This window comes from Dendrobium catenatum, unplaced genomic scaffold, assembly GCF_001605985.2.
Source record: "Dendrobium catenatum unplaced genomic scaffold, ASM160598v2 fragScaff_scaffold_1021, whole genome shotgun sequence".
NCBI lineage: Eukaryota > Viridiplantae > Streptophyta > Magnoliopsida > Asparagales > Orchidaceae > Dendrobium > Dendrobium catenatum.
In genome coordinates this window covers 1,702,457-1,816,358 of record NW_021319483.1, presented here as the reverse complement: position 1 = coordinate 1,816,358, position 113,902 = coordinate 1,702,457, and the positions used below count along the sequence as shown (strand labels likewise).

General features: G+C 34.6%; 3 protein-coding genes and 1 long non-coding RNA gene across 5 annotated transcripts; 1 reads left to right on the top strand and 3 right to left on the bottom strand.

Annotated features, from left to right (window-relative positions):
* Positions 1-18,907: 18,907 nt before the first annotated feature.
* LOC114580411 lies at positions 18,908-34,297 on the bottom strand. Its single transcript, XR_003701801.1, has 6 exons — positions 33,961-34,297; positions 30,238-30,262; positions 30,063-30,149; positions 28,487-28,581; positions 28,306-28,369; positions 18,908-19,115 (listed from the first exon to the last, which is right to left on the bottom strand). It is a non-coding gene; the product is annotated as an uncharacterized LOC114580411 (long non-coding RNA).
* On the bottom strand, positions 32,083-33,961 carry LOC110110164. Its single transcript, XM_020841509.2, has one exon. It carries the CDS (start codon positions 33,508-33,510, stop codon positions 32,419-32,421), a length of 1,092 nt encoding a protein of 363 aa, XP_020697168.1. The 5' UTR covers positions 33,511-33,961; the 3' UTR covers positions 32,083-32,418.
* A 9,250-nt stretch (positions 34,298-43,547) lies between the features above and the next one.
* LOC110110143 lies at positions 43,548-83,026 on the top strand. The gene is made up of 13 exons (XM_020841486.2): positions 43,548-43,686; positions 44,346-44,415; positions 44,511-44,559; positions 44,650-44,698; positions 48,071-48,141; positions 59,073-59,131; positions 59,352-59,459; positions 65,990-66,047; positions 71,919-72,055; positions 72,141-72,197; positions 72,679-72,776; positions 82,283-82,479; positions 82,557-83,026. The coding sequence occupies exons 2-13, from the start codon at positions 44,371-44,373 to the stop codon at positions 82,622-82,624; spliced, it is 996 nt and encodes a 331-aa protein (XP_020697145.1). The 5' UTR covers positions 43,548-43,686; positions 44,346-44,370; the 3' UTR covers positions 82,625-83,026.
* Positions 83,027-92,621: 9,595 nt separating this feature from the next.
* Positions 92,622-98,013, bottom strand: LOC110110153. 2 transcript variants are annotated; one of them, XM_020841499.2, is made up of 3 exons: positions 97,422-98,001; positions 94,541-94,788; positions 92,622-93,535 (listed from the first exon to the last, which is right to left on the bottom strand). In XM_020841499.2, exons 2-3 carry the CDS (start codon positions 94,784-94,786, stop codon positions 92,951-92,953), a joined length of 831 nt encoding a protein of 276 aa, XP_020697158.1. In that variant the 5' UTR covers positions 94,787-94,788; positions 97,422-98,001; the 3' UTR covers positions 92,622-92,950. The 2 variants fall into 2 exon arrangements, with proteins under 2 accessions (XP_020697158.1, XP_020697159.1); XM_020841500.2 differs by lacking the exon at positions 94,541-94,788 and having other exon boundaries at positions 97,422-98,013.
* Between the last annotated feature and the right edge of the window lie 15,889 nt (positions 98,014-113,902).

Here is a 113,902-nt window from a genome sequence, read left to right as displayed (position 1 = left end):
TAAGAAAGGTAAGGGTAGACCTAAAAAGACTTGGTTAGAAAATATTAGGAATGACCTTTCTTTATTAGATTTAAACGAGAATTTGACTTTTAATAGGACACAATGGAGAAAAAAGATTCATGTAGCCGACCCCATGTAGTGGGATAAAGGCTTGATGTTGTTGTTGTTGTTGTATTAATATTTTAGAATAACTGGATTTGAGTTTTACTTTAAATATTAAAAACGACAAAGCACTTGGCGGAGTGGTTGAGGCGGGACGTTCGCGGATGACAGGTCGGGGGTTCGAATTAATCCCGCCTAAGGCGTGACATTGTTGCGCGGTTTGCCTGGCCCCACTGGGTGGGCTCGAGTGGAACAGATGGACTGGCTGGTCTGGGCGTAGAAACATTCCGCCGGACTGGCTGCTTGGGAGTGCGATTGGGACTGGGGGCGGGCTGGCTGGCGCAAAATACCTTTCTACTTTTTTTCTTTTTTTTATTTCCGGAAACTGTACCGGCGGACTAATTCCGCCGAAAGTCCATCGAAATATTTCCGGCGGCTTATTTTGCGCCGGTATAACTTTTCCGATGCGCGTGTAACCGGCGCAAAAAATATGCCGGAAATACTAATTTTCGACGAATTTTGGGCATTTTCCGACGAATTTTGTCCGCTGGTAACACACGATTTTCCTATAGTGATTTTAAAACATACATTTATTTTGCTAAGAAAGGAAGAATTTAAATATAATCACAAAGGAGAGAACAAAGTTTTCAAATTCTCCTAAGGAGGGGAGAAAAAGAATGTTATTATAAGAAGGGAGATTGATTATAAGAGAAACACATAGTTTGATGTATTAATAAAAATTTTGATCCATTATAAATGCAAGGAAAGGGTATATTTATAGAGCTACTACAGCAATATGTCTCAATTGATGTGATATATGAGTACATATCAATAGAGGGGCTAGTTGGTCATAGTAGATATTACACATATTGAGTTGGATATCAAGTATGTGCCATCTATTGGAATCCTGTAGGATGACTGGTTAGACAAGAGCTACTCGAGCATGGTATTTTATAGATAAGTAGTGTTAAAGATCATTGGGTATACAAGAAGAAAATTGAGAAATATGTGTCTAGTTGTAGTAAAGAGTGTCATATATCAAACATGCACTAGTACATGTAGGTTTGTAGGGTCATTTATCAATGTGATAGCATAAGGGTGGCCCATGTTGAGTTTCCAATGTCTACTAGGGACTACACACTTTCAAAAATGAAGTATGATTTTTGTTAGATGGGATTTATAGGAAGTTTTATAGAAAACAATGAAAGATTAGCTGAGAGAGAACTAAAAAAGTGATGGGATAGTGGGATTTATTAAATAATAAGGGTAAGCTAGTAGACTGAAACTTAGCCAAAAAAGATAAGCTAATAGGCTAGAACTAGGTAGATAAGTCCATGCTAGCATAGCCCAAATATATTACTAAATTGAATATACCCAAAGCTAACTATGTGGTTTGGTTCAATTAAACCTAAAAAATCCAAGAGAATTGGCAATTTGGCTTAGATCTAACTTTATGTCATATGGGTAGTTATGTTTGAGCGAAAAATAAATGACATTTATGTTGAAGATGAAATTAATGTAGAAGCATATATAACATTGAGTTTCTTAACTTATTTTAGATGGTGAATGAAATCTCCATATACTTTTAATTTATCTGCTCCACTAGTAATAGTCTTAATAAAGATAATAATGAAAAAATTCCTAATTGTGGAAGTGATTGTAACAATAGTTGTGGCATAGACTAAAAGCTTGAAATCAATGATGGCATGAGCAAAGTCATAGGCACTAGCATTGGAGTCATCCAATAGATTTTGGAGTGCTTTTTTTTTTCTTTTTAATGATGTGCTTATGAATGAGAAGATAAATGTCAACATGTTAAAGAATCATAGTTGAATGGAACTAATCCTAACTCCAAGGGGTTTACTAGTAGGTATTCTATGAGTATACTAGCGAAAGTGCCAAAGTTTGCATCAATACAAGCACTAATTAGCCTATTTGTAGGGTTCTTTTGATCACCATCATAAATCAAAGGGTAGTGCAAGAGTAGTTTTTTTTAAAAAAAAATTTTGACTAAACAACTGAACAATTAATGGTGAAGGGATGGTTGGGTAGGTCCAATAAGCAAATATTAAGGTGCCAATTGGCTAGGAGGACATTAGTAAGTGGTGTGATGAGGTGGTGTGATCACTATCCATATTGAGGAGGTTCAATTTAATTAAAGAGGGAGAAAAAACTTAAGTTTCATACGATAAGGTTATGAAGACTAACCTAATAACTTTGGAAGTAGACAAGCAAATTCCCCAAAGTAGTGAGGAGGATGAAGTCATCAATGTGGAAACTCTTCTCATAGTACCATATGAATAATGCTTAAATAACAAAAAGTGAATATATAATTCAAATGGACATAGTTAAGGGAAATGCCCTATCAAATGAGGAATTATAATTAGGTGAATAAGACTTTTAAGAATAAAAGAGGAATGAGATTTCATGAAGGATATATTGTTTCCTTTTGCTCAAGTTGGAGGAGAAAGGAGAGAGGGAAACTCGATGAAAGATTAGAATGAGAGAACTTTTAGTCAAAGGGGAGAGGAGTCACATCTATTCGGACAATATGGAGCTACATAAATCTTCACAAACACCAATCACAGCAGAAGAGGAAGCTTGTTTGGAGATTTATTGAGGCCACAAATCCATCTTTTTTCTTTCTCTACACTTTTTCTTTCATGATAACTCTTACCCTTTCTATATTTAAAAAAAAAATGTGGAATGGATGGATTTTAACCCATAACATTTTTTTTCTAAAATTTCCAACTTAGACATTCTACCTTAACCTTTTGATATGCTCATAAAATTGAGATGGCCTTTAAAGCCAAAGCTCATGCATGCATTAAAATATATATATTTAATTTAATTTAAAATTTTAAGTATTATATAAATGAATATCAAGTAGTTATATATATATATATATATATTCCAACTTAAATTTATTGGGATAATATTTAATTATTAGTCAAACTGTTATGAATTAAAACCTTACTTTTCATTTATCAAAAAGTCACATAATTAAAATAAAGTAATATTAAATAAAATCCATTGCCACTTATATTTCCAAAGTATAGTATTATGCCAAAAAAACCCCACATCAACTACCCATAAATGGCTTTGCTGAAATTAATATTTACTCATAAATTCACCAAATGCTCTTAATTATAATAACCTGCATGGACTCCTCAAATCTCTATTTCGGGGAAAAAAAAATTCGGTAAGGAACTTCTGATATTTCCTTTTTTCGAAGAAGGTTAAGTATATACTGTATATGTCATACGTTGCTATTAATAATTAATTTATAAAATATTTATGTAAAATTTTGAGATATTCATTATATTATTTAATGTGTACGTAAGAAATATAATTAAAACTACATTCTTATTAATATTAAAGATATATGTGATATAATAAAATATCTCATGCATGGCCTAAATCAGATTAGAAACTCTTCTTTTTTGGCTAGCCAAATGCTTCTCTTTAAGAAAATAATTTTTTAGGGTATATTTGGTACAGCCTTTTTGCTGCTACACTATTAAAAAAATTCTATACTACCCTACCGAGCTTAGCTGAGTTGATGGATGAGCATGGAGGAGATCTCCCAACTCATATTCGATTCCCCTCTGGTGTGGCATGACTCTTTAAGTGGTGAGAAAATAAATATGGGTCATGCATCTATGAGGCTGGTTGCTGGTAGGCTCGCTGAGGGATTAATTACGCTGTTATGCACCTCCTATGAGGGGGTGACAACGGGTAGATACCCCTGTTAAAAAATCTACATTGAAAAGTTAATTTTTATAACCAAAATAGCTAAGTTATTGTTTTCCGTAGCAATTTCACTATCAACTTTATAAAAAAATGTATAGCTATCCCAAAGAGTCTCTTGAAATCAATTTGGGATGATTGTGATTTTTTATAAAATTGATTGTAAAATTATTATAGGATAAATAATTTAATTACTCTAATTTAAAAAAAAAATTAATTATATATCATAATTTTTTTTAAAATAATAAATTATTAGTAAAATAAAATTATAATTGTTACCTGAAAAATATTTAATGATAAAGTTATCCAAAACAAATCTTTAACCTCTTAAAAATAACAATTTATTAATAAAAAAACATTTATTGTGAATTTTTTATATTAAATTACTCTAATGGGTACACATTTGACATTTGAGGATGACTTTCATGTGAGGAGAAATCATTTTTGTCCGCTGATATTAATGACTTGCATGACAGAGACCAAAGACAAGACCTAACAAAAAAGAAAGAGTTCAACATCACTGAGCTGTTCATGCACCCAATATTATTATTTTTAGAAGACTATTTGGTTGCTTAAGAGCCACTTGACCTAAATCTTTTTTGTTTTATTATTTAATTGATCTCTTTTGATTACAAAATCAACACCAAAATCTTTTGATTTTGATGATTCCCAGTTTTAATTAAGCAGAATGAAAAATTCTTATTCAAATTTGATTTGAATTGATTTTTATTTATGAATTTTATTTTAAGATGAGTATAATAATAATTAATTAATTTGTTTTTATTATGTATTTATCTCTAAAAAATATAATTAAAAACTCATGCAAATGAAAATTAGGACATGATCTTTATCATGAACCAAATTTTATTTGCATAATACCTAAAAGTGCATTGTCCTAACCAAGGCTTGGTTGGGGATGCTTTCTTACTACTAAAAAATTATTTTAAGAAGCAGTAAGAAAGTTGTCCAAAACGAAACCTAAATAATATAGAATATATAGATTAGAATGGTTTTTCAAGTAATAGAATTGTGGATATTACTAGTGTCAAATAGCTTAATTGATAAAAATTTTAGAAGTTATTTCAAAGGTCATGGAATTAAGGTTTAGTTTGGGATGACAGTTATGTTTTATAAAGTTAGTTGTGAAGTTACTATGGAGAAAATAACTTAGTTCTTATGATTGCTGAAAGCAACTTTTCGCCACAAGAAATTTTAAATAATAGTGAGAAATCAACAAGAAAATAAGAGTCAAATGAAATTATGGTTGTTGTATGAAAAATAACAAGAAAATTCATACATATCTTAAATCTCACCTATAAATTTGTGCATTGACAAACAACATTTAAAAAAAAATGAATGTTTAGCCAATAGTTCATAAGAATATTCAAATTTGGATGAAATATAATAATTATGTTTAAGCTAACCTTTAAATTAAGGGTGTGAGTGAATTATGATATTTGGTATACAATTCGGTACTCTTTCTCCATGTTTGGCTTCAAAGGATTTGGCCACTTCACATTCTCCTGATCTTGAATGACTATCAATACATTTTTTTAGATATGTTAAGCGACATATGCTCCTTTTCTTATCGAGGCTCATGTCGCAACTGTAAAACCCTTCAAAAAGCTGATTTTTTTTTAGTGCAGTTCGTCTGTACGAACTGGATTTAGTACTGGACGAACTGAAGAAATTTGTGAAGAAATCTGCCATTTTCGTCTTTGATCAAACAATTTTTTATGAGCATAGATGGCTTCATCTGCAAAGATTTGTGCTTCCATATGATGGATCAGGTCAGCATATGAAGGAACCGTGTCTCGTATAGTACTGCTCAGTAAAACAGGCAAGGACAAAGCCCTCCAAGAAAAACTCATCTAGAAGTAATTCAGGATCCACCCCTGAAATTTATCGAGTCTCAGTAGAAATTTTTTGAAAGTATTATTTGAGAGACTCACTTTCACTTTAGTGAATTCATAGTAAGTGGGAAGAATCCTTAACAATTCTCTTATTGACATAATTTGACGAGCACTTTGACTAATTTAAAGAATCTGTGAATGATTCTGGCTGGAAGCGAATAAAATCATGTTTGAGCCTTCCCTTTAAGGATAACAGGAAAATTTTGGTAAAGGAGCACATCTGAGGCTCAATGGATATGCATAATGATTTTGTAATGATCGATATACTCATAGGTGTCAGATGCCCCATCATAAAAATTAATGATCGATAATTTGAAACATGTCATAATTGGATGTTGAAGGATGGCTACAGTCACAGGTGATGACTACTTGAAGTCCCACTGATGAAAATTTTGCCTTCGGCCTCTCATGGAGAACTCTTCTAAGACCAATCGTCACAATTCATGATGTAAGGTATTGCATGGGAGTTCAGCAACATATAGTCGAGACAAGTTCTCGATGACACTTGGAGGAATGTGGATTTGCTGACCTATGCAAGAAAGATGGGTAGAGCTAGTTGTGTCAATAAGGTCGATGTATTCATGTAACCCAGGGAGTCCCCTTAAATGAGGAAGAGGAATCTATGCATGAGGGTTCAGGTCTAACATCCTTTGCTAGTGGTAAATTTTGCGGGAGAAGAATCTTCTCTTGTTATGCTAGCGTTGGTTGTCGGGTCTCTCATAAAAGTTGAAGGATCTCATTTTGAGATTCCTTCATTTTTCGGAAGCGATCTTCTAGGGATATTCTATTGTTTCTTCTTTAGCAAGGTTTCACCCACCGAGGTAAAGAGAGGAAGACACCTAGTGTTTATGGTTTATAAATTAAATCATGGACTAGTGTGTGTTGGAGTAGAAGGCTCCCAAGTTATGATAGCACCAGCTAGCAACCTAGCGAAAGCCCTGCGTTAGTCAGCGGTCGAGATAAATTTTGACGTCGATTGGCGGCCAAGCAAAAGTTTTGTGCTGATCGACCTCCTAGTGAAAGTATGGCATCGGTCGATGGTCGGGTGAAAATCTGACGTCGACCGATGGCCAGGCAGAAGTCCGGCAACATCCTATGGCCGAGGGGAAGTCCAGCGATGGTCAGTGGCTAGGCAGAAGTTCGATGAAGGTTAGTAAATAGTGAGAAGATCAAGAGCATTTTGGTAGTATTTCGAATGGATGCCATATATTGATTCCCTTAATTATAGATTATTTATCGTACATTTGAGTGTCTTAATGATGTCAAAATTTGACAATCTTAGGCTCGTTAGATTTGTCTCGTCGAACCGCTTGATTTTGCTATAAGCATGTCACATTTGGAGATCATTTGGTTGTCTAAATTATGCTTTGAAGCTTTCAAACATGCTTCGGGCCCTCGATTTGGACTCATTTGGGCTTGGATTGAATTTATTTTGGTGTCATTGGGTCCATCTTTTTGGAATATTCAGTTTAACTATAAAGTTGTAGAAATTGGAGTTCGGACGGTCCCGAGATTAATTTCAGAAGTTTCCGATTCTACTGTCCCTCGGATTTGTGCCCGATCAAGATAATTTTTATATTATGTATCAATGACAATCTTAAATAAAACTTTAAAAATCAAATTAATATCATATGTAACGATTAATTAAAAAATATTGTTGCTTAAATATAAGATAATTTTCACTCATAAATTTTAAATTTTAAGTTTAAAAACTATTACATCACTTATAATTCAAATAAAAATATATCCTTAGATGATCAAATCAAAGTTGTGCACATATCTGTTGACATTAATTACACATAAAACACAAGTCGAACGTATAACTTATTAATACACAGTTCACCTTAGTCTGTTGTTTGTATTGGTTTTACTTAGGTTTTATTTGGGATAATTTTTCATCATTATATTTTTACAGCTTTTAAGAAATTTTTGCACTAAAAAATTATTTTAGAAAGCAGTGAGAAAACTGTCTGAAACAAAACCTTAGCCGTATAATGACAACATGATTTCACACGTGGTGAATAGAGATTTGATTGAGTGGTTGAGAGTTTTCATTCTTCAGTGTCGGCTAACACCTAATTTATAATAATCTATTAACTTTTAACAACCTATATTTTCTTATCTTTCACAAGCATACATGTTCATCTCAATTTTTTTAGAGAGTTTAAGCTTTCAAATAAAAAGTTATGAACTCTAGATATTATATAAATGAATTTACACTTAAATTAGCTTAAAATAAATAAATAAATAAATAAACAGAAAAGCTGTAAACAAGTGTGTCGTACTTAAAAGGGGGGGAATTAATGAATCATATTATGCTTAAAATTAATGATCACGTGGAAGAATAAAATTCATTGGTCGTACAACTTGGATCTTTATTGATTTTGTATGTTTATGAGCGCTATTCTCTTCCTGATGATAAGAAAGGGATTGCTGTCGGTTTGGCTTTTCTTTCAAAGCTATATAATTGGAGTGGTGGCCAATTCCACTTCGTCGTAGATTAAAATAGCACGCATGCATGTGAAATGTTTATTTATTTTCCTCTCTCTTTTTATGTAGCACGAATCTTGATATGCCAAATGTGTGTGTGAGCGTGCATGGGCCTTTGCATTCCTTGTCATAATTATGGCTTAGTGTGCACGTGAAATTATTCTGTGCGGAGGCCGGACGTTGCTCTATATCAGGAAATGGAATCAAATGCAGTCACGTCAACGGTATCGAACCGCGGCATCGAGCGAATGAGTGACATGACACATTCTGATTGATCTCTGGAAGGTGTTCGGCGTCCGCACAGAATAATTTTTCTATGTGCACATGCAGAATTATGCTTCGAGTACGTGCATGTCTTTGTTTGATCATTTGTGCAACATCATGCCTATGTGCATATGTGATGTAATCCTAGCATGCATGCTCCCTTGCTCTCTTGTAGATTATCCCATACATTTATCCGCCCTCACAAACTAATATGTAGTAGATAACTTTCATGTGTAAAAATATACGCTCTACTGCATTTAGTTAATGTTGTTACACGATCATTCAACAGCTCATAAGGCACCAAGTTATCCTCATGCGAATACCCATACATTCTATTATCACTTTCACATGTCATTGATAAATACCTAAATATATTTTATTTTAAATAGATAATTTTTATAACTTTTATCATGGTAGCTATTTTACTTGTGAATGTTACTAAATAATAATATTGATTAAATCTTCATTTCACACTAGAAGTTAAGATGTTATATGATATAGTTATAGATATAGTAATATATACTATCTTATTATAATTATATAATTATATATTTTATATGTGTGTGTGTGTGTGTTGTGTGTGTGTTTTATTTTATTTAAGAAGAAGGGGAAAATGAGGTAGGATTTGTAATGCTTTAATATTTTATGTGTTATTATTTTATTCAAAATATCTCGAGCACTAATTTTGTAGGCGATAAATTTTAAATTTGTTGATTAATGATTTTCGGTCTCAATTACATGAAAATATGGATTCATAGATGCATCTAAAAACTTTATAACTTAAGTATAGTATGTTTGTCATAAATTTGGAAATTTTTTTAATTTATAAAATAGTATTATTATTTGAAAATGGCATTGTTGATTGTTAATTTAATTTTTAATTAATTGTTAACTTTATTTAAATGAATTAATAGTTTTTAAATTTTTTGCTAATTTATTAAATTTATTTATATCAACAATATAATAATTACTTAAACCTTTTAAATTTTTGGACTTTTGCCGTGATATAATTTTGTTGTTTCAAATATCTAACCTAATTTTTTCCGATGAGATAGGTTGCGTTGCGGATTATAGAATTGGGTGGGGCTCTTTAAAGTTTGCGCAAAGAAATTTTAAGACGGACGGCTTTTCCAAAGACGCGGAGAGAAGGAAGAAAGGAAGGAAGAGGATATTAAAGTCGGCACAGTCGGGGTGGAGAGCATTTAATGGCGGCATCTCCACTCGTTTTTGTTTTTTTAGTTCTGCGGTGCTGTTGACCGGGTGGATTTCGCAGTGAGAGAAGCAAGATTCAGTAAAACTCAACTTTTCGCCGGCGCGCTTGCCGAGGATGGAGTGGTGGCGGAGGATGGTAAAGAGGGCCCGCGTCTCCGTTGCGGCAAAAGAGAAAGAGAGAAAAGTAGGTAAGCTTACCGCCTCCTTTTTCAGTTTTTCTGATGTTCAGCGGTTGTTGTGTAGCCACCCTTTGTTAACGTGCGCTGAAAGCGGCGCAGGTTAGCTGCCGACCTAGGCTGGAGTGTTAATTAAAAAAATTAAAAATTATTCTTACATACAAAATAATTTCTCTAAAAAAATTATCTATAGCTTCTAATAAAATTTTCATGATAAGGGAGATATCAGATATATATAAGTAGTTTTTTATTTTATTCAGAAAATTTATACATTATATATATATATATATGCCTTCTTATTGCTTTTATTATTCATAAATTTAAATAATTATAATAATAGATATTTTCCAAACCAATAATTGTCTGCTCATAAAGCTGATTTTAGAAGGGGACTTTTCACCAAATTGGTAAGAGTTGTGGTGAGACAAATGCTCATAGGGTAAAAATAAAAAATTATAAAGTAGTATTAATAAAAATTTATATAGTCTTTTAGCAAAATTCATAAATTAATTAGTTATTTATTACTTGATAAAATTAACGTTTTGGTGTTGGAAATTGTCTGCATTAGATTATTCAAAGAAGTTCTCACAGAAAAGGCTAATTATAAAGTACTTTCAATCGTAACTAAATAGAAAAAACATAATATTCTTTTAATATAAAGAATATTAAGATTTTAAGATGACTTTTAATTTTTTTAGTATAAAAAATAAAAAAATGTTTTAAGAAATATTAAAAAAATCGTCCCAAATAAAATCTTAGTGAATCAAATACAATGCTATTATTAAACAAAAATTGATGCACACACATCTTTTATTTTAGAATTTGAAATACAAATTAAAATATAATAAACTTTAATTTTGAAAGTCCAATTTGAGATATATAAATGCTATTTTTCATTAAATTAAGAGTATTATAAGTAAAATATATACATCATATTTTTAAAATCAAAATATTAGCATTTTTAATACATATTATTTAGAAAGACTTGGCTAATTTTTTTTTTTTTTTTTTTTTTTTTTTTTTTTTTGAAAATAAAAGATGCAGGAGATGGAATTCTAAAGCTCCATGGTGACATCCAAACATGTGAGTATCAGGACATTTTGGTAATGTGGGATATGCTACAAAACACAAATACAGAAGACAAAGCTGCTGTGACTGTCACCTCATCACAGCATTAGCCACATCAATAATGAAGAAAAAAAATAAAATTATGTCCGTATATTCTGATATAAGCTATTTATAAAATAAGTTTAAATTTATTAAATTTAATTTGATATTAATATATTAATATAAATTTAGGTTAGATTAATTGCGAGAGAGAGTTGTAAAATATTTTATTAGCTCTCAATATTTTCTTTGTCAATGTAATATGTATCATATATATTTATGAGAAAAGTTGATAATATATTTCATGTTGAATTAATTTCTATTTTGTTCTGTTATTTATGTTTGTTTTATACTCTAAGCAATGTAAATCAAAGGAAAGATTACTAATTATTTTCCTCTATTTCTTTAATCACATTTCTCCTTATCAAGAACAAATCCAAATGAATGCAAAAGCTTCAAATTACAAAAAAACTATTGTTAAATTTTTAGTATTGTCATATTTGACAAGTTAAAACTAAAGATTTACCTATTTCTTCGCACTTTGTTTTTTTCTTTGTTTTTTTTATAAAAATTGTAGAGGGGCCTACACATTAATAAAAAATGAAAGTACAAGTCCTTACATAACCTTCAACTCTATAAAAAAAATACAACATTTGAGTAAAAACCTAGGAGTCAGTAATTCTATCTATTACAAGAACATCAAAAGAAAAAAAGCAAAAGACTAACAAGCGGCACACAACAAACAGGAAGAACACCACAACAACCTGAAGAATCACAAACCGAGCAGGAAACCAACCAAGCTAGCAAATATGTGAAGCCATAACACCACAAGAAGATCCCCTGCTAGAGGAAATGCATAAAACAAACCAACAACCAACAAAAGACCGTCTCCAAACCACACACGTTGAGAGACAGAAGGAAAAACTGTGCAAACACATGCAAGACACAAAACAAGCTCCAGAACAAAATCAGGAAATAACAAAATAAGCAAACAAAAATCAAAACAACTCTAAAGTGAAAAGTCAAGGGACCAACAACCAAAACAACAACAGAAAGACAAACCCACAGCCGAGCAACCCAAAGGAAAACCACAAACCCCCCCATGAAGACCCCACCTGAACCCTCAAAACAAAACCACAACCAACCCCCAACCAAACACCACCATGAAGGCCCATGAAGGGAAGACCCGAAGTCACAACCTAGAAACCAAATGAACAGACGAGCAAAGCCACCACAACCAAGAGAGCAAACAAACACCAGAAGAGGGCACAAGCAACCAAACGAATAAACTAATTTTTAGATTTTAGATCGACTCGTTTATATGGCATGCTTAGAGATGTCAATACAAATAAGTATGACATGCTTAGGGATGTCAATATATGACACAACCGGGATCCGATCCAAAACTCTGGGTTTGGGTCGACTCGTTTAATAAATGATTTGAATTTTGTTTCATTTTTTCGACCCGTTTCAATATTGCGTCATGTCCAGGTCAACCTGTCAATCCAAAATCTAACTATACATTTCAACTAATATAAGCTTTAGCATTCAAACCAACTCATATATGTACATTTCAATATTCAAAAGTGTCATTAAAATTAGGTTTTTTTAATATAACTAGGTTGGCAAGTTGAGTCGGTCAAACAAGATATTGATGATTCGGATTTTGGTCTAGAACTATGACCCATTTATTAAACATGTCAGGCTCGAGTCAGATGAATTTAAACTATTAGATTTTATGTCGGACTCGAACCTGACCTGAAAAACCAATTTGCATTCTAGGTCACTTGCTATAGTTACAAAATTTTCATATGATTGTGTATATATTAATATAGTGATGATTTGAATAAATTGTATTATATGCGTCATACACACGTAAATATTTAAAAGGTGTACGAAATAGATAAATAAATATGAAAACTGAAAAGATTTCGCATATAAAAAATTATTTTATTTTTCTAAATATTTCCAAACACTAAAAAGAAGGCTTTCATTTTGAGGCCAAAAAAATTTAAAAAATTAAAACAAAATTAGACGAAGATTAATTAATGATTCGTTTGGGACGACTTTCTTACTGCTTTTTAAAAAGCTAGCATTAAAAAGTTGTTTTACGAAGCAGTAAGAAAAATGTAATAAACGAAGCCTAGGACAATTTTTATAATACTTTCTAAATATATTTTTAGTTAAAAAATTTGTAATAAGAAATTTTTATACTAGAAATTTATTTTAGAAAATTAAAAAAAATATATCCTAAATGAAGTCTAATTCTAGCTTAATTTTATTATGCCCGTTCTCACATTTGTTCGTTAAAAAAATAAATATGAAGCTATATAATAATTAAAAAATGAATTGTTTTTGGGCCATTTAACTAAAAAAAAAAACCGTTTATGATATAAATTAATGACGTATGCATGGACGATATGCTAATCTTTAAGGCCTGCATCAACTATCGTGCTAAATGTAAATAATGTGAAAGGATTCAAAATTCAAGTACATTCTGTTCAATTTCTATCATGTTTTCATACAAATATTAAATAAATTAATTATGCAAATTTGGCCCATTTACTGTTACATAAAAAATAAAATAAACAAATAAAAGCTGAGATTTTTTTTTCTGTCAACTTATCGAGATAGAGATTAGAAGTAGAAGAGAATAAGGAGAAGGCTAGCTAAGGTAGGCAGGATTGAGAAAAGACCAAGAGTTAGGATGGGTGCTTAAAGTTTTATGGACAACTTATTTTATTCTTTTTTAAAGTAATTTTATAATACAAAAATTTTTTAATTTAATTTTTTTTAAAAAAAATTATTTTAGAAAACAATAAAAAAATTGTATCAAATAAAACCTAAGCTAACTTTTACTTATTTTAAAATAATCTTACTCAGCCATCTGATTTCTAATAAATGAGGATTAAGGAGTTAATATGTAGATTTAGTGTTGTGTTTAGGGATCTCATTATTTGATTGAATTAGTTGAATTATATGGTCAAATATTGATTGTGTGAATATTGAGGAGCTAGATTGATAAAAAAAAATGCTATAATATTTTGATTAAAATTTGATTGGAATATGCCTAAAAAATTTAATGTAGTAGACATAGAACTATTTATAATGAATTTCGAAATACAAATCAAAAGACATTTTTTTTGCATATGAGCTATCTTTAATAGATTATTTTTTGTTTGTGATGTCTACTCTTCTTAATAATGGTCGGGTAGTAGTCTGGTGGTGGAAGTCTAGTGGCGATCTGGTATTGGTCAGGTGATTTTTTGATGGTGATTGTCGAACGGTTTTCTGATGGTGAATATTATACGATGTTCCCACTGTGATGATTTGATGTTGTTCTTTCAGCATTTAAATGCCAACCATGCTAAAATTTAGTAATCTTAGGTTCTTTTTGTCACAACCCAACCCGAAAGAATAAGGCTGAAAGAGAAGTTACTTTGAAAAAAGTCGTAGATGCAATAATTGTATTCTTATTTATTTTTGTGATTTGAGATTTGAGTTTTGAAATAACGAGGACGATATTTTTCTGAGGGGAGAGTTTTGACACCTCCAGAATTAGCATCTGGATTGATATGTTTTGAAGTGATTGAAAAAACTCGCAAGAAGAGGATTTAGGAAAGAAAGGGAGGAGAGGGAGAGAGGGGAGAGTCCGGTTTTGGGCGACATTAAGCCATTTTCGTCCGTTGGCACAATTGAGAAATTTTATTCATCTCGAGGTAAGTCACATTAAGCACATATCAATTTTTATCAAAAAATTTTAATAAAAATGTTGTTTCCATTAGAGAAAAACATGTATAACTTTGTATTGGTAAAACTTTTACCGCTTAACTTTTTATATGTTATAAAGATTATAATTATGCATATTTTGAATATTCCTCGTGCAGAATCACTCTTCTCAAATGTCCAAAAATAGGAATCCAAAATCTATCCTTGCAGAAAATAACACCAGAATAAAAAACTCATAATTCAGATTTCTTACCATATATAATATGATTAATCAACTTTGGATATTCTGCATCAGCCTTTTGAGCTTCTAAATCTTTTATTGTAATGAAGGTTGAATGATAATATAAGCCAATATACTAGAATCTCAATTAATAGAAGAAATTACCTCAAACTGTGATCTTTCCATATATCGTATTAAATACTCATCAGAAGTGAGCTCTATATATGATAATCTAGATGACTTCCTACTCAGAGAGTCTGTCATCACATTAGCCTTATCAGGCTGATACTGAATAATCAGATCATAGTCCTTAATCAACTCAAATCACTTTCTTTGCCTCACATTCAGATCTTTCTAAGTAAATATATATTTCAAACTTTGATGATCAATAAAAATATCACACCTAACACAGTGCAAATAATATCGCCAAATTATCAAAGTAAATATAATAGCAACTAACTCTATATCATGCATTAGATAGTTTCTGTTATATGGCTTCAACTATCTAGAAGCATAAGCTGTAACTCTATCATGTTGTATTAGAACACACCTCGAACCTCTCAGTGAAGCATCATTGAATACTTGAAATCTTTCTATACCAGATGGAAAGCATCACTAAATATGCTCTTCTTCCCAAAAAGTCACTACTAGAAGTCTCACTACTGAATCTCTTTTTATTAACAGTCCATCGTTACTAAGTATCCATCATATCGTTCTCTATAAGGCAAGTTCGCTCTATTAGCTCAAAGAAATCAGAAATGTGAAATGGCACGAGAGACTGTTTCTGACTATCCCGAAGTCCTCTCAGGAACTTGTAGCATTTCTCCGAAGGAGTGCTAACTAGTTGTGGAGCATATTAAGCCAAAGCAGGGAACTTTGTCTCGTACTACATAACTATTCTGCTCTCCTGAACCAGCCTAAAAAGATCCGCTGCACCTATTAGCTTACAAAAGGTGGTACAAATCAAGCTCGAAATAGATCAGAAAATGCCTTCCAACTAATCAAAGAATTCAATCTCCTTAGAAATTTGTCCTCCTACTAGCCCATCCTCTAGCGCTCAACCTCTCCATAAATGATACCTTCCTCTCAGTAGGACATTGTATACCGTCAAATGTCTTCTCCAACCCCCTCAACCAGTCATATGCTACTTTAGGCTCAATAGTACCCTCAAATCTTTGAGGCTTCAATCTCAAAAAACATCTGCATATGTCTATCTACCTCTTCAAATCTCACTGCAAGAATCCTGCTCTGTGTTTCACCCATAATCTAGGCTATCAATATAATAAACTATGACAATGTATCTAAACCAACTATTGGAGCAATACTATAAACATGAGCTACTTGACTAGCACTATGTCCATCTGTCATATCTAGATCTGGTGGATCCATGATCACACATAAATGAAATAAAATAACGAAAACCAGACAGAATTAAAACTACCCCACAAGACTTGCATATTAATTCCTATAGCTCTGTTTTATAATCTAATTCCAAAACTATTACGTTGATACTACAAAATCTTATCACAACTCAACCCGATCAGGGCAGATCCTATCGTGTTGAGCTGTGACAGGCTCCTAAGATCTAGTTTTGGAATGTTTCAGATTTTTTTTTCAATGTTCATTTTAAATAAAATATAGACTACAAAGCTACTAAAACATCAAAATACTAAAAAAAAAAACCCATCCACCAGGTTTTTTCATTTCATCAAAATATATATCTGCACTACAGTACATGGCTACAGGTTGAAGCTATAGAATTGAAAGATAAATTAATCATGTATGTACAAAAATTAAAATAGAGAAATACCTTTAACCTCATAATTGATACTTAATTAGTGCATTACGACCCTAATTTGATCAATAATAATGCTTCGAAGTGAAATAAACTTCGAAGCATTATTATTGATCACATTAGGATCAAAAAAGACAAGAAGAAAGTTTAGCCACTTAACTCTACAAGGCTCCTTCAATAATGAAGTATGAAAAATAAGAAGCTTAATTCCATTAAATAAAAAAAGAACTTCGGCATCAAACAACATGATCATGCTCACATAGGTAAATGATTGCGATCACAGCTTTTTGTTTTTTTAATTGAACTTGCGTGCCTTAACAACTCTACTATATTATTTTTAGCAAAACGGGGAAATTAGCTTGTTATTAGTCCATAAATTAGAGTATAATGCTTTCAATTACACCCGTGAAGACGAAATTAAAGAATGGTCATTCAAGAATAATTAATATAAACTAGGCTCTTAATTGCTGATTAAGTAATGACTTATTGAGTTAATTTATGGGTTAAAACATTACACTTATTAAGACAATCAAACCCATCAAGGCTTAGGATGGTTGGTGGGCGAGCACAGTTGGGAACCCCCCACCCGGGTTCGAATCCCCTCTACTACAGCCTCTCTTCAGTGGGCAAAGCAAGTGTGGGCCCGATGCCGGTGCGTGGCCTAGCTAGCTAGGTTTCACCAAGGGATTAATTATGCCGCCAAACACTCCCTTTGGAGTGGCAGCGAGTAGATACCCCCGTTCCAAAAAAAATTAAGACAATCAATGCTCCATGTTTATGTGGAAAGCGAGAATAGGATGTTTTGGATGTTATGGAGCAGTAGTGAACTGTGGCCAAAATTGAAGTGAGAAAGCATTAAAGACTAGTTTTCTAATTCAAGGAACTTTGAACATTTTGTTAACAGAAAAAACACCAATCATGATTGAGGGAAGAGGAAGAGATCAAAGCAGAAAACTTTCATGTTACTATTCGTGTGCTTATTTCTTAAAAAATCAACTCACATTCTTCTACAGTCTGCAATCAGACTCTCGAATACTTTATTATACTGCCCATTGGTTTTATAGGCATTTTCACCACATTATATCTATCATTACTTTGCAAGAAAAACGATAGGATCATGAGAACACCTCAGTGGTGAGAGCTTGTTCATTGTAGGATTGCGCAAACTTTAATGTATTTCAACAAGAAACCAATTCTCACAATAGATAAACAAGTAACCCTTATTTAGATGAAATATAACATGTTTAGTGCCCAATAGTTTTTGAATGTTTATAGATAGCTTTTGTAGCACTATTTTTCCAGCATTAATGCTTCAGTGTTGAGAATGACGGCTTTATACATTCAAGATCACAACACCATGAACAATACTATTTAGTGCAATTAAATAGAGAATTAGTACTTGTTCCAAGTGAGAGGAGGATAAAGGTGGAGATTTATTATGACAACACAGAAACACCTTGGCTTCTTTCAGCTGATTTGCTTTCAAACAACAACAACATTAAGCCTTTGTCCCACTATGTGGGATCGACTACATGAATCTTTTTTCTCCATTGTATCCTGTTAAAAGTCAAATTCTCGTTTAAATCTAATAAAGAAAGATTATTTCTAATATTTCCTAACCAAGTCTTTTTAGGTCTACTCCTACCTTTCTTAACATAAGTCAAATCTCATACCTCTACTTTCCTAACCGGGTCATCGAAAGGCCGCCGTTTTATATGACCAAATCATCTAAGGCGACTCTCTCTAATCTTGTCTTCCACTGGTGCTACTCCAACCTTTTCACCATTTGCTTTCAAAAAAAAAAGAAAAAGAAAAAAAAAAAACCTAGCCTATCAAAGTTTGAGACTACACTGCAGATGTCTCTCTGCAACTCATATGGCTGCACTAGCACTGGCAATATACTTAAGAGCAACTCATATTGGTGAGAGATCTCTGTGAGGGTATGAGTGACTTTATTCCTACACACAACACCAACAGAACATTAACAAATGAAGATGTCAATCGCATTGGCAGCAGGACAGTGTGATTTCTCATTTATCTTTTATGAGAATGACATTTCATACTCCAATGCAGGAACATAATATAGAATTACTATTCAGGATTTCTGGATGCAATGGGATACTTCAGAAAGCTTCCAGTTCAATCTATCTACATTTGAATTTGGAAATCAAATAGATGCTTTGAGGATAGAAAGCAATAGCATAGTCTCTAAAGTTGGGTATGAAGTGTTTGTTCTATGACTACCAATAGTAGAATACATTGGTTGAATGGAGCTGTCTGAGCCCAATTTCACCTGATGGAGTGGTTGGAACTGAACAAGGATCAATTAGATCAAAAAATAAGCCAAGTGAATAAATCTGCAAACAAGATAAGATCATTAGCAGAAAATTCACGCCTTGAGTTCTAATAGTCTTTGAATATCACTTAATAGAGTCGAAAAAACAACCGATCAGGGCACGGATTGGTCTTTTTTTTCCCTTTTTATCCAATCGCCACTTCATTTTTTTCAATTAATTGATGAATGAATGAGCGAAAACATTTTAATTTTTTTATTATTTTTGTGAGAAATTGTATTTGTAATGACTTAAAATTCTAATGATAGTCTCCTATTATCAGAGTGTTTGTAAAAACTTTTTTTTGTTGCTTTTAGTTACCATTTGCTTTAAATTTTCCAAAAAGTTGCATAATAAAGAGAAAAATATTTCTTATCTTTTTAAAATACAGATGTTGAAAAATGAAGCACATTCAAATTATGACATTATTGAATTCTCACTATGACATCTTGTGGATGTTGATCATTTGTGCCTGTTCCATAATGGTGACAAAAAACTGTCATGTTGGTATAGATGTGTATCATTATTATGCATTGAATTGGCTTTCCAGTAATTGTTGAAGGTGTGGTATCCAATGAAGATTAGTGCTTGTTAACTTTATTATATGGTAATTACATCATCTTTAGTAGTTAATTCTATAAGCATTACGTCATAATAAACGAAGTTATTTGATAGGGAATGCTTGTAGATCTCAAGTAGGGGTGTCAATTTTTGACACGACACGAAAACCCGACCCGGACCCGCCGGGTTGGACCCGACCCGATTTCAAAACGGGTCGGGTTCGGGTTCCAGAAATCGACCCGTTTCAAAAAACGGGTCGGGTTCGGGTTGACCCGGCGTGACCCGTTTCTCTACCCGGGTCGGGTTAGGGTTGACCCGTTTTCCACCCGGGTCAGTTCGGGTTCGACCCGAACCCGACCCGTGACCCGAAATTGACACCCATGATCTCAAGTATTTCCTATCAATCTTCGGCAAACAACGAGAATTCTCTAAAAAAATCCGCACAAAATCACGAAAACAGTCGATAATTTGTATTATTTGATGAAAGGGAAACAAAAAATAGCAAGATACAATTTAACCTCTATTCGAGAAGAGGATCGATCTCTCCCAAATCTCTAGACGCCGCTAGAGCCCAAAAGAAAACCTAAATCTAAGAGATCTCAAATTTAAGCCAAATTCAAGATCCCCTAACCCTAGGAAAACAAACTATTTAATGCATACAAATGAAAAGGAAATCCCTAAACAGTCCCTACATTCAAATTTCCCTCTTAACCTTGAAATTCACCAGCATTTATTCAATTGAACTTCTCTTTCATTTTTAAGTCATGTTTAGACACTATCGAGAGAGACCTTGTAAGAGATTGGCAAAATTTTTTCTAGCTTTGGGGACTATATGACTGAAGAACAGAGTGGCATGGCCGACCAACACTCCGTTGAAGATAAAGGCAAGGCGATGTTCAATGAAATTTGTAGTATTGTATGCATCATTGGACGTCAAGACTAAATGAGTTATAAGAAGACTACATGTAGAGGCCATGAGGACACATAATAATGGGCATGAGAGTTTCTAACAAGTGATGGTTGGAAAAATGTAGACGAAAGATTTATAGAGCATAATCATCATATAGTTAGTCTTGATGTCCTTCAAATAAGCTACCACGAGCTGTTGCATGACAGGTTAAACATTAAAATAGACGATGATAACAGGTCGAAAGTTAATGTAGATGATGTCATACTTTATTATATATGGAGAATGATTTTATATTAGATGTTTATGTAAACTTATTAATCAATCATATATGAAAGGTAAGGGCATAAGGTTTTTAATCGAGCCTAAGTGGCAAGAACATATATGCTAATGGCGCAAAAATAACACGTGCTATGGCATAAGGCATGGCAGAGTGTAGCCTACATAAGATGTTATTTGCTTGGCGCGACACAAGTGTTCAAAATAGTGCGTACTATTTGCACCATGTAGCGCATGACATAATAAATAGTGCTCACAATTTTTTAACGTATAGTGAATTAAAAATTAAAAATTAAAAATTATAATTATCATGATTTATAGATTAATATCACTATCAATTAATAATTAATTAAATATCAAATTGATGAAATATACAAAAATTTATTTAATCTCTAATCTCTAAATGAAGACTTAAGCTAATATAATAAATTGAATTATTTATTATCCAATAGGTTGGTTCTAAAAAAAAATGATTGGAGCAAAAAAGGATCAGAAAGAAGCAAAAATGGAGTTCGGCTAGCTCTTCTCTTCCATCGCTTGTCTATTTCTATAATCTCTCTTCTCTATGGTGTTTCTCTAAACTCTTCTTAGAGTTGTAGGATTGTCTAGGTTCTTTGTAGCTTTTTCGATTTCGAAGTAGACTCTTGAAAGAGCTGCACAAGGTTTTAGTTTTATATGGAATATGATTGTGTTGTACAATCGGGTTTTTCTATTGCCTTGGACCTCAATTTAACTTATCGTGCTCACTGGGGGGTACCCCTGCGTGGGTTCGGGTGCTTTCACAAAAAAAAAAAAGTTTTTCGTACAGCGCCCCGTGTTGTGTACACAGGCGCTGCAGAATAGAGGAAAAGCACTGCAATTCTCTACATTCAGCATCGCAGCGCTATGTGATGTCATAGCGCTGAGATTTTAAGCATCGCAACATCATGGTGATAGAGGTTTGAGCGTCATAGCGCTACAAACTGGCACCGCAACATTGCGAGGCGGACTTGACAATTTTCTTTCTCGTTTTACTGAAGGGTTGCATCCCTTTGTGTTATTAACTTGACTTTCTCTTGTATTTTGTCCGAAAACAGTGTAAGAGAAGAGAAGTAAAGAGAGAGTGAGAGGGAAAAGAGATCTGTACTTATTTCTACACATTTTTATAGTGAATTATTTGGTGTGGTATAGCTTAGTATTTTTTTTTTTCAATTTTTCCACGTTAAATCCAGGTGACATTTACTTTCTGCTGCTTTTACTTTCTTGTTTGTTCTCATCGCAGTGTTTTCTTATATTCCGAACACAAGGAAATTTTTTCGCCTCCTTCAAAGACAACATTGTTCCTATATGATAGAAAGTCACAATAGGAGCTCACCGAGAAGATAACAATCTTTATCCCCTTTTGCGCGCTTCTTCGGCTAAATCCAGTAAATCTGTCGAAGTACATGATTTACTAAATCTAAGATTTAAGGAAAAATGGAGAAGGAATGATTTTAAGTTTTTGTAGAATTTAAAGTTGATATTTTTTATAATTTTGCTAGATTTAGGCTAAATCCTGCTCAGTACATGCATAAAAAAGCCATTTATCTAAACAAAATGCATTAAGACACTCTTCCATTATAATAATCCAAAAGTTTAAAATGAATTTAATTAAAAATTTTGAAAATTTTAGATATAGCAGGCAGAGCTGTGGCGTTGGGCTGGCAAGCGCTACGGCGCCAAGGAACCGCCACCGCAGCATTGAAGTCTCTATCCTACAATAATTTTGGGATTGACATGCAGCACAGTGAATCTCTTATGTCCTCCCATTTAGCTATTTAGGCATGATGATATGTCATCCAATTGATGTCAGCCTTCGCACACCCATCCACTCTAATAAAGCTAAGATCTATAGGTTGTATATCAATGCAAGGGATATACCTGAATTGACATAAGAACCTATATGGCAAGTGTCACTCGACCTTCTTCCAACTAATTAGAGGCACACGAGCCAACCAAATACCCTCTTCAACCAAACATATATCTGCAACTCTAGCTCTAATGTGGTTGTTGTATGGTTCCCATATGGCATGCATTCATATATGACTATGTTTAAGAGCCCATAAGTAACGACGTCATAATAATGATAATTCATATACAAAGGTAGAACATAATAGTATGACACCTGGCTTTGAAGTAATTCGTCTAACTCATCCTTGTATGTAGTAACATTAACAACGGGCATCTATCAAACTCACACTTCATTCTACCTACAATTCATAGTGATACTTTAATAGTGATAAGAAAGATGTTTCATCTCAAAACTTCTAAGTAATTGGATAATTTGATTAGAATTCTTACACGCATCCCAAGTTGAGTCCATCTAACTGCATAGGATATGAAACATGAAGTGTTAGGCGTCCAACATTTATATGTTACCGTGATCATACCTGCAGCAAATGTAAGCAAACTATCATGTTTGCACACTTGGATTTGGTTGCCTCATGCGGCTCTTTATAGAGGTGCACTAGAACTAGGGGTGTAAACGAGTTGAGTCCAGTCGAGTCGAGTGTTGGTACTATCGAGCTCAGCTCGTCATTTTAATAAAAGCGAGCTCGAACTCTAGCTCGAGCTTGAGTCGAACTCAAAAGGTGAGCTCAGCTAGAGCTCGTCGCATTATAAACGAGCTCGAGCCGTCTCATGAGCCTCGGCAGTCGTCCGTGAAACTTCCCGCCCGCGAAACATCTGCTCGTGATTTCCTGCCCACAAAACTTCCCGCCTGCGAAACATTTGCATGTGATTTCCTGCTTGTGAAACTTCCCGGCTGCAAAACATCTGCCCGTGATTTCCTGCCCGCGGAACTTCTACCCGTGATTTCCTGCCCGCCTGTGGAACTTCTGCCCGCTATTTCATGACCACGGAAATTCCCGCCCACGAAACTCCGCCTTTGTCGCGAGCCGCTCGACGAGCTCCTGAGTCGAGCAATGTGTTGTTTGAACTCGAGCTCGATAAGCCGTTAAGCTCGAAATCTTGTTCGAGCTCGACTCGTCGAGCCTGTTAATGAGTCGAGCGCGAGCCCGCTCGCGAGTCGGCTTGACTCAGTTACACCACTAGCCAGAACTGTCTCTCTCAATGAAAATGTAATGAATAGATCTATGTTTTACAATAAGGGGGTACTGCAAGTGAACCTCCAATAACAAGAGGTATTGAGATATGAGGCAATAGAAAGAAAGTTAATAGAAATAAGATATATGATCTTATGCCAGAACTCCAAATCATTCCGGTTTATGTATGTGTCCCTCCAAAAACTCCATATAAGCCAACTAAGCATCATATATTTGTGCATGTGACAAACCCATACAGAACATGAAACTGGCTCATGGGTTCAATGGGTCATGATAAATGACATCAGGCTGTGGATGTCATCTCCTCCCTACACCAACTGCAATATGTCTTACCAATGTTGGCCCGTCAATCTGCAATTCCAGAATCATAGCAATGTCCTGCAATGTAATAAACAACTCACCAATAGCTAAATAGAATGTGTTCGTCTGTGGCGGCCACCTCCCAACAAAATCTGTAAGCAAATGATTGAACAAAAGAAACTCAACCGCAAATTGAAGTCCCAAAGGCCTAGGAAAATCTTTGGAATAGATGTGAATCAGTGGAATATATTCTATACATAATTCCAAACCTATTTGACCATATGACTTTCATAAACAAGTTGACCGTATGATATGAGTTCTCATAGCTGCCAAAAATTGTCTTTATTGCTTTCCTTATTGCCTCCCAGGCTTTCATGTACAAAATATTGATGTTGAATTTTACTTCAATGCGGTTAATTATTTCTCTCGGCTTAAGGTCAATTTGAAACCTAATAATAAGCAAGATGAAGTAGCTACCAACATGGGGTTTGTGCATATATGTGCAGATCTTAAAGTTAATTAATACCTTCCAATCAACCACCCAAATGCTTGTTGGAATTTGCATATAACCACCACATGCATGGTCTAGACAAGTTCGCATGTTCCAAACATGAGACTGAATTTTTTTTTATTGGATGCCAAAATTTGAAATTCAATGTTATTGATGACGGACCACCGTGCAAGGCGAATTCGAGGTCCAACTTGCTCGTGAAACACATTCCTTCAATTAATTCATCTACGATGCATGACTCCTCTACACTACTTTCACCTGGACTATCAAAAAATATTTAATCTTATTCTTAAGTGGTTGACATAAAGTAGCAAATTCGTTGTGGCAAACTATATTTCCATCATATTAACAATTCTAACACAATAATCTTTAATAATATTTTACACCTCGCCATGGGCATCTATGTCAGTTCTACCAAAACATGATATAGAATCCTCTGATTTATCACTAGATTCAATACTGGTGCCACTACTCATAGTTTTGTATCCTTTGTTGAACATTGGTGGCTCAATCCTGTTGTCTTCTGTTGGACATATGTAACTACGAGAAGATTGTGATTATGGACCTAGAATGTTCAAGTCAAACTACATTGGGGATAATCTATTGAATTTACAAGAGAAACATCATAACCAAATGAAAATTAAACATAAAAAAGCTTTAGTGAACTTAACGTTAGCACGACAATTACTGCACTACTAAAGCATGTCATCAAGGTCGAATCATTGACACGTATATCAACCCCTTCATCATTGGTGCATTGTCTAGTTCCCATTGTTCGGTACCGATCACTTCGACTTCCACATATAAAATCATAAACTATCGACAAGCATGGCATAACACTACTTCACACACCTCAGCACAACAAAATCACTTCCTATTGGAAGACAGCACACCAAGTTCACAGTAAATTTGGAGGCTTCATAGTTGAGCGATTCAAGTATTATTTTTTTCAGTTGTTCTAATTTTGTGTTTGCTAGGACTTATAAGGGATTGTTTCTCTCACTGATATATGTGGCAGAGAATTATTCATCAATGCTCAAATGTCCATCATACAATAGCATTAGTGATGCTAAACGTCTGCTCATTATTCTCAGAATGTGTGCATAGCAAATTAATTGGGATCCCGTGGTATCCTACAACAGCCTCAACATTGTTGAGGTCAAACTTTAAAAAATTAATATTTCATTATATAACAACTCATGAAAGATAGAGAAGCTGATAAATCACTTACCGCCAAAATTTAAAACAAGAAAATTTATATTGTCAACATGTTGCAAGTTTAGACCTAAGGTAAATAATATATCTATCAACTTGAACTAATTCCACTATTTTTATCAAATTTCTTACAATCTTCTTTGAGGCGGGGTTCTAATTAACCACCCTTAAAGAGGTCCCTTCCTAGATCTATCATGGATTTAATGCAAGCTGAGTGTACCCTTCATAAGTTTCCTCTCTAATAGCTCTCTTTATGTCATTGTGAGTTTTAATCTCAATATTATTCCAAATACAATAGTTAATAATAATTTTGTTGTCAAGTACATTTTATTTTTAATTTCACTACATATGAGAGAGCAAAAAATGAATTGCGAAACTATAAAAAAAAAACCTTGCTACCAATCATAACGTAATAAATGGTTTAGCAAGAGATGCGTCGTTGGGTTTTGGAATGTGGCGACTGAGGGTGCTTGTGGGAAAGAGGTGGAGAAGAGGGAGTTATGATGATTCGAAAGGGGGGGTTAAACAATAGTGTATATGGGGGCATAGAGGGGTCTTGTCAGGATAGAGGAGGTGGAGGGAGATGGGAGAGGACCAAGTCGATGGGGCTGTTGAGATGGAAGGGGTTGTTGAGATGGAGGACTCAATCCGGGGCTATCAATTTAAATGAAGGGAAAGCCAAGCTAGTTGCAAATTAAATGGGCAACTGGCTCACCTCATCTTTCACTTTGGTCAAAGGCTGAAGAGATTCTACAACGAAAATAAAAATTCAAAATAAAAAATTGAGCCACTTGCCCATTTAAAAGGCGGCTATTTATTTGAATTTTAAAAAATAAGAATAATAATAAAAATAAATCACCCATTAAATTGGCGACTAGTACTCCGTATCAACAACCAGTCTCCTATCTATCATGCAACTCAGCATGTTTCTTAATTTATTTTTATCATTTTTTAAATATTTTTTAATTACAACAATTTTAAAAATTTATCCAATAAAACGTACTTTGAGTATCATCAAAGAAATTAATAGAATATTTGAAATAATTCATGAACAGAAGAAGGTTTTATGATGGCGAATAACTTTCACAACTGATCAAAATTTTCTTAAAAATTAATTGTTAATCCAAGCATTAATGCTTCACAAAGAAAATTAAAGAAACGTAAGGTAAATCAGCTTTCGATCCAATTGGCATATGTAGTAAGTTGCAATTAACCTTAATTGCTTTTAAAGTCTTTAATGAGAATACAAGGCAGATTGTACAATACAAATAACTTAAATTGATTTCATATTTAGCTTATACTGCAACCCTTTTTAGTGAGTGCACAATCTTTTGACTCCTTTCATTATGCTTTCATTTTCGCTGCTCTACATGAATGTTCGATGAACTATAAAATTGCGAATTTATCCTATATGATGCCCATCCATTTGAGCTTTACTCCAAAAAAGCCAAAAAGACATTCATCCATGTCTGACTATTAAACTAACAAGATACAGCAATTGGTAAACTACAAAAAGATGCTTATATTAAAACCAGCAGATAGGTTTCTACCTATTGCCTCATGCACAAATAACCCCATCCTATCCATGGCTGCTATAAAATGGACCAAACAACCTTTTTTTTTTTTTCAAACTCTTATTCTTGTATTCTTTCAATAACAACAAAAACAAAAATGATGTCGGCACTAGGAAAGTTCATCACCAAGTTTTTTTTATATTTGGCAATCCATAAGTAGATTCCATTAGTGCCTAGGCCCTACCTGATATTTAGGCTTCGTTTGGGATGGCTTTCCTAGTGCTTCTTAAAATGACTTTTTAGTATAAAAATTTTAATTTTTAAACTAGAAAGCTATTTTAAGAAGCAATAAAAAAACCGTCCCAAACGAAGCCTTACTCGCACAAGAGAAGCAGCTACTCAACTAAGACACCTGAAGCTTCCACACTACTGACAGCCTAATAAGGCAAGTAAGGCAAATATGACGAATTTCTACATTGCCAAGTGACCTCAACGCTCAACAAATGAGCCACACATACAAAACAGCGATTTTAACATTTAAAGAATTAATCGATGTCCTTTAACAATGATCCTCAACCATTAAAAAGTATCTATTTGAGACTTCTCAAATATTAGGTGGTAAAGAGTCAAAGATAGTGATCAATCAATAATTAACCAATGGTCTGATGCTTAATCACTTGTTCATGGTTTCACAAAGAGCTTAAATCAAAAAATATAAAAACAAACATCAAGATATTTTTCGGAAATGTATTTAGCTGTTCAGATAAATGGGAAATAAATAGATCCACTTTAACAAGTGAACGAAAATATTAACATGCAATTCAGGTAGAAAGATTGATCTTACCTGCCTGTATGATTGGACTGATTCATTCTTCCACATGTAGACGAACATGGCAGAGTTTGTTCAGCTGCAATGTAAGCATTTTTGCCAGGTTTAGCAGGTCAGTATACGCATCTGGGCAGTCACCAAGTGAAAAAATAACATGAAAAGAAGCAATAAACAGAGGAAGGATTTGCTTTTATACTCTTTTGAGATTGGAGTTTTTCAAAATTTTGGCTATTTTGCCATCTAATTGTGGCTTCCATCAGTCCTCAAACAGTCTAATTTTTGGCTTCAGATCTGTAAAGGTGGTTCCACACGCATGTGGATATGTTAGGGACAACCCAAATTCTAACCTTCATCCTAAATAAATGTGCAATTTAGTTGATATCACTCGCATGACTGTGAAGAAAAAGATGGACATATGAAGTTCTGCAATAAGTAGCTGATTAAATAAAACAAATTAGCCACGGATACAAATATAGACATCCATATGCCAAAGCATTGGCAGTAGAAAAGGTACCATTTGTGCGGTAAAGGATACACAGTTAGAAAAGGATAACCAACTTGCAGATCATCTATGATATGTGTATTCATAATACCAAAGAGCTGAGAAAATTATTAAAAAAAAAAACTTTAGGGAAGAAAATTAAACAGAAATTAAAAAAGGTTAAAGTTAGGATCTAACAGAAATGCTGAAAAATAAATGAGTTGCCATAAAATGTAGCTCATATTGATTATGAAACGTTATAGGCAGATAATTACATATTCCAGTTATCCCATGCTTTAAATGGTAACAGATTTGGAGATTAAAATTTAAAACTCACAGTGGATGGTTGAAAAAAAAATTTTCACCCAACAGAGGTATAATAGAGATTCTTATGAGTAGGGTAAGAAAAACTGAAAATATAAGTACATCGCTCAAATGGATATTTTTTTACTGAAAGAGGCATAAGCAAAGAGCCGAATGTATTTTCACTTAAATCTTTTTTAAGGAAAAACAAGGTATCTAGGTATTCTTAGTAATTGGATGAAAATTTTGCGTGTTGCAAGATTTATTCTTTTCAAAAGTGGAAAGAAAAATGTAGGTGATCCATAGAATCAGAAACACTGTCAAAATAATTCTTTTATAATTGTGCACACTAATCTTCTTAGCATAAAAACCATCATCACTTGTTGAAAGTAGATCGGCATAAGTGAATAAAGTGGTAGACACAAAGTCATCATAAAGTATTATCCGATATAATACTTTTTTCTCTTAACAAAATGAAACAATTGTGCAACAGAAATCATTTTCAAGATAACAAAGAACAATATCATATTAGTGATCTATTGAAAATATGTTGCATAACAAAGTTAACTTAATTACTCTTTAATAAAATGTAGGGACGAAAAATAAAAATAAAAAAAAACTCAGAGCAATAGAACTTATAGAGAATAACATTCAGAATACATACAATGCAATGAAAGAAAAAAGAAGGCTACGGCTTTCTGTCTGCCTTTTTGGATGACTGCTCTTTGATGGAAAGAACAAGAATTTATAGCCAACATATGGAGTTTATAAGGTAGACAGAAGAAGAGGTTCGTAGTTTTCATATCACCTTAGAGTGTAAGCATCAAATAAAATCCAGTTAAAAAACAAGTGTTGCTAAGTACCACTAGTATGGAAACATACCACCATAAGTTAAAAATTTATCAGCTTGCAAGCAAGATTCAGAAAGTTCCTTTTATTGCGTAAAATGAAGACATCATAAGATCATTAGCAAGAAGCATTTATCTACCAATGATCTTTTGCTCAGGAGATACACGCCCTAGTTGTCAGCGTATAGGCCTCAAGTTCCAATAGTGCTTGCATACCCTGCTTCAAGCTATACTTGTGCAGAGTTTATAACTTGAATTGTGCTATATTTATTATCAATAAAAATATTTGGGATCAGCTTGAGAACCAAAGCTCACCGGAACTCCTCACAAGAGGTGACGCCTGAAAGCATGCATATTTAACGTGCAAAGATCAAAAAGGACCCTAAGGGAAAGTTGCCAAATGAAGCAGGAAACATGCTGAACAAAAGTAGATTACTGTCAACTATGTAGCATGGCGTTAATACTAAATCTAGGGCACTTTAAGAACTACATAACATTTCTGAATGAAAATGAAATTCAGCAAAGAAAGAAACAAATAAATAATTTCTTCTAGTTCTGTCATTGATGAGGATAAATATTCATCATGGATCAATGAAATACTGCCCATATATTTTCACTAACTTTTAATATAACAGCAATAATAACAAACTTTTTATCTCAATATGTAGGGTTGGCTACATGAATCATTTTTCTCTATTGTGTCCTATTAAGAGTTAAATTCTCATTTCAATTTACTAAAAAATGTCATTTTTAATACCAAGTCTTTTTATGTCTACCTATATCCATCTTAACATAGGTTAGATCTAATATATCTACTCTCCTAACGAGATCATTAGAAGGTCGACATTTTAAGTGACCAAACCATCTAAGATGAATCTTTCTAATCTTATTTGCCACTAAAGCTACTCCAACCTTTCACGCATATATTCGTTTCGAATTCTATCTCTAATTGTAAAGCCACTCATGCACCTGAGCTTCCTCATCTCTGCAAAACTTACTAAATTTTATGCTTCTCTTTTAATGGCCATCATTCTACATAAAGCATTGTAGGTCTCACCACCATCTTATTATTATTATTTTTTTAATTTGAGAGATACTTTTCTATCACACAACAGACCCGATGCATTCCTCCACTTCATCCATCCAACTTGAATTCTACTAATAATATCCCCATCTATTTCACCATCGTTTTGAACAACAATCCTGAGATATCTAAAACATGCACTCTTTTTAATGGCTAGATCACCCATTGTCACATTTCCACCACTATATCTATTACTATTAAAATTGCACTCCACATATTCAGTTTTAGATTTACTCGAATAAAAACCTTTAGACTCTAAGGTTAACCTCCATAATTCAAGTTTTTCATCAACTCCCTCTCTACTCTTATCAAAAAGAAGAATATCATCATGAAAAAGCATACACCAAGGTATCCTCTTGCAAATGTCTAATAAGAACATCAATGACTAAAAGAAAGAGATATGGGCTTAAAGCTAATCCTGATGTAATCCAACTGAAAGAGAAAAGTGGTCAAACCACCTTGTGTTTGAACACTTGTAATAGCTCTTATATATATATCCTTAATGAATATCAGCATTATTTACTCCTTTCTTTCTATAACTCTCCAGAGTTTTCTAAGAACTCTATCATATGCTTTCTCTAAATTAATAAATTTTATATGTAAATTCTCCTTACTCTCTTTGTACTTCTCCATCAAACCTCTCAGCATATGTATAGATAGTAGACCTACCCGGCATGAATCCAAACTGATTTTGAAAAACATTAACATCACATCTAAACCTATGCTCAATCACTCTCCCATAATTTTAATGTATGACATATTAATTTAATTTCTATATAATTCACACACTCTTGCACATCAACTTTACTCTTAAAAACAGGAATCAACTAAAATTTTTCACGAATGAAAAAAAAAAATTCAGGTTCGGCGGAGTTTATTGTCATCTTGAGAATTCATATATTTCTCGTAAAGAATGTGAATCAAAAAAGAAATACTTACAACTTAAGATCTCAAAGTAAAGGGATTTTGAAGACAGATTATAGCCAGCATGTAGAAATAGTACCTCCAGTATGCAACCTAAAAGCTATTAAATGATTTTTTGAGGATTCAAATTAAATTAATCTGAACAAGCACGCTGAAAAAAAAAACACCTAAGAACTTTTATTAATTGACAATGCATTTACCACAATTTGCAGAAATGAAACAAAAACATGTATGTTACATAAGACAACCCTGCAAAATCGTGATTTTAGTTTCCTCATTATGGATGGACACATTTTTTACAATGAACGGACCAAACTGTGGTAAGAACTCATTTCTCCTTCTCAATCTGATATAGAAGAATATGTGTTCTTATCCCCATAGGATGTTGAATGTAATAAACCCATGCTGGCTTACACAGGTCTGCTCGCTGACATAGAAGGCAGACCCAATAGTAGTTTGAACCAAACAAAAGACAATGTAGCCTCTTCTTATTCTGTCAAAGAATGGAGACGTATCTTCTCCAGTAACAAGGGCGCATTTGCCCCAAGTTGCTGCGGGTTCAGCTCCATTGCACCTGTAAAATCCTGCAGAGATATCAAGCAGCAGGTCCTCTCCTGCAACTCCAAATCCATGTTACACCTTGGCACGTTTGTGGGGTTATCCAACCAAACACCACCATTTATGAGCTTTCCATGAGCTTCCTGCAGGTGGAGCGGCTGCTTTATTGTTTCACAATTCACCCTTGCTGCTGCTAACTCAATAGATGACTTAATTAGCCGCTTCAAATAAGTATCCAATCCATTATTCAATAAAACAGCACAATCTGCCGCTACTCCCATGCCTTGTATTTCCGCAACACACTCCATCCTTTTTCTCAAATCTTCAGTATGGCACAGCTCACCATTATCCAAGCAACTCCTAAATCTATCAATGTTAGCACGTCCTGCCCATTGTAAATATCTTCTCGTCCTGTCTACTCTTGCCTGACAAAATGGAATCCCTAGTGGCGCCTGAAGAGGACTTAGACGCTTATTCCGATCATCTGTGTGCTCCAAAGTCTCCCCATTTTCCTTCATAACCACTTCCTCTTTGCCATTGCTACTTGGCCTACACCACTTCACATGCTGCTCTGTCTGCTGGCTACCTTGAACTTCTACTCGTCTCTCCAGATCATAGGAGCCCAGCTCACCATCTTGTTGAATAGCAATATTTGCCCTTTCATTGGGGCCGCAGACACAATGAGGAGGAAGCAGGATATCTCCATTGGCCCAATTGTGAGGCTTCGGTGGATCCAAACCATTTTCCCTTTTCACAGGCTTCCTCTGAAGAGGCGGGACCTTAGCCTGGCAAGCATTCTTTAAAACAGAACGGATGAGTTGGTTGTGGAGTGGCAAGTTCTCTCGACCAAGTGTCAAAAAACAGAGTTTGTTAAACTCAGACTTGCTTAGTTTCTGGGACAGCAGCCTTTGAAGGTAGTCGAAGTAGCGGCGGGCTCTCACGGCCCCAAGCCGCTTAGCTAACTGTGACTTCAGCTCGCCGAGGTCAACCCTGGACGTCGGCAGAAGGGGTAGCGGCGACATGTCTCAGTGAACAGTGAACATACCAAAACAAAATAACTTAACCAAAATCAACGGAATTAAGATTAGGGCTTGCAACGCTTCTTGCGGAAAGCTAGAGATGCTAAACCTAATTCGAAGCCGCTCGGCCAGGGCATTGCGGGGCATAATCTCATTTTGGCGAGAGGCAAACGAAAAATACCCTAGCTTAGATCAAACCCTAGATGGGATAGGCTGGTTTAAATCAGGCATCATTCCGGCGGCCGAAGCTAAATAAAGCACACATTCCGGTTAGCAATCGAAATAGGAGATTATTTCCTCTGTCAGTTCAGAGGACTGTCGCCCTGTTTCCCGGTGAAAACTTCCCGGATCACACCAAAATCGACGGCCGGCGGCCGCTTCGACCAATTCAAGCAGGCAACTAGAAGACAACGTAGAAGTAAGTTACAGAGATAAAGGAAAACTGGCCCTGACCTCTCGAAGATGGATCGCCCCCGATTGCAAGCCCGAGCCCGCTCTTACACGCTTTCCAGCTCTTCTGCTCGACTTTTTCTCTCTTTTTTCTACCTTCGATCTTTTTTTATATGGAACTATAATTTGATTGGATTGGAGAAGACCAAAATCCGCGTGGACCGCTTTTTTGGGGGATGATTTGTGAATCAAAATGCCGGCGCGATATCAAAAGTTCAAAATAGTAAGGATTTTGAGTTTGAGGTGGAAGTGGACTTTCTTGTTTTGGATTTGAGACGGGAACCCACGCAGTTAGTCAAACGTCGGATTCCTCGAACTCTTGGGAAGTCAGCGGGTAATTTTTTTTTTTTTTTTTTTGGAAATTTTGGAGGCTAAGTCCGTATATTAAAATGAAAATAGATTACAAGTAAACACAAAAACATGTAAAAGAAAAATACAAATATCTAAAGAAAAGACCAAAACAGCAAATCATCAAGAGGAGCATAGAGCCAAAAAGGGGTCTCAGGAAAAGGTCAACCTCCAAGCAACATCACAAAACAGATTGGAAATAGACAAAAACCCATACATCCAGACGAAGTAGTCAGCAAGCAAAATAAACAGAGATTTGGCCATCAAGGACAAGCCGGTTGCCAAATAAATTGCGTGGGGCAGACAACTGATTCCAGGCAAGCTGACGAATTCAACACCAAACCGAAGGTAGCAGGCGTCTAAACACAATATACAGTAAGTGCACATGATGACCCCCATCATCATTGACCCAGCCAAAAATCTCGCATCCAACGTAAAAACCAGCCCAAACAGCAGTCGAGAAGAGATCTGAGCAATTAGTTAAGCAATTCAAACCGAGCAGCAAGATTATCAAAACCTTACCATTTTCTGACTTTCTGAACAATAGCATATTTGATATTATGCTTAAGCTAAGTGGGACTGTTTCAAGAATTTGCAAAATGTCTTCTATTCCGTTCCAACCACAAATTATAAACCGTGCAAGAAACAACTAAAAAACAGAGGTTCTTATCTTCCTCATTGAAATTCTGAAAATTGCCCAGTAAATAAAAAACTTGAAGAAGATTGGGCCTAAGGAGGAACCTCCAAAGGAGGGGAAGAACCAAAATAATAATAGAAAAAGAAAAGTTTCATTCGAAAAAGATATGCTTATGCGTTTCCAAAGATGCTTGACAAAAAGAGCAAATAGGATTCACCGGGATAGCTCTTTGAATTAAAACATCCGCACATTTAAGTTTCTCGAGAGCAACCATCCATGAATAACAGGAAAATCTAAGAGCATGTCATTTTTGCCAAATGTAATTGTGCCAAGAGACTTCACGCAAGTGACTAAAAAATTGTGCAATAAAAACTTTAAAAGAAGGTTTAGCCGAGCCAAACCAGGCTAAAGCATGATGATCAACAATAGGAGTATTCATAACAACCATTTTTAAAGAGTCAGACCAGGCATCATGAATAGCCCAAACCCAATTATTCAAGAAGGAATTAACCTTCCATGTGTCGAAATTTGCCACCTGAAAGAAATCTGCTAATGAATAATCATAGCACCAGGGGTCCCAAGCCATCAAAATATTTCCATATGAGGGCACAAACATCACAATTTGACATTTAATCTTTTGTGTTGTAATACAAATTATTTTCCAAAATTTGGAAGCAGATGTAGGAGGATATTTCCAGACAAATCAATATTTAGCTCTAAATCATTTGCTAATAGTAGATTGAGCATTGTAAAACTGCCAAATGAAAGAGCATGAAGAAGCATGATATAAGGCTTCAAAAGAATGTATCTCTAAACCACTGAATTGAATAGTGAGGGTCGTGTCTTTCCAAGCAATGAGGTGCAATTTTATATCAGCTAAATTACCATGATAGAGGAACTTATAACATAGTTTCGAGATAATTTTTTGGCATTTTTGTGGTATAATGGACCCTCTAATCCAATATGCAATAGAGTTTTCAAGAAATCATGGGACACTGAATCGAAAGCTTTTCTGATATCAGTTTAGCACAAAACACATTGTTAGCCATAGAGAAGTCCCTAAAAAGTTCATCCGCTAACAAGATGTTATCCGTAGAGCACATCCCCTTAATGAAACCAGCTTAACTATTGTGAATAATGAATGACAACACCAATTTAATTCTATTGGCTAAGACTTTAGCCACAAATTTATAAAAAATATTGTAAAAGGATATAGGTCTGTAATAATTGACATTAGAGGCATGGGGACCTTTGGGAATTTTAATAATAGCAGATGCTTTAACACCTTTAGGAAGATGACCAGAGTGATAAAAATCTTTGACAACATTGCACAACAATAAACTAATAATGTGCCAAGCAGACTTATAAAAAGCAAAGGTGAAGCCATCAGGTCTTGGGGCTGAATTGCTTTGTCCCTTAAAAATCGCATCTTTAATTTCCTCATTGGAGAAAGGAGCCATTAGAGAAGATATAATGTTGGTAGGAATAACATTCCCAGATGGAATGTTGAAGTTGAGGGCATTAGTAGGTTTGGGTGCATTGAAATTCTCTTTTAAATGAAGGATAAGCCCCTCAACAATGTCCTTATGATTGGTGTAATGACCCACAGAGGTGGTAATTTCTCTAATGTAATTGACATTGGCCCTAGCACAAACTTTTTCATAAAGGAAACCAAGGTCATCCTCCACTTTAGTTAGCCAGTAAGATTTTGCTATTTGAGAAATCCAGGAAGCCCAAGAACCTTGGAACTTATGTAAGTGTTCCATAATGATTTTCAAGCTAAGGTTGAGATAGGGGTCCAATGGAGATCTTTGGAGCTCCAAAAGGTAGGCTTGATGTCTGCTTTTTAATTCCAATATGACATTAGAGAGATAATTGGAGGAAGTCCAAGACTTTCTTTTTAACTTAGCTTTGAGACTTTGCAAATTTATGAAGAATGATGTAATAGGTATGCAATAGTTATTTTGAGAAAAGATATACAAAACTTCATCCCAAAAACCATCCATATGAATCCATTAATTTTTGAAAAGGAATCGACGAGGATAGTTGGTTTGGGGAGCAGCATATAAAACCTGAGGGGAGTGATCTGAACTAACCGTCGGTAGAGTGTTGTAGTAAGCTTGAGGAAAGACTTCAAGGAACTCAACATTAACTAGCATTATATCAAGTTTTATTTGAATAGGGTGACTGGTATGTTGGTTATACCAAGTGTAGAAGAGACCTACAGAAGTAAGGTCTTGAACATCACCATAAAAAATAAAGCTGTTAAATTCCCCCAATCTACCAGCAGACAATTCAGACCCACCAGCTTTATCAGAATAAAAATGACAACAATTAAAATCCCCCAAGATGATCCACGATTGAGATGCGTAAGGAATCAAACCCTAAGATCATGCCAAAGGGGTTCCTCCTCATTGACAGTATTCACAACATAAACCACCGTCATTAAAATGGGAGGAAGGGAGCCAAAAGAAAGAGACACATGAATCAACTGAGAAGAGGAGAATAACGGAGAAAATGAAAAGATAGAGGGATCCCATTTCAACCATATTTTACCAGGAGTAGAAAGGTTAAAGTTGTTACAACTTTTCTCATTATTAAAAATGAGGTGAGAATTGACAAACCATGAATCCTCAAGCACATAAGCATGAACTTTGTCCTCAAGGATGCAAAGAAATTTATGACTTTGAGAGGACATCAGATCTTTACAAGCACGGACTTTTTCGGGGTTGTTAAACCCCTTCACGTTCCAACAAGCTGTTGGGGGCATATATATTGTTTAAGATTTGGTAGTTTTTGCCTTCTTGGCTTTTTTCCCCTTGTAGATTTTGAGGGAGGGGATGGTTGGTTGTTTTGCTTTTATTTTTGCTTGACTCCATCTGAGATAGCTGTGTCCTCCAGGGGGGGATTAGGTCTATGATAGGCGAAGAGGAAGACTCTTCATCTAAGGAAGCAAACTTGTTGTTGGTGATTATGGGAACATAGGAGGGGGGAGGGGAAGGGATAATGATATGAATTAACAAACCGACCGAAACCTAAACAACATATCGTCTTTTGCTTCCCACAGACAAAATCAGTATGGTGTTTGGCTACACCAGTGAAGAACCTTACAAAACAATATATTTTTTTTAATTATTACATTAAGTAAATGAAATGATTATTCAGTGTGATTATATTAGTATTATAAATTTAAATACAATTAAATTATACCATCAAAAGAGAATATAAACATGTAAAAAACTAAATAATAGTTTAAAAAAAACATACAAATATCGGTAATAGGCCTAGATTGCGATGATACGCATCAACTTATAGCAACATGGATGAAGAGAGAGAGAAAAAAAAAAGATTTGTGAGGGATCATAATAGTTTTTTGGGTTGTGCTCTACATATGGCACCCTCTAATAATAACAACTAAATTTGAATGATATAATAGTAATTGGATTAGGTAAGAATCATTGTCATACTTAAAGATGAAATTTAAACAAAAGGACACAATTCTCATTAAAAAGAATCGAAGGCAACAAGATGAGCAAAGCTTCCAACAATCACAGTGACTAAAATCATGATCGACTTTCATAATCCAAAATAATAGAAAACAATGAAATCAAAATGTCAATTGAAGAAGTTGCGGTTAGAGCTTTATCAAGATAAAACCAATAAATAGAATAGGGAAAAATAACATGAAAATAAGCTCATAAATGACAAACCCACCCAATCAATAAAAACCTAAATAATAGTTTAAAAAACCCTCCAAATATCAGTAATAGGCCTAGATTGTGAGGATATGTATTAGCTTATAGAAACACAGATGAAAAGGGAGATTTTTTTTTTTTTTTTTGAGATATCATAATAGTTATTGAGTTGTGCTATGCATACATCACCCTCTAGTAATAACAAAGAAATGTAAATGAGATAGTAGTTATTGGATTAGGCAAGAACCATTGTCATACTTAAGGATGAAATTTAAACAAAAGGACACAGTTCTCATAAAAAAGAATCAAAGGCAACAAGATGAGCAAAGCTTCCAACAATCACAATGACTAAAATAATGATCTACTTTCATAATAAAAAATGATAGAAAAGAAAGAAATCAAAATGTTAGTCGAAGATATTGAAGTTAGAGTCATATAAAGAGAAACGCAAGAAATAGAATAGAACAAAATAACATGAAAATAAACTATATATAAACAAAAATTAATAACTGATCAAGTATATAAGCCCCCTTTCCTTCATTTCCCCTTATCTCTTATACAAGCATCATTCAAAATGGCAAAAGTTGCATTGCTATTAATAATCACTTAGCAACCACAAGGAGTGCTACCAGGCCTCCTATGTTAACAAGGGGAATAAATTAAAAGTTTTTATTCTCCTACTCTCGATGAAATATGAGATTTATATGTGTCATACACTAAGCACATAAATTGAAACACCAGTTATCAAAGGCTAAAAGATAACATAACTCAAATGATCCTTTTTGGTTAATTCTGCTCAAATAATCCACTTAATACACACACGCGCACGCCTAAGAGTTAAAATGTGTGCCACTTGCAAGTTACATTTTAACAAATAAAACACTAAACCAATTTGATAGTATAACATAATTCATATATATTATAATTTTGCTTGAATAAAATAATTGCTGAGATAATTAACTAGAAGATGATAATTCATAATAAGAGTGTTACCATACTTCACTCTCAATCAATGATGTATAAATGCCAATTCATTAAAGAGCATAATAAATAACATAAGCAATAATGCAAAACATCTTATAATACATATTTAAGATAATATAAAAGGTCATCATTAATATGTCATCAAAAAATTGACTTGATTGGGCACAAACCAAATTGAAATCAAATTTAAGATTATCCAAACTCTAATTTTAACTAACTTTCAGTCAAGATAAACAATGAACATCTTGATGATAAAAACTCATTTAAACTAAGAGTGATCCAATCCAAGTTCGAACAAGCTCAGATTAAATACTTGAAATACAAATTAAAATATTAGACTATTTATTAGAGGGTCAAATGATCTCCAAAACTTGTATGCTTATAGCTAAATCAAGCATCTTAGCAAGCAAAGAAAATGAGCTTAAGATCACTTAGTTCCAACATTATTAAGGGACTTAAATATTGAAAAAAATGATAAATGATAGAGGTAATCAATATGAGTTTCTCACTGTAGTGTTTAAATTTTTTGGCTATATTTATGGAGCATGTTGGTTTCAAAAGCTATAAATTGACCCACACTCTTTACATTAAGGGGACCCTAGTTTGAGATTCAAGAGTACTTAAAGGTATGAGGAATCTTCGAGCTCCATCAAACCACCATTGTTTGATTGCAAATCTGCAATAGTTAAATCAATGATGATGGATCACCACCAACTAGCCAACATCACTCAAATATTACCATTGGATGACTGAATTCTAACTAATGTCATTAGATCATCACTATAAACCATCTCCGTTAAAACAAAAATGTCGAACCTCGGCCCTATGATCATCAATTTTTTTTCTCTAATCATTATCACGTGACTATGGTCATCTAACTATCGTTGCCTAACAACTATCCTTCAATCACTATCACTAGATTATTATGGTCCTCCGACTACTATTTGTCAACTAAATTTCACTAACTACTATCATTCAACCACAATCATTTGACCACCACCACTTTCACTATAATCCTTTAACCATCATCTACCAATTATGATCCTTCGATCACCATCATAGGACTATAGTTCTTAACCATAATCACTAAACTATGGTCCTTCGACTGCTATCACCTAATTACAATTCTCTAACAACCATCCCTCAATTACCATCCTCTAACTATCACTGCTAGACTTTAGTCACCCGGTCACCATCATCGGACTATAATCTCGTGATCATTATTTTCTGACTATATACTACTAACTTTTGTCACATGACTACAATCTCTTTACCATTATTACTCGACTTCATTGATGCCATATGACTTTGTTGCTTGCCTTTGCCAACAACGTCAATGCACACCATCATCTATAAGGCTAATGCATGCCATTGAGACCAACTTAGGCTCTTGATGTTGTCAACAATATTTATGCCATGCTTTTTCGTTTCTAGTCTTCCCTCGTCAAAGGAAAATAACTGAACATATAGTAAATGATATTTTTAAGGCAACTCGCATGCCACTAGACCCTTCCACTTTCATCGTAAAATTTGTTATATATATTTTATGTCTATAATATTCTATCAACACCTTCTCTATTTGTGGGAAAGGGCATTATTTGTAATTGTTGATGTACACAACTAGAGTCATTTCAACTGAGTTGATCTTCATAGTTTTTATTTTCTTTTGATTTTTATTATTAAACCTTTGTTATTTCTCGCAATTCTCTTTTGCTTGTGTGTGTGATGGATTTTCGTATAAAGCTCAGGCATTAAACTCTCTTTCCTTGCCATCGGGAATCTTTTTGCACATAATAATAATAGAGGGAAACATTGGGACCATCCTTCTAAAACCTTTGTAACTTATTCGATCTATGATATAAGCTTCTTCACCAATATCCATAATAGATGCAACTCACTAAATGAAGTTATCCTAAAAAATTATGTCTTTATAGTACATGACTATATTTATCTGATGATCTTTTCTTTATGTTTATCTACCATAAAGAATTTTATACCTAAGTAGTTCTCTCAATTATCTTTTAGATTCATGAACTCTAAACACAAATTTTGATGTTCTTAGGTTTGATATTTTATTACTAAATAATTGAGTTGAAGAAAAATAGCTTTAAATGGCAATAATGTTGGCAATTTTATTATCGACACTTTTTAAAAACGACAACTTATTCGTAACGAGAGACTTCGAATGACCATGTTTATGCAATGGAGACAGAAGTTATTGAATTGAGCACTCGACTCAAGTTTTTGATACAAACAATGATTGATCAACTTACTAGTAGAGCACCCACACACCCAAAGCAAAAAATAGTGACTTAGGTTTCATTAGAAGCAACTTTCTTACTGCTTTTTAAAGTAACTTTTTTAATACAAAAAAAAATCTAATTAAAATCTTTTGTACTAAAAAATTGTTTTAAAAGCAATAAAAAGTTGTACCATATAAAATATTAGCGAGCCAATCAGTAAGTTGCACTAGAAGCCCAAGTGAGCATTACTAATTCAACAAATTTCCTATGAGGTAAAGTAAGTTGCTTAGATTAAGGCTTCGTTTGGGACGGCTTTCTTACTGCTTATTGAAGAAGCTTTTTAGTACAAAAAATATTATTTTTTGTACTAAAAAGCTGCTTCAAGAAGCAGTAAGAAAGTCGTCCCAAACAAAGCCTAAAAACTCTTATTAGCTTAACAGCTATGGGGCATTGTTGGACTAAAGTTATCGCGGATATGCCTATCTATGCCTTAGCATTTATGATCTATGCCTTAGCATTTATGATATATATATTTTTTTGGAAAAATCATTCCTTTAAAGTATAATGATTTTTAATTATTACGCGAGGTGTCCGGATTCGTCCGGAGCCCAATAAAAATATGCCATGTAGCCACAAAATGTACCGCGCTCGATATCACTCGGTACCGAGCGCGTAACCGGACGGGAGAACAGTCCGGCGTTCACACAGAATAATTGCTCCTTAAATTGACACTTAAAGAAGCACTCACATATACTATATATCACCTAGTAAAGCTTAATGATGTGATGGCCTTGTAAAATTTATCAACATTGCTCAATGTTAAATATTCTTGATAACACAAATTCTATTATGAAGTCAGATGACTGATGACAACACAGACCCATTGGAGAAGCATCCTTGATAGGGGTGTCAAAAATTGACATGACATGAAAACTCAACTCGAACCTGACCCGAATTTTTCGAGTTAGGGTCAACCATATATAAGAACGGATCAAGTTCAGATCTCGATGTTCGACCCGCTTTGAATTTCAGGCCAGGTTCGAGTCAACCTGGAGAACCAATTTGAACCCGATTTTGACCCGCTTCGCGAGACGTATAAGCAAATAAGTGATTAAGTCATTCCACTTCTGCACTTTCACTTCCGACCACGAGCCCTAGCCGTGCTTTTGCCTTCCGCCTTTGGCTTTATGCGTTCGATGACATTCCTTCGGCTCTTCCTGAATATTTCTATCGGGTCGATAACGTTCCTTCATCCTTCGACAACGTTTGATGACGTTTCGTCCTCTCGAGCGACGTTCCTTTCTCCTTCGACGACGTTCATCTCCTTCGACGACGTTCCTTCCTATATGGGTCGACAATGCTCCGTCCTCCTTTAACGATGTTCACCTCCTTCGATGAAAGTTCATCTCCCATTTGTGATGCGGGTAACTGTGCTTTTGGGTTGAGTTGGGTCAAATCAGAAACCCGATGGGTCGGGTCCGGATTGAAATTTTTGATCCGCCTGCAAAAAAACAGACCGGATTCAGATCGTGTCAAACAGTAACGAGTCATTCTTGAATTCAACCTAAAACCTACCCACAATTCAATTTTGTCTCTGAACCCACCGTCGGGCCCAGCTTCGGACCACTTTCTCAATCACATATGTTAAATACGGGTTAAAACGATGACCCATAATCAACACGCTATAATCTTAGGCGGGCCCTTGGTTTAACGTACCCTAGGTATTTCTTTCGGCTTCCTCGCTGCCCTACTCCATTACTCCATTTGCACTCCACCGGTTCCCGGCGAGCCGCGAGCACCCCTGGCAACTATTTTTTTCACGGTAAACTTATGCACGCTTTTATTTTTCTTTGCTGCTTCCTTTTTAGTCTTTTATTCTTCAGATTTTTATCATAAGAAGACATTCTCTCTTTATGTTAGGAGGTCACGGCTTATTAACAGCAATTACGTTTTCAAGTTAGACTTCTTGGTCTCTGGGAATTTCTCATAACGCTAGAGTTGATCCAATTATACTAGCAACACATGTTCTACGGAGTTTTTTTTTTGTTTGATTGCGTTGATGTCAGAAAGTTTTCCTGTTAGGCGGGTATTTTTGACACATCATTGGATAAAATTGCCTTATTTTAATTGCAATTCGTCTCACACTTCCTTAATGGGATTGAGTATGAATCAATCGAGAAGATAAGAGTGATGTCCCTGAAATGTCCTTAATTTTGTGGTGATACTTAATCCAGGTATGGCTTTAAAAGCCATGATCTTTCACCTCCTGAAATACTATTTCAAATTACCGATTTGAAAAGAAGAACATAGTGACTGTCTAAAGATCATTATCTCTAAAGATTTAGATGTAGATTTTGATTTATTATCTTTATTCTGGTTAGATCATCATCCTCGACCAGGGAAATCTATTGAAGTCTTTAGTTTTTTTACGGGATATAATACTATTAATTTGGCTTCTGTCTTGTATTTGACTTCTGTAAGACTTGCATTCGGGTCAGCTTTGACTATGGAACATCCGAAGAGGCGCTCACATGCTCTTACCGGAGAAGTGGTATGTTATATTATTTTTTCATGTTGAAGGATAGATGAGTCTCATGTAGGATTTGAAGCCTGAACTAATCTAAAAATTGCTTTTATGTTATGTAGAATTTTGCCCAGGAGGATGATAAACGATTAGAGACAACTAGAGCAAGATGTACAGCTTGCAGTTCTATTAATTATATTATTTGAACTTCTTTCAACGAGAAAAATGTTTCTTATATAAATTGTTGCCATTTTATTGCAGTGTCTAATGTTCTTAAAAGGCATCAAGCATTGACTGAGCGTCTTCAAAGGTATACTATAAGCTAGTTTTGAAGGACTTTTTATTCGTTTTAAATTTGATCTATTCTTGGCATTATTATCATCTATTCCTCAAGGTTTTTCATGATGCGGTGTTGCATCATTTCCTTAAAAAAATCTGATGGTGTCATTATATTGAGCAAAAACAGATTGTATTTTTAAAGACAATTCATTTTAGTTGTGGACATAATAATATAATTAATGCAGCGAGAGTCATAAAATTGATGCAATAGGGAACCTAATAAAAAAGAAGGCAATAGGAAAAAAAGTTATTTGACCATATCAGCATGATTTAGTAGAAAAGTCTTAGCCCCGCTGAAAGTTGCAAAAATAAAAATACCCACGCATGTTGCAATTTTATTTGAGATGTATAACATTGGTAGATATTGGTTCTTCTTTTCACAGCTCCCACTTAGGATTTATTTTTGGATGACTGTTGTTGTCTGTAAATTAGTTGTGAAACTATTGTTGGAAAATCAAAATTTAAAATTTTGAAAGCTGCTATCATTATTATAGATTTTTTTTTTCCTTAGAAAAGTTTGAATAAATTTTTTCTTAGAATCATCACATTCTAGCAAATATGGCTGTAGAAACTCTTACCATAGAAAATTTTGAAAACATTAATAAAGACGAAGCCAAACAAAGAGTGCAATGATTTGTAAAATAAGTTGGGAAAAAGTTATCGCAAACGCACTCTTAATGCTTTATTAGAAATTTCTAAGAGTAAGTGCATTGGGTTGCTTGGTTCAATAAAATTCCATCAGCATGCATTCACTTTGTTCCTGATAAGTTTTGAATCCCTTACAATTATGCACCTTACTGACCTTGGGTTAGCTGGTTGATAACTTGGGTCAAAGGTAATTCAAATTCAATCTTGGGGCATAACTCTCCATTTCTTCAATATTTTGGTGCAATTTCTCCATGTCTTATATAAAAATACCCATGAAGCTTTGATGTTAGCCTCACATTGTGTCCAAAAATGTCTCTTTTAAGAACCACATCATCGCATTCATGATAATAACTTGATGGGGACATCAGAGCATGGAAAGTCTATCAGAGACGTGGCCGTCGATCTACGGTCACGATTGAGTCGATGTATTTATGAGTTGTTTTATTTATTTTCTTTATTATTATGTCATGTTGTATTTGCTTTATTAGTGTTTCCATTTTTACCCCTTACTTAAGGGAGGTCGTATGTAAGCCCTGTGGGCGTCGTCGTCTTTTTATTTTCCCGAGTCTTTTGTACGAGGCTATATATAGCCGCATTGTTCTATTTTCATGTTAATATAAGTTTAGTGGGTGTCGTCGTCTTTTTATTTTCCTGAGTCTTTTGTACGAGGCTATATATAGCCCCATTGTTCTCTTTTCATGTTAATGAATGATGAATTTTCTTCCCTTTGATTTCTTTGTGAGTCCGTGAAGGCGTGAAAGTGTTTGAGAGAGAAATCCCTAGGAGAGGGGAATCAGATCACCCACCAACCTTGGAGACGAGTGGGTTCGTGGTTCTATCTTCTCTACCCCTTCCTCTCCTCCTCCCTCCCTCAACTAGGCGCCGTCCTTAAAGTCCAGCCCACCCCATAAGCCGCTGGCCACCATACAACATCCACTCGCCATCGGATAACCTCAACTCCATCTCCACCCTCATTCGACTAACCCAACCTCATCATCACCCCACCGAAATTTCCCCCTCTCAAGCCCACCAAGCCGCCGGCCTCATCTCCCTTCTCCTCCCTCCAAAGCTCAAATCACTACTTGAATACTTTCCATAAATGGTTGTTCTTAATTTGAGGAGACTTAATTTTAAATTTCAAAGCAATTTGAATTTGAAAATTTCTTTCCTAATTTAAGAATCTATTTTAGGAAAGTTTCTAAATTAAAGCCTATTTGACTTTCAAATTCATTTGGGATTTAATTAAAACCTTTCCTAATTCCTAAACCCAAATTAAGAAGCCTTTAATCCCTCCCATCAATCCCCACCAAGTCCATTAATGCCGCCGGCCCCTCTAGGATTGGATTAGGAATTCTTTCCTAAAACTCAATTCCCCACTTTGGAAACAATTCCAAACCTATCCACCCCTCCTTGGCCGAAATTGACAAACCCCCACACCTCCTAATTTATTTCCAAAACCTAACATTAATTTTTGGAAATAAATCCCTCATCCTCTCTCCCCTCTTGCCGCTGCCCTTATCTCTCTCTCTCCTTTAATTCTTCCCAAGCAAAGGGATTAATTGGAGCATTGTTTGGGAGACCTTTCTCTCTCCACTAATTTGGAACCCCAATTAAACTCCCTCTTCCTCCTTGGCCGACCACCTCACCCTCTTTTCCATTATAATATTGAGAGAAACTTCTCTCTCTAGAGCTTCAAGGATTGACATTGATCTTCAACTACTCAACCTTCTTCGAAAGTCAATGAATGGCCGATCCGGATCTTGATTACGGCCTCGCCTACGACGAACAAGGGTTTGTTAGCATCCTTCACTCCACCTTCTTCGACGTCAATCCCAATATCGACATCACCGTTGAAGAGTACGTAGAGCGCATTCTGGATACCCTTGTCGAGGCCATAGAAGAATAAGTTGGCACCGTTCAGTGGAGGATTGCAACCCAACCGTGATAAAGGTTTACCAATATTCATTTTCTCGTATTTTCATTGTCTAACTTGCTCTTGTGGATTGATTGATTCATGAAGATCTTGTTCATCTATTTTTGCCAAGCCTAGTAATTGTAGGACTTGAGTTTGATCTCTATGCTTCTAATCTCATTGTTAGTGTAGCGATTTTGTTTGAAAGCTACTTAATTTACATTTTATTGATATTCTACATTATTTTGATAAATTAATCATTTGACAAGCGACTTAGCCTGAACGTAGGCACCCTTCTCTTGTTTTATTTTGTCGTTTCAAATTGCTAATAGCTTTAATCATAATTGTTTTTATCAAGGAATCGTGCAAATTCTTATTGCATCCATTTAAAGCATCCTAGTCATGCTTCATAACTTGGTTTTCTTGCTCATACAAAAGGAATGAGTTATTATATTTTTTCAATATTCTTGTAAATTCAAGGAAGCATCTCGAGATAAGAAATAATAGTTTGAGGTTTGAAGGATAAGGAGATAATTATTTTGTTAGTTTGTAAGATGGAAGTTGCTTGGATTAACGTTTTACTAGTTTCCTAATTGGCTATTTGATGGCATGTAAGCTTACTTCTGAATATATTGTCTTTGATTTGTCATATTGAAGTGAAATATTTTTATCCTAACATTCGTATATGTTTTATTCGTTTTCAAGCGAGTGTAATTTTTTGCTTGTCCATTTAGACAACATTGCTAATATCTTTGACTCCATGTTCCCTTTGTTTCTCTTTAGGGACTCTGACAAAATGATGTTTGACCGTTTGATAAAGGAATTTGACGCTGCACGAGCTTCTCAAACTGATGGTATATTTCTCTTGCAGACTTTTTGCTAGGACTTTCTTTTATCTTGAGAGTTGTAGGAAAAAAAATTGGGACGCTGCACGAGCTTCTCAAACTGATGGTTTATTTCTCTTGCAGACTTTTTGCTAGGACTTTCTTTTATCTTGAGAGTTGTAGGAAAAAAAATTGGGTTAGGATGGATCTCAATGCCGTTATATTTGCTTTGAGGTGAGTGCAATATATGAGTAGTCATTAAAATTTTTATTGCACTCATCTCAAAATAAATCCAGTGTTTTTTAAATCCATTTTGATCAAATTTTGATATCAAATTTTTTTTTCCTTTGCTGCAAGTTGGCACTAGGCATTAGAAAGTGATACTTCTTTTGATAACATGAAAATTTATCTTGTATTTTTCATTGCTTACTCTTTCTTATCAACTTAAAAATCTATTCAGCAAAGTATTCTTTTAGTCCATGTTTCTTATGAAAAATTTTGAAGGCTTCCAAATCTATAATCTAATTATTTTTCTAATTAATCTCTTGATCTGAATCTTTCGCACTCCTCTTAATATTACTTCACCCTGCTATCTTGCAAGTTAGATTCTTCTTGATAAAACATGTATGACTAATTTCTACTTATCTTTCTCCCTTCTTTTTCCCTTTCTTCATCCAGATTGCCATGTTTATGTGGGAAACTATCAGTTGGCTTTATTGTAGGTTGATAGTAGGTGGTCAAGTGATAGGAAACACTTGTAGATCTCAAGTATTTCCTATCAGTCTTTGGAAAACAGCGAGAAATCTTCACAAAAGTCCACACAAAGCCATGAAAACAATAGATAATTTGTATTATTTGATGAAAGGAAAATATAAAATAGCAAGATACACTTGATCCTCAATTTGAGAGGAGGATCGATTTCTCCCAAATCTCTAGATGCCGCTAGAGCCCAAAGAAAACCTAAATCTAGGATATCTCAAATTTCAGCCATATTCAAGATGCCCTAACCCTAGAAAACAAACTATTTAATGTATACAAATCAAAAGGAATTCCCTAAACAATCCCTACATTCAAATTTCCCTCTTAATTCCCCCAAAATCCTTTCCTATTTGGCTACCGCCGTGCGGCTCGCGCGACATCTCAACGGCCCAGTTTGCGTCTGGGGTTAGAAATTCCGCCCAGTTCGCGTCTGGGCCGGTCCCGCGTGGACCGGTTCACTGGACCGGTCTAACAATACTCCCCTCCCGAAGATCCACCTTGTCCTCAAGGTGGAGATATGCTCGTGTTCCGGTGGAGGGGGTCATCCTTGAGGTGGTAGAAAATCCTTATCAAATTGTTGATGTAGGGGTTGCCCTGAAAGAGAAACATCCCCTCCCTCCATCCTGATCACATTCAGCTTGTGTAGTCTCACCCGATAAGCTTCCCCCACCTCTTGTATGTCCCTAACCATGGTCTTAAGTGATGTCATGGCTTTGAATAGCCCCGCATCTCCCCTTATAACCACCTTTCTCCTATCCACCATTAATTCAATCTTGAGTGCTCCCCAATTGTCCTTGGTTTCCCCTAAGGTTTGCAACCACTTCATCCCCAGGATGACATCAGTACTTCCTAACTCTAGTGGGAGAAAGTCATCCCTTACTTGAATCCCTTGGATGCTCAACACTACTCTACAGATCCCCTGGCCTTTCTCCACCTTCCATGTACCCATCATCTCTCCATAACAACTGGTTTCCACCAACTTCACTCCCAAATTGGTCAACGACCTGAGTGGAAATGAAATTGTGGGTAGCCCCACTATCAATTAACACCACCACCTCCCTGCCCTCTATCCCCTTTCACCTTCGTGGTATGATTCGTAGTGAATCCTACCACTGAGTTCAGGAAAACCTCAGCCAGATCCAAGTGTAGCTTCTCCTCCTCTGTCTCCTCCTCAGCTCCCTCAGCTCCCTCCTCAATTTCCTCGTCATCGTAGACGGTGAGAACCTGAAGAGCTTGGTCCTTGCACCGATGCCCTGGCGTATACTTTTCCTAGCACCTGAAACACAACCCCTTTGCCAACTTCTCCTGCATCTTCTTCTCTGTCATCCTCTTGAAATTTTCCCCACTCCCTCCTCCTACTGGCTTCTCCCTAGTGGTCTCATTAATGTTGCCTGATGCAGGCCCCTTGGGTGTCTAGAAGAGTGTCGGAGTTCTGTAGAGAGCCTCCTGAGCTGCACTCTGCTCCTTCTCCAGATTCTTTATTTTCCCCAGTCGTGCCAACCAGGTGCCCCCCAAGTCACTAGCATCAGAATTTCACTGCGCTCGGATCTCTACCTTCAACTGATTGAGCGTCACCGACAGACATTTACGGCAGGTTTACAGGCGAAGGAGTCGTGATCGACGACTACGATTCGGAGGCTTATATTTTTGAGTGTTGCGACGTCATCTCATGTTATTTTTTTCTACTTATTTTCCATGTATCTTTGTATTCAAGCATAGTTATTATTTTGCCCTTATGAAGGCTTAGTGTTTGTTGTGCCCGGTGGCATGTGAGTCAGTTCTATTTCATGTTTTGGAGGCGCTTTATAAGAGCTATTCCTATTGTATGAGCTTATTTTTGATTAATAAAATTCTGAGTATTTTGTTCTTATGTTCTGCTTGAGAGGCTTGAGAGAAAGAACTGGAAGCCTACGGAGAGGCTCCACTCGAAGTACCCACAGCCACACTCGGTGAGCCTTTGGTTATTCTATCGGACTCATTGTTTTCCCCTTCGTCCACCAAAATCTCAGCCTCCTGACCCTCCCTTAGCCGTCCTCGCACCTCCCTGCCAGCGCGTCCCTTCAAATCCCCCCTAATCTCTCGCGGCCGAGAGCCCCATCTCCTCCCCTGCCGCCGGCTCCGACCCCTCCTTGCCAGCCCGACCACCATCCGCCGCCGGCTCTCAGCCAGCCCACCCTCCTTTGCCCTGGTCAGATCCTGCCGAACTCCCTGGTTTGGAGTTTGAATTCAGCCATCAAACCTCCATTAATACTTCCTCAAATTAGTAAGCACTTGATTGAGGATTAATTACCTGAATTCAAATTCAAATTTCCCCTCCCTCCCTCATTTGAAACTTCCCTAATTAATTGAAATCTGAAAATTAAATCTCAGATTTTAATTAAATCCATGGGACCCACCAAGTAATCAAATCCCCCTCTCTTTCTCCTTGCTTGGCCGGCCCCTCACACTTAGCCGTTTCCCTCTCCTTGCCACCTAGGCATCTACTTATTACACCCTTAATTTCCCCCCTAATTGCCACCCTTCTCTTAATTTAATTTAGAGAAAGTTTAATGATAAAATAACTTCTCCCTCCAAGCCAAGAAAATCTGAAATTCAAATTCTGATTTTCTCTTCACCCCTCCCTAATTCACGGCCCAACTCTTCATCCCTTTTCTTCTTCCCGCCCCTCCTCAATGTTGAATGGCGGATTCGGAGTTTGAGTGGGGATTAGTATTCAATGCCGACGGAAGCATTAATATCCTACGATCTCCGTGCTTTGATGTAGGATTTGAAGACGACGCCACAGTTGAAGAATACTTGGAGCGAGTTGTCCCGATTCTTGTGAGCATCATCGACCGACAGTTTCAAGACTACGCTTGGATGATCATCGGACGCCATCCACCACCACTTCCACCGGCGGCTACCTCTCCGGTAATGAAGTCCTTCGTCTCCTTTTCCGTAGTGGTGCTCTCCATCTTCGTGTGGTTCTTTCTTCTCCGCTAAAGCCCAAGAGTGAACGAGTGAGAGTGTGCTCAAGGTGAACTTTTTCATTATTAATTGTGGGATTTTGTTATGAGCATTTAAGTAATTCTTTTATCTCAAAGCAAATCTTCGCCTAAGCAAGTTGATTACCTAGAATAAATTTAATCATTTATTTTATTGGCAAGTTTTAATTAACTATTGTTTTAATTTCCGCACGCAATTCCCTCATTGATTCACATCATCAACCCCTTCATAAAGTTCCCCTTTAATACCGTATATGAAAATCGCTCCACCCTATTGGCTAGGTGCTCAAACTGCTCCCGGTAGTTTGCTACCGATCCCTCCTGTGCTAGAGCAAAGAACTGCTCATAAAAATCTCGTCCCCGGTCGATTTGGAAACGTTCTATTATGCAGTTCTTGAATTCCCTCCAATCCTTGATAGGTCTCCTCCAGCCTCTCCACTGGTACCATGGCAGTGCCTTCTCCTCCAAACATAGGCCTGCTGCTGTCAGCTTCTCCTCCTCTGTTAGCCCATTAACGACAAAGTATCTCTCCACCTTATAGATCCACTCATACGCATCCTCCCCTTCGAAGATAGGCATCTTCAACTTCCCCACCTTCTGATCTCCACCATTCCCCCATATTCCTCTATAGCTTCCCCTCTCCCAAGTGCTCGGCCTACCCCACGTCTCCCGGTTTTCCCTTGCTCTGCAATAGCTCAAACCCCCTTCGAATTCCCCTATTCTTTCTTCAAAATTAGCACCTCGGTGACCATAATGTCCCTCCCGGCGTTCCCAATCAGCACCCCTTTGCTCCGTCCCTCCATACCCGTGCTTTTCCCCATACCTACATCCTCTATCCTCCCTCTGGAAAGGCTCCAGATAGGGTTTCCTTCTTTCTCCCTCCAAGATTTCTACCTCATCTTCCTTCCTACGAATTTCAGAATTCGTGTTTTTTCTTTTCTCCTCTTTTGCCACGGAAGCCGCCGTTTGGTTGTGGATTTCTAACATTTTCTTCATTATGTCCCGGAGATCGGCTACTTGTCATTCCATGGAGGAAATCATTTCCTCCACCGTTGTCTTGATTTGGTTCATCTCCCCTTCAAACCTTTCTTCTAGCGCATCAACTTTCTTGGCCGCCATCTCGATCCGAACTTTTGTAAATCCAAAAATTCCTGATTTGGATTATAAAAACAGCACTTTGTCCCTTCTCGACCAAAATTTGGGCACCAAACTTCGCCAAAATCAACCCACGAACGATCCCAAGACTTGCTCTGATACCAGTTTGATAGGAAACACTTGTAGATCTCAAGTATTTCCTATCAATCTTCGGAAAATAGCGAGAAATCTTCACAAAAGTCCACACAAAACCATGAAAACAGTAGATAATTTGTATTATTTGATGAAAGGAAAGTAGAAAATAGCAAGATACACTTGATCCTCAATTCGGGAGGAGGATCGATCTCTCCCAAATCTCTAGATTCCGCTAGAGCCCAAAGAAAACCTAAATCTAGGAGATCTCAAATTTCAGTCAAATTCAAGATGCCTAATCCTAGGAAAACAAACTAATGCTTTCAAATCAGAAGGAATTCCCTAAACAATCCCTACATTCAAATTTCCCTCTGAATTCTCTCAAAATTCTTTCCTATTTGGCTCCCGCACGGCATCCCAGCGGGCGGAAAAATTTTGCCCAATTCACGTCTGGTCCGGTCCTACGTGGACCGCCTGGACCGGTCTAACATCAAGTTGTTTTTTTTAATCTTAAATCACCATTGTTAATCCTTGTAGAAATTATGGCAAATCAATGAAATTATTCCAAATTTTAATTTTGTTAATGTGCGGATGTTCCCTAAAAGTGATGTACTATATCCCAAGTCAATTATAGTGAGAAGTATGCATGAGTTTGTTAGTCACTCTTAGGTTACATAATAAATTTGATTGTGATGAGAAGTAGGTAAGGGTTGGTTAGGGTGTACAAGCGACATTCTTCGGCCCAATTATGTGAAAAGCGTGCAAGGTTTACTTGTCCAAGATCAAGAGTAGATTTGTTGCATACAATTTAGGGACTTTGAATTTGAGCTTGAGAGAATTAGTGATGCAGGACTAAGTATGATTTAGATGTATGCGATAAGAATTTACATGATTTAGATAAGAACCAATAGCAATTAAGACTGTTAGCCATTAAACGATAATAGAAAACATAAGAAGGGTAGCTACCCTTAGGCCAAATCACATGCTAAGAACTTGAATCATCAAAGCAATTTAGAATTTCAACAACATACGAATTAATTAGTCATTCAACAAAAATCTCTATGCTAACAATGAGATTAGAAATATAGAAAGTAAAACTCAATCCCTACGATCACTAAATAGAGGCAAAGGGCGAGGCACGACTCCTTGCGATTTGATCACCACCTACAAGATTAGTGGAATAGGAAGATAAATGAATAGGTGAAGAAGTTCACCCTTGTTGATGACCGGAAACAATCTGCCACTAGACGTTGGCAAGTTGTTCTTCGACGGCTTCGGAAAGTGTGAAGATGATGCGATCCAAATATTCTTCGATGGAATTGTCGACGTCCGGGTTGACGTCGAAGAAGGTTGACCGGAGGATGTCGACGTTTCCTTGCTCATCATAAGTGAATCCGAAATCAAGATCAGGACCGGCCATTCATTGGTTTGAAGGGTTAAGGTGTTGACGACGATTGTTGTTGCTTCTCTTGAAGACTCCTATTGAGAGGGATGAGTTTATCTTGAGTTTGAGAGGGAAAGAGGGAGAGATGTGGCCGGCCAAGGGTATGGGTGTGGAGCAAGACTTAGGTTCATATTTTAGAAGAAAAGAGGTGGAGGAAACTCAAGCAATTGCTTACCCAATTAATCCTTTTAGTTTGGAAAGGATTTGGGTGTATTTAGAAAAGGTTGGTGGCGGCTAAGAGGGAAGGAAAGTGGATTTGAATTCTTCCCAAAGAGGAATAGGTTGAAGTTGGAAAGTAATTAGGAGGTGGGGACCCAAGGAGGGGGCCGGCGGCATGTGGAAAGAGAGAGAGGGGGTTGGGTAAATAAAATCTAGCCTTCTTTAATTGGATTATTAAATTAGGAAGACCCTAATTAATTTCCAATTAATGGGAATATTCAAAGGGCTGAAATTTGGTAACTTTCCTAAAATAGGATTGGTATTTTAGGTAATTTTTTAAAGTAATTGAATTACCTAAAATATTAAAACCTAATTAGGAAAGAGGTAATTGCAAGCATTAATAGAGGGGAACCCCAATCCCTTTGGAAAGAGGTAATCGACGACTTTTGGTTGGGGAAAAGGCCAACGGGTGGGGTGGGGATTTGGGCTGGCGGGTTAGGGTGGAGAAAAGGAGGAAGATGAGATACGACTAACTAGCCGCGAGCCCGGACTCTTCTAAGGTTGACGGGTGATACAATTCCCTCTTCAAGGGTTCTCTCTCCCTCTCCCAAACGCTCTCAAGCTCTCGCAAGAACTCACAATGTAGGAAATTTTATTATTCATTCATTAACCATGAAAATAGAACATAAGGGCTATATATAGCCTCATTCAATTGACTCAAAATCAAAAGACGATGGTGCCCTTTGGGCTTACACATGACCACCCTTAAGTAAAGGGTAAAAGGGGAAAATAACTAAACGCAAATACAAACATAAATAAATAAAAACAAATACATATGACGACTTAAAAATATATTGGCGCGATCGTGGTCGTAAATCGGCGGCCGCACCTCTGATAGACTTTCCAAGCTTCGATGTCCCCATCAATTAGTATATACAATAATTTGAAGAAGAAAATAATGCATGTTTGCATAAACTAAATGGAAAGGGAAGAAATAAAAAACTTCGGTGAGGATTCCATACTATTTTATTTTTGAGTGGCTAAGAGTATGAATACAACAACAAAAATAACATCAAGCCTTTATCCCACTATCCCACTATGTGGGGTCGGCTACATGAATCTTTTTTATCTATTGTGTCATGTTAAGAGTCAAATTCTCATTTAAATAATAAAGAAAGATCATTTCTAATATTTTCTAACTAAGTTTTTTTAGGTCTACCTCTATCTTTCTTAACATAAGCCAAATCCAATACATCTGCTTTCCTAACCGAGTCATCGGAAGGATGTCATTTTATGTAACCAAACCATCTAAGGCGACTCTTTCTAATTTTATCTTCTACAGGAGCTACTCTAACATTTTCACATATATGTTCATTTTGTATTCTATCTCTAAGAGTAAAATCAATCATCCACTTGATCATCCTCATCTCTGCAACACTTTAATATTATGCTTCTCTTTCAATGGCCAACATTCTGCACCATAAAGCATTGCTGGTCTCACCACCATCTTATAGAATTTTACCTTAAGTTTGATGGGGACTTTTTTATCACACAACAAGCTTGAAGCATTCCTCCACTTCAACCTATCCAACTTGAATTCTACTAATAATATCCCCATCTATTTCACCATCACTTTGGACAATAGATCCAAGATATCTAAAACGTGTACTCTTATTAATGACTTCATCACTCAAAGTCTCAATCCCCACACTAGATCAATTACTACTAAAATTATACTCATTATATTCGGTTTTAGGTCTACTCAAATGAAAACCTTTAGACTCCAAGGTTGACCTTCATAATTTAAGTTTACCTTCAACTCCCTCTCTAGTATTATCAACAAGAAGAGTATCATCAGAAAAAAGCATACACCAAAGTCCCACATCCATTATTTTGGATGTCGGGACCAAAATGATCCCATTTTAAAAAGTTTAATTTAGAAAGTTGAGGGGCCAAAATGATCCCCAAAATGGTCCCTCAAGATAGTTGGGGATCATTTTGGTCCTTCCTGAAGAGTTGAGGGACCATTTTGATCCTTTTCTCAATTATAATATGTAATGGTTGGAATGTTTTACACTTCAGCAGATGGTTAAAATTTTACATAAGAATATGAAAGTGAGTTAGTATGATGTTTTTTGCCCTTTTTGTTCACCATGTGACCGTGTTCATTGAGTTAGCACTCATATTTGTGTGGTGGAGGTTTATCATTTGATTTATTTTTTCTTTATGTTTTACCTTTTTACCATCAATTTATTTTACATATCTAACACAAATTTAATTATATATTGTTTCACGACCTAGTTCCTTTAACCACTATTGAAATACCATTACCATTTTGTATTCCCAAATTGTTTCCTCTCCTTACATGCGTCATTCCCAATCACCCATATGAAGTAGAGTTTACGAAGTTTAATTCCTGATGCCAGCTCCATCATATCCTTTTCCATGATAAAATAATTTTTGTTAAACTTAGGCTAACACATTCATTCCCTTCTTCCCTTATCTTAATTGCTCAACAACTCCACCTTCTTATCATTTTCTCCCACTATTAGCACACGATTGAGACACAACAAAAACACAATTGAGACGATGGAAATAAATTGCCAATCACTTATTGCACTAGTCTTTTGTTCGCCCCTCCTGCTAACCCTGCTAGCCAATCTCCACTTGCTCTCCCCCGCCCTGTATTCACACAATGCTAGTGCCCTTTATCCACATGTCAGTGCCATTGCAGTCTCTCCTGCTCTAGTTACGCTGCATCTTAGATTGGTTCCCAACATAGCTGCATGTTGACGTTGTTGACATCACTGCCTTCCACCCATCTATGCCTACTCTTGCACTTTCACTTTACTTTGTATGCAATTTGTCAAACCCTTGAGCCCACAACTACTTGCATCTTATTATGCCCCATCTCTTCTAAGCGACGAGCGCAGGAGGCTATGTTAGAAGAAGGCGGAGGTCATGGTGACAGTGGGACGTAAGAAGACAATGAGGATGTGAAGTCGAGTGGCAGTGAGACGTGGTCAACGATAACATTATGGAAGTAGCAGAGGATCAATGATGGTGGCATTTTAGTGGTATTTGAAGAAATTAGTTGTAAGATGGTAATTGCTAAAGTTATATGTTAGATATGTATATCAAAGAATTTTGTAGTACCAAATGGCCTGATGTGGTTATGTTTTTTGTAGGCATGCAAGTATTTTTCTCGTCGCCATGCTAGAAAGACATTTGAACATGTCATTTCCTACTTTTAGAGCTTCACATGTGCGTGTGCATATATCACAGGTCTAAGTGGACTAGATGTCGTTAGTTATGTTAAAAATAAAGCATATGGTTAGAGGAAGTATTTTAGCTAAATTTTTACTGAAATCATACAAGAATGATGCATTAAAAAATGTCACACTTTGCCCAATCTATTTGATTTGAATCGTTGCATGCTCAATTATTATTAACCATGTTATCTAAGCTGGTAGTTTATATGCACATGTAGCGCAAGTTATTCTATCTTTTGGACAAATTATCAAAATACTTGTGTATATGCCAATAATTCCTAGTAAGAACATCCATGACTAAAGAAAAAAGATACAGGCTTAACGTTGATTCTTGATATAATCCAACTGAAATAGAAAATATTTGGTCAAACTTCCTTATATTTGAGCACAAGTAACAGCTCCTAAATACATATCATTAATGACTTGAATATAAGCATTATTAACTCCTTTCATTTGTAGAACTCTCCAGAGCACTTCTCTTGGCACTTATCACATACTCTATAAATTAATAAATATCATATGAAGATCATCCTTTCTCTCTCTATACTTCTCCATTAAACCTCTCAACAAATATATAGCTTCCACAATAGACCTACCCGACATGAATCCAAATTGATTTTGAGAAACACTAGTATCATGTCACAACCTATGCTCAATTACTCTCTCCCATATTTTTAATATATGACAAATCAACTAAATTCCTCTATAATTTTCACACTCTTGTTATTGTTGTTGTAAATATTAAAAAAAGATAATACGATACATATTAATTAGCAAAGGTTGAACTCCTTGAAAATAAAAATTGAACCATTTCCTTAGCTTATCTTAACTTTTGCTTATTTAAGCCTCGATCAAACAGGTCCTTCATTTTTTTTTGCAACTGCCTTTTGGTTACAATAATATTTGGCATATTAGGCCTACTCTTTTTTTCGCTCACATTTTGAATGATGGTCTTAAATTTGTATCTTGTTGTATCTAATTTATTTAATGACACCTCCATGGTATTTTGAAGAATTATGATTGACAATACACTAATGGTGATATTGTATAAATATGTTTCATAAAGATTTTATACAAATTGTTGGTTACTGACTTCTTATAATTCATGTTCTTTAGAAATATCTTTAGAAGATGAGCAATGGAATGATGGACTACTAGCCACAATCCGTGAGAAGGTGCTGCATTTACCAACTTTACTAGGTTTTCTAAATTTTGGCCTATCATGCTCTGACTCTCTATAACGTTTTCATAATATTGTACATTGTTAGACAGTCGTATAAATTTTATGAACTTGCTTAATTTTCCTCTCAAATTTGTATAAATGATACATGCTTATTGGGCTTAAGTTTTCTTTTAATTGATAGTAAATAACGAGTTTGCTTTATATTCTTCCAGGTTCATATGGAAGCTGACAGAAAGGCGTCTTTGCATGAAGCTAATGAAACAAGCATGCCAACAGATCCTCTTCTAGATGCAAAGATCACATATAGGATTGGAAACAAGGTTAGTAAACCTCAAGCTATCAAATATTTTTTTATTGTTGTTCAATGATTTCTTGAGATGCTAGCTCTTTTTACATTAATGTATGGATTCATTTTAAAAGCAATTTGTAACGTTTATGAACAAAGATTATTCTTTTTTGATTTATCATAATGAGTTCACCACCACCATCATTGACATTTTCCTGTCAAGTGGCATTTGCAATTGCTTAGAAGGTGATTGTAAATATACGTATCTGTTGAATATGACCAAAGTTAGATTGCTACTTTTATATGCGCTGAAGTTTGATGCATTTAATGAGTAGAAAAAAATATTGAAAGTAATTGCAAAAATAATATTCTTTAAATGCCCCCATCTAATCCTCGAAAAAACGTTTTACTTTATTATTTAATGAGTAGAAAAAAATATTGAAAGTAATTGCAAAAATTAGCAAATATTGACCTACTTGTGGGCTCCTAAAAAAATTGTGAGCATTCATGCGAGGAAACTTGTATATTTTAGGAGATAAATTGGAAATATTAACATCCAACTAATTTCATCATTGCTAGTGTTATAATTTTTCAGAGGATTGAGGCTTCTAATGAATGCAACCTTATGGTTGATCACCCTTACATGGTAGGTAGTAAGGAATTCACAATTTTGGAAATTGTATGGCTTTATTATCATTATGCATATGACGTCATATAAGTCCTATTTCAACATGTTTCTTTGCGCTGGAGGAAAATTTGGGTGGATAGTGGTACTGGGGGAAGTTCTATTTGGATTCTATGGTTTAATCATTCAAGAATTCATTATTTGTTGTATGATCCGATAAGTATGAGAGTTTTTGTTATGACTTTTGGGTGCTTTGTAATTAGTTAGCGGTATCCCCATATGTGGTGGCCCCAATGAATTGTAGTTAAAATTATGTAAGGCAATGAATTTCATAGAAAATTTTTATTCACATAGGTAAGACTAATTTAATTGGATTGGGTGGCCCAGGCCAGGGTACAAGAGTTCAGCTAATTGTGATCCATACGCCTAGCTTGATCAGTTATAACTCATAGCGTTCTACAATATAGTTCACACTAGTTTGGATGCTTAATAGCTTGGCCGGTTGATTTGCATCGACTTAGCCTGAAAGGGCAGACCTTGATCTTTTCTGGGAAGAGAGCCCTTAGCGTAATTTGATGGATTCATAGATGATGGAACAGTTGATATGCATGTTTCCTATGGTGTATATATCTTTGTGCTATATCGGGATGGATCGGATGCTTAAGGTGGCTTATTAGTAGAACTTGAGCATAGAAGCTCAATAGTGGTGGTGTTTTGGAGTGCACAGAGCATCTTTACACACTTGCTAAAGTGTAGAGATTTAGCATGCAATTCATCATTAATTGGGTTTCACTACAACAACACATTATTTTCACCATTTGGATATCAGTGATTCTTAGCAGGCTTTTAAAAGTCGGAGGTGAGCTAGTGGAAAAGTTTACAAAAATACTGAATTAAGTATACTGTGGATCGCATTTTAATGAAGATTGTGCTTATTTCAGTTATGTATTAGTCCAATGCTTTATTTTAATCATTTGAATCATATTAATGCCTTAGCATGGTTGCCACAATCCTGTGTTTTTATGGACATTTTGGCATGCAAATTAGTGGGTGCATTCATGCCAATTGGAGTTTATGTATCAATCAAATTGTGGTAAATGGTCTTGAAATGCTTGTTAGATCAATTTGACCTAAATATTAGGTAATATCTTGCCATGAACTATCAATCGTGATCAACTAGGTCAAATTGGTGTTTATTAATGTCTCTTGTTCAATTGGAATGAAAGATGATGTTGTAGTATACTAAATTGGGTGAATCATTTTATCGGGATGAGAAGGGCCCTTTAGACTTTTTAGAAAATTCTTATTTCTTTTTTTACCATTTTTTATGAATCTTATTTTAAGATTTTTCATTCGTAATTTAGTTAGATTAAAAAAATGAGAAAGTGAGGAATTTTTATTTTTACCCATGTATGGGTTTTGTAAGGATATTATTTTGTTTATTTTTGGAGTTATCATGTTTTTACAAAGGTGCGTTAAGAATTTCTTGAAATCCTTTTCATAAATTCATAAATTTTATAAAAATTGTTTAATGTTCAATTTATAAATGTTAAATTATGTGAAAAAGGTTGAAATGACCATTGGACTATTTATGGGGGAGCGTTTAGTTTGAGACTATCAATTGTGTCCAATTTAGGTCCGGCACTTCTCACATCTAATCTAAATTAGTCTTTTGATTGCTTAAATCTAATCTAAAATAATCTGACAGAGGGATCGGATTATTTTGTATCATATTTGAGGAGTAAAGAATGAAATTTAACATATTAGATAACTGGAACTAAAATGGCTTTACACAAGTTGTCCATGAACCATTTTGATCTTTTTCTCTTTAAATTATTCTAAGGGTTATGTTTATAATTTGGAAGAAAATTGAAGGGTACTTTTAGAATATTGAAAACTGAAGTATATGATGAGTTTGATGGGGGTGTTGGTTGTGCTCACATATTGATGCAACACTATTTTGGAGCACCTAGTGGCGTCAAGTTTTTTACTTTTCATGGGTCAAAGTACAAGATTAGAATGTTGAAGTCAGAAGTTGGAGCTTGATCATGCGCATAGAGTGGTTAGTGGTGCCATGTGTCAAATGAGCTCGTTGTGGAATGTTTATTGTTTTTGCGTGAAAATGCATTCACATACCTAGTTTATAGTGGTTTTGAGTGTAACTAATTAGTTGGTTGGCCACAACAAGGCATTGCTCATCATCTTCTCCAACCAAGATATGTGACCATATGGTCCATATCTCATCATCACATGGGCTAGAACTCCCATTGATTTTGATTTAAAGTTATGTTGTTGTAATCATAATGTTAAGTTGATTGAAACAAATGTGTAGGTTACATTGAATATTATTTTCAACTTATTCTTAAGATTTGTACCTTTTGTTTGTTAAGATTTTGTTTGAGACTTTGAGCAAATTTAATCTTAAACTTACACACATTATATACAAAATTTTTGAACACAAGATCTCTTAATTAGAAGCTTAAGAAGAAGAAGAAGTTAGACTCAGGCGCTGCTCTGGGGTGAAGTAGGTGGAAATCATCACATACTTGCTTGATCAAGAGAGCCTACATGAGGGGCATTGATGACCCTTCGATTCAATAGTGATGTGTCCACTAATGAGACCTCCATGGAGAGTTGCGTGGAGAGCAGCAGGAGTGATGGGTAGGGAGAGATGGCGGGGGGTGTTGATGCTCTCAGTTCAGTCTCCATGTCTCCACTAATAAGATATCCATGTGGAGTTACGTAGAGAACTGAGAAAGTGATGGGGAGGGACAAGTGAGATGGTGGAGCAGTTGTTAGGCAACTGAAGAGGTAAACGCATTATGTTGCTAGTGCTTTACAAATCCGACACTGATTCTTTCATTTTTAATGTCTTTATGAAAATCTGGAAGGCCTGGATTTGGTTGATTGTAACTTCATTTGTTGAAACGAATAGTACGTTCTTCAAAGATCTAGTTGCACTACAAGATAAGGTGGTAAGATAATGACCATTCATATTTTATGAAGGCAACTCTCAGTAAACCTTAACAATGCAAATTGTGTTCTGTATGTTTGCCTTATAGTTGCTGCATGGTACGCTGTTGGGCTTCATGAAGAGACTAAGATAAGTCTTGGAACTAAAATTATGTTTTTCTTTTATATTGAGGGGTTTAGTGTGAAGAAGTTGCTCATCAAACGTTTGTATTTGTACAAGATGGACCGTTGAAAGCTGAATATAATGTGTGATTATGTAGATGATTTGAATGTGCATAAGGAATGGTATGGATGATTGTTTGCTTAAAAAAGCTTGTTAAGGAGTTGCTATGAAAGATATAACTAAGCTATAACTTCTGCGTTTACAAAATTGTTTTGGTAGGCTTATAATGAGAACCTCATGTAGTTTACATAGGTAAGAGGATAATTGTGAAGTTATGACTTGTGGATTTAGTCGTTTTTTGGATATGTTTATTGGTTGCAATTTTGTAGCACTGGCATTCATATGTATTGCATTTATCTCAAGTTAATAATTTGCATTATCTTGTGGTCTACTTGAGCAAAATCATCAATGCTTGATATCTAGCATGGTTCAGTTAGGGCAGTGGTGAGTATTAGACGTCCCAAAGAAAGCTAGGATGATCATTTTTTTGCCTTCTTCTTGCAGGTACTTTTTGCTTGCTTCGTTTTTGTAGCACAGTCGTCCTTTTAGGCCTGTGGTGGGGTATCAGACTTGTCAAGGAAAGCTTGGATGATCTTTTTGTTTGCCTCATTTGTGCATTGATTTTTGTTTGATCTCTTAGTGCTTCCTCTATTTGTTTGGGTGGTTGTAAATTTCATGAAATTGAGATTGAATTAATATTGAATTATTTATTAGTACCTAATTAGCATATTTAATGAGATAATTTAATATTCTAATCATTAAATAATGCTTTTAAAATGTGAACTAGATAATTACTTTTAATTACAATAAAAAGGTCATTGATAGCTAAGTTGGGTGTGGTTGAAATGAGAATGTTAAAATGGATTGTGTTATAACAGTCATGATAAATTAGGACATAATTATATTGAAGGAATGGTTGGAATGATATTTATGGAGCATAAGGTTATTAAAAATAGATTTAGATGATTTGGAGCTATACAACAAAGCAGAGGAAATGCACCATTTGACAACTAGGTAAAATGAATGTCAAAGATTAAGGATGTGGGGTAATGATGATGATGAATTGAGAAGAATTGTTTGACGCCTAAGGCAACACTCAATAGGTATAAATGAAAAGTAAAGATGCATAAAGTCGAATTCAAATGCTTCAGATAACGCTAATTAGGGTGATGATAGTTTTTTACTTAATTTATTCATAAGTTATTAGAATAATGTATTTTTCTATTAATAAATTGTAATTAATTGACTTATTAGTCCATTTTTTTCTAGAAATAATTTCTTAGTTAAACTTTATGTGATTAATTAAAATTATTATTTATTATTATCTTAATCATTTTTGGTGGGTAGTTTGTAGGTACAATTAGGATTTTAAGGATGTGGGGTAATGATGATGATTAAGGATGTGGGGTAATGATGATGATGAATTGAGAAGAATTGTTTGACGCCTAAGGCAACACTCAATAGGTATAAATGAAAAGTAAAGATGCATAAAGTTGAATTCAAATGCTTCAGATAACGCTAATTAGGGTGATGATAGTTTTTTACTTAATTTATTCATAAGTTATTAGAATAATGTATTTTGCTATTAATAAATTGTAATTAATTGACTTATTAGTCCATTTTTTCTAGAATTAATTTCTTAGTTAAACTTTATGTGATTAATTAAAATTATTATTTATTATTATCTTAATCATTTTTGGTGGGTAGTTTGTAGGTACAATTAGGATTTTATGTGTTGCAGGAATGTCAACTAATTTTTAGGGGAACATACCTAAATGTCCTTTTGTGTTTAGGCTTAAGCTAGGGAAAGAACTTTTCTTTCATGTGGATGGCATTTTATTCGAACTCTTTTGGAGCTTTACGTGAGCTGTTTACTTTAGAATGCTTGCAAACTAGGGTTATCCTTCTTTCATCTTTGCTACTCTTGCACATTGCAAGAACTATTTTGTTATATTTGGTCCATTTTCTCAACTTAGGTGTGTGTGCTTTTTTAGTTAAGTGTGATTGTGCCACTTCAATGTTCTCCTACCATCACAGATGTTCAGTCACTTGTACTTACATCCCACATTTTGGTGTCAACGATTTTCTTATTTTCATTAGAATTCAAATCTAGTAAAAATGTCAAAATGACCATAATTTTCTTAGGATTTTTTTCGTATCTAAGTTTAGAAAGTTTTATACTATTATGATTTATGATTGATGCCTCTAAACAAATTTTAACCCACATTTTGTACTTAGAAACTTGTGCTTAGAGATTCTGATTAATTAGATTCATTCTTTAACTCTGTATGCTAATGAATTTGAAAGTTTGCATTTTTTTGGCCCTGTATCATTTCTTTACTTTTGAATTCATTCTAATTCTATGTATTTTTACGTTTGATTTTCGCATTAGATCCTCTACAGATTGATTTTTTTTTATCATCTATAGATTGATTACAGAATTATTTGTGAGTCACAATATTTTGTAATTTCAATAATCTTAGATGGCTTGTTTATGATTTTTTATCAAAAGATCCAGAAGGATCTAATGTCAATATATTTTTGCTTCAGCAAATCCTTTGCCTTGTCTGAAGCATTTTAAAATTTTCCGAAGGACCTCTTTAAGTGGCACATTTATAGAATCAAGCAAGCCTTGAAAAGATTGATTTTTCTGAATGTAGTTTTTTTAACTCTAAGAAACTCATTCTTATTTTTCCATTTTATAGTGAAGGTTTAGGTTAAAGATCAATCATTCAATCTTTGTTATGACGTGTTCTTATATTATGAATTTTTTATTTAAATAGAACATTGTTGGTTTTGACAGATTATTTGTTGTCTTGAAGATGCTAGAATTGGCATACAGTATGAAACATCATTTGCTGGTAAGCATGTTGAAATACCTTTGGAAAAGGATTTCTTTTCTTATTGTCAATTCCTGTTGTTTCTAATTATAACTAATATGCTAAACTCGTTCCACAAATTGGTAGGCATTGGTGGTGTAATTGAGTCAGTTGATCTCGAGTCACTGCTAACTCAAGCTTGACTCATGGGTATTATGGATGGCTGTGACCCTAAAACCTAAACATTGAATTATACTCACCTACTTTTTTGTAAGCATTAGATTGAATTAAATACTCAAGCTCGACCGAATTAAATACTCAAGCTCGACCAAATTTTTTTGAGCTTGAATTTGCAAAATGAGTTTTATTTGTAGAATTGGTATCGATTATAGATCGTTAACAAACCCATTAACATCCTTTTGAGCTCCGTAGCATGATTGGTGCTTAATAATTGAAATCTAGTATTTTTTATCCAGGATTTCAAACTTCATGTATGTGGGCTTCGAAAATTCGTGCCCTAGCCTCCCCTCTATCAGGGGAGTTTTAACGAATCAAGTTCCGGTGCATATTTTCAAAAGGCAGATTGGGTTTTGAATAGGTATTGCTAAGAGATTTTGCCCTCATTTTACGAGGACTTTATAATATGAGTTCAGTTTCCTATAGGCGCAAGCCCTATAGTTAATTACCCATCCCGATAGCGAGAGAACTTTCGATTAAGGCTAGTTGTCAAACATATATATAAATATACGTGGTATTTGGTGTATAGTAGCAGCATGTGTTTAGTAATTGAAAATTTAACATTTAAAATTAGAAATTTCACCATCTTGCACTTAAAGCGGATGGTGGGGGAATGGATGATGAACCTGATCAAGATCCCATGATTCTGTCATCCCGGGTCATCATCTCGGGTCATTATGGTCCCTTGTTTACTTAGTCAGAGGAGGTAGTCGACCTAACCTATAGTTAATTACCCCTCCCGATAGCGAGAGAGAACTTTTGATTAAGGCTAGTTGTCAAACAAATGCATAAATATACGTGGTATTTGGTGTATAGTAGCACCATGGGATTAGTAATTGAAAATTTAACATTTAAAATTAGAAATTTCACCATCTTGCACTTAAAGCGGATGGTGGGGGAATGGATGATGAACTCGATCAAGATCCCATGATTCTGTCATCCCTTTTCATCATCTCGGGTCGTTATTGTCCCTTGTTTACTTAGTCAGAGGAGGTAGTCAACCCAACCTGATAGAAGGATCCTTGTCAGTAGTTATGGTTTGCTTTGTCCAAGGTACCTTGAAGACCTGGGGTGAATATTTGTCTAAGGGGATAAAATTGAGTCTACCTTAGCTAACAAAGAACTTTGTGCCCTATTGAGCATATCCTATTGATTTTATATTTTAAGAATTTAGTGCTATTGGGGAGTATAACGACTTTGGCCATGACTGTAATTTATTGGTGCGATTTGGAGGCAAATCACCCAGTTCAGAGGGCTCCGGTCATAATCCCGTTTACGTATGGTGCCATTTGGCGGCATGACCGTCGATTAGAGGACACGGACCACATCCTTGCTAGCAAGATACTATTTGAGAATGAATTCTAGTGATATTTTTGACCAGACATTAGCTCTTTGTGAGCCGAAGTAGTTTTCAGATTTATCCGCCTTGACAAATTGTTGTGGAGGGTTAATGGATTTTGCTTTAAGCGTTTTGGTGTTTATTTCAATTTTAAATATTTTAGATTTTGGATAATTTTTAGAATTTTGAATTTCCATGGACATTCAGGAAGCATTTTGAATGTTTGGGGACCCATTTGATTGTGATTTCTGTCAACACAACCATCATTGAGGTGTTTATGGACAGTTGTATTTTATCGAGTGAAACCTATCGACTCTGTTAATTGCCAACAGAGGATCAGATTCGTTGTCGGCTGCATACTTTTATTAGTGAATTTTCCTGGTTATAGAACTTGAAGGCCTAATATGAACGTATTAAAACAATATCTCGGTCGACATCGTGATCGTATATTTGCTTGATAGTTCGAGCAGTGTCGACTCCTATTTACTCGAACTTGGATTTATCATTTGACCCGCGTAACATCCTCAGACGTCACGTGTGTACCCATAACACCCTTGACTGGGCCCATGTGGGTATATGATTGCATACACATTTTTTATATTATATTTGCATACTTGCATATACATTTATGCTTTTATTTGTGCACTTCTATATTTATGTGTATACATGTTTGAGTGTATGTGTGGTGGTATTTTAAAATATTTAGCACTCATCAGCTGCACGGGCAACCATCATTCGAACGTGCACAACACTTTATTTAGAAGCTAGTAGACACATTTTGTCTGTTGTATGAGTGTTGCGGATCCAGTAGCATGGCGTCACACTGCAGATGTTTTTCATTCGTTGTTTGTTGACCGTCTTTGCTTGGCGGGGTTATTGTGTCTCCCTGACATTGCATCATCAATGGCTGTAGAAATGTTTTAACATTCATTGCTCATCGTTCATGTCCATCCGCCGACTGGCTATTGTATGCTTGACGAAACTCCTTTATCTGCTAGTAGGAAAATTGTTGGTAGATGTTTGCACTCGTTGTATGCTACGCTATATATATTTGAATTCATCATGTGTCGCCTATCAAACTCTTTTGCTTGTAGGAGACTTGTACGTTTTGCTAGATGTTTGATTGATGTTGGTTTTGAGGCTATCCTTGCAATCATTGCATGTTGCTGGACACCACTCGTAGGCATACTACTTTGTATACGACAAATCTTCAGTTGCTGCGAATGGGTCTTCATATTCATCGTACGTTGCATTATGTATATTTGTAAGGAATTTCAATGTTTGCTGGTGGATTGGTGCATTCATCTATAGATCAATACTGACAATTGGGTGAGATGCATTCATCGAGGATTTCTTCACATATGTTCATTAACAACTTACTACGCTCATCATCTCTTTATATTAATAGGGAACTACTGCACTCATATGTAAGCTGGATATCGTTGATTGAAGGGGCATCGTAATATTCATTGCATGTTCTTTGTAGTCACTTGTAGGCGGGCTACATTAAGGTTTCATTTGGGGCGATTTTTTTATTTCTTCTTAAACAACTTTCTAGTATATAAATTAAAATATTTATATTAGAAACTGCTTTAAGAAACAATAAAAAAGCTGTTCCAAACGAAGCCTAATTGTAAATCTTTGTACTCGTCATGAATATGCTGCTTTCGTCAGTAGGTAGCATGTTGTGCTTATTGCAATTCCCTGATTTGTGTCTGTGAGGAGTTCAGCATATTCTTTGTGCATCGATCTCCATCACTTGCAAGGGTCTATTTTATTTGTTTATGCTGAAGTGACATTTGCTATGTGTGAGCTTCAGTGTTCTTTTTCATGAGCACACTATGATATTTATTGCAATCATCTTGTCTCCCTTCATTGTCTACAAATGAGGTTATGTATTCATCACAAGTCTCCCTCATGCAGATGAACTACAATACTTATGCGAGCGCCATGTTCATGTTCATAATCATATGCAAATGATTGCATTTCCTTGTGCGCATATTGTTCTTTGTATGCAAAGGGTTCCCTATTTGCTTGTTTATGTTCATTTGAGTGACCGAATTTGTTACTTAGCGATTGTATTTCCAACCTGATTGTATGTTATCAATTTAAAGTTTGTTTCATTGCATTTTAATTTAAATTCAGTTCCATGTGGTTCATTAAAGTTCAAGTCCCCTGCGGTTCGGTTTACATGTTCAGTTTCTTGCGTTCTTTTGTGTTCAAATTAAGGTCCATTGTTGTTGTTTATTTGAGTTCAAATCAAGTCCCTCATCAGTATAATTTTTTGGCAGTCTTCCGACGTCTCCCTCATCAGTATAATAATTTTAGGAATATTGTCCATCACACCATGTAATGAGAGCGCGTATGGTAGGTGTTAGGCGACACCGTGGTTGTATTTCTTCAATCTCACCATGCTACGAGAGCGTGTATGGGTCTTCTATGTACCTGTTTAAAAATGCACAATTTTCTTCCCCCGTCGGCACTGAGGCGCGTATGAGTACTTATAAGAGTCCCCGCCACACTATGAGAGCGTGTAGAGGGCCTACCTGCCTCATCGCAAGCGTCACACAGGGCTCCCTCCTACTGTGCTATAAGAGTGCGAATAGGGGGTCCTCTGACTCGCCGCAAACGCCGACAGCGGGGTTCTCGAGTTTTAGAAGTTATACCCGCGTGACGTGATGGTGGCGATGAAGACGAGGCGACAATGATGATGTGCAAAAATTTCTTTGCCCCTTTTTTTTGAGTTCTCTTTTTTTTTTATAATTTTTTTCTATTTTCTTTTTTTTGTATTTTCTTTCTTCTCTTATTTGTCTCTTTTTTGTTCTTCTGACTTTTTTTATTTTAATTTTCAAACTTCTCTTTTTTTAAATAATAATAATAATAATAATAATAATGATAACAAGTAATCTTAATAAAACTTAAGAGAAAAATATTACCTTACTTTGAGGGAAATCGACACAGGGATGGCTAGGTGAAGATGATAGGCTGGATGCGGGTCTCGGCTTAGAGGATTAGAGGTGTAAATGGGCAAAGGGTCGGGATGCTTGTGGTTTGGGTGTGAGGAGAGGCTTAGTTGGTTGGAGATTCTACAGAAGAGCCGAAGATTGAGGTTGGATAGGGTTCGTGGATGGTTTGAGGTCGGCTGGATTGATATGGTCGGAGGCAGTGACTTGTGGAGGGAGTTGCAGCTGGCAGTTGGAGAAGAAGGGTAGTGGAGTTCGGCTACAAGCTGGTGTGAGAGTTGAGATTATGAGGATGATCGAAGCTTTCTTGGGGTCGGTCGGCCTGTAGGAGGCGGGTTGGGAAGATCAGTGGTTGCGGCTTCGATCGAGCTGGCTTTGGCGTCGGAGTGGGTGTTGGATGGGGCTCGGTTGAAGGTTGTTCGTGAGGTAGAGACGGGAGGTCTGCAATAGTGGTTGCGAATGGGGCTAGGGATTTGAAGGCAGTGTCTGGCTCAGTCGGGCCGATCGTTTGCGGCTAGTTGACGACATGAGGTAGAAGGGCTGGCGGTTGGAGGAGTTCTGAGGTAGAGGCTGGAGCTTGGCAGTGGAAGAAGAACCGAGACGAGGTCATTCATGTCCGTTTTATTAACGTGAGCCGGCCTCCTTGAGCAGGATTTGAACATGAATCGCGCGAAGAGCGGCGTCGGCGCCAAACAGGTACGTAACTACGGGATTTACCCAGGATTTCGGCGGGTTTTCTGGGATTCAAGTCGAGGTCAACAATGTGAGTGAATTTGAATTGTATTACTTGCACCTGACTGAAAATCTATCTATTTACATACCATGGCTGGATTTAGCATTGTGGCTATCGAAAACATCATAGAAGTTAGAAGCTGCATCATCAACTGAAGGGAGAGCAATTTGGACCTTGGGGGAAAAAGGAACTTAAATTAAGCAACATTTACATATAAATTACATCACCAAATGACATTCTATAGAAATTGAAAACTAATAGAAAAATAAGTCTTTAATAATTTGCTTTTATCAGTTTCAGGTAGGTGTTTTTGTTTGTGATAATTAAATAGCTTCTGGACTAAACTACTGTCTTTTCATCATTTTACATTTATAGATGTTGAGGGAGTGATTCTTGGTTGCTTAATTTCCTTTGATCATACTGCATGGAAAAGGATTTCAGGATTATAACTTTTCCTTTGATTTTTTTTTGCCCTACAAAATTATTTCATGATGTGAATCAGGATCTTGTGGCATAGTTTGGAATATTAACTTTTTTATTTGGAAGATTAAGACTATCATGCGATGTGTTGCAATAATTTATGTAATGGATTTTATGGAATCCAACTCAAGTAGCAAATTGCTTCTTATTCCGATGTGCAGGAGAACCTTGTGAAATTTACCATTGTGTGCTTGAAAGCAAATCATTTCTTGAAAAGATGACTGTGATTCAGCATACTGTGCCTTTCTTTCTGCCAATTCGGGAAGCAGAAAATGATCTTCTCTCTTCCAATGCCATAGTATGCTTTCCAAGACTAGCCTGCGCCCATCACTTTTTAATTTTAAATCTGCTGCTTCTTTAACTTGCACTGTTTTTTAATCCAGAAATTCATAGACTATGTTGGTGCAATCTGCCAAGCGTATGTGGACAGAAGAGAGCAGGTATCTGGATCTGCCTTTTCATTTTTAAGAATATATTGGTATTTACTGACTGTATTTTGTTACGTTTTGTTTACTTTACTGTACATTCCATTGCTCCTTTTTTGGGTACTTTTTGAAAGATTGTTAACGAGAAAAGATTTCCACCTTGTGATTCATATTGGTTTTCCATATGCGGATTTTGTTTGACAACTTTAATTCTAAAAGCATGTAGAGGTCCATCAAATCATAGAATTGCTGCTCATGTTATGCATACACATGCTTCAATTAGTTGTATAAGACAAAGTTACACTGCAATATATTGCAATTCTTTGGCTGTTTAAGTGTGAAAGTTCCATGCACTTTATTAATTTATCCATAGTTCCTTGAGATTTATAACCCTTTTTTATGTGTGGTTTATATGTTAAGAATTTTGAGTAATTATTCTTTCTCAGAGCCTAACTTTTCGATACAATCTTATTCATTTTTTTTCTAGTTCATATAGGTTCGTCTTATTAAGGAGCTCTATGGTAATCAAATCAAGGATCTCTTCCACAGTCTTCCGTACAATATGATTGACTTTGTTTTGGATGACTTTGATTGGTAAGTGTCTATTTAGCTGCTACATTGTTATTTATACAAAATCCACTTTAAAAGATGATATATTTGATTGTTTATTTATTCAAGCCAAGGCAATTTATGAGCAATATCTACTCTTTTGAAATGGTTGTCGGAAAATTTGATTCGGTTGAAGCTATTATTATTGTTGTTTTAAAATTCAACTGACAGGGTGCTGCTTATAAATCAAAAAGTGTCATGCTACACACAATGGTGTACACCCTATGCCTTACGTATGGCGTGCACCATTTGTGTTTGTAGGGCACCATGGTGCAAGGTGCATGGCGTGCACCATATGCATTGTATTAAAAGTTTATTAGATTCTCTTACGCTTTATTTTTTCATATAATAAATAGAGGCTCCCACTTAACCTAACAACTACTAACCTAAACAACTATGTACCAAAATGAAATAAATAAAATGAGGCTCAAATAGAAAATCTATACATTGTAACAATCATCACATCCTGGAACTGTTAATCCTCTTTCCTTTGCCTCTTCTTTTAGACTATCTTGTTTGTGACACCGGCCATTAGTGTTTGTATTGTCCGCTAGCTTCAGCCTTATCTTCCTACACATTTGCCAATGCCAGCATCCAGCCCTTAGTCTCCTGGCCCATCTTTGTTCACCTTCACATCTGCAACCACCAACATCCAACATGTACACGAGCTCTCAGTCCTTTTTGACTTTGCATCTACTTCTAAGTCTTTCCATTCATGAGGGCAGCTGACAACACCCAATAGTGAGTATTGTCTTTGAGCCTCCAGTTCCATCTTCCTTCACATTTAACAAGTCTACTTGTGCACAAGAGTAGCTGATGTCCCCTACTTGCGAGTCTTATTTGCAAGAACATTTGACATCGACCAACATGGAAGTATGCTTGTTTCCAAGCGAATTTTTTAATTTTTAAAATGAATTTATTTTTTATTACTATATTTTGCAGCTAATTTATGCTTTTTATTAATTTGGTGGAATAAATTAGAAATATTTGAAAACAATTCTTCATATGGAAATATGAAGGATCCAACTTGTAAGTATGCTTTCTTCTCAACTCGAAGAATATGAATGGTTTGCTATGTATATTTTGTGTTAAGATAATAAATGACAAAATTATAAGATAAAAGCAACATCCTGTTGTGAGGCATAAGAATGCCAAAATTCTCTTGCATGAATATGGAAAAATGGAATTAAGAATTACATGAAAAAATAACTAAAATAGAAAGTCATTCATTATCACATTTTTTTTATGATGATGATACTTTTGGAGATGATAATCATGAGTTCAAAGATTTGCTTGGTTGTTGAGCCGATAAAAGGAAGTTAACATTCCACATCTACCGCTAAATTGACAGGTTCAACGGAAAAAAGGACTTTTTGGCATATATCTCACTCTGAATCTCTAGTAATTAACGACAAATGCAAAAGGAGATGGAAGCTAAAGGTAATTGAGAGCGAGAAATTCTAACTTTACATGACAGATGGATGTATGATACTGGAGTTAGTTTTAATGCAGTCAAGTATGAACTAAATTGAAATCATCCATACAAATTGGTCTAGAACGAAACATCCAAATTATAATGAGGTTTGAGTTCCTTCATTGCATAATGCGATGGAAAACATAGAGAAGTTATTTCATCTTTATCCGAATTAATACAGTAAAGTATGTTTATACTCTTAATAGTTGATGATTGGCAATATTATGCTGGGAAAATTTTGTAATTTGCTCTAGAGGAACTGCATATATAAAATTAAGTGAATATTTGTTCATACTCAAAGAATGCTATAAAAATGTTTGGCTTGATAAACTGGATCTACAAAAATGTGCTTCAGGTTGTGTCTGATAATGCCTTAGAGAATGTTTTAGTTGGTAAGAGTTGGCCTCACATATAATGCATCTCAGTAAATATAAGTGGAGGGTATTTGAACTTTGAACATGTAAGCATTTCTAATATTTAATGCCACTCCTCAAATTATTATACAATACACAATTGTGGTTATGTTACTTGGGTTAATTTTAGTTTCAAATAGATTAATCTCAAGAAACTTTGTTGCAGCTCCATAGAAGAAGACAAAACAGGATGAAGTATGATTGCATAAAGAATTTTGTGTACATGAAATATAATAGGACTTTGATCTAATACTACAAATATTATGGCACTCTAGATGATGTTGATGATACCATTGAATGGTTGACTAGGAAATTGGATGATGCTATTGATGATGATAACTTGGTGTTTGTTGAAGATTATCGAACTTATAGGAATGTGGCTACGGCTGTTGACCTCTACTACCAGCCAAAACAAAATCATATATATATATATATATATATATATATATATATATACAATAAAAAATACTTGTCACAACTGCTCAAATCATACGCAAATCCTGTTGTAGTCGGCAGCCCATACCCCATTCAAACGGCGCCGAGAGGTATCCTGTGTGCGTATCCCGCCTCGATCTCGCAAGCCTCCTGCATTCATCGTTAAAAGGGGGACCGAAAGGAGACTTCGGGTCCGTTGCTTCATTCCTGTGAGACCTCCGACGCCTGCAGTGGAGATCTCTCAAACTTCCGTAAGCTTTCCTCTTACCTAAATCCTGCAAAACCCCAACCAATCCCAATCTCCTCATCGTCTCTCACGCGAAACACAACCCAACTCCAAAGCTGGCCCCTTCCATATGCAAAAACCTTCGCTTCTTACCTGCTCTCTCCGACCGAACTCCAGTCGCAAGCTCCAACGCCCGGATTTCCTCCCAATCCCGTCCAATCCACCTCCTATAGGCCGATCGACCCCAAGGCAAAAAAGGCCGAAGCCCTTCCGACCTCTGTTTATTTAGATTCCTCCCACTCCATAGAGAGAGAGAGAGAGATTCTTCCTCATACCTCTCCTTTCCGCGAAGCTCCCACGATCTCCCTCAGACTGAGCTCCTTCTCCCACGACACTTCCCCATTCACAAACTCTTCTACTCAAACCGCAGTCCCCCCCACTTAACCCTCATCCAACCCTTGTCAACTCAGCTCACTCATCTCCCCAACTCAGCCTAACTCAGCCTTTCTCAACCTATTAAACCCAACTCAGATCAACTCCCCCCTAAAGTCATTTCTTCGATGTTCGTGGCGCGCTAAGGACCACCCATGCAAGCTTTTCTTAGCATGGTGGGAGGGAACTTGGTGTGGTGCTTACAACGAAGCAGGCGATCCATGTGCGCACTTTTTTTAGCGCGGCAGAGCAAAAATATAAGTACCCGTACGCGGGGAAAGAACTGTCTTTTTCAAACATATGCTTTTAAAGACCCATGCACGCCTTTCTTGGCGTGGTGGATGACAAAGACTACGGCCGCGGTGTCTCACAACACCAATCGTGCACGTCTTTCTTGACGTGGCGGGTAGACTGCCTCTTTGTTTTTCCCCTAAACAGGGGAGACGCTAGGAGGTTGCCGAAATTTTATGTGAAAAAGGATAAGGACTTGGAACAAATAGTGGACTTTGTTTGGACTTAAGTTTGAGCGGACGACGAATGAAAATGAACTTAATATTGATTTAAATGAACATAAAAGATCCAATTTGAACTTGCTAAGCGAACGATAACAAATGGAACCTAAATGAATTTGAATCAAAACAAGTGACAAAGGATCGCAGGGGACTATGATTGAACTTGAACTCATATTGAACTTGAACAAAATTCGAAGTACAAGGGACTCGAATAAATGGAAGAGGTTCACCAAGAGCCTAAAGTATACTTAAACTCAAGCACAAATTTGTGGACTTAGAATTTGAACTACAATGAAGTTTGAATTTGAATCTCATTTGATTCAAGAGAGCCATAACTTGAACCATTTGGACCCAAACTCAAATGAATAAGGATTCATATTGAAGCTTCACCGGACTTGGACTTGGACAAGATTTGTGGACTTGAACTGAACATTAAATAGACCAAGTCATACTCAAATTAATCATAAAATAAACCCGAGCCATCAAATAATGAATAAATAAAAACTAAATGAACACAACTTGACATGTGCTTTGAAGATGAAACACTTGAAAGATGCGGTAGTTTCCTTGATGGAAATGAACCCTAAATAGGAGATGAAATTGAAATCCAGGAAGAGAACAAGAAAATTCTTCAGCAAGAGTTTGAATCTCCAAAGGAAGACAAAAATGTGATAGAATTGAATCATCAAAGTCTAACAAAAGAAATGGGAGCAACCATCTTGCATATTGAATCCCTAGAGATACAGGTGAAGAATCAATGATGGGCAAGACATCAATATGGCTTGCATATGTATATCAATTGATGAAGTTGAAGGAGATGTGCAGCTTAATTTCAACTCATGAAACATAACCTTGGAGAACTCTTTATCTAATGCAAATATGGAGCTTGAGGAGTTTAGAGAAAAAGTGGTAGTTCTAGAAGATTCGTGCAAGTCACTAAATGCCACATCTTATGGTTTATGTTAAGATGAAGTCAAATACAATACATCTTGCAAGAAACGAATGAGATGAATACACATGTCTTCTACAACAAGAGACCAAGATGTGATGAATGTAGCAATGCTCCATGACCGGCATCAAGATACAAATGAAGGTATCCAACCCCACAACGATTGAGAATATAGAAGGAATATACAGTCTAGTTGTAGGCAAATATACAAGGAGCCTGCAGCAAGTACTAAGATACTTATACAACCTGTAATAAGGCAGTGGCAAGTAGATGCACTTGTCTCCTACAACTACAATTAGGGGGATTCAATATGCGATGAACTGGAAGACATGATGTGTTTTGAATAGGTCGAGGAGAATACAACTCTCATTCAATTTATATGGTGCAGAAGCAGACAAACACACCGGTCATCTGCCAATAAAAGCAGATGATACATAGAAAACACAAATTTTCAAAGACTAGTACACCCAATGTGTTCTCCACAGGAAAAAATACAAACTGAACACATAAAATGCAAGTATCCATGGGCCACGGTAGAAGACTCGTAGTACACCCAGTCTATTGTCCACAAGCAAGATACAAAGTGACTATATCAAATGCAAATGCTTACGAGCCACTGAAAGAGACCCGTTGTGAGAAACTATTAGGTACGGAGTGCGGACGGGAGAACCGTCCGCACACTAGTATAAAACCGCGCTCGGTACCGTTCGGTACCACTGGGTACTGCTTGTTAAACTGTGTCTGTGCTGACGGTTCTCACCCCGTCCGCACTCCGCACCTAATAAAATTTCGTTGTCGTACACTCAACATATCAGTTACAGGCAAATATATCGATCCTTTTGCAGCCAAAAGTGAGAAACATGTAGCAAATGCAAACTCCTACGAACTGCTGCAGGAGATTTGTTATATGTCAAATATATTGCCTACAAGCAAAATGCAAGAGAACCACAACAAATACAAGGGCCTACGAATCAAAGCAGGAGATTCGTTAATGCACTACGATTCCTCTGCAGAAAACAAACAAGTAGTGCACGAAAGTCTACCTGTACAAAGCAGCGAACAATTCAATTTAGAAGCTGCTACGCAATATCACCGGATCCGCAACATTCATGCAAGCGGACAAAAGACATATACGAGCTTCCAAGTAGATCATCACACTCAGATGATCAATGATAAACATTCAAAAATGTCCCTGAACATGCACTGTAATTTGTATACACATAGGTACACAAAAAGGGCAAGTGCAATCTTCAAACCTGCATGGGCCCCGACGAGCGTATTATTGGTATACATGTGACGTCTAGGGATGTTGCACGGGAAAATAAGTGAATTCAAATTCGAACCTGATCCTTCTATATGGATCAATAGGAGTCGATAGGGTTCGAACCATCAAATAAATATACGGTTGCGGCGACCTATATATTTGTTTTGATACATTCATATTAGGTCTTCATGGTCTATAATCAAGAGAATCCACTAATGAAGGTCCAAAGCCTACAAAACCCAATCCTCCTAAGAAACTAAGTAGGAGTCGACAAGGTTCAATCAACAAATAATTATATAATGTCCTCACACATTTGCATGGGCCCCAGCGAGTGTGTTGCTCATACACACGTGACGTTTAGGGATGTTGTGCGGGTTAATAAGTGAATTTAAGTTCAAACCTGATCCTTCTATGCGGATCAATAAGAGTCGACAGGGTTGTGGCGACCGGTATATTTGTTTTGATACATTCATATTATGCCTTCAAGACCTATAATAAGGAAAATTCACAAACAAAGATATAAAGCCTACGAAACCCGATCCTTTGTCGATAACTCGACTCGACTCGACGGTGTCGGCAAGGTTCATCTACAAAATGCAAATATCTTCAAATGGAAATGACCCGTGATACCCTGATGATGGCCTTGTTGAATGTAAATCTAAACCGGAGGGGTTCACAAATATTCAAAATGCCACTCCAATTACCCAAAAATCCAAAATTCCAAAGATCATCCAAAATTCAGAAATACAAAAACATTTAAAATTGAAATTCAACCACGAACCACTTAAAATAAAATTCATCCACGCTCCGCAACAGTTTGCCGAGATGGACAAATTGAAAAACTACTTCAGCTCACAAAGAGCTAATGCCTAGTCGAGAATATCACTAGTATTCATTCTCAAACAATCTCCTGCTAGTAAGGACGTGGTACGTGTCCTCTGACCGACGGTTTTGTCGTCAAATGGCACCGCAGGATAAACGGTTATGACTCGGGGCCCTCTAAACCAAGTGGTTTTGCCGCCAAATGGCACCACGAGATACCGGTTATAGTCAGAGCCAATATGTTCCTTAGTGGCATCAAATCCTTGAGATATGAATCAATAGAATATGATCGATAGGGCACAAAGTCCTCTGTTAGCTAAGGTGGATTCAAATTTGTCCCCTTAGACTAACATCCATCCCAGGTCTACAAGGTATCCTTGGACGAAGCAACACATGGCTGTTGAGAAGGATCCTTCTGTCAGATTGGGTTGACTAACTCCTCTGACTAAGTACACCAGGGACCACGATGGCCCGGGACAACGAAACCATGGGATCTTGATTGGGTCCCTCATCCATTCCCCCACCATCCTCTTTAAGTGGAAGATGGTGACATTTCTGTTTTAAGTATAAATTTCCCAAATCTCCAACCATTTCAAATGCCCATGCTGCTACTATATGCCATATAACATGTATCTCTACGTATATGATTGACAACTAACATTAATCTAAAGTTCTAAGAAAAAAAAGCCCAACATATTACTTTTTGGATCCTCATAAGAAAAAAAAAAGATAATTGAAGGGGCCACCAAGCACAATCAAGAAAAGCCCAACATATCACTTTTCATGACTATCAAAAAAGATTCTGAAGGTAGTGAATGTTCTTAACATTAGCCATGACAATTCACTTGTTTGGATCCTCGAGTGCATTTCTAGAAAAAAATGTAGTTGTGCATCTTCTTAGATTTTTTAAATATGATCTTACATAAAGATTGTGGGGGCCAATGTAGGTGGACCAATCTTAAGGTTCTAATGATATTGAATTCAAATTCATGTTTTACATGCATTAAATAATTGTGAAATTTGATTTCTTAGGAAAATTGACCAGTTTCATTTTTTCCTCTTCGCACCACCCAGTGTAGTTGATGTCCTAATGTGGTTCATATCTTTGATCCACTACATTTGGTGGTATTACTCTTGTTCTTTAAGGCTTCATTCACTTTGATACTAGAATTTTCTTTCTTGTCAGTGTTCCTATGATTGCCATATCATTAGACAACTTGTCTTTTTTTGGGGGTCCATGCTATCTCGTCAATGACAACTATGTTTGGGAATATTAGATCCAATTTTTCTACTAATTCTAGATGGCACAACATTTAAATTTCTTTATTGCCAGTAAAACCTAAAAACTAAACACATCTCATTAGTGATAATCTAGGTTGCACCGATACGGATACGACGCCGTATACGACATGATACGGATACGGGACACATCAATTTTTTAAAATACAGGATACGGGTACGGCGCGGACACAACATTATAATTTATAAATCATACATAAATATTAAGAAAACAATCAAAGCATAATATTTGAAATTACAAAAAAAAAGTAACATCATTTGTAGCCTTGTAGCTTGTACTATCAAAATAAAAGTAAGCGTTAAATGTCTAGTACAACAACAAAATCATAAACATTTTTTTTAAACAAAATCATATACATAAATTGTCTAGCACATTAAGTTTCAACTATTCAATAGAAGGAATGATATGATTAGCTTCTTCAGTGGTTTGTCTTTGAACTTTATATCATCTTCAATAAATATCATAGCTTTTAATTCAGGCTCATCAAGTGAAAGAATAACAATTTCTAATATTGTCTTATCATTAAAAGACTCAAATCCATCTCGGAAGTGAGAGAACCTTGCTCGCAGCCGTGGAAGTAAATACGACGGGTCTTTTTTTTGGATTTTTTTTGTTTTTCAACAAACACGCGTATCGGATGTGCGTGTCCTTTTGAAATTAAATAGTATTTTAATTGGATACGTCAAAGTTGTATCCGACACGTATTGGAGGCGTATCCGTGTATCGGTGTATTAGATACAACACGCCTTCACAAATAAGTGTATCAGTGCAACATAGGTGATAATGACCTTATTGAAAATCTAAGATTAACAAATAGGTGGACATTCAACTATCTTTTTGCCAATTGTCTGGCACATCAATAGTCATTCTCTTTAGATCCCCCTCAAGACTTGAAATTTCTCTCTCGATAGTTTTCAATCTTTTGTAATTTTGTCTTACATGTCATTCACTTGTGTTCTATCATACATTCATCCTGCCCTCTTTCAAAGTTCATAATCAAAATCTGCCATCTTTTTTATCAAAATAAATGTTTGATCAGTTTCTTTGTTCGATCTATCTCTCAAGTAAAAATCACAAAAATTTATCTTCGGTTCTCTTTCCCAAGTTGCGAAGGAACTTTCATCTTTCTGACTTCTTCCATGCTAACTTTTTTTAAAGAAATATTAAAATGGAATAACTTGTGGAATAGGAAAAGCTCTTAGATATGGAACCAATAAACCGTCATATTCGCATGCACCTTTTTTTTTTTTTTCATTTTCGCATGCACTGTGCACACACACATACAAAAACATAATGCTTATCAGATGTATAAACTAACAAAACACTAGTCCAATGTCGTATAGAATATAAATTTATGTAAAATAAGCTCAAGATTTATGTAATATAAATTTATGTATAAATTATATGTATAAATTTATGAGGACTTAAGTTCCAAACATTTGACACCCTCCGTTTTTTAAATATCTTTTGTACCCTTTTTTTTATCTTCTGAGTAATGATAAAAGTGTTCACATTGTCATATTTCTAGTTGTTTCGTGACAGTAGTAGAAATAAGGGATTTTGTGTAATGGAGTATCTGCCCAATTTCAGGCAGAATACACCTATAACATATATTTTCTGACTGAGCTCTTATGCGCTGAATCACTTCATTTCCATTGTTGCAGCAAGGTGACTGTGAGTCTTAGGTACGCAGATCTGGTTTCTATTTTACCAAGTCGAATTCGAGTTCTTGCTTGGCCTCTTCATCCATCGAAGAAGATCTTAGGAACCGAGAAAAAAGGAAGTATTGCAGCAGCCCAATCTATTCCATCACGGCTTTCCTATGCAGAGGATGCATTGAGAACTATGAGTTTGCCTGAAGGTTGGATTATAACAGATTTCATGATTCATCCCTTTATTTTGATTTCAATTCTAACTTTTCTGATTTCTATGTTGTAGCATACGCGGAAATAGTGCTGAATTTACCCCGAGTTCTTCAACAAATGTTTCCTCCAGGTGCTACTTGAGACCCATTTGTTTCACATCTCTATCAATATCCGGTGGAGTTATCCTTGATGATCAAACCATTGAAGCTTCGTTTGGAACAACTTTTTTACTGTTTCTTAAAGCAACTTTTTAGTATAAAAATTAAAACTTTTGTACTAAAAAGCTGCTTTAGGAAGCAGTAAAAAAGCCGTTCCAAATGATGGCTGAATTGATATTTAGAAGATATTGTTAGATTCCTAGGTGCATTTCATATTGCTATTAAGGATTTTAGGAGTAGTGAATGCCTGATTGGAGAGTTATTCCTGGCTTGTCTTTTGTAAAATTTTCTCCCTTGGCCTGTGAAAGTATGATTGCAGGTTACTTGTTACAGATTTCACATTGTTTGGCTGGTTTACTTTAGTTAAGAGAGTTGGTCATCTTCACCTTTGAGAATTTTGTTGCCCATAAAGGGAACAATTATTACGTCCTCCGACCGGACGTAGAGCTACGTCCGATCAGAGCTGAAAATGCGCCAAAAAACGAGAAATATCGAGCAAATACCGAGCAATGCCAAACAATAGCGAGGAATACCATCATGTGAAGACCCAATACCGAGTTATACCGAGCTATATTCTAACTCGGTATTGCTCTGTATAGCTCGGTATAACTCGGTATTGGTCTTCACAGACCGGTATTCCTCGTTATTACCAAGTAATACCGAGCAAATACCGAGTTTTTTGGCGGGATTTTAGTGCCGACCGGACGTTCCTCTACGTCATTTTTAATGTTTGTTCCCATAAAGGGGGCTTTCAGCGTCATTTTTAATGTTTTATTTATTGTGTTCTATAATGTGTAAAATAAAATTCCGGAATTCTTACAGTGATGAATGAACTAGATTTTAATTGTGGGTTAGGATTATGAAATTATGTAGGTATTTGTCTGAACGTATTGCTTTGGAGGTATGCTTCGATTGAGATATTGCTTTTTATTATTTTTAATAGAATTTTTCAGTATAAAAATATTTAATTAAAAGAAATTGTACTAAAAAGTTATTTTAAAAATAATAAGAAAGTTGTCTCAAACAAATTTTAATGTATTGTATATTGTTCATTATTATAAAACTATATGCAAAAGAAAAGAGTAGACAATGATGCCCAAAATAATTCATACAAATTTCCATTGGAATTTGTTTTTAAAGATGCCAACAACAACATCAAGTCTTTGTCCTATTATATAAGGTTGGCTACATGAATCTTTTTTTATTTTTTGCGATCTATTAAAAGTTAAATTTTTATTTAAATTTAATAAAGAAAATTATTTTTAATATTTTTTAACCAAGTTTTGTTAGGTCTATCTGTCACTTTCTTAACCTAAGTCAAATCTAATAATATCTTTACTTTTTTAGCTGGGTTATTGAAAGATTGTCATGTTATGTGACCAAACTATTTAAGGCGACTCTCTAATCTTATCTTCAGAAGAAGTTGCTTCAACATTTTCACGTATATGCTCATTTTGTATTCTATCTTTAAGGGTAAAGTCACTCATCCACCTGAGCATCCTCATCTCTGCAACACTTAACTAAGTAGTATGCTTCATGTACATGCTCATTTGTTCTTAAGAATGAATTAATTAAATTTAATGTTATTATTTATTTTTATTTGAGAAGAGTTATAATTATAAATAAAATTTTATGTTTTTTTGGGAAGTATAATATTTTTCTTTAAAGAAAACTTATTTTTATGCTATAAAATGCAATAGAGTTTAGGTGTCATCATTATATATAATATCTATCAGTTATTTGGATAAGCCTACCGAGTAGGATTAGTCTCCTTTTTGACTGTCTTTTCATTCTTTTATTACAATAGTTGGAACTTTGGACTTGGGATAATGCGACTAAACTAAATGGCTGGTGCTGTTTTTTCTTCTTTTTCCTTATCGCGTGCTTCATTTGTTGAATATTTTAGTTTTGGGAAAGCCTATTGTTTATGATTTAGAACTTTTTTTTTTTGTTTTATTTCGTTTTTCTCTTATACTTTTGTAAACTTTTGTCATACATACTCGAGCTGCGACATTTTTGTTATTTATTTACTTTATATCATATGTTGTATATGTTCTTATTTTTTTTTTCTTTTTTGTATTGATAGGTTAAGGAATTCGAATGAGAATTAGTAAGAGATTATTTAAGAAGTGTCAATATTTGACATGACCCGAAAACCCGACTCAAATCCGACCCGAAAATTTAGGGTTAGGGTCAACCTGAACGCTAAACGGGTCGGGTTAGGGTTAACCCTTTGACTCGAGATTGACCTGATTTTGACTCAAAAAAGAGGAGATAGATCCATTTTTGACCCGAAAACTAGCAATTTTTTTTTTTGAAAATGGGTCATTCGGGTTGTGTTGGGTTGACTCGGACCCGAAGCAGGTCGGGCTCGGCCCTCGGGTCAGAAAAATTGACCCGTTTTCAGAAGCAGGTCGGGCTCGGCCCTCGGGTCAGAAAAATTGACCCGTTTTCGGGTTGACCCGAATAGTGCCGGATCAGTTTCGGGTTCGACCCGAATCGGTCCCGTGATCCAAAATTGACACACCTTTGATTTTCATCTTTTACCGTTGAGCTATCGTTGGATCCGTTATATGTTTTACTTTACCATGCTAAAGTACATTGTCCTTTTTAGTGTCTTTACTATTTGCTCCTATTTAAGGATAAAATTTACGGGATTTTCATTTTTACTCCCAATTCATAAACTATCCAAATAGTGTGTTATTACCGTTGAGTATAATACTATAATCTAGTTGCCAACTTTTTTTTTTCTTTTAGCGCATTTTATTTTATGCAGAATAAGTCATTACGCTAATGTCTAAAAAAATCTCATCTCGATAAAAATCTTAGCGATCATCGTTGCATATTTCTCTATGTGGTCAAGAACTCATTGAATTCAATGGTTGACATGTTGGAGATGACCAATAAATATATTAATGATGAGAAATTTTATTATGTCCCTCCTCTTGCTTCTCATTAACAGCATATCAATGAAAGTACATACACCATTCCTTTCTAATAAAAAGGAATCTACGAAGCAATTTTAAAACCCAATAATAATGATGATTGATAATAAAGAATTATTTAACGGCCTCCTAATTCTAAGCCTATAAAGGAGAGGGGGTGGATGGACAATCAGATATGTCTTTATTTTATGAGTTTTATCGATATATCACGATCATCATATAAAAGCATCATTTATTGAAAAGCATGCTGCCTTTAAGATGATATCACATGACTTGCAATGAGGAGAGGGGTGATGCCTATAGAGGAAAGAGGAGAAGGTGATCCTTTAGCTTAAGATACTTACAAGCTCAAATAAAGATTGATAACATTGTAGATGTGAGTTTAGCTAATATCTCCAATATATGATGTCTATGGGCCTCAAGTTATAGTAGTGAATCTATCATTATGAAGAGGTGAAAAGTGAGGTAGTATGTATGAAGCATATGAAGATAAGTACATCTATAGAGGCCCAAATTGACCCATCGAGAGGCATCAATAAGGAAAGGATAGGGAGAAAAGGGGAATCCTCCATTTATATGTACAAGAGTTCATGTCTTCATGAGAGGAAGAGAAGCCAACTTGATGATAATTAGATAGGTTAAATCCTCGAGCAATTTTTGAGGTATGGAGCACCTGATTATTATGAGATGTTCTATATAATAGACATCTGATGTCCGACTAAAGATGCTAAAAATATCCTCAGACGATGAGGTGTTAAAAACTTGATGAGATATCTCAATCCTATTTGACTAAAGTCAAGTGAGTGGAGGTTTTCGACAAGTCTTTCCAAATGATATCTATATGCTCGAGAAGAAAATGTGACAGAGGCTTCTTTGGATGATAAAGTAAGGGATGTTATGCATGGAAGAACTCATTGATAGGCCAGGGAAGTCTAGATAGATGATTGAATTCAATCATTTCATAAGAGAGTTTGATCGAATGCTGAGGGAGCCAATCAATATGCGCTCAATAATGTTGGTGTTGGAATCTCTTTGCATGCCATCAAATGAAGATGTCAAAGAAAGTTAGCAGCATAAGAATACCGTCCATTGGGGAGAGCCCACAAACCAAGTAGACTTCTTTATTCTGGTAAGTTAGAGGATATTTTAGTCAAAGATAAGAAAGGTGATGGTAGAGAAGACCATGTTAACCAATTGGTTTGTGCAAATAGCTATCTCATCCAAGAGAAGATACTAAGGGCATCTCCAACCGAACTCCAAACGCTTGTATGGTGTCGCTCGCGAGCTCCAGCCGAATGGTAAAACTTCTGCTATTTGGTTGCAGGTGAACAGTGGGACGTCAATATTGGCGTTGCACTGTTCATTTTTGTCATTTTTTTATCTCTACCAAATTTGTCGAAGAAACGTGCGAAAGAAGAGAACGACCGTTGCCTTCGCAAAAGGGGGCAAAATGGAGTTCGATTGGAAATAAATCACGGCATTTTTTAGTTTCACGACATTTTGGAGTGAAAAATGAGATTTTTGATTGGAGATGCCCTAAGGGCATGTTTGGATGCAACATTTAAGCTAGATTTATCCAGGATTTGAGTTAAATCCTGCCAAATGCCAAAAAATGCAAAGTCAAATTTCATGGCTAATCTAAATGATACTTCATGGCATTTTCCCCATTTTCTTGGTAAATCCCGAACTTACCATATCCAAAAATTCGACGAATATAGTAAATCCCACTGAATTTAGGAGAAGAAGAGCGCCAAAGTAGAAAGATCGTTACCTTCACAACGAGCTCCCATGGAGACTTTAGTAAATAAATTAATCTTAATAATATGAATCTATCAGCTTGTTAGCTTTACTTATATTTAATTAATATAATTAGGATTAATAAAAAAAATTAAATTAAAATTTATATTTTACTAATTTAATAATTTACTAATAAATAATTAGTTAGAATATTAATATATAGGAATTATCATTCAATATGATTTGATTAATTTCATTGCAATTATATAATATATATTAATTTATGTTTTTAATAATTTTTTAAAAATCTTATTTTAGCTAACAAACATTAAATATTGAAATAATTATCCAAAAGATACATCAAAATTTAATAGGATTTAATACCCTAGGATTCATTAATTTGAATTTGCAGAATTTAAATCCTGCTTCGAATTAAATCCTACGTGTATCCAAATAGGCCTGAAGACATCAACAATGTTGGGGGCCAAGTAGACAGAAGAGGCTGTCTCATATAGAGGTATCAAAATAGGTTGATGTGTCTAGTTTGGGTTTGACTTGAAATTGACTCAACCTTAATCCAATCATCATTAACCCGACTGGTTAATCCATTTTGGTTTAAATTTTTGTATTACTTATCAACAATACAGTTTAGAGCATTTGAAAAAAAAAAAAAAATTATATGCAAAGAATTCATGTGAAAAAAAATTTGAATGACCTTTCTTTATTAGATTTAAACGAGAATTTGACTTTTAATAGGACACAATGGTGAAAAAGGATTCATGACCCCACGTAGTGGGGGCTTGATGTTGTTGTTGTTGTTTTATATGCAAAGAGGAGCAATATAATCAAATTGAGGTAGCTTCATGTGGCTACAAAGTTGGTAAATATATATTAGACAAGGTTTGTGCTGCTTAAGATTATTCAGAAAGTTCAATATCCCATATGGATCTTCAATGTTGCAATGGAAAAGAAGAATAATGAAAATGTAGGATGTGGATCAATTTCAATAAGATTAACCAAGGTTATTTAAGGAATGGATACTCTCTTTTATGTGTCATTCACTAATCAACTCCACCATCATTTATAGGGTAATTAACTTTATAATTAGTTTTTTCTAGCTACCATTAGATTTAGATGAAACCAATTACTATCATTCTATCAAGAGGTGGAACTTCATTAATAATGATGATGTATATTATTATTAGGTCATGTCTTTGGTTTGAAAATATAGGAGCAAACTATCATCACATGATGAATCTAAACTTCCATGTGAAGAAGAGATGGAATTTGAAGGTCCATATTAAAGATCTTTTAATGAAGACCAAAAAATTGGAAGAATTGGAAGAACACTTTTAGGATCTTGTCTACCTTCTATACCTTAAGAAGGTATAACCTCTTTCTTTAACCTGCTAAGCTTAACTTTGGTTAGAGATCAAGGAAGTTTTTTTTGGCTTCCTAGTTAGTTTAAGGAAAATTAAGGTGAATATTATAAAGTAAAGATAGCATTCAAGTTGTCCTTAATTGATTCAAATCGTAATTTCAATGATTTTTATCAAGGGTGAGTATAAAACTTCTTTGAGTGGGCGCATTATAAGAAAATCAATAACTAATTGGTCCAACAACAAGTTGGTGAAATAAAGACAATGAATCAACAATGTCTCCAACAATCTCTTTAACACCTAATTATTCTCTAAGCTCTATCTCTTTTGTCATTGCATGTATAAAACATATTGATCCTAAGTTATGAAATAAAGAGGGGTGAAGATACAAGTTGAGTCACTCAATTAGACAACTTAGCTAGGTAGATCGATCGATAGGTTATATTAAATCATGAATGCTTATTATCCTCTTCAACATCTAATGGAGAATAAGATGAATGATGAGTATGCAAGATAAAATCTTATTTTGTAGAAGTATTTGCTAAAAGTTGAAGTGAAGATTGACTTCTTATTTATAGGGTTAATACTAGCATTCCTCTGGAGGAAACTAAATGGCAAGCCTGCTCTCCTAGCTCTATAAACTAAATAACACCATGATAATTGTGCTAACCACTTTTATTTCAGTTTTTAGTGGAATCTGATTATGTCGATCAATGATATTGTATTGCTAATTTCTCATATCTCAATTCCATCAGTCGGCCTCGTTGGGAGGTTGCAGGGGGTCCTCTAGAAAATTGTTTCCAGTACAACCGTACAACACTGTGGTGTTGTGTACCTGGGCATTGTGATACTATGTACCCGAACGCTATGGTGCTATATAGTTTTCTTCGACACAAACAGATAGCAAACACTTGTGGTGCTTGAAACCTCGTCGTTGTAGTACTCCCTATCCTGACGCAATCAATAGCCCAAATTTTGACATAGTTAAATAATTTTTTGGGAATCATTATAAGTTAAAATTGTAAACCGTCTTTACCATATTATAGATATTGTGCTTTAATTATAATAAAATTTTCTAATTTTATTAGTGTAAAAAATTGACATATATATATGTTTGAAGATATGTTTTAGAAAATTTCTTTTGTTTTGAAAGATTTATTTTATAAGCTTTTCAATGAAATTTCAAAATTTATTTTTGACATAATTTTTTTGATATAAATTTTTTTATATTGATTTGAGCTGATTTGATTTGGTAGTTTTGTTTTTACTTTTTAGTATGCTTTCTCTCTTAGATTAATATAGACAAGTCAATGACGACATTTTTCAAAGGTGGGAAGATTATAATAGCTCATATTTAAACAAAGTTAAATAATTTTTCAAGAGTCATCATAAGTCCAATTTACAAATCGTCTTCGTCATATTATATATATTATTATGCTTTAATTATAATATTTTTTTCTAATTTAATTTTAGAGGCAGTATAAAAAATTGACACATGTCGGTTCAAGTGAGTTTTTTGGGATCGTTAGGTATCTGTTTTGCAAATTGATTTCATCATATCATTCTAGATATATTCAGCTAATTTATGAATATATATTTTTATAATTTTTACAGCTCCATATTGGAAGATATAACATGATTTATATGAATTTTGTGATAAAAATTAAATAAATTTTACAATTACCTTTGTATCATACTATTATTTTATCATAAAACATCATATTCTATTATCACAATCCATCAAATGCCCTTTCCCTATTTATTCTACTTCAGAGAAGTTAATAGGTAATTTAAGAAGAAAGAGAGAGAGAGGAGAGAAAAGAAAACCTAGGATTTCAAGGTCGTAGAGTCAATTTTGCAGGTCCGTCTAGTTGAAAATTTTATTTGCCTCAAGCTAGGTAGACAATCATTACCCTACCTTTGATTTCAACTAATTTGTATATTTTATATTTTATGAATTCTAATTTAGTCAAAACTTACAAAAATTATGATATCTTTCTTTTTGTCAACTTCCATTCTTTAACTTTTTGCATATGATAAATATGATTCTATCAATTATTTTGATTGTAATATTATTGAATTTTATAAGATAAATTAAAAACTATAATTTTCTGAAGTAAATGCATAATATAAAAATTTTATAGATATGCTTGCATTTTATAAAATACAACATTTCATATCTGATATTGACTTATGTTGTACATAAAAATATAGTATTTGCATGTAAGCATGAAAGGCTGACTGCTGATATTATAATTAATATGAGTTGGCTCTTAAAATATAATACCCTACGTATGAGGGTGGGCAAACAGATTTTCCTTTAGATAAAAGGTTTATGGTGCGATCCTAGTGTAGCTTGTAATTGATTTATCGAATTATATCGACGGGTAGAGGGTGACGACTCTTAAATAATTATTAAAAGTCACCTGTGAAAATAAATGTTTAATAGAAATAATCGAAAGATAAGATAAGATTGACGCTCAAATATATATGACAAATAATTGATAGGAGGATAAAAACACTACATTAAGGCTAGATATTATATGATTGCATTTATATGATAGTGCATTTAACTAATTAATTGATAGAATCAAAGTTATATTGATATAATATGCATTGATACCAATACAACATTGCATAACATATTGATATGGCCTATTGATTGATATATAATCATTTTTATTAATATTTTTCTTATGTTTTGATAGATTCCTTTTGACTTAACTGATCATATTGATTTTATTATTGATTGCTATAGATTTAATAGATTATTAAAACATGCATATTGATTCTTTTACCTTGTATTTGAAGACAATGATAGTTTTGATTATTTACTGAGCTTTTATGCTCTTATGTTATTTTATATGATTTCAGGTAAATATAAGGAACCTGCGAATTAAGGCTTAGCAGTAATGATATATAGATTTTATTTTAAGTTCTTTTGGTTTATATGTATTCTTTTGTAACCGATGTTGGCTATTCTTTATATGCTTTTTGGACTTTGAATTTTTTATTAAGATGCAAATATTGACTGTAGCAATGTAATTATATTTTTCCTGCTATATATTTATTTTATTTAATGAAATTAATCAGTTTTGGATATCAAATTGATTTGATTTCAAATGAATGATTATTGGTTGTTAATTGAAACAAAAATGAATAGAATGAGTTGAGAAAATAATATGAAAAAAGAAAAAAATTCTTCCACTTTAGGTCTTGGGGCATATGTCAGCTACGATGCTATCAGACAAACTTGAGATAGAGAGTAGTGGAGCATCACGACGCTGCGAAATGGGTTGACATTTCTCTTACTCATTTTTTTATTAAGAGTGGCGTCCCTTGGTGGTTGTAGTTATATTTTTCTTCGTATGTTCTAGTGTGAGAATGGTGCACGGGTGAAAAGAAGCAAGGAGATGGTGAGAGAGAAGAGAAAATTGTACTATTTTCTCTCAAATTTTTATAATGAATTTCTTGGTGTGCTGTGGCTCCGTAATTTTTTTCCTAGTTTTAGAATTTTCCTCATTAAATCTTGATGTTTTTTTTTTTTCATTTCTACTGCATTTTTCATTTTTTGTTTGTTTCGTTGCATGTTTCACTTCCCTAACATTTTGAGAATCAATGTAGTAGGGCCTATGAAAATCTCACATTGTTAAGCTGGATGAAGCCCATTGTTCGCTATCTTTCCAGCGAGCCACATCTTAAAGCCTAACTAGAATCTAGATGTGATCTATCAATAGAAAAATATTCCCTCTTTTTTTAATGCATTCTTCAAAATATCGGTTTTGTTCGTTGTAATCCAACGAGCTAGATTTGATTCTAATGCTTGACATCTCTATTTAACGAAAAACAAATTTGGAGTACTTAAAATGAACGTAAAAGAAAGATAAATTGTTTACTTTTCCATGTCAAAACTCCAAAGTTAGAAAATGAGTGAAGTCCTCCTTTATTAATACTGATTCGCAGTTGCTGCTGATTTTGCTGTACTGGGAAGCCTACATAAAGAAGAAGAAAGAAAGAAAAAAAAAAGGCTGGTGTCGACAAATCCCCTCAATGACAAACCAATCTCTTACTGAATCAATGAAGAGCCTCTCGCAGAATAGTCTTACAATGATATTTGGCTACCAAAATGCAGATAGCATATCATTTCAATCTTGTATAGTTCATGCCACAATAACAGCTAGTAAGTGCTGTAAGAACTGCCCCTTCTAAGGCAAATCCACATAAGCTGTGAAAGAGTTGAAGCATTATTCACGTTCTGTTCAAACTCAATGCTTGGAAGAGCCAACGAGGCCTCTTCAAGCTCTCTGCACCAAATCCATTTGAAGAATTTGTGAATTCCTGCTCGCTCGCTTCCCTATTCAAATTAGAAGCGAGCAACTGTGTTGATCTCGTTGTCATTTCCTTCCAATCTGCACTTTTCATCTTATCTGATGCACAACCAATGCTTAATGTTAGATCAAGATTGCATTCTTCATTTGAGCATGATTCCGGGCTTTCTCCTTCAACTGGATTTTGAAGAAGATACTCCTTTGATGTTCTCAAAGGTTCTGAGAAGTTGATGAGGTCCCGGGAGGTATGGCCGGCTGCCATTGCAGCAGATTGATGTACTAAGGTGTGTTCAGAATTTAGAACAGCATTAGAGTTATTTCTGACACTGACATGAGAAGAATGGGTAGTTTCTGAGGAAGTTCTACTGCTCTTGAGTTTGTTCATGGCGTCTGTTACAATTTGGGGGTTGGAAGTTACCACAGATGAGTTCATCTTCACCTTTTCACACCTCTGCCGAGTCATTAGCGTTTTTTGAATCTTATATAATCGATGGAGCTCGCGGACCTGCAAATTACAATACAACTCATAAAAATAAGTTCAGTGGAACAATCATGCAACGATTTAGGGGCTCCGTTTGTTTTGCTTATATTTGTTATGTAATGTTATATCATCATTGTGATAAATGCAAAAATAGTTCCTAGGCAATTTAAGAGAGGTCATCTTAGTTCTAGATTATGTAATGTATCAAATTAGTCACTTGACTACTCAAATCTAATTCAAAATAGTTCAGTGAATTCTCAAATCTTATTCAAAATAATTCAATAAAGAAATTATTTTTTATCATATTTAAAGAGTCAATAAACTATACTGTACATATAAAAAGTCTAGGAATGATTCAAAAGTTTTTTTGCTATTGTTATTATCATATAAAGACATATCTTTAAATAATGAATTCTCTAATGGTGTTTTGAGTACTTTTTCTGGTGACATTTGGATGTTACTCAAATCAAGTGATATCTAAGGGGTTGTTTGGTAGCACCCAGGGTTTGATTTAAGTAGGATTTCATAAATATGCTAAATCCAGATTTCGGAAATCCTGAGGGGCCTAAATCTTGAAAACTTTTTGGTAACATTTATGATAAATCTTATTAAATATTGTGTGACTGTTTGGCTATAAAATAGATTTAATGAGAAGACTCTTCTTCTTTAGCCGTCATATTTCATAAATCAGGCAAAAAAATAGGATTTCAAAAATCCAGGATTTAGCACGAAAAGGAGCAATTTTACGTCTACAATGGCTTTCATTTGCTGGAGATTTGGTTTTGCATTTTAGCCGTTTGGCTGGATTTCGCTCAAATCCGGCCTAAATCCTGCTAACAAACAGCTCCTAAGTATCAGGTCATCTAACAACAAAAAAATCATTATTTGTTTTTTTATTATTTTGAATAACATCAACACTACTATTTAGATAAAATTGAACCAAAGAAGCCCTTAATTGACTTAAAACCCTCCTTTCTCAAGGTCTACAAGAGTTCTATAAATGATAGAAATGGATGAAGATGTTAGCACCTGCTGTTTGAAGATCTCTTCTTGCTTCAGCATTATGTTCTTAATGGATTCTCTGTTGCATCTTTCCGAAAATCTATCCATTGATTTGTGAATGTTACTGAAATCAGAGCAGATTTGTTTGCTATTCAATTTGCAGTTCAACTTGTTCTGAATAGCTTGTGAATTGAGAGTTACAGCAAACACTTCATGGTTATGCTTCAGCAATGTATTGAGGAGATTGCAAGCCTTCTTCAATTTTAAACCCATGCCTATAAGAAAAATGAAAAAAAAAAGAGTTCCATATGAACCTTTTCAAGGAAATGCTGATTCATGAGTATAGGGAAATAACATAATGGAAATGCTGATGCTAGAGTTCTTCATTGTGAAACTCACTTGGAGTTCAGTAAAACAGTATAGAAGAAACTTATGAAATTGGCAGTTGAGCAATCTTAAATTAATTCTTTATACAATTGATAGAAGTTGAATCTTCGCAAATAAGGATGCTAACTTCTGTTCTTCCTTGATAGGTCTTGGAAAATTCAATAATTGCCAACAAAGCTTAATGAAAATGACATTAACCTTACATTTTTTCTGCTGCAACTTTAAAATGCAGATGCCAGTTTCATATAAAATATCAGTAATTTCCTTAAGTCTATGTTAGATGGGTCCAGCCAGTCCAGAATGGACCGGATCATGCAAAGCAAAGGCGGACGTTTTCCACCTCTCTGTACTGCCGACCAAACCGGCGGATCCCCTACAGCAGATTAGGAAGGATTTTTGAGGGAAGTAGGAGGGAAATTTGAATGTAGGGACTGTTTAGGGATTTTCTTTTGATTTGTATGCATTAAATAATTTGTTTTTCTAGGGTTAGAGCACCTTGAATTTGGTTGAAATTTGAGATCCCTTAGGCTTTCTTTGGGCTCTAGCGCTGTCTAGAGATTGGGAGATCGACCCTCCTCTCGAATAGAGGATCAATTGTATCTTGGTATTTTTCCGTTTCCTTTTCATCAAAGAATACAAATTATCTACTGTTTTCGTCGTTTTGTGTGGATTTATCTCGCTGTTTTCAGAAGATTGATAGGAAGTACTTGAGATCTATAAGTGTTTCCTATCAATCTACTGCTGCAACTCATAGATTTTCTAATGAAATGAAATATAAGATTGAAAAAAATTGTATGAATATTACTGATAAACTGTGGGTTCTTTGCTGTTCCACTTACAGATCATCAAGATGGCATATAAGAGCCTTGCATCTGAACAAGAAGATAGGACAATAGTATTTATAATGGAAAAAGTGTTCTGATAAAAAATATATATATATATATATTTCTGGTCGATATGATGAAGTCATCAAGTCATTTGGCAGTATCATAACAACTAAGCATTTAAAAATGTAGGAGTGGGGTCTGAAAATAAAATGACTCAACTAGAAAGTATTAGCTATAGTTGTTTCCTGGAAATGAACCGCTGAAAATTTCCTCAGGTGGACATAGCTGTTACCTGTTAGCTTCGTTTTGAACGGCTTATATATATTTTTTTTTTTTAATTTTGCTATTAAAAATTCTATAAAGTATTATTTAAAGAAAATTAGGAGAATAAAAACATGAAATTTATTTTAGCTTTTTCTTCCTATTGTTCTGTTTGTTTTGGCTGTTTTCCTACCACAAAAATAATTAAAAAATCACTCAAAACAAAGCTGTAATATTTTGTAGAATTCAGAACTAGATGAATAGTTAGCTTAGTTTTCATAACAGAGGAGGAAATACAGCAATTTCAGGGTTAAATTGATTGTTAGAAGATACATCAAATTAATTACTTACTGCAACAAAATTCATAATAAATGTTATAAATTTATCATTTTTAACAGCATAATTTCTATGTTCAGGCAACCAAATGGGCCCTATGCTGAAACCGACTTGTTTCTGAGGTTTTGGATCGACTTCTGCTGGGGAATTTCGACAATTAGTTGGCAGTTTTTTTTTTTTTAATTAACCAAATCTCTGGTTTTTTGCCAAAATTGAAGGAACTAGATTGATGCAATCAAAACTCCGAAAGAGACAAACTAAACTGAAGCCACCTAAATGGAAGACTGAGAATCAATGGAAAATGCTATGTTTATGATTCTAAAGCTTATTTAAAAAAATATTTTGAAAAGTTATTTAAATTTTTGAAGAAATTCAAGATTTAAGATCAGGACTTCAGTGACAAAGAATGAAATCGAAACTGAATTTAAAAATAAAAACTTTGCTGTAATCTGAAGATTATTAGTTTCAAAAAACTTTCAAAACTGAAAATTTTGCTTCAGTCAATATGCCCTTTCAAATATAGGGGTACAAAATGATGCTAGAAGCAAAATCTGTATACCTTTTCGAATACTGAAGAAATTTTTATCAGGAAGACTCGTTTATTACAAAAAATATATGGAAAACTTCCTTTGTAGAGACATTTTGTGAGGCCGCATGAAGGCATTATAAGAGGATCAATAAGAAATGATTTTTTCGTGTATATCAAAGTTCTGTAACAATAAACTTAGAAAACATATCTGAAACATGCAGTGAAGGTTCTCTGTTCATAGTTAAAAACTCTTCTCGAATCTTCAAAAATAAGTTTCCTCACATTAATCATAAGAAGGGGAAAACAAGTATAACCAATCTAAGACAACCGAGGAAGAACAATTGTTTCGACAAGGCCAATCTTTATAATGAATTTGTTTTGTTACAGAAAGACAGAACATTCAGAAACTCCCAAATTTGAAAACAAAGATGGATCTGCATAAGCTTCACTCGAAGACCTAAACCGGCACAGAACTTAATATCAAGTAACTTGATCAAATATAAAGACTTTAAAATCGACAAGAAAAAGAGGGTAAAAAGAGAGAACATGGAGGAGGTATTTCATTCACCTGTGAGCTCCGTTTCTTCTGCTCAACAACCATTTTCTTTTCTCCTCACTCTTCTCATCAATGTTCCATTATCCTAAATCCAAACGAAAGAACCAAAGCAAGAACGATAGATTCCTTCTTCTCCACAAATAAGAAAGCAGCTTTTGCTTAGAAAGAAAGAAACAAGGGGAGCACCAAAAAAAAAAAGAAAATAATAAGGAAAATGCAAGCTTGACAGGCTGTTAAGGAGGAGGCAAGGAAAAGATGGAGAAACTCAAGGCTTAACCTTTCATATAGGAATAGTTTTCTACGAAGGAGGAAGTAAGGTAGGAAGAGAAGATAAAAAACAAAATTAAGCAAAGATATATAGACAAATCTAATAAATCCACATATGCTTAAGAAAGCATATAGACAAGATATTCCAAGACAGCTTTGCTAGAACATGAAGATATCAATATGCCATGGTGGGCTGATGATGCCTCCTGTCCTCTTCTCCCTCCCCACCTAAACAAAATCAAATCTTTTTGAATCCTCCCCTTCTGTCCTCTTTTAAATCTATAGATACAGATGACATTATCCAAACTGTCTCCAGTGAGGAACCAAGTCAAGCAACCTTTATCTCTTGTTAAAGGAGACTTGGTGCTCTTTTGATTGCTTGTAAATAAAAAATCATATTTTAGGAGCTATTTTATATAGAAATATTAGTATTATTAAGTTGTCAGTATTATATCTCTATTAAATTTCAATGTATTTGATTTAGTTTTATATGATTTTTCAGATGTTCTGGTTTTAGATTTTGGCTGAAATGTTATTGTCATGTTTGAAATATTTAGTAAAATAATAACAAAATTGTCATTTTTGAAATGTTATTTTAAGATATCTTTAAATAGTGTAAAATTTTATGACATTCATTGAACCAAACAACCTCTTAAAAAAAAATAACAATTTAAGAAAAAAAGTTTTTTAAACCAGTCTTGCCTTTTATTAGAAAAAAAGAATAATTAAATTTACGGGGTTTATGGAATTTTGAACGTATGTTGATTTATAGCTAATTACATCCAAACCAACAACCGAATCTAGCAAACTTTATTATTATTATTATTATTTAAATATATTATCTATCCACAATCAACTAAATAGGCCCTTACTACAATGTCATTATGCTATCCCAAGTGGGAACATATTAATGCTAAGCGAAGTTCAAAATATTATATCTCTGTGCTTATTTTGAGCTTAAATTTTAGCCTATAGATGTTTTGACCAAATTTTTTATGAGGTATGATCGGCATGATAGTTCTTCTTTATTTGCAGACAATAATATCTTGGGCAAAAAAATATTGATTTCCTTATTATCTTGTAAAATAGAAATTCTTTGATTTTTTTTATTCCAGAAACAAGTGCAGAGTCATAGAATTAAAATATATTCCAACCTGGTGATAATAAAATACATGGGGAATGAGATAAGCTTTTGACTTCTTCAACCTATGGAATGCCAAATGTAATAATGCAGCACAATTATTGATTTTTTTTTTTTTTTTAATTTGTTTAGGGTTTGCGTGTGTGGCTTACCTTCCTTGAAAGAGTCCTCTAAAATGCACACAGATTGTGCATGTTTCTAAAAGAGAAAAGTTAACTTATCCCAAACATTAATTGTCTTAATCTCTTCTTCGTCCTTCAAGACATATCTCTTATTTATGATAAATATTTTTGAATTTGACTTACCAACGGTCATATTTCAAACATTTACTTTGGCCCTAAAGTTCTGAATCATTAGAGGGAATATCAACAGAAATATAAATAAGAGAATTTAGCTGAATGATGGCATCATAAGCTAGATCTTTCACTTTCCTTCAAAAGCCAGCAGATTTTTTTTTTTTTTGGGACATTTAGGCCATTTAAGGCAAACACACACAACGCATACACAAAGACTCGAACCTTGGACCTCTTAGTTGGAAGCATAAGCTCTCAACCAACACGCCAAGATGAGCTGTGTAAAGCCAGCAGATCACCAAGACACACCTGACTTCAACCCAATAAACAAAACAAACCTAACTTCTCTCATCCAGTTCAAATTCAGCACGACCACTTAATAGGCTCACATGTCTTAAGGTTCTTGTTCCATTGCTCTCTCTCTCTCTCTCTCTCGACAGATATAGCAAACACTACAAACAGCCCATGTTACTGTGCATGCAATAAATGTGGAGGGATCTCTTTCTCTCACTATTTCTCTATATATAGTTAAATTATATGTCTGAAGTAATGTATATGACCTAAAAAAGTAACTAATAATTACTTGTGTCGCATCTTAATAAGATTCAAGGTGATATTTTTTTTAAGCAGATATGATTCTTTAAATGATATGATTTGAAATTTAATTTTTATTCTAATATATCATGACTTAGCAGGAGTCACCAAATGATAGGATTTTAATTAAAATTATATTAAATAATTTAAATGTTAATGATTTTTATTAAAATATAAGAAATATTAATATTGATGATCAATACATGTATTCAATTAATTAAAAAGCAAAAATAAAATATTACATATATTAAATTATATTGATCATCATTAAATCTTGTTTATTTAAAAAAAATCTATGTACATGATATTATAATGAATGATTAGGTTCATTTCATATCATTTAAGGAATTGTATCAACATCTGGTACATAATTAATAATAATAATAATTTCAAATTATATTATTTTATTGTATCTTATGAATATGTGGCACAAGCAATACTATGCATGCATCAATATTACAGTATTATATATATAATATATAACTCCATAGTTATAAGATTCTCTTCTGAAATGGTCGTTTGTGGTGTTTGTTATCTTTGTAGATCGAGAGAGAGAGAGAGAGAGAGAGAGAGAGAGAGAGAGGGCAGACCTTTCCTCTTGTCGGGGAAGGTAGTTGTCAATTCCAATAGGATCCATTTGTAGTATTCGGAAAGCTTCTATTAATATGGAGTGGAAAATCTAGTCTCTTTCATATTGCTAGCCATTGGTTTCAACCTTTGTATTTTTGTCTGGTCGTCAAGTGTGCCACATACAACATACAGATATGATGGATTGGTGGTTGCTGCTTCCAGTTTATCTTACCAGTTTTTGTATTCTAATACCACAATAATAATAAAAGATGGAAACAGTTTTAGTATTAAAGCTTTTTCTTTGGTAAACCTATTATATTATAGGATGTTGTTTCACATGAATGGTTGAAGAAGGTAATGGCATTTCTGCTGATAGAGAAGAATAACCATTTTTCTCAGATTTAGATTTTAATGAAATAAGTATGACTCTCTAGTATTGTTTACTTAGATGGAGGGAGTGTGATTTCATAAATTGATTTAAAACTATATCGAGATTATTATAAGATTTTGTATATTATGTCAATTGTGTATCTATTAATGTTATGCATTGTAGTAATGTCATTCATCTTCATATAGCAGTTATGAATTGTTTCTTTGTTTGTCTTACATGCGATATGAATTTCATAATTAGTTGTTTGTGTTATATGATTTTATGTAGGGTTGCGAATGAACTGAGCGTTCGACGAGTTACTCAATCGTGGCTCGGCTCGATAAGAGCTTGTTCATGTTCATTTGGTAAGGTACACAAAATAGCTTGAACACTTTTGATAAATACTCAATAGTTAAATAAATGAACTTAAACAACTTGACATTCGGTTTGTTTATGTTTATGAACAATATCATTTAACGCTCGTGAACAAGCTCGTTAAGAACCTCGATTAGAACTATATTAGAGTTTTTAAAAATATTATTAAATTTAATAATTTATTTTTACTAATCCTGACTAAAATTATATAATAATTTATTTTTGCTTCCCGCATCTGTCTAAAATTACGAACAACCCGCTAGCTCTTTGAATAAATATAAGATTAATCATAGATCGTTTGTTCGTGAACGAGTTCATTAATTTGGTAACTTGAAAATACTAATTAGATATGTTCATGAACAAGCTCATTTGATAGCTCGATAATACTCATTAGATATGTCCGCAAACGAGCTTGTTTGATAGTTTAATAAACTTTGATATATATATATTCACGAACATGCATGCTCGATTTAATTATTTGTTAGAAGCTCGATAAGACTCTCTTGTTAAGACGTTAATGTACATCTAGAAGTAGAGCTTATTTATAGCTCAATATGGCTTGTTTGTCTAGATAATCATGAAATGAATCGAACATGAACCAAACATGAACACCAATTAATTTAAACGAATCAATAAGCTTGAACACCAAAAAAAACTCGAATCAAACTCGAACCGAACTTGATCGTAAACAAGCTGATAATAAACGAAGTCAAACATGAACAAGCACATACTCGGGTCGGCTCGGTTCGTTTGCAACCTTAATTAATCTTATGGGAAAATTCTGAAAATTGTATTCCATATGATATAATTTATTGCATAGTATTGTTGCTTATGTATTATAAGTTTGTTAGAATTGCTAAATTCTTATTTTTAATATATATTTTTTCTTAAATGTTGACGGTTATGAATGGATTAGCAACAATTTTTTTTTTCATAAATATGATATCTTATTGAGTTAATGCGAAATTTCTATCGCATAAGCCATAAAATAAAATTGAAGTAGAGACGAAAATTCTTAAAATTCCACCACAATTAGAATTTTCAATTAACTTGCTATAAACATTCCATCACAGAAGTCATCACAAAGAAATTGTCTTTCCAACAAAAAAAATCACGAGATAATTGGGCCTCTTGTGCAAGTCCTTTTAAGGAAGTGGGATTGGGGTGCAAATCTATAACTGATATGGTTAAAGGTTTCTCTTACAAACTTTGGTGGAAATTATTAACTAGTGATTTCTTTTGGGCTAAGTTCATGAATGCTAAATATTGTCATAACATGCATCCTATTTTATTTTCCTTTTAAAAAGGTCAATCTTGTATTTGGAACAAACTGTGTAAGATTAAATGGTTTGTTGAATCTACCCTCCAATGGGGACTTAGAAATGGATCAACCCATTTCTGGTAGGATGACTGGATTGGAATTGGGTCACTTGTCTCGTTTTTCAATATTCATTCTACCTTCTCTTTGAAGGCTTTTTATTTTATTTTAAATGGCAAGTGGTGTATCAACTTGTTATTGAATTATATTCCTTAGAATGTTATTGATATTATTTCGTAAATTCCAATATATAGATCTGATCCCTCTCTTAATGATATTCTTATTTTCAAGTTGTCGCGAGATTGTGATTTTAATTTTAAGAAGACTTGGAATATTTTTAGAATTAAAAAGGATGCTAATATTAATTTTGACAAAATTTGGAATCATTCTACCCTACTAACAAAATTTGGAATAATTCCACCCCTACTTCTATTATTTCTTGGAGAATTTTAATAGACTTCATTTCTATTAATAGTAGGTTAGTGAAGGAAAGCATTTACTTGGCTTCTAGATGTCAATGTTACTCTCAGATTGAAACTTTAAATCATGCCTTTCTGAATGGTCCTATTGCTAACAAAGTATAGGGAGAATGGATTAGGGATCAATGTGCTTTATAATAATGATAATTTCTTATCTTTTCTATTTGCTTGATTTCATAACAAAATCAAAGGAAATATTCTTATATTATCCATTTGCTTGTGTTTTTTGTTCACGTGGATAGAAAGAAGTTATTTCAAATATAATAAAATCAAGATAAGCTAGGAGAGGAATGTTTATTGCCTCAAAGTTAAAGTGTAATAGCTTGTTACTGCTAAGGTTTTGAAAACTCATTACTTTGAGAGGAAGAACCGATGGTTTTACTATTTTAACATTGATTGCCCCAATGGAGACAGAAGAAGAAGCCCTTCTATTATTAGTTTAATAAACCTCAAACTCATGTATACAAACTGAACATTGATGGTGCTGTTAATAAGAATGGGGTGGGCTGTGGTCGGATTATCAGGGACCATCTTGGTCATTTCATTCTTGCATTTGCTTCTAATATTTTCATGGGTAATATTAGTTATGCTGAAATGCATGCTCTTTTTTTAGGGTTACAACTTTTCATTGATAATAACATCCTTAATATTTTGATTATAATTGATTATAAGATTTTGCTAACTGTGGTGCAAGCCCATGAATGTCACAGTGCAACCTTATTTTACATGTTTAACAATATTTTAGTGTTGCTAAATAAATGTAAATTTAGAATGTCTCATATTTGATGTGAAGGAAATGACTGTGCTAACTGACTGACCAAACAAGGGGCTAAATCTTTGGATACTCTTTACTTTAACAATGATTCTTGTTTTGGAATTATCAGGGGCATTATCAGAATATATATTTTTTGGGTATTCCTAATCTCAAAAAATAGACCTAGATCGCTAGCTATGTTTGGCTGCTTTCCTAATTTTGCTATATTTTGCTTATTCAGAAGCATTGTTGTTAGCTCCATGGAGTTGGTTTTCATGTATGTCTTCTCCTTTTGTCAGCAGTGCTCTAGCCTCCTGTTGGGTTTTGGTTGCTATAGTTGAAACTATTTTTTTGTAAGAATTATATTTTCCTTGCTAGTCGGTGGCTGATGGGCTGGGTGTAACTAGTGGTTTTTGTGGTTGGTGATTTTTTGTCACATGTTGATGGTATTTGGGTCTTCAACAGTTTTGTTTTGCCTTGTTGGTTCTGGGGTGTGGCCCGGACTGGATATGTTTGTTGGTTTGATGTTGGGTATTGCTTCCATCCTATTGGGGTTTTTGACCTTATACTGATTGCTTTTGTTTTTATTGATCTTAGTTGGTTTGGCCTTTGAGTTTGGTATCCCTTCTAGCTGAGGATTTTTTGTTTTGTTCAGGGTGTTTGAGTGTTTTGCTTCTTTAATTCTGAGGTTGTTGTTCTTAGTTCAAGTTGATGTTTATGGTGCTATCATGGCTTTTGGTGGTGTCTTGTTGCTTTATGGTTAATGTTTTCTTTCAGCTGTTAATGGTGATGTCATGGTTGTTGGTCGTAGTCTTATTGTTATTTATTATGGTTCTCTGCCTTTTCATGTTGTTTCTTTCTCCTTGTGTAGTGGTTCATAGTTGTGAATGCTTAGTGCTTCTTTTGGTTATGGGTTTCACTCAGCTATTATGTTTGTTATTTATGGTGTTGGGTTGGCTAGTTTTTTATTTTAGGGTGCATCCTTTTGTTAGATGATTCACTTGGTTTGTTGAGCTCTTTATTCTATGGGTTTTGGTTCTTATGAGCGCGGCTTTGGATCGAAATTTGTTGGTCTCTTCTCCTCTTATATTCTGTGTGGTTCATCAAGTTTATTTCCATGTATTTCTTTCTTTTATTTGGGCTATTTCTTTTTGGTTTTTTGTTTTGTAGGATGTTGTTCATTCATCCTGAATGATCTTCATATATATATCAAGCTTTGACTCTAGGGATGGTTCATCTTAAATTTTTTTGGCTTGACTTCTTGCTGATGATGCATTTTGCTTGATTATTTTATAACTTAGGTACAAAACTATGGCCTTATAAGTTTTCTTTTCCTTTCTATGTAGCTCTTCGAGCAATGGTGGGCAGGTGCGGAACCACCTAGCCTCCAGGGAGGGCATTTGCACCCCCCCTAAAATTTTTTTAAAAATATTTATTCTTGTGACTTCTCTTTTAACATTCTCAAGTTCATCTTACCTGATGTAAATTGTTTCTTGTTGAGGCCTACATTAGCTCAGGTTTTGGAATTTTTTATCAATTCCAACTGCTTTACTTGTTTGGAGAAGGATTTTTGCTGCTTATCGGTTAGCTGTATTTTGTATCACCTTTGGCGAGAGAGAAATGGCAGGCGTTTCTCTGATTTGAGAACCAATTCGGTTAGACTGATTTGCAACATTACTACTGCTATTAGATTTAAAATTTCTAGATGGAAAAACAAAGACAATCTCCTCCAAATATTCACTGGCATTTAGTTGTGTTTTTTAGAGGCTTATGGTATCACGGGATAGCTATTATGGTGGCTTATATTTCTGTTTTCTGCTGTGAAGCATGGCATACTGATTTTTGGGAGTCCTGCTTGTGGCTCCGCTCCTTTTTCAGACCTGGGAAGATCATTTTGGTGATTGTGGCTGGTTTCTCTTCAGTCCAATCCTGTTCCATTTTGAAGAACATTATGCTCATTTCTTGGGTATACGGTTTTGTTGATTTCCATCCTGATGGCTGTCACCGGTGGAGGCAATTCTACAATCTGACAATGATGACTGGTTCAGATCCTTATTTTGTGCCATGGAGGGCTGCTCTAGCAACCTGGCACAGACCTTGTGCGCTTTCGACGTGCCTGGAGGCTCTGTGACGGCTATTGTTTTTGATGGGCAACCGGAGCAACCGCCGACTTCTGGTTGCTTTAGACTGAATCTTTATGATGACAGGATCTGACCTTTTTTTCCTGATTCTACTTGATTGTATTGTCTCCCTGGTGTATCCTCAGATGGTTTTGTCTTATGTTCTTTCGTTTTTTTTTACAGTTGGTTTTCTTCCTTACTTGTATTTTGAATTTTGATTTCTAATACATGAACTTTTGCCCCGATTTTACCAAAAAAAAAAAAAACCTTTGCCCAACCTCCCAATCATTTGCACCCACATGCAAATTAGATTCCATGATTTTTTGTGCCAGATTTGCCGTTATATATCTCAGCAGTTGTCGTTACCCGAAACTATTGTAATTCCCAATTTACCCGTACCCCTCAATTTTATAATAAAAAATAAATATATTATAACCTCATGCTTGTAAAAAACATATATTTTCGGTTTTACTGTCTCTTTCTATTTTTTAAATTATATAAATGAAATATCATAACATTTTTACCCGCTAATTGCAAAACCTTTGCCGAACCTCCCAATCATTTGCACCCACATGCAAATTAGATTCCATGATTTTTTGTGCCAGATTTGCCGTTATATATCTCAGCAGTTGTCGTTACCCGAAACTATTGTAATTCCCAATTTACCCGTACCCTCTCGCCAGAATATCCGTACCACCATCAATTCAGATTCATCCTCACGTACAGGCAATTTTCTGCCGAAGAATAACGCTAACGCATCGTAGTTCCGTACGCCATGTAGGGTTATTTTCGACAGTCAAAATTAAAGAAGAGGACAAAAGGCGGACCCCACTCGCTGCCGTCCATTAACCATAGGCCCATTAAGCTGCCGGGGCTGCCTGGTCCCGCCACCCAAATAGTTAATGAATTATTAGAGGATGGATTAGCAGCTTTAAGTATGCTTAACTTAGATTAACTGAAATATTAATCAGAGCATTATCAGTCATTAATTATTAAAAAATTCACATGTTTCACGTTCTCCGATGCCCCGTTAAGAGTATCAGCAATATTATATTCGTAATGGCATCATAAATGGATAAAGACGCATGCAGAAGTGATTAAGATTATCATAAGTTGTTTAGCATTCATAATTATTTTTTAATTAAGATTAAATATATTATTTAACAAATTAAATAATCGTTACAATTAAATAATTTTGTGTTGATGAAAGAAGCTCCACGTGTTGGTCTCCAGACAGAAGTAATTTGTTGTCGCATAATTATTTTATTTGCGGGGCATTCAAAGCCCCACGTTATCCCCTCCCTTGAGATTTCTCTAGAAAAATTTACCCAAAAAGATTTCTCTAGAAAAAAGGAGACGTGTGCACAGCTGTTTCTGTTTTTACTTCAGCCCTAAAAACAAATGGTGAAGAATAAGCTCATAATCTGATTTATCCAAAATGTTGGTGTGTTAAGTTTGAGCAACATTTATGTACTCAAATTTAAGTTTTTGAATCAGAATTGTCCAATTTTTTATGTTGAATTCAAATTTATAAAGGATATTTTTATTTGATACGACCAACTTATTATCATTTTTTTTTATAGAATCTTAGTTCGAAGACAATTTTGGATGAATTTATAGGATTGCTCATAAGCAATAAGTTCAATGTCGAACAATCGATATTGCTTGTTAAAAGAAGAAAATGATAGTGAATCATCTATGCATCACTTTCTTAAGGTTGATGATAAAATAATTGTCGTAATGAATTTTTTATCATCATACAATCGACAAATTTGTTAAATATGTTCTATATGGTCGCTCAACACTTTGTATGATCAAGTGTCAACACTTTAAATTTGTCAACAATTTTCATTGTGAGGGAGAATCGAGAAATCTAAAACCCTTCCCAAATCTCCTTCTTTGTGTTTTTTCACATTACTACAAGAAAATCTTCTATTATCGTCGGACTTTCCGGCGGGCATTCATGCGCTGGAAAAAGCGGCGGACTAATCGGTGGAATATGCGCCAGTAAATTACCGTCGTATGTAATTTCGTCGGAAATTTGCCGGAAAAGGGATATTTCCAGTGGATCTAGTGCATCAAAGGATTATCTTGATGTTCATCCACAACAATTGTAACAATTTGAATTTATGAAAATAATTAAAAAAGAAAAAGAAAAAAGAATTCTTGTTTGAATTGCAGCACAACAGAGAGAATGAGAGAAAGCCTATTTTTTAGCGGCCAAAACTCTTTGCAACTTTTGTAATAACTGCTTAGATCACTATAGGTGATTCAAATCATCTTTGTTTTAAAAAATTTTAATTTTAACTATTTGATTCTTCCTAAAATTGATTTTATTGCATTTTTTTGGATTTATTGAACTTTCACTGCACAATTTTTTGTATTTTATTATGCTGATTATCCATAGCATTTTGATTGTAACATTTATTGGATTTTATAGGGTAAAATATAAGTTATTGTATTTTATTTTATTTATGCTGATTGAATAAGTTATATTTTTACTATAAGTATAATGTTAATACAAGTATTTAAAATGAATGTGGATATGTGGTTGAGTAATAGCTAGTCCCTATTAATGTTATAGTATTATGATAATAATATATGTGAGGATAAGTAAAAGCCCATTTCACAAACGTTGGTTGGAGACTAGTTGACCTATATAGGATGATAGGCCAAATAACTTTTCTTTAAATATCATGATTGTGTTTTATTCTTTAATGATTCACGTGATACTGATTTAATTGAGAGTTATAAGAAAATGATTATTTCTCCAATAAACAAAGAGTGACAACTTTATTTACTGAACCGACAATTTATTGATGTTGATACGATACTAAAAAATGCTTATAAGTCAGGACTTCTTACTTGTTTAGTGTAACTACTGAAATACATGTTATTAAAGCATTGTTTCTATTATTGTATATATTTATTATTACTGTATATATTTATTATTATTATACTAATTTACTGTTAATGTATTGTTTTATTATTGTTGTCACTTATTTTAGTGATACCGATATAGATATTAACACTATTACTAATACTATTAATGATTCAATGTTATCATTATCATTATTAGTCCACTATATACTGATTGATGATACTAAGCATGTGACTTATTAAACATATAATGTACTAATTTGATTATGATATAGAATACATGGATAACATATGTACATTCCTATTTGATCTTACCAAATTGATATGATTTTAACAGTCTTTATTGATGATTTGATTTTATTACTTATGATTTCTCTACTGATTGATGTTAATAATATGACGACTACTTTAGTGATTTGACACCCATACTGGTTTATTGTTTTCTTTATAATATTGCTTTTCTGGCTTCCGTATTGCATTATTTTACTAGTTATAGACTTTACTGCTATTACATGTGTGCTTTAATATTTCTGCATTTTTTCATGGTCATATTAATGATAATGTTATAATTTGACTATCGACATGCATATTGCCCATTTTGTCATACGTACAATAGGTTCAGTTAGGGGTGTCAATATTTGACACGACACGAAAACCCGACCCAGAATTTTTGGGTTAGACTCGGGGAAACAGGTCGGGTTTGGGTTCTAGGATTCGACCCGTTTGAAAAATGGGTAGAGTTCGGGTTGACCCGATGGGTTGCCGGGTCAACCCGAAAACCCATTTGAACCCCTGCCCTCGGACAAGCCCGCTCCCTGCCCGCATGCCTGCACGCCTGCGTGGCTGCTCCCACGCACCCGCGTGATTGCCCGCCTGCCAGAGCGGCTGCCCGCGCGCCCGTGAGGCTGCCTGATCCGGGTTGGCATTTCCGACCCGTTTACCTACCCGGGTCGGGTTAGGGTCGACCCGTTTGAACCCGGGTCAATTTCGGGTTCGACCCGAACCCAACACGTGACCCGAAATTGACACCCCTAGGTTCAGTTGTATGATTTGGTTATTTGATAGGCTCTTAAGTTCATATATATGATTAAATGATTTCAAGTCAGGACAAAGAAACAAGAGTGAGAGATTGACCAAGATTCTTCATATTCAAGTTTTTATTATTTTAGTTATTCTTTTGTACTCAAGATATAATAGTTGTGTTATAATTGTATAGATCGTGAATAACGTACATATTTTATTTGATAAATAATACATATGTATATATTGATGTTTTGATAACTAGTTTTACTTTTACTGATATATTTTTATTGATAAAAGAAATTAAATAACTATGTTGTATTATACTAAAAGATATTTTTTTTTTTATATTGTGTGATCTACCATAATCCATAAGATTTTGGGATGTTCCACCTGAGGGTCCAACCTAATGGCCTTGGATTTATTCTTTTATATTTTCGATTTTGTGCATACATAGCTTTAAATTTATTACTAAACCCTAAACAAAGAAATGCTCAATTATTATCCTAAAATAAAAGTAAAAGACACGACTATCATGAGACTTGTTCCAACTATGATTTTTATAAAGTTGATAAGTGATGCTTAGTAATCTAAACTTAGATCCGATCCTATAAATAAAACTAAGGTAGAAAACAAAGATTAGTTATCATTTCAACAAAAAAAAAAATATGGCATGCAAATAATTTCAGGCACTTACTATAATATTTAAATAAATCAGATTGTCATCAAATCCATCCTTTTCAGTGTTTACCACAATATGAAAACCTTTTAATTTCTCTTAAAATGAGATTATAAGTATAAATCAATACAAATGGGACGTCCAAATGGCACATGGAGAGCAATTAAGAGTTCTACCAATAAAGTTCTTTGTTGGTTACTACAAATATTATTATAATTTTAAATTATAATAAATCAAATATTGCTAAAATGTGACTCATAAATAACATATTATAAGATATTTTAGTTATTTTTTTAATCTTTAGTTTTATATAGGAAAATGTAACTATATTCTAGCTTTATATGCTAAGAATTTTTATAGGAATTTAGTTCATATCAAATGAAAGTACTTTGAACAATGCAATTCATCTTGATATGTTGGTTGAGAGCCCAAGCTCTCAATACGAGGAAAAATTATTCTGTGAGGAGGCTGAATTCATAACACTGTTTAGAGACCAATCATAATCTGTCACATCTGCGGCATCGAGCGGTATCATGCTTATGTTAAAACTCATGCTTAATCATGTAAAATTTGTTATGATCCTCAAAGCCATATCCAACAAATAGCTCAACCTTTTAAAATATTGCTTAAATGAAGACTTTGTTTAGGACGGCTTTTTTCTTGCTTTATGAAACAGTTTTTGTACCAAAATTTTTTAAACTAGAAATTTTTGTACTAGAAAGTTGTTTTTGAAAGCATTAAAAAAATTGTCCCAAACAAAACCGAAGACTACCCAAATCATAATGATGGACATCTTTTCATTATAAATTTTGAACCGAAGAAGAAAAATACAGAAATGCATCTCGAACTCTACTAAATATTACAGCTGCAGATATGCTTAAAAGCAGTATATAAGTACATATATGTTCATTTGGCAGTTAATATTGTATCGAATTCTCAAGTGATTTTTGTTTGCTTAATTTAAAAAAAAAATTGCTTTAATAATTAGGGTTTGTGTTCAAAATTGGCTAATACTTGATTAATATCAGCATTGACTAATACTTGATTAATATTAGTATTGACTATCAATATTATTGACGAAAGCTAAGCACACTATTAGGCTTCGTTTGGGACGGATTTTTTAATGCTTCTTCAAGCAGCTTTGTAGTACAAAAATTAAAATGTTTGTAATAAAAAGATGCTTTAAGAAGCAGCAAGAAAGCCGTCTCAAACGAAGCCTTAATCATTCAAGATAAGCTTTGGAAAAATAAAAAATCTATAAATCTCTTTCTCATATATATGACAAATCAAGGCTAACAGTCATAAAGAGAGATTGAGATCTTAAGAGATTAAAGAAGAATCGCTTAATTGAAATGGCATAGGGTTTGTTGCATGATTGCATCTCTAACAAACCAAACGCAAATTTCTAAAGTACTGTATTGAATTGTTCTTTGAGCAAACAGAGATTGAAATATATAAAAAATGAGAAAAGTTCTCATTTTATTAGCTGCAACTTGAGGGTCACAGATGGCAACTAAAATCTAGCAATCATTGGAAAATTTTGCCTTTAGTGAGCATAAAAATAAATTTATATCAAGTAATCACTATATTTAACCCTATGCTATTTGGTCACATAAAACGGTGGCCTCCTAATGACCCGATTAGAAAAATAGAGGTATTAAATTTGACTTATGTTAAGAAATATAGAGGTAGACCTAAAAATGCTTTATTATAAAATATTAGACATGATCTTTCTTTATTAAATTTAAATGAGAATTTGACTTTTAACATGACACAATGGAGAAAAATGATTATTGTAGCCGACCCCACGTGGTGGGACAAAGGCTTGATGTTGTTGTTATTGTAATCACTATATTTAACCATCATCTTTGTAGTGTATGTCTTGAATTATAGAAAATATCAGCCATTCATTTTTCTTTGTTTCTATATATAAAGTACATGTTATAGGAAAAAATTATATTGATTTTATGAGTATAAGAAGTTAATATTGCTCCTAAATATTTTTTTTTTAAACTTAGGATCTATTTGGGGCAACTATAATTTTTTATAAATGTGATTGTAAAACTGTTGTGAAGAAAACAGCTTCCTATCATAAAAAAATATTAAAAACAATAAAAAAGAAATAATGAGCAAACAAAAAATATTATTGTAATCTTAAAAATAAAACACAAGAAAATTGTACCAACAAAACCTTAATCTCATGCAATCTTAACGTATGCATGCCAATTAATTCAATACATTTATTGTTCATTACAATTATTTAAACATTTTATTTTCTAACGAAAGTAAATATTATTTATCCAAATTTAGACGAGACTGTGAGGACAATAAATACATAATTTAATTTAGTTTAGGCAATCAAATCAATTTTTAACAACCTAAAAAGATTTTGAGATTTTTTTTATATTTATGGAAACAATTAAATCATATCAATATTTAAAATCCCAATATCTAGTCTTATATAGCTATAAGCGTGCCAAACTTGGGAATATCTAAAGGTCTCAAATAATAAGCAGAACAATTAAAGAATCAAAATCCTTGCCTAACTCCTCCATGGACAACTCTTTTATGAGCATTTAATAGCAAGAGAAGATCTGAAATGAACAAAGAAAAAAAAAAAAAAAAAACATATCTGTTTCAAGCTGGAGAAAGACTATTCCAAATTCTCTTGTTAGACTATGACCCACCACCAATGCATCTAATTATATTCTAAAATTTAATGTGATCAAAGCATTGATGCATAGAAAATTTAATGAAATAAAACATTAGAGGATGTGGGAAAAAAATGTCATAATACTTTGATTCTATTTGAATTAGGATAAGCTTAAAAAATATTAAGTTTATTTTATGATTAGTATAATAGAAATTAATCTCATATTAAATACAATTATTTTTAAGTATATTATGATATAAATTATCTCCTAATATCTTCACAATAATTTTTTTTTAGAGTGAGTGATTCACAATTTCTCACTCATGATATCAAATGTGTTTCAAATTTCAACTATATGAACATATTTAAGAATTATAATTACAAATTAAGGATAATTATTTACAATGGTTAACATGCATGTGAAATCTAAGATTTATTTAGAAAGATCATAATTTTTTTATAAATATGATTATAAAGATGTTGTGGGTAAAGCTTTTTTTTAAATGCTTATGTTATTATTATAAATATATTATTTTTTAAAAGTATCAAACATTATTTTTCTTATAATTATCAAATTGTAACAGAGCTGATTATCAAAAGTTAATTTTCATCATAAATTTTTTGAAAAGTAATAAAAATAATAATTAAATAAATATATGACAACAATATAAATAATAAAATAGAGCTATTTATTTGGATAAATTTTTACGTGAAGATGTCAGATGTATAAATACGTCTAGACTTCATTAAAAATATGACATGTGGACTTAAGAGTGTCAATTTTGGGTCACGGGTCGAGTTCAGGTCGGACCTGGAACTGACCCGGGTTCAATCGGGTCGAAAACACGGACCCGGACACGACCAGTCAGGTTGACCCGACCCGACACGGGACGCGCAGGCTGGCGGACGTGGGGCGCGCGGAGGACTCGGGCGTGCGACTGGTGGGTGCGCGGTGGACGTGGGCAAGGCGGGTGCGCAGC

Bases quoted from the DNA above. Each gene is read 5' to 3' on its own strand.
- LOC110110164 (XM_020841509.2), bottom strand. From the start codon at position 33,510: ATGTCGCCGCTACCCCTTCTGCCGACGTCCAGGGTTGACCTCGGCGAG.
- LOC110110143 (XM_020841486.2), top strand. From the start codon at position 44,371: ATGGAACATCCGAAGAGGCGCTCACATGCTCTTACCGGAGAAGTG. The intron at 44,699-48,070 runs GTATACTATAAG...GTTTCTCTTTAG, and splicing joins TTGACTGAGCGTCTTCAAAG to GGACTCTGACAAAATGATGT. The intron at 72,198-72,678 runs GTATCTGGATCT...TAGTTCATATAG, and splicing joins ATGTGGACAGAAGAGAGCAG to GTTCGTCTTATTAAGGAGCT.
- LOC110110153 (XM_020841499.2), bottom strand. From the start codon at position 94,786: ATGGGTTTAAAATTGAAGAAGGCTTGCAATCTCCTCAATACATTGCTG. The intron at 93,536-94,540 runs GTGCTAACATCT...TGTAATTTGCAG, and splicing joins AAGAGATCTTCAAACAGCAG to GTCCGCGAGCTCCATCGATT.